General features: G+C 38.9%; 11 protein-coding genes and 3 long non-coding RNA genes across 19 annotated transcripts in view; 4 read left to right on the top strand and 10 right to left on the bottom strand.

Annotated features, from left to right (window-relative positions):
• LOC146488815 (TAR DNA-binding protein 43-like) overlaps positions 1–611 on the bottom strand; it is a 7327-nt gene extending 6716 nt beyond the window's left edge. For both annotated transcript variants that reach the window (XR_014865459.1, XM_085113901.1), the window contains exon 1: positions 233–611. Coding sequence is in view for 1 of the 2 variants with exons in the window: in XM_085113901.1 (XP_084970027.1) it covers positions 233–473 (241 nt within the window). In the remaining variant the exon portion in view is untranslated. The remainder of the gene's footprint in view (positions 1–232) is intronic.
• A 595-nt stretch (positions 612–1206) lies between these two features.
• Positions 1207–25734, bottom strand: LOC146488814 (phosphoinositide 3-kinase regulatory subunit 4-like). Its single transcript, XM_085113870.1, has 29 exons — positions 25427–25734; positions 24946–24990; positions 22992–23192; positions 21995–22079; positions 21139–21479; positions 20476–20602; positions 19712–19787; positions 19518–19614; positions 19282–19364; positions 18715–18767; positions 17972–18361; positions 17007–17303; positions 15941–16075; positions 15285–15422; positions 14570–14661; positions 13381–13566; positions 11912–12107; positions 10663–10809; positions 9523–9730; positions 8731–8794; positions 8265–8324; positions 7195–7325; positions 6168–6252; positions 5687–5787; positions 5227–5331; positions 4502–4627; positions 3268–3425; positions 2881–3056; positions 1207–2019 (listed from the first exon to the last, which is right to left on the bottom strand). The coding sequence occupies exons 1-29, from the start codon at positions 25516–25518 to the stop codon at positions 1812–1814; spliced, it is 4203 nt and encodes a 1400-aa protein (XP_084969996.1). The 5' UTR covers positions 25519–25734; the 3' UTR covers positions 1207–1811.
• An 871-nt stretch (positions 25735–26605) lies between these two features.
• LOC146488813 (prolyl 4-hydroxylase subunit alpha-1-like) lies at positions 26606–36804 on the bottom strand. Its single transcript, XM_085112385.1, has 12 exons — positions 36359–36804; positions 34438–34766; positions 34039–34090; positions 33176–33375; positions 32179–32349; positions 31611–31681; positions 30711–30816; positions 29921–29974; positions 29729–29791; positions 28788–28856; positions 28203–28299; positions 26606–27133 (listed from the first exon to the last, which is right to left on the bottom strand). Exons 1-12 carry the CDS (start codon positions 36705–36707, stop codon positions 27063–27065), a joined length of 1632 nt encoding a protein of 543 aa, XP_084968511.1. The 5' UTR covers positions 36708–36804; the 3' UTR covers positions 26606–27062.
• A 4998-nt stretch (positions 36805–41802) lies between these two features.
• On the top strand, positions 41803–61624 carry LOC146488812 (endothelin-converting enzyme 1-like). Its single transcript, XM_085113875.1, has 18 exons — positions 41803–42122; positions 44826–45146; positions 46569–46843; positions 47685–47753; positions 48009–48137; positions 49076–49162; positions 49344–49489; positions 51323–51548; positions 52964–53062; positions 53739–53816; positions 53924–54086; positions 55201–55252; positions 56194–56261; positions 57084–57208; positions 57456–57521; positions 58488–58577; positions 59352–59428; positions 60762–61624. The coding sequence occupies exons 1-18, from the start codon at positions 42017–42019 to the stop codon at positions 60859–60861; spliced, it is 2277 nt and encodes a 758-aa protein (XP_084970001.1). The 5' UTR covers positions 41803–42016; the 3' UTR covers positions 60862–61624.
• On the bottom strand, positions 55212–65758 carry LOC146488811 (uncharacterized). Of its 3 annotated transcripts, XR_014865462.1 has the most exons (4): positions 65530–65758; positions 63163–63238; positions 56354–56390; positions 55225–55333 (listed from the first exon to the last, which is right to left on the bottom strand). It is a non-coding gene; the product is annotated as an uncharacterized LOC146488811 (long non-coding RNA). The 3 variants fall into 3 exon arrangements; XR_014865461.1 differs by lacking the exon at positions 56354–56390 and having other exon boundaries at positions 55212–55333; XR_014865467.1 differs by lacking the exon at positions 65530–65758 and having other exon boundaries at positions 55241–55376; positions 63163–63260.
• LOC146488810 (uncharacterized) lies at positions 61753–68326 on the top strand. The gene is made up of 4 exons (XM_085113892.1): positions 61753–64798; positions 65766–65834; positions 66532–66621; positions 66729–68326. The coding sequence occupies exons 1-4, from the start codon at positions 63656–63658 to the stop codon at positions 66777–66779; spliced, it is 1353 nt and encodes a 450-aa protein (XP_084970018.1). The 5' UTR covers positions 61753–63655; the 3' UTR covers positions 66780–68326.
• An 864-nt stretch (positions 68327–69190) lies between these two features.
• LOC146488809 (uncharacterized) lies at positions 69191–78728 on the top strand. Of its 2 annotated transcripts, none has more exons than XM_085113884.1 (14): positions 69191–69328; positions 69463–69657; positions 70581–70723; positions 71536–71643; positions 72305–72470; positions 73240–73385; positions 73924–74031; positions 74456–74537; positions 74711–74853; positions 75638–75745; positions 76506–76581; positions 76849–76992; positions 77484–77732; positions 78058–78728. In XM_085113884.1, the coding sequence occupies exons 2-14, from the start codon at positions 69531–69533 to the stop codon at positions 78096–78098; spliced, it is 1641 nt and encodes a 546-aa protein (XP_084970010.1). In that variant the 5' UTR covers positions 69191–69328; positions 69463–69530; the 3' UTR covers positions 78099–78728. The 2 variants fall into 2 exon arrangements, with proteins under 2 accessions (XP_084970010.1, XP_084970015.1); XM_085113889.1 differs by lacking the exon at positions 69191–69328 and adding an exon at positions 69348–69364.
• Positions 78729–79803: 1075 nt separating this feature from the next.
• LOC146488807 (uncharacterized) lies at positions 79804–103317 on the top strand. Its single transcript, XM_085112374.1, has 9 exons — positions 79804–80052; positions 81175–81315; positions 81950–82193; positions 97694–97836; positions 98216–98323; positions 98918–98990; positions 100005–100148; positions 102091–102339; positions 103043–103317. Exons 1-9 carry the CDS (start codon positions 79879–79881, stop codon positions 103069–103071), a joined length of 1305 nt encoding a protein of 434 aa, XP_084968500.1. The 5' UTR covers positions 79804–79878; the 3' UTR covers positions 103072–103317.
• On the bottom strand, positions 95458–96798 carry LOC146488808 (uncharacterized). Its single transcript, XR_014865164.1, has 3 exons — positions 96524–96798; positions 96070–96127; positions 95458–95719 (listed from the first exon to the last, which is right to left on the bottom strand). It is a non-coding gene; the product is annotated as an uncharacterized LOC146488808 (long non-coding RNA).
• A 603-nt stretch (positions 103318–103920) lies between the features above and the next one.
• On the bottom strand, positions 103921–108046 carry LOC146488806 (uncharacterized). Its single transcript, XM_085113866.1, has 2 exons — positions 107758–108046; positions 103921–104517 (listed from the first exon to the last, which is right to left on the bottom strand). Exon 2 carries the CDS (start codon positions 104458–104460, stop codon positions 104152–104154), a length of 309 nt encoding a protein of 102 aa, XP_084969992.1. The 5' UTR covers positions 104461–104517; positions 107758–108046; the 3' UTR covers positions 103921–104151.
• Positions 108047–109421: 1375 nt separating this feature from the next.
• LOC146488805 (uncharacterized) lies at positions 109422–113867 on the bottom strand. The gene is made up of 3 exons (XM_085112356.1): positions 113732–113867; positions 111001–111336; positions 109422–110628 (listed from the first exon to the last, which is right to left on the bottom strand). Exons 1-3 carry the CDS (start codon positions 113829–113831, stop codon positions 109676–109678), a joined length of 1389 nt encoding a protein of 462 aa, XP_084968482.1. The 5' UTR covers positions 113832–113867; the 3' UTR covers positions 109422–109675.
• Positions 113868–114920: 1053 nt separating this feature from the next.
• LOC146488804 (uncharacterized) lies at positions 114921–118034 on the bottom strand. The gene is made up of 2 exons (XR_014865161.1): positions 117876–118034; positions 114921–115782 (listed from the first exon to the last, which is right to left on the bottom strand). It is a non-coding gene; the product is annotated as an uncharacterized LOC146488804 (long non-coding RNA).
• Positions 118035–120403: 2369 nt separating this feature from the next.
• On the bottom strand, positions 120404–126416 carry LOC146488803 (uncharacterized). Of its 2 annotated transcripts, none has more exons than XM_085113858.1 (2): positions 126251–126416; positions 120404–122637 (listed from the first exon to the last, which is right to left on the bottom strand). In XM_085113858.1, the coding sequence occupies exon 2, from the start codon at positions 122632–122634 to the stop codon at positions 121984–121986; it is 651 nt and encodes a 216-aa protein (XP_084969984.1). In that variant the 5' UTR covers positions 122635–122637; positions 126251–126416; the 3' UTR covers positions 120404–121983. The 2 variants fall into 2 exon arrangements, with proteins under 2 accessions (XP_084969984.1, XP_084969986.1); XM_085113860.1 differs by lacking the exon at positions 126251–126416 and adding an exon at positions 124945–125292.
• Positions 126417–134383: 7967 nt separating this feature from the next.
• LOC146488802 (uncharacterized) lies at positions 134384–140851 on the bottom strand. The gene is made up of 2 exons (XM_085113852.1): positions 140511–140851; positions 134384–137006 (listed from the first exon to the last, which is right to left on the bottom strand). The coding sequence occupies exon 2, from the start codon at positions 136997–136999 to the stop codon at positions 134960–134962; it is 2040 nt and encodes a 679-aa protein (XP_084969978.1). The 5' UTR covers positions 137000–137006; positions 140511–140851; the 3' UTR covers positions 134384–134959.
• Between the last annotated feature and the right edge of the window lie 326 nt (positions 140852–141177).

The following is a 141177-nucleotide window of genomic DNA, read 5'->3' as shown; positions in this document are numbered from 1 at the left end:
ATGTTTGGCCTGAAACAGGCCCTAATGACAACATCATAAAGACCCAATAAAGAATACAACCAAACCATGTGTTTAAATTTAAGCCAACTGGTGCTTTGAACAACTGGGTTAGTGTGAACTTTGATACCAGTTTAATTACTAATCAATACAAAGTTTCTAAGTATACATTTCCAAAGAGTGAGGGCTAGATGAAAAAGGTTAGCGTCGAACACGACCGCAATTCAAAGCTCACCATTTTTCTGCACCACAACATACAGATGACATCCCCAACCCTCGTCCGCTGGTGGACATAGCATATTATCCAGTAGACGAATTCCTCGCCAGCTGTCTGTCTCGGGGTTTTTATATCTCAAGCCACAAGCACCGGGAAACTGAGCTTGCAATGTGGACAGCAAAATTGCTCCGTCTGCTTCAGTGGGAAGTTCAATGGCTGGCAGCGACTCGTCTTCGGTGACTCTCACGTATTGAGCCATTTTAGGTTCTTCCGAAAGCAGCCTTTCAATGCTTAAGATCAGTTGTGAGTCGATTTTTGCTGTCTTTTTTCAACACCAGAGAAATAACTACATAAGGACCAAAAGTGGCCCTGAACGAAAACAAAATGGCGAACTACTCCGTACATTCCCAGAATGCAATGCATAGAAAATGAGGGACACACGTGTTGCACAGCCGGACAGTTTCCCAATAAGGCTCACGGGCGACCCATTGTAGGCCCGTGAAAAACATGTTCATTATCTTTTTTTCCTCGCAACAAAACAAGGCCCAGGTATAGGGCTTGCAACGAAACACGCAACTAAAACCGACCGCGTTCGCGGGAAATTTGGTAAACAAATTCCACTCGTTCCCGGAACCAATCAGATTGCACTATTCACAGAATTCCGCCCGCTCGCACACTAAGAAAAAAAATTAAGCGGGTACTTAATTTCAGCACAGTTTTGACCCCCAAACTAAAAAATCCCCAATAGCATAGCCCCTTCATTTTATATTACGTTTAAAAAACCCACTTTTCTTCGGCAATTATCATTGTCCACTCTCAGGGTAACAGGATTTTGCGAGAAACTCAACCTGATCACCGGATGTTCAAACATAACTCCACCCAAACGATTGGGACCCTTAATTGTCATTCCTTTTTCTTGCCAAACAAAATTGAGCCAAAAAGCTACATCCAGTCACTACTTCAACAGGGTAGAATAAAACTGACAACAGAGGTGAATGGTTCATTTTTATTGTACCTTTCTCTCTGATACATTGTTTGATAATTACATAAAATATTTAATCATATATTTGCAACCTGCTTGGTGTAAACTATACATAAGGCAGGCGAATTTTAAAATCCATATTTTCTACACAACGTATTTGGTCAATTAATTTCCGCTTCAACTTCAATGAACCATTGTGTTTGACAACAGAAACCTAGAGAAAAATATTCATAATTCGTTTTGAAGGGAATTCTTTGGGAGGTATTGTCGGCTTTTATTTCAACACTAGAAAGGGACGCTCCTTTGAGGTTAAGCGCCTTATCAAGAGCATGACAAACCGCTGGCATGTATTCCTCGAGATATCAGTCAGAGGGATCTGTCTGTTTCAATCTTTTTTTTTTTTTTTATAATCCAACTGAAACTTCCACTTATCTAGTAAAGAATCTCGAGAAACAAGAGTCCATTTAATTCTTTTCAATGCTAGAGGTTCACGGATGCGAGAACATTTTTGGCTTTCGAGTCTTCTATTCTTGTTACTCGGACCTAGTCTTGTTTCTATTCGACTGGAATATCACGTGGAAGCTTCCCGGGATGTCCCGGCGGCTCGGGATCGACTTATTTCCATATCTTGAGAACTCCGTCTCTCCCAGCCGATATAATGTAATTGTGAGGTAATTTAGTGACAGCAATGTCATTAATACATTCATGATGCCCCACGGGGGGATGCTCGGGTCCTCGGCGAGGCAGATCTTCATGTACGCCACCCTGACGTGGATTGCAATAAACCTCTTGGAGTACATCTGTGCCGTCAATGAGACGCGATCTATAAAAATACAATAGGAGACAGTAGTTGATATATGCATACAAGAAAATAATTGAAAGTACGAGATACCCTTAAAATTACCAGAGTAAATTCACCGAATTGAAAAAGAAGGCGACTGGTACAGTTAGTGTACGAAGACACTTAAAATGTTAATTAAAACGCACAGAAAAGTTCTTAGAACTATAGCATAACTATGAAATTGGATAATAAAGCTTATATAAAGATGACAGGAGTAAAGAATCTACGAAAGTATGCTGTTATCGAATCGAGTGTTATAGCTATGGATTTGCGATCGCTAACAGAACATATTTCGGAGGGAGCAAGATTGTTCATGCATTCAAGTTTTTAAAAACATCTGAACAGCATCTCTAATGTTTCTATTAACAACGTCATTTCTTTTTCTTTTTTAATTAACATTTTGTTTTGTTTATCTGTAGTGATGGCACACAAATGGTGTAGATTATTTGTGCATGCAGATTAAAGGAACAAGACAGTCACTCGATTAAAAACATTTTTTCTACAACTGCTAACGTATACCGCTTCATTACGAGGAGCCCGTACGGAGGCTCACACGTGGATCAACTCTAACCAATCACAGGCATTACCCAGACCTTGTTCGTACTGCTTCATCAGCATGGAATGCTGATGTTTTTGTAAAGACATTAGAGAGGTTCAGAACTGTTTTACACTATTCTCGTCAATGTACCCATTGTTTCAATAAAACATAAACGCAAATCTTACGTTTGCCGTTTGCCGTAAATGCAATTTTAAATCTCTCTATTGATAGGCAGTGGGATAGCAAGAGGTGGTGGGTCTTTTATACGATATGTTAGTAACATCCAAAGAATAAACAATTCATACTTGTATTGTAGCACCACACTGGTGAGATTATCGGTGGCTGCTCCGGCTACCATTTGAGAATACTCAGGGTAGGCCAAGTCCCATAGACGAATCCGGCGGTCTGAGCCCGCGGTCAGGATATAAGGACTGGTGTCCGGTCTACTTGCGCATAGCGCGTGAACTGCATGAGGGGAGACCTGGAAACGAGAAGACCAAAATCAAAAGTTGACAGAAGATTGCATATCGCGAAATTTCAGCCGCGATAATTTAGAAAGAAATGGCCTTTAAGCTTTCAGCTTGATTACTTTTTTTGTTATAACCATTCGTTCCAACGTTTTGACGAGGGTTTACATTCTGACTCCACTCTTTTTCATCTTCAACGCATTTGACGTTTCTAAGGTAACAAACCTGTGTTTGTGACAGGGGTGGTGTGTGGCTTGCCCACAATGCCTGTCTCCTTGCTCCAGTCTCCAGGTCCCACACGGTCACCTCATTGTTTCCCTGCACGGCAGACACAACCCAGGACTGCTCGGTCGGGTGAGTGGCGAGGCGCCGAACACGAGCACCTGGGAACGAAAGAACAGTTTAGTTATCAGCAACAAAAAAAGTAATTGCGTGTGATATTTACCGATACAAAACGGCCATTTCCAAGCCGAAGAAGGGATTTGGATACGCCGGCCAAGAGTTTGATGAAGAAGCCGGTCGAATTCAATAATTAATCTTCTCACTCTCAAGCTGGAAAGATGTTTCTACTAGATAAATTCCAGGATAACAGAACATATCAGCAGAACATGTTTTTTCCCGTTACAACTACAACTCTTGAATTGCAGAAACCTCGCTATAGTCCCGGAAAATAATAGTGAGCTTATGCAACAAGACTTCAGGGGGCGGAAAAATGTCCTTGAGTGACCAACAAGGCAGCTACATTGTTCTGCATTTCTGCGTAATCTCCTGTTTTTACTGACCTTTGTTTGTTTACGAAATGAACGCAACGAGAGGAACGCAATTTAAACAACAGATTGCTTCAAACTGCGTTAGAAATTTGCTGTCACGTTAGTAACACAAAGACATTTTGCCATCCTCTTAAGCAACGGCGACGGCAAGGACAACGCCGCAAAACAGTAGGTTTAATGAGCAAAAACAATCGCTCTGCACGTAAGTTTTACATTTTGGTACATTTTTTTGCCGTCCTCTGCAAAACAGCAACTTGAAATGACCACATTTAAAGTTTTGTGGAGAACGTGAACGCACGACGGTGAATTTTCGTTTTCTTTCTTAACTTGTACGCCACTCCTACCAATTTGGTTGGTTCTTGGATAGTTCGCCATTTTTGTAAAAGTTGACCGAGTTGAAATAATCGCGAAGTAGCGCAAACGAAATAAAGACATATTTTCAGGTGACGTTTTCGTTGCCGTTGCCGTCGTCATTGCTTAAGCTCTAGTGGTCTTATTAATGTCCATGATTACAGTTTACATGCCGGAAAACGTCACTCCTCATGTTCAGCAAAGCAACTTGTTGTCAGGACACCAGAAGTCGAAGAAGGCCTTTCTAAATAACATACTTAGCTGGGAACATAATGTGATAGTTGGTCCTAAACGGTGGCTATACAAGAAGCAAATGGCAAGAGACCAAGTAACAATACCTCTTGGATGTGACAAATTTGTTATCGGTAGTTGAAATCTCAGATCCCAGCAAACCAACATTCCAGAGCTAGTGCCTACAGTTAGCCAGCTGTGACATGGGTCCACTACAAATGACGTAATCACACCTGCGGCATCCAATCAGAATTGAGAATTACTCATTTTTTCACAGTATTATGTAAATGTCACGCAAGAGAAGAGAAGAGACAAGCCGAGACGAGTGGAGTGAAGGGAGCGGAGCGGAGACGACCAAAGCAGAGTAGAGCAGAGCAGTAGGGTCGGGTAGGGTGGGGTGGGGTAGGGTAGGGTAGGGTGGGGTAGGAAAGGGCAGGGCAGGGCAGAGCAGAGCAGAGTAGAGTAGAGCAGAGCAGAGCAGAGCAGAGCAGAGCAGAGCAGAGCAGAGTAGAGTAGAGTAGAGCAGAGCAGAGCAGAGCAGAGCAGAGCAGAGCAGAGCAGAGCAGAGCAGAGCAGAGCAGAGCAGAGCAGAGCAGAGCAGAGCAGAGCAGAGCAGAGCAGAGCAGAGCAGAGCAGAGCAGAGCAGAGCAGAGCAGAGCAGAGCAGAGCAGAGCAGAGCAGAGCAGAGCAGAGCAGAGCAGAGCAGAGTAGAGTAGAGTAGAGTAGAGTAGAGTAGAGTAGAGTAGAGTAGAGTAGAGTAGAGTAGAGTAGAGTAGCGTAGCGTAGTATAGAGTAGAGTAGAACGTTTGAAATTTAAAAATATTGATGTTACCGTGCGAAGGCTCATTTTCCAGTCTCCAGGCCAGCTTTGATGTTCGAAGATCCAATCCACAAATTAGACCGTGAGATGTAGCGTACGTCAGAACGGACTGGGAACCTAAGGGAAAACATTCACTCGTCAGGGTCGGCGCATGCCACATAAACAAGAAAATAGAGCGGCATTCAATTAAGTGTCGTAAATACAAAAACCAAAGCAATCACTTTATCCAGACGTAAACAACGCAGTGAACCAATGAGAACTCGAAGCAAATGTAACCGGCGCCAAGCGCGGGAAAACACGTGCGAGCGAGGCACGATTGGTTTTGGTTTTGTTCCTCACGTGGCACGAGCTTTGCCAACCAATCACAGAGCGTAGTAAAGCAAAACCAAACCAAACGTGAATTTACTTTTGAAACTCGATCGAAAACCGCTCAAGTGGAAGTATTTACTCGCTCACTACTTAAAAATGTTACCTGTTTCAAACTGCGCCATATCCACTACCAATCCTTCTTCACTGGGGTCAACTTTTTTCTGATATACTTGCAGCTTTGACTGTTGACTGCTCTGTTCGATTCTGTTTTAAAGAAATTGATAAAAGGTTGAAAAGAAAACTCCACGCAAAGAGTAATAAAAAAAAAAAGAGCGGAGCGGAGAATTATAACCGATAATACGAAAAAACGTGATTCTTAGCTGACAATAGAAACCTAGAGATACAAAACTTACAGCTACTGCAGACTGACATTGGCAAGGTCATTTCCTTTTGTGTCTGTGTGCAAAACTTGAGTGGTCGCCGTGCAGAAATATTTTAACAACTCTAGAACGAAGTATAAGTTCCATCTCTAACGAACTGTTTAAACACTACATCTATAATTAAATTCGGTAATGGTTTGAGTGTGCATTCAACAAAAAACAAGTATTCCCGCCCTTTTGGAGTCATACTCTTCGGTAGCTCACCTAAAGACATCAATGCGTCCCTCATCCGAAGCACAGGCGAGGGAATTCGAGCCTTGGCAGAAAACCAATGCCTTCATCTTCCAACCTACAAAACACGGGACAGAGACGTTTTGATACCACTTGCTCAGTTTCAAGGAACCACAAAAAAGAAATCACCTCCAAGCAAATTACAACGTCATTCTTTCTACACACAAAAAGGTAACTGAAAGGCTCGTGAAATAACAACTGACACCTAAAAATATATATAATTATAAGCTACTTCATGTTTTGGGGTGTAGTATCACCGTATATTTTTATGAGTTGTGATGTTTTAAGGAGCGGGGTAAATAAAAGTAAAAATATCAAGCGATACTAAACACCAAAACGTTTAATAAGAGATTTATTAGCCACTTTGACCTTTTATTGCAAGTAACAAAACTACTAGTTTTTACCTATTTTGAAAATTAAAACGGATTCTGTTCTAGAAAGGCCCAATCTTTCTTTTATCACGCGTGAAAATATGAAAGCTGGTGAAAATGTTCAGAAAATCGCTGTCAAAAGCGGCTTTCATACTGAAAACGACCGATTCTTCCGAATTTTCGAGTTTAAAAAACAGTCTTTGTACTTCCTTATATTCCTTCGTGTAAGGCTTAAAGTGTTCATACATCATTGCTTTCCAAAACGCCGTGCGTGAAAGTTAAGATTACAACTTCTGAAAAACAGAAAAGCTGTTTTACTAGCCCTACTTGACTAATTTGGGCCCTTTCTGGGCTATTCAAAGCGCGCTCGCATTCAAACTTGCCGCTTCGATGACTATGAATAATTAATGTGTACAGGCATTCTGCGCGATGACGAGAAAAACTGAATTAGTAAAGAGCGCGCACGTTTATCGATTATCAATACTTTTTTTAGCAGGTACTAATTTACTGCCAAACTTGTTTTTTGCTATGCAAATAAATAACTGTGCGAAAAGCGAAGAACATTCGTACTCATTCCTTGCGTTATTCGAACAGTAAGAAGAGGAATTGGGAATAAAGCAGCATATTACCAGTTCTGCTGTGTGTTTGTCGTGATTTGTTGATCAAGCTTCGCCCATCAAGTTTTTGCAGATCCCACAGCTTCACTGTTCCATCATCTGACGCAGTGGCTACGTGTGAATAGTCTGGGCTCACTTGAACCCTAAACAAAATTACAGACTTAAGGATGGTGCCTCCTAATACAGAAGAATTTTTGCATGCACAGTTTATGGCTATGTGGAAAGAGAAGATCTTAGTATGGGCTAGTAGAATCCACAAAGGAAATTGGTGGGGGGGGGGGGGGGGGACCACGCATTTTTAGAGATAATTAATCAAAAAGCTTTAAAATACATAACGATATATGACATTTTGTCAAATTGAAGCTTAATTGTGTATGAAAAATGCGTGGTTGCCGCTAATTTTCTTTTTGGATTCCAAAGAGGCTACTTTTCCGGCAGTCATAAACCGCGTAGGCACCGTTCTCACGAAACCCGAGTTTCTCTCACCATCCCGAGATGCGCAGAACGTATGCGCAATGGCAAAAGGCAAAAGGAGGCACAACAACAGAAACTTCCCCTATTACATAATTTTAGAATTTCGGGGAAATCGTACAAAATTATAGGTGGTAAAATTTTCGCGGGTAAAATGGGCCATTTCCGAGTTGCTGTCAACCTCATTATGAAGCGAGGTTAAGTGCAAAGTTTTTGTTATGAAAATTAGTTTTCATTCATATGCAAACAACTTATTTCATATGAAAAACGTTTGCACTTAGCCTCGCTTTCATAATGAGGTTCATAGCAACTCGGAAATAGCCTATTGGCATCACAACTTTTGCCACGTTCGCACTGCCTGTTTTTAACCCTCTAAGCTCAAAGGTGATCGACATGTAATTTCTCCTCACAATAACACTGACATATTAGGGTATACTTCAGGAGAATTAAGGAAATGATCGTCCACAAAAAAATGCCTTGATGTTAAAACAAATTCTCCCAACTCGTACCATAAGAAATATAGAAAGAACAGTGGGAGAATTTGCATATTGATATCAAAAAGGAGCCTGGCATTTGTTTGACAGCACCAGCATAGTAGTCCTTCTACTTACCGGTTGATGGCGGCTCTGTGCTCGTGGAGATGTGCCACTAATATTCCCTTGGGCTGCCATCTGCAGAAAAAGAGAAACTTAACTCTAAAAATGGGAGAATATACTCTCACAGGGTTGACGTTCACCACGATTAAAAAAATTCCCCTGACTTATTCCAGGCTTTTCACTGACTACAAACCAATTTTCACCGATCGGGCAAATCCTCCGGCAATAAAGCCGGCAACGAAGACGCAGAAATTAATTCTTCATAAATAGTTTTTGAACACTACTTTTACCAACACAGAAACTCTTTTGCAAACCTTGTGGCTAGACAAAAATACAATTACTCTACTTTCCACTGACTTAACTGTAGAATTAGAATTTCCCTGATTTAGGTCTCTTTTTCTGACTACATCTCCAACGGGTCCACTAAACCGATTTCTAGAATAAACCCTGTTTTATTTAAACCTTTTAAAGCTAAACCCACCGAGCTTGAACAGGCTTATTTCCGTCTGCAAGTACGCTTCCTAGAAGGGCCTTCTCCTTCATATCTGAAAGAAATAAAAAGCAGAAGGGTCAGATGTTCAACTCCAGGTGCCAAAAGGGAAATAAAGAGGGCATTGGGACAACCGAAAAACATGAGGTATTAACGTAAGGGAGGAGGGGGTGGGGAGGAGGGGTTTTGTTCCTCTACTCATGCTTCATGCTTCTCTTGCCAGCAAGACATTCACTTTCATTTAATCGACCTTCATGAAGAAGAAACCCGTTGTTAAGCGACACGATTCTGATAAGCACAGGAGTTACCATTGAGGCCTTAACTCGAATAAAGTAACAGAAATTGCACAAGCATTTTTAAACTCCAAATTGGCAGGAGGTTGACTATTTAGCTACTCATAGAGCATGGCCTTCCTCGATTGCTTATAGGTCATTGTAGTTGACCATTCCGCTTTTCACAGAGCACGACCTTCCTTGGAGTACGAAACAGGGTTAGGGTACATGTATGTATTTTAGACAAACATTGTCCAACTGACGAGAGAAATTACCTTTTGGTATTCACATAGCATGAATCTCCTTGGAGTTGAAGACAGGACTGATGATCGTCTAACGCATAAACCCCTTTTTTGACGCTTTCTAGGAAATGATTTTCTCCCAGGTTCACCTCTTCAGTTCCTTGACACTTGTTCCAGCAACACTCAAAATTTGCTAAACCCCTTCTTAGTTAAACAACCAACAGTATTACACAAACATTATTATACAGCTAAGCATGTATCTGAACAACCTGCGGCATTTTGATCTCTCTTGTGATGCACCAAGTTCCTCAGTTCCAGCTTGCACATGGCATACCGTGCTTGCAAAGGACTCTGGGCCACAAACTCCTGAGGACCTGGGGTTGACTGTTTCTTTGACTGGGAACTAGCGTCTGATCGTGGCAGAGAAACAGACTGGTTTCCAGTTTGGCTTGAAGGTGCTCCTTCATTCCTGTTGTCCTGAGGTGATATAAAATTTCAAAATGACGCATTTGATTTACAGACTGGGGCTGGTCTGGCCACCCGGTTCTGGCTACAGTCAACTCTCTTTATTGCGGACACCCTCGGGACCGCGAGTTAGTGTCCTTAATAGCGAGAGTCCGTAACAGCGGGAATTTATTTCAGTCTGTAATTTATTTTTGCCGGGGATTTAGCTATTGTCCGTATTATCGGGATGCCCGCAAGGTGAGAGTTGACTGTAGTACAGTGATAAAGACCAGCTTCCAACAACCAAATTTCTGATTTTCTGGTCAAAACCCAATCAGAAGTATATCCAGGCACTAACCACCATTTTTAAAAACTGAATCATTGTATAATGCAATTCCAGGGATTTGATTGGCTTAGCGGCCATGGTATATGAACCATTATACCATGCCCGAGAAATAGCGACCATTAAATTGTCTTCTGGTTGTTCTTACAAGCGAAATCAGCAAGATATAACAATATTTCTTGATTGTTTTTTTAATAAAACAACTATTCCACTCATGCTTGTTGGATATGAAATGATTATAGTCAACGTGGCGTGGAATGACGAATGGAATCATCCCATATCCAACGCGCGCTCGTGGAATAATTGTTAAATACTGGTAATAAACACAGATAAGGGGGTGTGTTCGATGATCTCGACCTAGTCTCTCTCTCCTTTGGCAAGTTGGTGATGATGTCATTTGCCCCTGCAAAATCTGTTGGGGATGCCAGATACGCGTCTCAAGAACCATTCCTTCATTCGTTGATAGATTGATTGTCCCATACAATCTCGACTCCAAACGCAATTAGGAGTGCGTTCTTTCTATGTCGAAAGCAATAATGCAACAGATCAATGGTATGAAATCGTATGTACTTATTAATGCAAGCAAAGTAAATGTATACATCAAAGACAAACATTTACTTACCCCAGCAGTAGGTGGCATTGAATAAGTTTTTCCCAGGGGTGATTTAGGTCGATGTGCATTATTCGCAGGTACTGATTCTCTCCTGGCCATCACTAAAGCTACACTAGCGCTCTCCATTCCGCCAAACATATGATGCCATTCTGGGCTCTGAAATTGAACATAACTCTTGTACTTACTGTCTCCAAGTTTAGTACCTTCAGTTTATGTAGCATGGAGCAAACAGGAGTTGCCCCTGAATGGGGTGTTAGTCCACTGCAAGGTTCCACTCTGACTAGCAATTAAAGGGCTCGGTGAATAACTGACTTATAGACTTTATCATGTAAATTGCCCTGAAAAGCCCATTGGGAGTGTTCAATAAAGTATTTATTTATTTATTTATTTATTTATTTATTTATTTATTTATTTATTTATTATAGTGCTTTTTAGATCACTTTTTATTGTATTATTTGCCAATTTTTTTTTGCATGTTGCCTTCAATTCCTTTGAGAAACATTGCCCAATGTTTTATCTATCTATCTGTTTTAGTATTTCTGATAAAAAACGCAAGACTTGCCCGTAATCGCATGCTTTTATTGCAAAAGAAGTACAAAATTCCATTGGATAACTTTCTCCCAAACGTTTCTATTTGAAGTGGCACACTAAATGTTGCATACATGCAAAAAATCAACTCAAAGATAGGTCACTGTACAAAATTTCAAAACAAAAACAATGTTTCTTGCCGGTTTTATTTCCAGTTCATATGATTTTTTGCCACATTTCAACTTCTGCGTACTGCGTGTGGGACTCTTGATACAAATTTTGATTCATTCAGCTTAGCTATGGTGTGGGTGGGTTACAAGCATGCCACTAAAAGCCCTTTCAATCCTCCTCACATTTATAGCTGGTTTTCACTTGGACACAAGCATAAGCATAAGCATAAGAAGAAAGATAAGCAAGCGAAAACACTAACTACATAAGCATAAGGACAGACTACACCCGCAGAAAACAATTTCCTGTCGGAATTATCGATACCAGCTCCCTTCAATGAAAAGCAAGATGTCGCTTATGTTGCCTCCATTTTTGTTAGTGAAAAGCGCAACATAAACATAAGCATACACACAAGAAGAACAAACGTGTTTGTTCTTCTTGTGCGTATGCTTACTGTATGTCGCAGATGTTCTGACTTAATATGCTTATGTCCTGCTGAAAAATAGGCCTAAAGAAGAACCATTAAACTGTTGAATCAAATAATTTTTAATTCCCATCTCACCATAGCAGGTTGCTCAACTGTTGTTTTTTTAGTTTTTGAGCCTCCTTTCTTAGCAGTTGTGTTACTGTCATTTTTTCCATCATTTGTTTTCACCAGCTCAGCATGTCGCCTGGTAACAGTCTTTCCCATGTTCACGTATTTGAGGTTGATGTCTCCCTTGATCACTTCATCATTATTTTCAGGTTGTTCCATGGCACTAAAAACAAAATTAGCGTGCAATTTACAGCAGATGTTACCGTCTAATGACCCTTTGCTGGTGTCCTGTCAGTGTTAAACTTGAATGAATGATAACTTTATTTATACACGATTTTTAAAAATATCAGTATTACAATAGGAAGTAAATAAAAATTCTCTATAACTGGTTTACATATTTGCCGTGTGATCAGCAAACCAACTATGAATACTTCTATTAAAGACATCTAAAAAATTTTGCTGTACGTACTTCCTCGGGAAGGTTGTTCCACAAAAGAGCACCACTGTAACTAAAACTACCTTTTAGGTAGTCAGCTCTTGGTTTCAGAATCAACAATTTACCCTTAACGTCGCGAAGATCATAATTCGAGGTTCTCGGGGCAACCAAATTACAGAGATAAGCTGGGGCGAGATTATTCGTACACTTGTACATTAAGTTAGCCTTTTGTTTAGCCCTTCTAATCAATAATTTGTCCCAGCCGAGCAAGTTAAGAAGTTGTCTGGAACTAGTGTCAAAGCTTGATTTAGTGATAACTCTGACAGCGTGATTTTGTAGTTTTTGGAGTTTATCAACTTCATTTGGTCAAAGTTCTACCAAAGTCTTTAAAAAACTGTTCTAGCCCTAGAACTGTTCTTTGCTGACTTCTTCGTCATAGTTTGGAAACTAATTTGACAATGATAATTAACGCTGGGCTGACTAAATAAGTGTAAAGTGATCAAGATACATGTAGTCTTCTCCTTTTTCTCCTCTTTGCTTTCTAAACTTGATACATCCACCTGTTACTCTAAGTTTTTCTCCAGTTATAAAGTTTTGACTTGTTTATTCCAAGTTCTACTTAAATTTCCTCTTAGAGTGACATACAGTAAAAAAATTCTTTTTGACTTATGTATGGCTGGTCCACTAAAATTAGTAATATTGCCCCAGTTGTTCAAAGAGCAGATAACTCTATCCAGCGGATAAGTCGCTATCCAGCAGATAAAATGTATTGGGTGGAGTACATTTTATCCACTGGATAATAATTTATCCACTGTATGTAGTTATTTTTTCTTTAAACAACCAGGGCCAGTCTATTAAATGTACTTCAAGAAAATACATGTAAATAAATGAAATAAAGTTGTAGTTGTATTTGTAGCAACTAGAATGGTTGTCATGAAAACATCAAATGAAAAGGACTATTATAATAGCCGTTGATTGTCTTTTCAATGTTCCACTAAATTCTCAAACTAAAGTGATGGTAATGTTCTGGAGAATTTTAAATACTATTTTCACATTGTACCTGGATTTGGCTCTGTGCAACTTAAGAATAATTTCTCTGAGGAAGAGCAGTTTATCTTCATCCTCTTCTGTTATCCCCTGTGAGTGCAATTTGCGGAAGACAGGGACTAACATCTCATCTGTTTCATGGTAATTTGGTCTTTGGCCTGGGCGGCAGAGATTACGAACCAACTGTCTATCCTGCAAGCTGCAAACAAAGTTATTTAGAAAATTTAAATGTTGCAAATAACTACTGGCTGAGAGCAGCTTTTTTTTATTTCACACTGAATTTTGTATCCAACTTTTCTCACAATGCAGGAAAACATACCTTGCATAACAAAAACATTAGATTATATATGAGATAAGATTTCAAACCGAAATGAATTATGATGCATACAAAATCTAAAATCAAAATTAACAATCTAATAATTTGAAGGGTTTTTGGCAAGACTAGCTACAGTGTAAGTACCTTTTTTTTTTTTGGCCTTACCCAAGGGTAAGCCGTATTTTGGCATGGAGACTGGTCATCGGGTAAGAAACTTAGGGCCTCTTCATATAAGCCCGGTAGGTGGGAGAAATTTTGTCTTCTGTTCATATGGATATTTTAGTCCCGGTTACCGAGATGAAAAATGTCCAAAAGGCCCCCAAAATGCCCGTGGAACCGCATTCCGACTTGTCAGCGACCTTACAAGCCATGCGCAGTTGAAAATGTTTTGTCACGGACAGTCCCGCCACATCCGGGCTAGAGTGTTCATATGGGAAAAATTTCCAGCTGGGATACCGAGATCTCGGTCACAAAAACCGAGATCTTGGTAACCGGGCCAGCCCGCCTTCTCACATGAACACATCGAAATTTTTGTAAAGAAAAGAGTGGCAAGGCGAGATCTCGGAAACCGAGCCAGCCCGGTTGAGAGGGCTCATATGAAGAGGCCCTTAGTTGCTTATTTAATTTTTGAGCAAAAATGCTTAATAAACAAGAAATAGCTTATTACCTTTCTCGAAAATGCACACACACACACACAAGAAAAAGAAATTGGGCTTATTTGGAGTAATTTAAAAACGTCACATATGCCCTCTTGCCCAAAACCCATCATTTACTTGAGTCTAGTTATAGAATTGTTTGGTTATCCTACCAAAACTATAATTGGACAATTTTGTTGGTTAATATACATGTACGTAAGAAAAGTATTATGCATCATACTAGGTAATACCTGTCAAATAAGCTGACAACGTGGGGCGACTTGATAATAAAGTCATATACAGCTCTGTTTATAGGTTCTTTAAGGAGGCTCACCAGAATCACCTGGCAACAAACAAAGTGTGAGTTTACTCATCATTATAGAAACACTTCGTTGTTGACATCTCCATCATACCAGATTGACAAAGAAAGACTTCACGCAACTACATTTTTAGCAAAATGGAAGAATATTAGATTAAATTGCTACATTAAAAGTAACACTTCTCACTTTGAACATTGCTTATTAATACAAGATAATTCCGTCCTGGATGGGACAACCAGTGGAGGGATTCCAACAATTTCTCAGGGCCATGAGAGCATTATTGGACTCATTATTCATTGATGAAGAGATGGTGAATGTTCTTTGAAAAAATATCAATGTGTCTTGTAAAATTTTAGTCAAATTTCATGGGTCTCACAGAGTCAATTGTTTGGGAAGCCATCTTGGAGTCTTGATTCTAAAAAAAGCCTCAGGTTCACAGGAAGATTGTTAGTCTTGCCATCTTGTAAAGTCTGGAATTTTCCCTTTCTCACCTCAGTGATTAGGCTGCCAAGCCATAATTGGAAACCCAAAATTTGATAAACTACATGTAGTTGAGATACCTTTAGTTAGTACATTCTAGTTTATAAACCATTTACAAATTAATTGTAATTTCAAATCAACATTCCAAGCTATACATGATATTTACCTCTTTATCAACTTGAACAACTGGCTGTTTCAGAAATGGTTGAAGAAGAGGCAGCAGATTGCAGTGTACATCAGCAACATTCAGAGTTCTTGCTACAGCAGCCACAAATCCTACTGCACCATAACGGATCCACATGTTCTGTTGGGAAGTAAATGCCTTGTTAATTCACTTCTAAATTCACTTCAATTCACTTCAAGTACCATGGCATACAAATACCTTGTTATGTTTACTAACTGCAAACAGCTCCCATAATATGGAAATCATATTGAGATGCATGCTACAGTGTATATGTGAGATCTAGAATAGGACAATTGAGGTGTACAAGTACAGCACAGGTAGGTTATTCTGTCAGAAGTGCAGTTCTAGTTAATTTAATTTTAACCCCCTCCTCAATCAGGGCTGATTCATTGTTGTTTTTGATGCATATTAATTAGCCCTAGTAACCTCATTTTAGAGCAAAAATTCTATTGAATTTTGTGCTTTTTAACTAGGCTACTAAGGCTAATAATATAATGCTAATATAATGCATAATTTTTTAGATTGCTTTTTGTCATTTAAACTCAGATTAACCAGAGGTTTTGCATGTAGCCTTGAATTTAAATATATGACGTGTTCAAGTGCTAAATAATCAAGAACTTTAAATTTATTTTACTCACAGGATGACAAAGGAAGGGAACAATCTCAGACACAAGCTCTTGTAGTGTTGGTTTTTGTAGAAGTCCCAATTCAGCCAGGCACGTCAGAGCATTCAGTGCTTTACACACAACAAACTCTTCTGTATCACTCAAGCCCTGTAAAAAAAGAGTTAGATATTGGCTTGGAAAAATGCAACACAGTAGAACTGGACCCAGTAGTGCTACATGTTGACAATTAATACTGAAAATGATCTAATAAACGCCGGGGGCGTTTATTGAATTTCAAGGGTCCGAGGGGGGTGTTTAAAAGATAAGAGGTGTTTAAAAGAGAGAGCCGTTTATTCTAAAAACTGTGACATGGTAACCTAAATACGGTATTATAATAACCTAAATGACAGAGCTTTAGCATTTTATAAAGTCCATCCGCTGATAAGTCTAAACCGTCTACAAATCCATAACGGTATATGGTACATACAAAGCGGCGGAAAAGGGTACTGGTAGTTCTTATAGCTCAATGTCAAGATGCAACTCACACACCAGTGTTAATTAAGCAAGAACGCAAATAAATTGATTGATTGTATTGTACATCTGCTTCTAGTTTATGTGTGGTTTTCAGAGAAGGGGGCGTTTATTAGACAGGGGGTGTTTGTTAGAGAGGGGCGTTTAATACAAACTTGTCAGCTTAAGGGGGCGTTAATTAGCTGGGAGGCGTTCATAAGAGAGGGGGCATTTATTAGATCATTTATGGTATCAAAGACATGGAATTTCTCTCTTTTCTGAGTATTTCTATATTGGTCATTCAAAATCTCAGAAAAATCTCACAAAACTGCAGAGTGGTGTTCCCCCTTTTACAAAAAATCCTCCATTGTTAATTCGTCTGATGCATTCATTTCTCTGTGCTATGTAGTTAAAGGAACTGTGACATTAATATTAATTTTGTATATCCACAGAATTATACCACACCAAGTTCATGCATTTTTTTAATGCCAGGTGAACTTAGTGCCTTGTAATTTTGTGAGGCTGGTTAGAATGCTACATATATAAACTCAACATGCGTGTAAAACATTTATGCCAAATTACAGTGTACCTGTTCCAAGAGTGGTCTAAGCATAACAAGGCTCTGCCATCCAACATAAGCAGCAACACCAACAATACTGTCAAAGAATGCTCCTCTCAGCTGCCAATCCTGTTTGTCGTTCAAGAAAGTGATCATATGTGACAACAGAACATCATTTGCCTTCTGCCGACCAAAGAATACACACAGCTGTGTGATACCATTTTCAAGCAATGTTTGTTTCACAATGTTCTCAGGATCACTGAGTAGAGTAACAACTTTCCGTTGGATCAGTTCATGAAGTGCTTGGAGTTCAGTGTCATAACTTCCCTAAAAATAAATGAAATTGTGGGTGTCAATCCACCGTACTGAAAATGATGAGAGCTGGAACATTTACTCATAAGTCTTAGTGTATGAAAACCCTCATAAAAATGCACACAAAACTTCTTAAAGCTCGAAACCTAGCAGATACAATGTTGTTAGTGCAGGGACAACTTTTGCAAAAAATATATGTTTTTCTATGCGCCTACTGGCTGCATTAGGTTCATAAGGTATTGCAGTAAAATGTATGGCTGCCATCTTTTTCCATACAGTGGATTGATGACTCTTAAACACGCTTATGTCAACAAATTGTCCCAAAAAATAGATAAATAAATAAACTAATTCTATCCAGAGAATATTAATTTTTTATGTGCCTACTGTCACCCAGTTTCTCAATTCAAACTCGTAATGGGCCATTTTCATGATGGCTTCATTTTACTACAACTACAGGAATTCATTTTGTTTCCTTTTCAAATTCAAATTTTGTAATCCCAGTGGACAGCAAAGAACAATAGCTCTGATTAGCATGCGAAACAAAAGCCAGAAGGATTCTGGTAGTTGTAGCAAAATGACGCCATGGTGGAAATGTCCTATTATAGCAGCTGAAAGTTTGTGGTCTTGCCAGGCCTCACTTTGAAAAAGCGGCTACAGCAATTCAGAAAATTGTCTCTAGTCACCTGGTATTGAATAGGAGCATCATCATCCTCATCGTTTTCTTGATTGGCGTAATCTAACTGCGCCATTTCTAGAAACTTTAGTGCTGTCTCTGCTAGTGAAGCAATATTCTCAGCATAAGCAATTCTCACGATCACTTCTTGATCCTGCGTCAGCCATGACAGGCTTGGCAACACATACTCTGGAAAGATGTTTGCATCACTACGAGGCATACTGCGCACAAGTTGTAAACACTGGGATAAGATCTTCAGGGCCTGAGCACGGACTTGAGGTAGAGAATCATTGATGAGAAATAACATGTATGGTAACAGACGATCCAGAATGATCTCATCACTAACATGATGAGCGATCTTCAGTAGCAGCTCCAGAACAGTCAGCTTTGACACACAGTACTGTAAAGGAAAGACAAGCAAGTTAATCAATGTGATGACAATGATGATGACGACAACAATTATGATGGTTTGGTGGTGGTGTTGGTGGTGGTGCTGATGATGATGATGTTGGTGGTGATGGAAAGCAAGATCTAAGCTAAAGCATCCAAGACTTATGGCAATAAATTGGCACTGTTATCTTTGGTGAGGTATACTAAGGTATTTAATTTATAAGTGGGTTGATCCTTGTAAGTTTCCAAACTTTAAAATTTTAACATCATTTTGGTCTTGAAAATAAAAATAAAGAGTCTTATATCAGTGTTGTCCTCTTAAACAGGTTATAAAGTTTGAAACAATATTTATTGCATTCATACCTTACAGCTTCTGATGCAGGATGTCAGAAGGGAAACAATGATTACTAGACAACCTGAAAGAAAAAGAACTAGCAGATTAAGAACAACACAGTTGAAATTTGGCCAATAAAGCACCTAATATAAATATATTTATTTATAAGATTAGTTGAACAAAATTAATTTTCCAAATCCGTACTCTTAATCCTCGCTGAATCAACGAACATCCGCCACCTCCCTACTCCCGTTCCCCTCGGTAGTTTAGACACTCCCCAGATCGCGCTTGTACAAGATGGCAGCAGCTCCATCAAAGCCTACCAGTCACGAGAATCCAACAGAAAAAATAAGGGGACTGTGAACAGTCTACGAACACTTTTCATTTGACTAATTTTTTCTAATTTGACTTGTTTTCCACACGTTACCATGCTCCTACCAAAAGTGTACAGTAGCTCCACTGCTCACTACATAAACACATGCAACCCGCAATTCCTTTATTCGCTCTGATGAAGGGCAAATGACAGAACATCAGCCGTCCTTCATTATTCATAGGTTCACATGGAACAGAGTATTCTGTTCAAAAAGTACTCTTACCATCTTTCTCAGGGGTAGTAAGGTCACCTGCGTCATTTGTTGGAAGCAACTCTTTAAGAATCTGCTCAATGTCACGCTTTATTCTGAAAATAAAACATCTCCTTGAAATTAGGTAAATAATTTATGGGTTCCTTACAAAATCAGCAAGTTGAAAACCAGTTTTCACTGTTGGCCACGTAATTATTTCCAGAAAATAAAGAAAATTTTGACAGTTATTGTAAAATGATATGCAGTACCTGCTAATCTTCTCATCTGCGGTGAGAACAGGAAGCATGGCAAACTTGCTCATGTAGTTCTTCAGGAAAGTGTAAAACTGTTCTGGAAATATTACTCCTGTTAAGCAAGGAAACAACAAGATCAGGAAGACTGTTTACAATTCACAAGACTTAACTTGTTCACTTAGTTTTATTTGAAACACTGATTAACTTACCCCTGTATTTGTTCATAAATCCTGCAGCAGATAACCTGCTTTTTGAATCTTTGCTGATCATTTGTTCTACTAATTCCTGACAAAAGAAAAAAGCAGCTACAGTTCAGTATTCAAGGATATTTCTCTAAGGTGTAATGTTGTGTTGATGAACAATGTGCTTCTTGTGCACAATAAAAACCTCTTACTAACCGAATTTGAGGGCCGTACTGTTTTTTCCCTGCTGATTTATTGCCCAAGTGTGAAGTGCGCGGGCCATAAATCAACGAGAAAAAATAAGGATCCATAACTTACGATATGGACCAAGAAAAGAGGCTAGTAAGATATTTATTGTATCTCTGAGGTTAACGGGGTGCACGGGAAAGGAAACTAGTGGGCCAAGATATAGACACCAAAGCTACAAATATCAAATACTAAAAGAAACTATTCTACAGTTAACTGCACAAAATAATACTATGAATCGCAACTCCCTCAGTCCGCCCCATTTCCAGACAAAGTCAGAGCAGACTCGAAAGAGTTGAGATTTGTTTCATCTTTACATGTAAGTTTCACATGACAGCCCACCAATAGCTAAATGCCCTCTTATCAGCTTCAGTACTGGGCTTGGGCACAAACACATTGTTTGAGGAGCCTTGTACATTATATGACTGAACCCAGGAGGTTGGTTTAAAGGTATTCTTCAAACCTTCAGGATAGTAAGGTAAGGAGAATAATGATTATTATACATATTCATACTGGGACTAAGAGGGGAGAAAAATATTTCATACCCTGATATTTGAATCTTCAATTTTGGACAATGTTGCTGTGGGATCATAATCACCATTACGATATGAAAGAAGCTCGGAGAGATCAAACAACCTGTTACCCTCGCAAAATAGTTCAGCTATTACACAACTGAAAAACAAAAGAGAAGATGACATGTTTTAAAATTAACATTCATTTGACAATAAGAATACACATACTGCAACCTCAGAGACTAAAAATGTCAGCATATACATGTAAGAACTTAATGTCAAGCAGTTATTATTTCACTACAAGATTTTGTTTTACAAATTGAGGTTCCACCACAGAATACATTGCAACTACCGGTAATGGAAACCAGCGGCCAGCTTCACTCTTCCTAGCCTTCTTACAACGTACCTACATGTAGCCTCCAATAAAGGCATATTATTTTTTATTTATTTATCTTTTTCTTTTTCTTTTTTTTTTTTTTGGGGGGGGGGGGGGTGCTGTAGCCACCATCTTGGATTTTAAAAAGAAGAAGGTTGGGGAGAGTAGATAGTGTGACCAAGGCAATCTCTTCTGCTCTCTCCCCACCCCCTCTCCCCAAATCCCTAAGATTTAAAAACCAATATGGTGGCTACAATTAACCCAGATTCTGGCACTTCTGCATCCCCCCGAAAGTGCCTACATTGCAGGCTACTTCTTACCCAGCTGAAAATATGTCCATCTCTGGGGTCAAGTTTCCCTGTTGATGTCGCACAAGGTCCATATCTGGGAGACTAGGATCACCACCGTTTGATTGACTATCGCTGTTACTGCTAGCCGTCGAAATTCCCCTCACCAACATCTGATCGGCTTGTCTGGAATCCAGAAACCTCTCAGGTGCAATGTAACAGCTGCGACGTCGGGATGTGTCAAAGAAAAAATTGAAGTCTGCTGGGTTATCCTCTGGAAGGAAGGCAGGTTTGAAACTTGCAATGTCTGTTAACAGAACCCAGTTCCAACCTGTCACCATCACATTCTCAGTTTTAATGTCTCCATGACAGACCTGTGTTAAAACACAAATGTTTTCACTGAATAGATGACCTCATTTAGCCAGGAAAAGTACACTCAGTTCACCCATGTCTATAATGAAAAGCAATATCTACGAGGGAAAGTTACATGTGGAGTCACTGAAAATGGAGCAGTGTCTTCACTCTTGCCTAACATTGAGGGCTGTCAAGGGAAGGGGATTTCGGGCGCATTCGATTGACCCTATTATGGAACAGGAATTGATTAGAGATACCATGATTACTAGAAATCCCTCATGAGAGGTTTTTGAAGTTATTGGTATTAAATGCTCAGATCAAATTATCAATCAGGTATCACCAAAAGTTTGTAGAAATGTCTTAAGTCCAAATTTACCAAGTAAAAGAGAAAATTAATGTAACAGCTATTTTGCTTATTCTTATTCCCGACCCGAATACAGATGTACAGTCAATTGAACGAAACCTACTGTAAGTTCTCACATCATATGTTCAATTTTGCAGAACTCACAGAAAATATTAAAGACTAGTTACCTACCTTCATTGAGTGGCACTGATCCAGGGCACTCAGCAACTGGAACACAATCCATTTCTTTTCAGTGACATCAAGAAAAGGTCGAGTGCTACAGAAAGACAGTAAAAACACAATGAGTTTTGTATAATGCTAAGTGGTTTCCTTGAACTGATGCTAAGGATGGCTACAGCATGGCTTCAATACATTCTCAGTGGAAGGTTCTTCCGTGTCCCCAGCTTGGAGATAGCACTGAAATTCCTACATTGTATGTGGTCATCCAAGCCATGCTTAACAAGAGGCAGTGTGACCCAGTGGTTAGTGCATTGATTGGACTTGTAATCTGTAGGTCCCAGGTTCAAGTCCTGCTATGATCAGTAGCTGGATTTTTTGCATAGTAGGCCCAAGTTCAATTCCCTGACTGCACTTGTAAATAGCCAGCTGGGATTCTTAACCATGTTATGTTGTATTTGAAATGTTTGTTTCTGAGTGGTTTGATTAATTATCTGTGAAAAGTGTTTTGTGCTTAGTCTTCACTATGCAACCAAGACAGCCAATGAGAATGGTTTAATGAAACTCCTCCAGTATGACAGCACAGGTTGATAGTCACAAAATTGCGTTCGACACAGAAAGAACGCACTCCTAATAATATTGCATTTGGAGTCGAGATTGTGTGGGACAATCATTTGATCAACGAATGAATGAATGGATCTTAGCATGCGTATCTTGCAAACCCAGCAGATTTTGCAGGGGCGGATGACATCATCACTAACTTGGCAACTAGGGGAGAGTGCCTGGAAGCGAGATCATCGAAAGCACTCCCTAATCTTTGATTATTACTAGACAAAAGTTTAATACTCATTCAGTGAAATGGTATCTATGCTGTGGCTCAATTTTATCATTGTATTTTCCATTGTTTCAAACTCATTATCACACATTACCATTCCCAAGAACAATAGGAAGATAAAATTCAAAGCAAACTTGAACCACAACATCTAGACAATAAACAAGAAGTTTCTCTGACCTTATCCTATCATACAGGTTGTCTTTAATGAACTGCCTGATTACCAGACTGGCTTTGTCTGTTAGTATCGAGTGATGGAAAGGCAGCACATTTGGAGCACCAACAAGCCTGTTCTTTATATCAGTCAGCTGATCTTGATAGGTCTTCAATGGAAGGGATGGATCTTGGATTGCGAATACCTTCACAACACACAGCCCTTCCCTACAGATAACAGTTACAAGTCAGTGGATTTAAGTCTGACTCAACAATAAACAACACCTTTCTAAAATTTCAGTTAAGAAACCTGAGTTCTAACCCTCCCTGACAAAATTAATGATTGCATAAACAAGATTTTGAGAAGGAAGATAATTTATTAAAATTGTTATTGGTTTTCACAGTTTGGCAATAGGCCATTTCCAAGTTGGTTTGAAGCTCATTATTTACAAAACTGAGGCTAAGTGCAATGGAACCTTGATTAACAAAGTGCCAAGGGAGTACAGAAATTGGTTCATTATATTGAGGGTTCGATTCGTTATATGTATTAAGGATGGTGCCTACTTTTGTTACTGCGCATACATTCTGCGCATCTTGAGATACTTGGGTTTAATATGGGTGGTGCCTACTAATACGGGGATATTTTTGTGCAGTTTAAAACTATGTGGAGAAAGCAGAACTTAGCAAGTGGCTGAAGTGCTCTTGGTATCCAAAAAGAAAATTGGGGGTAACCATGCATTTTTCAGAGAAAAAAAAGCTTCAATTTGGAAAAAAATGCCTACATTGCTTTGTATTTTACTGTTTAGAATAATTGTTGCTAATTATCTATAAAAAAAATGCATGATTACCCCTAATTTTGTTTTGGATTTCAATAGCCCTTGCTAAGATCTGCTTTCCCCGCACAGTCATAAACCACACAAAAAATACTTCTTTATTAGTAGCCACTGTCCTTAAAGCAAGGTTCTACTGTGCAAAGCTTTTCAGGTGAAAATCAGTTTTGTTTGCATATGAATGAAAACTAATTTTCATAACAAAAACTATGCACAAAGCCTCGCTTTCATAATGAGGTTCAAAGCAACTCAGAAATGGCCTGTTACAAACATTTTAAAGTCAACTCCTTTATAAGACAAAAAACTTGGTTGAGATGCATCTCTTAAACCAGCTGGCCAATATTAGCTTTGCAGGCGGTCAATATGCTGGTGCCTTGCCCTTAACGAATCCAATAACATTGAAAAAGATTTTAGCACTGATAGTGTCAATTTCAATAATACTGTATTTTTTCATTACAATCACAATAGAAGATGGCTTGCTAAGTAACAGCAAATTTTTGTCACCTTGATAACAAATTAAAATACAAGAGGAATTGAATATTCATTATTTATCAGCACTTACGGCTCAATAAAGAATTGGCCTTTACGTTTGCAAACATATGATGAATAAGTTTTAGCAAATAAAATAAGGTAGGCAACCAATGTTTTATCACTAATATGTTTAAGCAAGCAAATAATCTAATAAGGGGCTATGTGCAATATCCAGTAAATACAGTCAAGAAAATTTATTACTCAACTTGAATGACAAAAATCTCAAAATATGCTAAAAATCACTTGAATTTTAATTTCTCTTCAGAAAATGTAAACAAACACTGTTTTCACAATAATGTGAATCTGTCACTTGAAAATACCAAACATCCTGACCACATTAAAAAAAAACCAGTGAATATCAGAAAAAAACCCAGTGTTTCTGGTAATCATCATGTTTTACATTCAAAAAATTCTTGTTCCAATTTTCGCCATGCATACCGTAATTATGTGGCTCGAAAAAGTAAATACTTCGTTTGGGTCAGATTGCAGACCAGCAGCTGCGAAGCTTAACATTTTAATCTGTGGTAAGCTTATGTCTGGTATAGACTGAAATAAGCGTACAGATAAACTGAAAAATTATGATCATGGAAATTTTATTTATTTTTTGAGTTTGAACTTACTTGTGTTTCGCACGAGCAACTTTGAAAAACCTTGTGCTTCCCAAGCTGTCAGAGAAAATGAAGAAGCAATCAAACGAAATCATCTCCTTTACAAAACAAATTAAGCTCAGTTCAAAGAAGAAAGTACGATACACGAATTCGATTCACCTGCATATAAATTTCGATCCTGGAATAGATCTGGCGAAACAATAGTTACAATACGCCTTTTTAAAAACATTTTCTTGTCCCGTTTTTGGACAGAACTACCGATCGATATTTAGCACAATATTGAAGATGGTGCTTAGTGCAACAAGAAAAATATAGCATTGAATTACAGTAAGGGAAATAACAAAAGAAAAACTGCGCGCCACATGTCATGTGCGCTGTACTGTCAAGTTCTGGGCTTGTGGTCGCAAAATAACTTGTACAGGTTTTTTTTCCTGTAAAATTAAAAGACAGCTGTTCAGTCTTTCTGAGCCGATCTCTTGCAAAATAAACTCACCTGCCATCGAACTCAAAGTCTGAAAGGTCGCTAAAGTAATGCTCGACGCTCAAAATCTGCGAAGGAGCAATTCCCGAGAGCTGGTTCCCCATGTCACTGCCTTGCGTGAAGTGACCAGTCGACACCGGAGCATAACAACGTGCGATCCTTTCAATAAGGGCCAAGCGTAACGACTTGTACCCTGGGAAAGTCGTCACTTCATTGCGCACTTCCTAAAGGTTTCAGGAATAAAACATTTTTTCGATGTTTTGGAAGAAAACAACCCTTGCAGGAAACTTCACTTTGCGGTAAAGGTAAAGACAAGAGAGAGAGAAACGTACAAGCTTAGGAACCACGCCGTACATCCACTGACCGAGAGTATTGTGCCTTCGCATGGGCGTACAGTGCCTGTTTCGCCAATTGTACACCTAGTAAAAGGGATAACCCATGAAAGACAAGACCATACAGCTTTCTGGAAAGCGTTGGACCTGTAAGCTTATTTGCATTCCTTTTGTTAAAAACCAAGGGCTTAAAATTTACGTATTTCTCCCGGGGAAAGAGGAAAAACGCCAAATAGGCGCAAGCTGATAGGCCATTTCCGAGTTGCTGTGAACCTATTTATGAAGGCGAGGCTAAGTGCAAAGCTTTTCATACGAAAATTAGCTTGGATTTTGCCTATAAATGAAAACTCATTTTCATAATAAAAACTTTGCACTTAGCCTCGCTTTCATAATGAGGTTCACATCGACTCGCAAATGGCCTGTTAGATCACACCCCATTCACATGGAATTTACAATTTGCATGGGACAAATTAACGTTTCTTCAATCGAGTGTATAAAAGATTTGACTGCCGTACATCAGAAATCAGTGGCAAAACACTTTGAAGTGGAGGATTGATACAAACGCCGAAGACTTAACGTAAATAAAGAGTTTTCTAACTCACTTAATGATTTGTATAGGAAAATTACAGAATTTGATTTTATGGCCAGCTGGATGGGCAGTTTTGCTCACAGAAAATCCCGGTCCTCCAGTCTATTTCCCAGCAGGCCCCTCGCCCCTTACAACGTAACTTAGCCTGTACTGTACTACTCACGCATTTGGGCGAGCATATTTATTCCCTCAGACTGAAATGAAAATCAATTGACCTCATGTACGTATACCTTTATTACAAGGAAAACACGTATACATATCATGGCTATGTTTTGTAATTTTATTTTTTTATAAAAATGGTTGGATCGTTTTCTAGTCTAAAAACCGGATCAGTGAAAAAATCCTGACATTTTAAGTTGACAACTATTTATCTTTTCCTACATTATATGGAGACCTAAGTACGAATTTTCCAATAGAGAAAGAGTGTGCGTGCGTGAACCAGTGTCATTTTGGCGGGAAAACGAGATAGTCGTCGTCCTTTTACTGTAGGGGTGCGCATAAAATTTACGTCGGGCGTAACTGCTAACGCCAGACCTTCAGCGGCCCCGTCACATTCAGTATTTTAACGTCTGAAGATAGCATTTACGCCCGCCTTTAAGTTTTATGCTGCTCGTCCCAGGTTTTGTGAGGACTGAGAACAAAGCAGGTTCTGGTAACTTCAGTTCTGACGCAGTTGTAGGGTCTGGAATTTCAACTACTGTGCATGTACTAAGCAAGCATTAGATCATCATTCGCCCGGCGACAATCCACATTTACGGCGGAACTCTTGCCCATGCTCGTGAATCCACTTGTTGGATACTGAAAATGACGAAAACATGAGTGTAATATTTCATGCGGTTAAAACACTACATTATGATTTTAAACTCAGCCAGTGTTCAGCTATTATTTTTTTTTCTCGCCCAATCTTTTAGCCCATGCCAAGGCTTGGCGACCGATTAGTAGTTTGCCGAAATCAAATCAAGATTATTTGTCATGTTGCTGTAGAGGCACAAGGAATGCTCGAAATGCCTTTTTTACACAAATACCAAGACTGATCAAAGGAGAAAGTTCCGTATTATTTTTCTTATGCTCAAAAAATGTCAGTTTGTGGCTAACAGTTTGTTCTCACCTCTTCTTCCTCACTGACAGTGATAAGGTTTTAAGAAACTGTATTTCGTTATGTGAAATGAACATTTTAAAACAATTCACACTAGAACTAATTACTATGAACACTTCTGATATTTTAATTTTTCCCACCAATTTCTATCTCTTGAACTTTCCGATGAGAATCTCATAAGCGTAATTCAGTAAGTGTTTTGGAAAGACTGACATCTCCCAACAATAAACCCCGTTTCGCCTTAAATTTTCCATCGTTTTATTGACAGGGGCGCTTTTCCATTTCAGAACCAAAATTTTCGGATTAAACCGGCTGAAATGCAAATGGTACGCGCGGATCAAACGGATGACCTTTGGAGGTACGTAGTCCACTTTTCCCGTTCCAACTACAGTGGAACCTCTCCTAACGGACACCTCTTTAATACGGACACCTCTCTATTACGGACAGTTCACTTGGTCCCTGAGAGACCGAAATCCATATAAAGCCCACCTCTCTAAAACGGACACCTCTATAATACGGACACTTATCCCTGTCCCCTTGGTGTCCGTAATAAAGAGGTTCAACTGTAGTTGGAACGAAATTACAGTTCTTGCGCCATTATAGCGCCATCACGTACGTTTTTTTGATCAACCAACGAGATTGCAAGTTTGGAACGACCCCGGGAAAAAAGCCTTTCCATTTGATACGGAACATTTCCCCGGAATTTCCAACCAAAAAGTTTGGTTTAATAATGGAAAACACCCCAGAAAAGCAGAAAAAAGATCATTTTACCCCATTTAGTTCCAACGATCACTGGACAAGCAGCGTGTCGTGTTGATCCATCAGGCTCGCCTGATTTAAGCAGATTGAACCAGAACGCTGCAGTACCCTGGATAAAACAAGTAGAGATTTATAACAGCACGTTTTGTTATGAAAAAGCTAGAATATCGTCTCTTAATTAATAGCAAGGAAGGAGTAGCTTACATAAAATAGTTTACAAGCCAGTAAATGCGGAGATAAACTATCAAAATACTCGTGTACGTAGTTTGCTCAAGCAAATAACCATTTTTCCTAAGCTCCGGGGCCGTGTAAGTGGGAAACACCTTGCACAACAAGTGGCTTTCGTTTGAATGATCATACTTTAAGATTTCATCCACAAACTCAAAAGTTAGAACCCCGTTGTATAGTACAATAAACAGCACCAGGAAAAATACTGCTCAGTAGCTTTCATTTGAGTGGTCACATTTTAGGATTTCATCCACAGACGCAAAACTTGTAACCATGCACTTAATAATTATTGCTCAAAGTTTGACTTTGGTAGTGAAAGAGAGTTGGCATCTAATAGATGATAGCAAAAACTAATTTCAGTAATAATACCTTCTGAGGTTTGATGATGGTTTCTGCGTCGAGGAACACGGTTGATCCCCCTGCTTCTACGTCAGTCATCTGGGAATAAACATACAACAGTTTTGCTGTAATTAAAGGAAACCTCCACTCTTCAAATAAATTACCGTTAATTTGTTGAAAATACAATCTAATTTCGTTGGAAAACATGGAAATAATATTTCTGTGTCAGACAAAACAGTATTTGATTATCGCCTATTTTCGCTTTTAGACTTCCCGGCGCCGCCATGTTGGATTTCATGACGTAATACGATTGCTCAATTGTTTCAGACAAAAGAACTTCTGCTTACTGACAATAGTGGCCATTAGGAGATAGCCATGATCAGGCTTAGGGCTAATAAATTTCTGAGCCTTATCGAATCTTCGTTATACTTATTATCAGTCCGTCTTAATCGGAGTAATTATTAATTTCTGCCTGCAATTCTCAATCAGAATCCTCGTATCTAATCGGTAATTGACCTCTCTCCAAGTCCTTGGTAACTTTTTGCCTAGTTCCTGTCCGGCAGACCCTCCTGATCAGTTCAATTCGGTGACGTAACCGACGCGAACGGACCCCTTAATCCGAACCGATTGACCGAAATGAAAGCGGACAGAGAGAGGCCTAGGAACTAGGCAAGGTAACCTTCAGAAAACTCGTTCTAATTTTTTGTCGGCCGCTGGCCAGATACGGCTGGTCCCACTCAGGAGCACCCAGGTCTTCATAGTTCTTTCTCCTCAAACAGAATTGAGCAGCGAAGAGGTGACACGGCTCCGCACTAGTTGTCACCGCTTCGCGGCTCAATTCTGTTTGAGAAGAAAGAAGCAAGAAAACCTCTTGGAGCAGGTAAACGGCTGGAGGGAATCGGAACACGATTCAGTGCTTCTACGAAAGCCGAATGCTGGTTAAATGAAAATTGGCGAATTCAAAAACTTACATATATTAAAACAGTGGCAATTCTATTTCCCATCCCCATCTTGAAAATGGCGGATTTCTTACTCTGTAAAGAAAGGAAAAATGGAACGAAAATATGGCAGTATCAGCAAAAGAAAAACAAGAAAATCAATTGAAAATGTAATGAAACAAATTCATTGTAGGAAGGAACAAACAACTGTAGGTTGATATTTACCAGGGCGTGATCCACATGTGGCTCGTATTGACCGGCAATACCGTAATTAACAACCTATAAAGAAAATGATGGCAGTTAAACCAAAAGAGAAACCTACTATTAATTTATAAAATATTTCAGGGTTGCTTTGATGATCTGGGAATAATAGGAATAGGACAAGCATCCCATCTTGGGAATCGCGAAAGTAATGTTCCTAGTTGAAGGGCACCAACGGTTCATTTCGGTGGATATTTGTTAGGTTGGCCTTAATCGCTTCAGGATTTAGTTGTGAAGAAAATTTATGGTTTTCTTCGGCAAAATGTCAGCTCAGAATTTTTTAAAACTGTAAAACCGATTCCTTTCGGTTTCGATGGGGCAACTATGTCATAAAAATGCGAAAAAAAGTCAGCTAGCATTGAAAACCAACAACAGCTGATAATTTCAAGGAATAAAAAACTTAAATTTTCAGCTTAAGTGTATATTCGAACAGATCAAATTGTATTAGCTCACACAGATATATGTCTTTTAAATACGACAAAACAATCTGAGAATGCAGGAGACTACATTTTAAGTATGTTGCTTAATTCGTTGGGTGCGCCCCTGTTATTTGTTTACAGCCGTACGGTTACAGAATAAGCAAGTCAAGCATCATCTCTCCGTAGCTTACTCCGGCCGCGTTGGCCCATATGACATGAATGTAACTTCGTCTACTTAAACCTTTTTGTTAGTAACATGTTTTTTGTATTTTAAAATCCATTCATTGACTATAATTTATTTATTCATTTTGTTTTTATTTGTAGTGCATGATTACCTGAAGCGCTTCACAATGAATTCGTGCAGTTGATAGTCCTGTAATGGCTTCCAGCCTCAGGCTCAAACGTTCAATGACCTCCCCTTCATAATCTTCCAACCATCCACTGAAATTTTATAGGAATGAGAACATCACTAAAATTGTGAGTTGGTTGTCCTCCGCACTTGTGGAGTTTTGGTTGGAAGATCGAATTGTAGGGTCGGCGGTTTGAAGCTAGTTTGGTGGAGGCAAGGTCTTGATGTTTTCTCAGACAAAAAACTTAACTACACATTGTACTTTTGCAAAATTCGTTCCTGTACTAACAACACTGTGTATTCTAGGTTTGAAGTTTTTAATACTTTTCTGTACGTTAAATTTTTATGAGCGTTTTAGGGTCATCACACGCTAAGAATTATGAGTAAATGTACCAGTCACCTGACCATCTTTTTCGGTAGCGTGGATTGGTACGGACGACAAAATGCTGGAGCCTGAGAAGCCCGTAATGGACTAGCTAGGACTAACACACGGGAATTCCAGTGGGGAGTAGCAAGACTACAGAACCAAGCTCAAAATGTACACTGAACTACAAACCAATCGCTGCTGCTACCCTGTACTCACTACAGCGCAAGAATCCGACAAAGAAATTCAGTTACAAGCATGCATGACTAAGTCTTGAAACGAAGGAGGGATAGGCCGAACATGCAGGCAGGTTTTTTTACAGCTGGCTGCCAGGCATTTTTAACTTTTAGGTTATTTCGGGCAGCCAGCACCCCTATCATCTATTGTATGTATACACATTTATGCTTTCTGTTGTAATAATAATGGGGTGAAATAAAGTATTGTTGTTACGTTGTTATTGTTGTTGTGGCTCCTACACGCACTGAAGTGACATGATAAGAAGCTTTCATACCAGTTAGTTACCTTTTACTGATCCTATAATCCGCAAATTCCAGACTCCCGGTATCTCTGTTTGTTACTGTGGCTCTTTGAAGCTAAATCGAGGATAAAATACAAGGGTTTCTTTTATTCAGACATATCCATAGAAAGTAAGCAGCCCATGACGCAATTCTGGGTCCGTATAAGGAGTAAAGATATAGAGCAAGCGCAAAATTCACTTGTTTCCACGGAGTAATTCTTAAAGAAAACGTGTTATGTAATGTACTTTTTCCTAAATATTCCAATCACAAAAGAATTGCAGGCAAACTTTGCTGCTTGAGCAATGCACTGAAGCTAAAAAGCTAAAAGGCCGCGCACTGCTCTTAAATGTCAAATACAATACTTATTATACAGACTCTCCAAAGAGAGGAATGTGCCATAAACGTTCAATACACTCAGTTTAGGAAGAGCAAACTACGGGGTTCACGCTCTCAGTATAAATCTAATAAACTTTCAAATGTGAACAACGTTTGATCATATATTTTTATTATCAAACCAGTACTATATTCAGTACTTACAAAGACGTGAAGTACTTTAATATAAATATACTCACCCTGGGAGTTGCGAGGTCTTTGATGAATTCAATGTCCGAATCTCTAATGATATCATGCAGCAGGTAGATATCTGGTTTGAAGTTGGCCATTTCTATCTTGACAGGTTTGAGCAACAATAGAGGATGTTTGTTGAAGTAGTAACACGTCAGCTTGTCATGTTCAACTTGACTCTGCAAAAACGTGGATCGATCTTAGCACAAAGTACCCTAGTATCGATTTTAAGTGTTTTAGGGAATAGTCGATAGTGCAGCCTTGACAATCTGTCACGATTTCGTCCAAATTATCGATAATTTTTGCACCTTTACAGTATTGTAACTCAGTGCTAGTTTCATGTGACGCTATTTTAGCTGCCGTTTTCCCTAACTTTGAATGTATCTGATGTTCGGATTTGGGTGTGTGTTTTGTACCATATTTAATACCGAGCCGTTGACTAACAATTTAACATTTTAACCAAGCCTTACTGCTCTTTCGTACGTTCATTCGTCTGTTTGTTCGTCCCTCCTTCCGTCCTTCCTTCCTTCCTTCCTTCCTTCCTTCCTTCCTTCCTTCCTTCCTTCCTTCCTTCCTTCCTTCCTTCCTTCCTTCCTTCGTCCCTCCCTTCCTCCCTCTCTACCTTCCTTCCTTCTTTCCTTCCTTCCTTTCTTCCCTTCCTCCTTCCATCCGGCCTTCTCTTTCTCTCCCTCTTTCCTTCCCTCTCTGATCTTTTCATCCTTCCGTTACTCCGTCCCCCCATCCCTCCTTCCCACCTTTCTTCCTTCCCTCCCTCCTCCTGCCCCTCCCTCCATCTCTCCCTCCTCCTCTTTCCTAAGATTGCTTTTTTATTCAAATACGTCAATCATGTGGGCGCCAGTCATTCGTTCGTTTGTTTGTGATGATATTATGCACGCAAAATATTCAAACTTTTCGCACAAAAAAAGTATCTCAACACCTAAAAATATATAATAACATTTCAAAACTATGAAACAGGAACACACAAGAGCCTTACTATCGTATTACCTTATTTGATTCACCCCTGCATAGCTTTTCGTAATGTAACATGAATTTCTCTTTTGGTTTTGGTTTATTGCTATCTTCAGGAATTTCCTCTTCGTCATCATCATCTTCTTCTTCATCATCAAAGTATACTCCATCCTGCATCATACTCAGTCTATTTTGATAGTATATCTTGCTTTGTTGTAGAGCTTCATCTTTTGGATCTAAGTAAAATGGATATGAATTGAGTGGGTTTCTTCCGGTACTTAAAATTATACTAGATACAGCGGTTAACTGTCCAGATTTCTCATGCAGTTGCATAGCGGCCACTTACTCGACCAAACGATAAAGTCAACATTGTGTATAACGTATAGTGCAATCCATTTAAAGCGTTTCAACAGATATTTCAGCTGTTTATAGCCAAAAGATAAAATTCTTTCGTTTCTCTGTGAATATCTGAACTCATTTTCAAAGCATGGCAAACTTCAGTTAATTTCTTTGTTAGCTGGAAAGTTTGACATGCGCGAACCTAACGACACTCCTTCGTTATAACTGGCTTTCCTTTAGCATGGATACAATCCATTTCTTGAATCATGCGTTTATCTTCACAATTTTCTCTGCTCAAAGAGTTGAGATTTGATTGTAGAAACTCAGCTGTTAAAGCAAGCGCACCTGCCTTGCCCCATCAAACTTCGGACTCAGCTCTGACGGTGATTGCTGCGACATGTTCTAAGGATTCTTCGGTTTTCATCATTTCACAAGAACCAACATTTCCAAATTTCAATTCGATCTCCGCGATGTATATTAAAAGAATCGCTTAACCTCAGTTGTAACTTATTTGTTTTTCCTCGCTAACTGTCAAGAATTTATTCTTTAGAACAACATACCTTCCTCGATCATTATATTGGTGTGATTAAGAGCACTTTCAATTCTACCTGTCTACAGAAAAGAGAGAGAATAACGAATTTATGGTCATTGTATTCTAATGCTATTAAATTATTATCTATAACTTTTGTCGCAGAGATTTTAACTTGATTATGTTAAAAATGCGGCTATCATTTTACAGGAAAAACTTTAATTTGTCGACGCGTACGCGTGGTCAAGGCTTTGCAGGACCAAGAAGAGATACAGGCAGGCCAGTCAAACAAAAAACAAAGCTAATGAATCAAAACAGGGAAAAGAGTCATTTTGTGAAAACTGCCCCACAAACGTCTCCGGCTCAGCTTTCCCTTTGCCTGGAGGCTGTAAAATGGTGTTGATATTTTTGTTTTTTCCAGTTCTCTTACCTTATACTCCGCCCAAATCAAATACTGGAGCACATCTTTTGTTGTAATACCACTGCTCTTGTCTAATGGGCTCAGTCGTTTCCAGGCTTCTGCTAACCAGCCATACGCGTCCTTGTATTGCTCCCAGTTATGTTTCATGAGTCCCAGCTCAAGACAGTGCGTCGCTCCCATTTCAGGGCTCAGTGTTTTCGCGGATAGTTTTCCATTTGCGATTCGCTCTGCGCTGATGCGGTAGACATCTTGAATTCGAAGAATCGCTAAAGCACAGCCCTGTAGATCCTCCAAATTAGGAAATGAGTCATTGTGCTCTTTTATAAGTTCAATGAGTTCTGAAAAAAATATCAGAGAAAACCTAAAACAAGCGGCATAGTTTTGTGTGAAAATACAAATATTGCGCTGAATGTCTTTTGTTACGGATGGTCAACTTTCTCGGAAGTTACATCATGCCGTAGCACCTTGGAAAAATTGTTTAAAATTATGTTTGCGTTTACCTGCCCTCTTCGATTGTTGGTGTTTTAGAGACACTTCGTAATTTGTATATGAGGTACTGAGTTATAATCTTACCACAGTTTTCACAAAAAGTAAAACACTGTTGAGCTTTAAGTTTTCGAGAGGATGCAGCCTGTTTCAATCAACACACAAAAAATAATGCATTCTATGGCTTACAGTATACTGACTTCGATTTCTTGAGTTACAACGAGGCAGATCGTATTAAATTAGTCTGGACGAACTTGAGCAAGCAGTTTTACTTCATCTGATAATTCGGGCTTTGAGTATAAATATGTGCAAACAGATGAGCTTGCCTTCCGGATGCACTAACTTAGTTCGCCTTCACAGACGCATTAAAGTGGATATAATTCATCTTACAATACGCCCGGCCGTTTGCCCCATCTGATGACTTGCAAGACAAGGCTACTAAATACATGAAGGGTTGTAAGGGGTTGGAGGCAAAACTTGGGGCCTTGGTCTCTAGGCGACGATAAGTTCAAATAACATAATGAACCAACAAGAGCACGTGAGCCCAAAGCCCCAAACACGTGACAGGTATCACTGGCAAGCCCGGGAAAATAGACTGAAACCAGATTGGCTTTGAGACTGATTGGTTATTTTAAAAGCAATATGATTAATTTGATTGGTTATTAACGATGTCTGTGTTCAAGTTTTCCTTTTTCACTAAGTATACAGATTACCGAACTCACAACAAAAAATCTCAGTAACTATTTCTGACAATTAATGGAAAGCCGCTACAATGAATTCTTGTTTGAATGAGTTGACTTATATTCTTCTTCATTCAGGAACTGGTACCTGAGCCTTCAAACCACCGGGTTACAGCGTCCGTGCCTCAACGCACGTGTTTTTACGGTTCTGCGCACTTTTAACGATTACTTGATTATGGCTAATTTTAAGACAGCCGAAGAAAAGACATCATCGGACTTTTCCTATGTTTTGTTGGCTCTTTCATCGCTTATTATTCAAGCGATCGAGCGAACTGTATCAGTTTGAAAAGAATACTGATTTAGTTTTGTTTCTGTTGTGAATATCCCTTACTTAAAGAATACATATCGGTTATTCAATGGCCACCCTTTGTCATCCAATAACACAACACAGATAGGTCATATCACAGCCATTGGCTCTTCGTCGTCTTTTCTCTCGCCCAAAATTAAACACTCCGATGTAGTTGTAAATATGAACTAAGGTAACAATCTAATAACAATCTAATGGTAAAACTACAGAGGCTACATTTTAAAGCCAAGTGACGAGGTCCTGTCTTGAATATATTCAGTTAGTTAACCTCAATTATATACTGTCTTCAATCTGTCAGTATAATTTCTGCTGAATTTTAATATTGTAACAGAAATCTCATCTGTCGTCCATTACTTTATTAAAACCGAATCCTTTACAAACGATCAGTGTTAATTACCTTTTCCGATTGGATTTCTCTCGTCCAGTTTATTCACAACATTTCGCCAGTCATGGAAAAATCGCCTGACAAGCAAATAAGAGTTCACAGGATGTCCAAGAAATATTTCCATATCTTCATCTTTGAGGTCCTTCAAGTGCTGTTTGACATCGTTAGAAAACCGGTCCAACTCTAGCGAAACGGGCGTACTATACTGTAGATATTCTTCTAAAATAGAACTGAACGATTGTTCCAGTCGTGCGAGATCTGTCATGTGAGTTAATGCCGTGAATATTTGGGCTCCAGAGAGAGACAAGATCGTGGAAAAAAGTTGTAGAGTGTATAAAAATGAACAAAATGGCAGAGCCATTTCTCTTGCGTCCAGTCTGGACTTGGAAGTGCGGTATTCAAAAGAAACTTCGAGACCCACATGACATCACAACTGGTACCGACGGATGGAAGAACAATACAATACCAACCGCGAACATTTGGTTCCAGTCATCGTGAAACTCTAACTTTATTGTTATTGTTTTTGCATTAAATTCTAACTTAAATCTGCCATATTTTGTTTTGGCAAGGGAAAGCATACAAGATTTCAAAGCATACAAACGTGGATTAAATTAACCTCGCCGGATAAAAAAGAAGTAAGGGGCGCGAGGGTATTTATCACTTTTTCTTGTAGTTCGCGAATCGTGATTTACTGAAAAGTGGGTCAGAGAATCGCGATTTTTAAGTGCACTCCATGAGACGTCAACTGTTAGAATTCTCGACTGAAAATCCGGAATACACCGATCTTGGAAAAAATAAAACGTGAGGTTGCTCTCAACTAATAGAACCATGTTTTGAATAAAATCATGTTACAAATTATAAAAATTGCCAGTAGCTTTAGGCCTCAATTGAACTTTAATATTAATATTATTATAAAAAAGATAGGTTTTGTTGCAATTCGAGCTTAAGTAATTTTCCTGGTAAGGTGTAGTTTCGATTAACTTTTCATCTAGCCGTTATCACAGCTAAAAGTTTTTAGAATTTTTTAAAGTTTCCAGCCGTGACATTAATGATACGTGTGCTAGAATTATAATCTCATATTAAAAAATAATAAGAAAATGGTCCGTCCCTAAGTTCATTTTGATTTTAACTGATGTGCTGAGATCACCAGCATCGCTGAGGTTAAAGATTGATTGAACATGGCTGCCGAATCAAACGATCGAGATACGACGGACACGGAATGGCCCATTTTGCTTAAGTTGTCTTAGTGACCTGGCCTTTGGATGAAATAGAGGCTCCAGGTGACTTTGTTTTGATTACAAACCTTTCTCTTTTTCAAGTCAAAATGTTGGTGATCACACACAAACGAATCACACATGTAAAACAGTAAAGCTTGTACGTATCAAAAAGTGCATGTACTCTAGCCGCACTTCAAATACAAAGACCAGGCAATTGAGCTCACAACTGTAAGATAAGGAGGAAGGGTATGTCAAACCATAGTTAAAATAAACCAAGGGTGACATGGCTGTGCGCATGCGTGAGGTACTGGCAATACCGCGAAGCTGTGTAGTATGACCATTGCTTTCAGATGGTTTACTAAAGCATAGTTAATTAAGGGCAAAGTGAACGTGAAGCTGGTTGATAACGATGATAGTACCGTCATTCATGAGGCAGTGACAACCTGTGCAAATAAATATTTTTCATGCATGATATGAACTGATGCACTGAGGTAAAGCACCCTATTGATACAACAAACTTTGATTAAAGGTTATTAAAGGTTTTTTTACCTTTACTACGTTAACAATTTTTTTGTAACTTTATTTATGTATGACTTATATTTTCGAGAATTATTAAGACCTATTGTTTGGTTTAGCGATTGGTGAAATGTAAAATTATGTTTCGTGACCTCGTAATAAGACTTTCTCTCTCGACTTCCACTTAGACAAAAACAAAAGCTTCGTTTAAACTTTAATGAAAAATACCACTTCTATTGTAATGATGTTTAAACATAACAAGTTTGTTGTGTAAATATGCAAAACAAGAAAAATTGGTTTTCGCTTAATTAAGTGCATCAAAAATTGAATGTCTCGATCCTGGGAAAATCTGTCTCCAGTTTTCTATATTTAGCGATCGTATAAAACAGAGAATACTAAAGATACAAAAAGGCATGTTAACACTACTAGCCCTTCAGAATAGTCAACGTTAGTGCGTAGCAAAATAAATCTTCTATTTCTAAAATTGTGTCATAATATTAAAATGCTGTCCACATTTAATAATATTTCATGTTGTCACTCCGCCACCCCCACCCCCTTCCCCAGCCAAAGCGAACGTAGTGATATTTAGAAGGTGCGAAAATGTACACAAAAAATTGCATTTTTGTACGAGTTTGCTGCAACTTAGCAATGACTACTGAAGGTGGTCATAAACTCCTCAGTACTTAATAGGTCTCGTAGGTCAAGAAACCACCCTCACAATAAAACCGCGCAGGAGGCTCTGCCTTTTGATAAAATAATGATATGAGAGGACTATTGGCTATGGTGGTGGCGAATGCCGTGTTTACAGTTTTCGTTCTTCCTGCACGAGAAGAAATGTCAGTCTTCTTTGTTGCGAATCCGAAACTTTATCTATTTTCATTTTTGCAGCCTTTTTCTGTTTGCTACAATTTTATGGATTTAGTTACACTTTACGATAAAGGATTGGTAAATTTATTGGAGACCGCCTTGGAGACCAAGTACTGGACTGAATTGAAGGGAAACCTCTCATGCTGCCCCCGGGTAAATTATTAAAAAAAAGGTGCTGAATAAAAGTCTTTGAACTGACCTTAATTAACTTGAATTTCAACGCAGATACGCACTCTGACCTATTTCTCTGGTCCTGACAATTGTTATCCATATAAACGATATGTCCAGTTGCAGTAATAATAATAAAGATCTTCAAGTTGTTTTACATGTTTTAAACAAACGTTAAAACTTCCAAGGTATAAAGAAATCTATATATAAAATATTTCGTATTTAGGCGTAGGATCTGGTTGGGATGATCTACGAAGAGTACGGTTCCTACATTCAGATAGAAGGCCACAAAGCGAATAAAGGACACCTCAAGGAGTGTCCACAATACAGTTCCATAACATCACATCCCTTTTATGTATATGGGCCAGCTCTAGCATTGAAACACGCTCTGTACTGGAGCTGGGGCGAGAAATATCAGAAGTGCTTGCTCCCTCCGTCAGAGTCCGCCATAGCAGACTCAGTGCTGCTAAGTTTTCTGTTTTTCCAGGTGATTCTGTGGCCTTTACAATGGATTTTTGACCGAGCTAACAAAGTTTTTTTTTTGTCCGAATTTTTATTACTGAATATTCAAGTCGCAGAAAACTGATATCAGTAGTGAACGAAATCCTTATAGTCCCCGGCTTTTGTTGGCTTTCTTACTTCGCTCATTTAACTCCGTATCATCTTTCTCCGCAAACAACAACAACAAAAAATTATAATTTCGCATGTCTTGAAACTTTGGGGTGGCATTTCAGTAAAGACAACGCTAATTTTATCTTCTACTTCCACGAGCTTCTATTTGAACGAGCCAACACAGCTTGATCTGTCCGAATTTTTATTGCAAAAGAAATTCTAACTTTTCAGGTACGAAACTTTGGGGTGACAATTTTTAACTTCTACTTAATTCCACGCATTTGATCCACAAAGCAAAGGCCATAATGAACCTCCCACGCAGTCGTTTTTAGGGGACTCGAGGCTATCCATAACGACCATAACGTGGATATCAAAGCCTTGCTAGTACAACTAATCATAGAGCTGAACATCTGAGGAGATTTAGTCCTTCCATTCATGGATCTCTCAGGTAAACATGCGAAACTACGTACAAGAAAGCGAAAGATGAGATTGTCATTGCAGTCGTTTTTATTAAAAAGATTTCCTCAAAAGTGTTTTTCGATCGTTGAGGGAAGGCAGTCACGAACTACAGCATTCGAATGCGTTTCCATCTTCTTTTAATTTGGGAAAGTATCATTCGTGTATTGAAGCCAACTAAAATTCACAGGGGCACCCAACGACAATTTTCTCTCAGATCCTTTGAGACGTTATTTTAGGCAATCTGGAGTGGCTTCAAAGCTCTATAGGTTCATTTTAGGGAGCGCTCTAATATTTTTATCTCTTCGGTCATTCTAGGGGAACTTGAGTCTTTTCGAAACAAGATGCCCCTCTAATGGCATTACACGGAATGCTTAATGTAGCCCCAATTATTCCCCATTGTATGTTTCGCAGATATTTAAAAAATATCCTCCCTTGGCCATTGAAATGTCTGAATGGTTTTATTCAGATATATTGCGTGATACTTATCGTTGTGTTACTAGGAATCATACCAGAAATAACTATGCAATAACGTCATGACCCCGCTGAACTGGTCTGGCCTCCTCTAGCTCTAATCCCTCGCTTTGATCATTCGATCTGTTTTTTGAAGCGGATTTTCTTTGCTGTGAACTCTCCCAATTTCCGCCGTTTCAACTGTCGAGTACTACCTAGAAGTTATTATTTCGATTTACTGCTTGAAAAAGGTTGGTTTTCTCTCTGAAAACGGCAGATCCGGAGTCGTAAATTCAGACATGTGGCCGCCATTGAACGAAAACAACTTTTCCAAATGATGATTTGCTTTGACGTCACACAAGTAGAGATGAGTGGGTCCGCTCCCTCGTGATATACGCGCAGATAATGGAGTTTGATTGGGCCGCTTTTGTTCAAGACAATCAAAACAATAGATCCCTTCTGGGAGAGGGAAGAATTTAATCTAGTTTTAATGAATAAATCAAATGATGATTTGACGTCACACAGAAGTGATGAGTGGGTCCCCTCTCTCGTGATATGTGCCTGAAAAATAGATTTTGATTGGACCGCTTCTGTTGAAGACAATCAGAACAATATATCCTTACTAGGGGAGGACAGAGTTTAATGCATAAATTAATATGCACATTTATGACACCGATGAAGAAAAAGATACCCGACCGAAACCTAGACACGTCATGCCCTGCGGGCATTCCGTGTAATTAGTAGGGCATTTTTGTCCATTACCCGAAAACCTATAGGTCTTACTTCCTTTCCGAAAAATCTCAGCTGACCTTTTTTCGGTACCCGAAACAACATTTTTATCAATCAGAAAACACTAGGCCTTAATTTTCCCATATCACAAAAGTTCGTGGTGAAAGTTCCCTTTAGAAAATTGTAGGGGATTAAGGGCCTTCCGAACAGACAATTTACCGAAATGATCCGTTGGGTGCCCCTGAATTCAGACATCATAGCTGATTTCCCCTTTGAAAAACTATACTTATGGTTGGGAGACAACTTATAAATCACAACCGACAGTGTAATGAATATTCCAACTCTAATAACTGACGTTTGGCAAGATTATACAATTTACATAACAATGATAACATTCCATTGGGAATAATCGGCAGCTAAGAAGCGTTCGTCATGTTCTGCTTCACTGCATTGCTCATTTGAATGCGGAAAATCAATGATGGGTTGATGCGTCAGTGCTCTCCAACTTACGAAAGTTTATAAAGAGAAACGCTGTAAACACAGCCGGATTTAGTAATTATCGAAACGACAATTCTGCGATGGTGTGAGCTCGTTTAGAGAAGAGCTGATTAGAGCGGGGCTTAAGGCTTTACCTGTTTTTGGAAATAACAACATGAAGCAGATATTGTGGTTGGTTGTGGTGGCGAGCGTTTTGCTTACAGCTTCTTTGGCGACGATCAAAACACGCAAGGAAAGAAGGAAGTCGGCAAAGAAAACAGGTGTGTTCCTACAAAATCATCAGCTTGTACCCTTGTCTGATTTTGTAAAGCGCTGTAGGATATTAAGGCATATTATTCGTTCGTAAACTTAGCATGTATGCAAAACAAGTTAACTAATCAGCCGATTTATAATCAGCGTCAAGTTATTTTAACACTGAGCGTTATTATAAAATTGTCCAAATTTAAGGTTATTTAATACTCGTGTAGTATTAAAACTCCAAATGCCTTTTGCTTCCTTCTCAAAACTTTTAGTTTCGACTGGGACATTATGTTCAAGGTCAAGATACAATGAGTGATCGTGATGAAATTAAACATGAATTTTTAATATGCATGGGTTTGTTGAATTCTGTTCACACGACAATATTATGATGCATAGAACACTAAGACTGCAAGAACAGCAGCAATTTTAAGCGGAAAAAATACTATTATGAGGGGTGAGAGAGAGAAGTTTAATCAGTTTAAAGGGATAACTTTTTAAAAAATATAATATCGATCAGGGGTCGAAGCTTTTGTCTTGTTCGTACGAGTTACAATCTCCATTGAGAACACCTCTTCACCCGAGTTGATTCAGTCCGCGTTTTGTACCTGACTTCCTTTCGAGCACTGAATCGAAATGGGGATGAAATGAAGATCACTGATTAAATTCGTGTTAGGACAGTCTACGCATAACACACGCTATGGAAAGAGAGGCATCATATATCTTAAGGTCCTTAAGTTATCAGTCTGTGAAACACTTCGTCTCTGAAAGAGACTTCAAGATCAGAGACGTCCGATTCAGGGGCGCTAACTAAACGCTCAGCTATGAAATCTTCGACTCAGTTCAATTTTTGGCAAGTCTTAATGATGATCGGACAGTCTTGAAATTTTGCAAAATTCTTTTGAATCTTCCTGAAATAAAATCAGCTTGTACGTTTAAATCTATTAATTTGCACGTCAAATATTGTTAGCACTGTTAATTGGCCTTTGTCAGGTACCGTACGACCTGCAAATTTCGTTGAAATTAGCCCTTAAGGAAATTTCGTCTTGTCAAATAATTTTAGGGCCTTTAAAGGGAAATTTGTGTAGTGTAGGCTATCTCACTTTGAACTCTTCGGATTTTTCATATGATTTAATTTATCCCTCGAATTTCCAAATTTCTTGTGGTTTAATTGTGTCGGGCTTTCCGAAAACCTGGACGTACTTCGTACTCTAAACGAAATTTTCAGTGTCCTTCCGAAAAGAGAAGAAATCAATTTTCCAAAAATTTATAAAATTTGAGGTGATATTTCAAAAAAATTAAGAATCCTTCCGATTGGTAGGGGAGTTCAAATCACTGACCGACTACTTATCATTTTAATATTAATTGGAAAAAAATTCATACGTGCATGGAAGTCTGGAAGTTTCTTTCATTATCTCAAAGTTATGGAAATATGCCGGTTGTAGATTAAATCAGATATTTTGTTTGGTTTCCGATCGAAACATTTTTAAATTGTATGCGTCAAGAGGAAAATCGATAACATCGTTTTAAAGTCCTTTTGGTAAAACTAGGCGTCCGTGGGCTAGCACAACCGGTCCAACCAACTGTTACTCGCCGTAGATTTTAATTATCAGTCTTTAACCAGCTGTGTGGTGTTTAACCTGAGGGCCTTGTCCACTTTTGAACTTTTATAAGAGAAAGGCTCTTACAAACGATTTGTAAAGAAAAACTTTAAAAACGGGAGACAAGTTAACATTGTAGCATTGTAGATAAAAGACTGTGTGCGGAAGTATATTACTGGTTAACAACAGCCTCTGAGTAATCAATACTTTTAGCTGTTTGTCTCATGTCATTTCGTTATTCGCTCCGACGTTGCTATAATTTTTAATCAGCTTTCAAAATCTTTGAAAATGTCAGTCAAAAAACTTTGAAAGTGATAGCGGATGTAATTTAAACAGGAAAAATAAGCGAAATCCAATAAAATATGCGGTGGATTCAATGATGTATTTCTTTTACTTCCTTCATGATAATGTAAAACGTAAGAACCGACAAACTTTTTGGATGGAGTTAAATTCTGCCAAATGAGTTTTAAAAATAATCTGTTTGTTCAAGCCCAAACACATCCTTTCTCACACCAAAATTGTCATAATATTTTGTGTGTTTCGTGCCAACGCGGCTCAAACACAGGATTACGTTCAAGAGATACACGTAAGGGATTGGATTAATCTCATACCCAGATCTCCCACATTTCGGCATCCCCGAACAAACTGGGATCTTGGTACGAGATTAGGATTGGATTACCCCTCCCCTCTGGAGTGAACAAAGCGCGCGCAAGCTGCGGATAAAACTGGCGTTAGAGAATCGCCGCGCATTATTATTTATTAGTGTTAACACTCCTGCGCGCAAGCTTAGAGCTTCATCTTCAAAACTATCTGTTACTCCTTTCTCTAATTTTCAGTCTTATGGAGACAGAGAGTTCTCTCACGGTCAGTGCTCCTCAATTATGGAACTCTTTACCAACGGAACTTTACTTCAGTTAATATTTTTAAGAATAAGTTAAAAACGTTTCTTTTCAAACAAACATTTAATCTATATCTGGCTAATTTTCTCGTTTGAACAAAATATTTTGACATCTTTATAGCAGCCTTGTTTTTGTAATGAAGTTTTCTCACTTTTGAAAAACGCCTTAGAACTTTGCATTTTGGCGCTCTACAAATATTAATTGAAATTGTATTTTTTCCCTCTAGTACCTGATGAGAAAGTTATCGACACACTTAAAGACATGATGCGGTCACCCCACTTTCGTAAACCCGCTTATAAACGCACCTTTGACAAACGAAAACACATCCCAAAATGCCATACGGAACAATGCACTAAACAGAGCCTGAATATGTCCCAGATGATGGACACCTCCGTTGAACCATGTGAAAACTTCTATCAGTACGCATGCGGGGGCTGGATAGCTGAGGGGCTCCCAGACGATCACGCAAAATGGACCATATTTGCCTACCTAGCTGAACAAACGGAGAACAAACTGAGAACTCTCATTGAAGAGCAAGAGCATTCAGGTTTGAACAAATAGCGTTTTTAAAATACTTGTGGCTTAATACGCTAGCACAGTTTAATCTCGTCGGATTTTTTAGCTTAAGCAACGACGATGGCAACGTCAATGACAACGCCGCAAAAAATAGGTTTAATGAGCAAAAACAATCGCTGTGCACGTGCGTTTTACATTTTGGTACATTTCTTTGCCGTCCTCTGCAAAACAACGTGAAATGACCAAATTTAAGGTTTTGTGGAGAACGCCAACGGACGACAGTGAATTTTCCATTTTCTTTCTTAACTTGTACGCCACTCCTACCAATTTGGTTCCTGGATAGATGGTCATTTCTGTAAAAGTTGAGCGAGTTGAAATAATCGCGAAGTAGCACAAATGAAATAAAGTTATATTTTCAGGTGACGTTTTCGTTGCGGTTGCCGTCGTCGTTGCTTAAGCTCCCTAATAACCAAAATGAACCATTATATGTTGACGTTTCCTTTGATTCAAATAAGTTTTTGGTTATTCAAAGTAACAGTTCATCTGACCTGTGGAATTTATTCAAGTCAAAATTGTTCTCAAATAGATAGATTTAATCTAGTTAACAAATGCCTCTATTAATGACACTAAGAGACTGAAACGTTAAGGTTTTCAAACAAATTACTGCATTTAGTTTTTATCATCATTCAATGATACGAAGAGTTTCTGAAAGCCGAAAGACGGGTACTCTCCGCTAAATTGGTATGTGCGGCGCCAAAGGAGGTTCTGCGGAAAGGGCTGAAAGCCTGAAAACGAGAATGAATTTTACAGAAGGGGGTATGGTGGGTATGTATTTGAGAGGCCAGGTCTGAAAAGGGTACCGGAAAACCACATATGTTTAGTCTGAAACTGAGGGTTTGGGTTTACCGAACCGACCAGCACACACCCACCAAAATTTCCGAGGAGTAGTAGTATACCTCCCCAGGGAACAATGGTAAAACATCTTAAAGCGGCACTGTCACCGATTTTTTTGTGTCACTTTTAATAGCCAAAAAACATATTTGAATCGATGGTATCGTCAAAATAACGGTTCAGTTTTGTTAATAATAACTCTAATAATGCACAGAAACTAGTATTATTATCTTTGGCTGGGGATGGTTAGGATGAAAATGGATTGCAACTTGAAAAAATTGGCCAGTTTTTTCAAGTTCCTCCTGTGTATTGTAGAGAAGTCGTCAAACACTGCTTATAGTTTGTTCTTCCCCGGATAAATCCCTTGATATTTCCTTCTCGGTGCTCTAACAGCAATTTCATGTTACAAAAAAGGTTCTTTGACAAATATTTGAGCCATTTTCACGAAAATGTAGCAAAATTGCCGTGACAGCCATCAAAAGAATTGGACAGTCTCCATAACAAAGCATTATTTTTTCTACGATAGTCACCTGAACTTACTGTTGTTGTCTAATGTCCTCAGATGATGGCACCGTGGCCAAACTAGTTTACAACTGGTACCGTTCATGCAGCAACCAAACAGAACGCAATAGTCTGGGAGCCACACCACTGATAGACCTCATACATAACACCGTTGGGCAACATTTCAGTCCTTTTGTGCCGAATGATTTTAATGACGACAGCTGGGTACTAGAAGATGTTCTAGCGACTGTCCACCGCTCTCTAGGCGTATTTCCGCTGATGTCAGTGTCCTTGGGCGTGGATCCAAGAAATTCTTCATCTCCAACGAGACTTGCGGTAAGGGAGACTTCAGGAAAAAAAAAATAACTCCAACACTAATTAATCAATACATGGTTTGATACGAAGTATTGTGGTGGTTTTAAAATAAGTATAACCTGACCTGGCTCATCAGGTCAAATATTGAATTCTCCTCGTAGTTCTTTTAGCGATGATTTTCACGACAGCACTACCCTGGGTAATCATGCTAGTTATCATGACATACCCCACCCCACCCCCCCTCTCCTTCCCCCGACGCCTTCTGTTGATTTTGCCATGTTAATTCTCCCCTTGGATCCCCTCTCCACCCCTGAGATCCCTGTTTTTTATTCTTGCAATTAAGTCCTGGGGATCCCCTGCTGATTATCATGGCGATATTCCTCTAAAGTTACTATTAGTTGTCATCTTCATGCCCCAATAGCTCTCCACCGGTTGTCATGACAAAACTCCTCTGTGCTCCCCTGCCAGTTGACCGGTGACGATACCCCTGGGATCCCCTGCTAATTGTAATGACAATAATCTCTTAGGATATCTCAGGCGCCTCCTGGGATACCATGTTAAGCTGTGTGATGAGGAAATAAGGGCATGGCGGTGTACGTGTTGATCTTGTATATAAAAAGTACGAGAAGTTTGAGCACTCTTTGAAATTTTGAATGTGAGCCTTGTTTTCGGGAGTCTTTTTGGGTAATACTTCGGAGCTAAGTCTTGTATGACAATCCCAGTAATGACTGCAAAGAATGATACATCCGCAGAAACCAATTACCGAAAATTCCGGTCTACATTAATTTGGTTCTCTACTCGTTGTAAGTCACCACTGAGAAATAAACTGCAACGTTTCATCTGTATTTATCTGTTTTAACAGATTGGCCAATCAGAGCCCCTTATGAAGTCACGTGATGTCTATTTATCATCGGAAGAGCATTCCATTGCGGTAAGTTGAGTTAAACATGTTTGCTCATATTTTTTCACTCGGTACTAATTTCGAATTGAAAACAAAATTCGTTACAAGGAGCACAAGCCATAGCCTTCGAGAGCAGACGGCCTTTTCCGGCTTTTAATTTGTTTCACCGATCGCGACGCTCTCTATTTTAAACCAAAGATGTCGCTTTTCCAGCAAATAAAACAAAACCAATCATCACTTGCCTTACGCGCGTTTTCTCACGATTTCTTTCTATTTTTACCGCAGATTGCTAAAGCATACATGAAATTGATGGGAACCCTAACCAGACTGCTGCGAGGACTTGATCATCAAGACCCCTACAGTTTGATAGACGAAATCAGGGCGATCCTGTTATTAGAGGTTGACGTGGTCAAGGTACACAAAGAAATAAAATAATTAACAGTCTTCATTTACCGTCGGTCAGTGATTGCAACACAGGGTGTTAGTGAGGCTGAACTTTAACTTCAGAAACAAATAATACAAATTGAACGTAACACGGTTTAAAAATAAATCCCATCTGGCAGGACGTACACCTGCTGGCTATTTACAAGCTCGGCAGTGAGGGGCTACCGAGAAACAACTCTAGCTAGCAGCCGAGCGGGACTGGTGCCCGGGACTTGGGAGTTCAAGTCAGAAGCCTTGACCGCTCTGCAGCCAGGCCGCCTCCACTGTATAAAATACAATTCATTTTTTTTTCAACGGTTTTTCAGTTTCTAGGAATAATGGTTTAAGAACCTGGGCCCGGTTGTTTGAAAGCCGATTGACCGTTAATCGAAGTTTTCATCTCGCTTGTTTAAAATGGTTTAAAAGGCTAATTTCAAGCTGAAGGTTAAAAAAAAGTCTAAGGCAAAACTGACGGACAAAACTCTTTTGGGAGAATCTTTATCACTAGAATTATTAATTAAACTCGCATCAAAGTTCACGTTAATCCGGGATTAGCTTAATCGGGCTTTGAACAATTGGGCCCTGATCAAACACTCGAAAGGGTGCTTCATTGGATTCCAAGCACCTCGAAGTTATTTTTGAAAAACTCGGCTATTGCAACACAATTACTAACATTACAGTACAAAAATACAGTTTTCTGCTGCGACAATAAATACTACTTACAATGGGGCACTAACACGACTAAGATACAAATACTTATATCACTTACAGTACATTGGTTTATTTACGATACACTTCTCGATGTTTGGAAATCGCAAATCGGAAGGAACCGATTCTTCCTCGTGTTTGATATATTACGTCCATTAAAACGTACGACTATCTTACTTTAATACTAAGATGTAGACAGTTTGCTTGTTATGTTGTTTTAGGCAATGCAAGTTGAACAACAAGAGGATAACGGTGTCATCTTGAAGTGGACACTTGCAGATTTTGAAAATAATCTACCTTATAATGAGGTATGAGATACGTTTGATTTTTAGGTCTAGATCTTCGCAAAGGAAGACCACCTACTGGTGGATGTGTTGCAAATAAACCTTGCTAAATCATTTTAGAATCACAAAATGCAACAGAAGTTTCTTGTCTCTGTTAGAATTGAAGAGCTTGTAAGTTGACACCGATTTTTTGCTTTTTTCTCAGTATCATTTTGACTGGGAGCGATATTTCAACAAGCTAACAGAAGGACTGGGTGATGATCATTCCTTCTCTGCTTCTGAAGAAGTGTTTGTGGCCGCTCCGGAGTACTTAAAAGAATTATTAAAATTGTTGAAAAAAACTCCACAAGGGTAAGAACTGTTGTTTTCAAGTAGAAAGCTTTAACCTCCCTCCCAGTATTGTTATTTATATCGAGGTATGTTCTCGTTTAACATAAGGTGCAGTTAAAGCGCGAGCTTTTGTTGAAAACACAGTTAGTAGCTGATTTCCGAGAATAACAGAAAACTTTGTTGGAATAAATTTGCCCACTCCTAACGCAGCAATAACAATTAAAGTGCTTAACCTCCTGTTCATAAACGGGGCGACAAAATTTCGCCTGCTTTAATGGTTCTATCCAGGATGCAGGAAAAACGTTGAGAGGTGGTGAAAATGGGGAGGAGGTGGGAAAAAGATTTCTGGGGAACTGTTCAATCTAATGGCGAGGAGAAGAAGGAAGACTACCTGGGCAAAATTTCTAGTTCATAACCACACCTATCATTTGCTCTAACCTCATTGGCTAGACTTGACTAGACTGATTGACTATCCGTACCTGGTACAACCCACCTCCACGGGGTTATCACGTGAGCGCCACGCCTCGATATGAATTACATTATGTCGGGTCATATAGTGTATGCTTTTGTATTATTTTCTCAACAAGTTAGCGCTCATACTGCTAGAGGTCTAACCAAGGTCAACCACCGGACATTAAACAAAGCCACATACTTACCTATCTATAGCCTCCCACGCAGTCGTTTTTAGGGGAATCGTATTACCTCCTCCCCACAAGGAGGTAATACGAGTCCCCTAAAAACGACTGCGTGGGAGGCTAACCTATCTGCATACCTCTGTCGCTTTCACTTCCCCGACTCACCTAAATTCTAAGGGCCAGTTATTTAAACAGAGTCTAACTTAGGTCGCGGCTTAAGACAATCAGTGGGCCTTCAAATCTGTTTATAAGTGGTTTATTTGATGAAGATGAATAGTTTTCTAGTCTGGGATACAAGCCTTCTTGTTATCGTCAGCAGCAGACAATGTTTAGATATGACTGTTGGCAAACTTGAAGATGGTTTAGAAAGTGGTTTTGTTAAACACCGTCTAAACTGTCTTTTAATAACTGACCCTAAGTCTTTCATAGGAGCAATAGCATTTTGACGGACCCTTTCTGCGAAAGAGCGTACATTCTCCACTTCCTTATGGCCGAGGCTCTTGTCGGGTCGCTAGGACTTGTATTGGAGTAGCCATGTTGGCCTTTTTCCATTTTACCTGTCCATTCATAAGCTCACTCCTCCATTTCTTATTAACATTTATTTTTCCTTGTTGTATTGTAGAAAAAGTCCTTGAAACTGCTTTGTCAATTAATGGCCATTAAACTGTCCGAAAAATAGTGTAGTTTTTTTTTATTGTATTATATTTGACCGTGTTCGCAAATCATTAATAATTCATAAAGAGAAAACAAAAGAATCACTACGGTGAAGGGGGGGAGGAGGTTGAAATGTGATATTAATTACTGTATCATAAAATTTGGTGAACTTTTGCTTGGAACTTCTACAAGAATTGTTAATGGTTTGAAAAGCTATCAGTCAAACATTTATTTGCTCCAGGAATATTACATAGAAGTTACATATGTTAGTAATATACGTTAGGAATATTGTAGCTATATCAAAGAGTCGAAAAAGCGTTTAATTCATCCGATTTCCTTGAAACACCGCGAAGTTGGTGAAAAAATAATATGTCAACAAATGAAGAAACGAAAACTTAGCCTCGCTTCCTTTTTTCATCCTTTTTTCAACTTCTCAGTTGTTGGAAATCGGATGCAACACTTTTCTTCGTCTTTGATGTATAGTACTACAAAGCGCCGAGATGTCCGTCCTAACATTACTTGACAACTGACTAACATTTAGCGTTAATATGCTTTATTTGTATAGAATTCAAGCTAACTACATCACATGGTTCATCATGTATAACTTTGGTGGCTATCTATCCTCGGACTTTCACGATGCATACCTTGAGTTCGCTCAAACGGCTTACGGAATACAGAAATCCAGTCCTTTGTGGCGAAGATGCGTCCGCGGTACTGACGCGTCCCTTGATATGGGTGTATCTATGCTGTTTATTAAAGGCAGCGGTTTTACCAATGAAATTATAAATCATGTATGTATCATAGATCATCCTCGCGCATTTCTTGAGCCCGCATGACGGGCGCTAGCAAGACGAAGGGGAGAGAGGTTCAGACCGCTTTGTCTGCGCGCGCTCTAGATTGCCCGTTCCGGAGTTCAAATGGGGACTGAAGAGCAGTTTTTAAATTTTCATTATTCAGAAGTTGAAGTCCATCGCAAGAAAGATCACATTAAAATTAGGCAGTTTACTAAGTTTGAGCTTCTGTCGTTAGATAGCAATCATTTAGAAGGGTTTCAAAAATCGGAACAAAATTAGAGACTTTATATGGATTTGGGGGACCTGGGCAACGTTTGACCGGGTCACAGCCTGGTGGCCTACTCGACGAAACACAACCAAACTTGGTAAACTTACTAATTTTTATTTAGTCTTTCTTGCGATGGGGTTCATTTCTTTATAAGACGCAACTTGAACAATGTGTAAACTAGGGTCCACTCTGTTTATGAACTTCGGAACGGGAAATTCCTCTCTTCATTCCATCTTTCTGACGCTTGCCATGCAGACTATCGTTAATTAGGTCAAGCCGATATCAACAGACCATTTCCGAGTTGCTTTGAACCTCATTGTGAAAGCGAGGCTAAGTGCAAAGTTTTTGTTATGAAAATTAGTTTTCATTCATATGCAAACAAAACTTATTTTCATATGAATAGTTTTGCACTTAGCCTCGCTTTCATAGTGAGGTTCACAGCAACTCGGAAATGGCCTTATCAATGAGCTAACGGGATACTGCTGTATTAGACCGAGAGTTCTGCGTGGAGAAGCGCTAGTTCGCTGAGATCAGAGCCATGGCGACTTTGATCTTGTGGACTATTGTCTAAAGAAATGACTTGACATAAAATGAAATTATGTAATGTTCAAAACACGAGAAGCGGTGTTTTATCGGGTCTAAAACCACGAGGCGCAGCCTCGTGCTGCGTGTTTTTGAACGGCTTAAAAACATTCCTGAAAAAACGTGTGTCAAGAGAGTTCATAACAATGATACTTTTGTGAACGTTGGAAATTAGCATACGAGGAAAACATCAAACACCGCATACCAATAAGGAGGAGGTTTAATCGGGTTTTAAAACCACTGCACGTGATGTTTTATCGACTATTTGATAGGTTAATGGGCCTATGAATTATTAATTAAGTATTTGAAGTCTTCCTCATGATGTTTGGTTACAAAAGAAATATAAGACAACTGTCACTAGGCTGATGGGGCAAGAATAAGAAGATTTTTCATAATGTTATTCTAATCAGTTGATTAGCGACATTTAAGGATTGCGTTGAAATTTTCCTTGAAATCTTGGAATTTTTGCGATTTCTTTTAAAATATTGTCCCAACAAACTACACTAGCCAGTTGCAATGGCATCCCGTCTATGATTCAACTGTCATTTATCTTTCCACTCAGGCGGATGCGATGGTTCAAAACATTCGTGAGGCTTTCAAAGAAAACTTACAAGAGGTCACGTGGATGGATGATGCAACAAAACAGGCCGCAGCAGAAAAGGTAACTATGGTTACTATGGTCACCATTGACGTATGGGAGGAGCGGGTTAGTGCAATGTTTATCACTTCTCAAGGTTGCCTCTGAGCCTTGTGTAACCCTTTAGTAGAAGTGTTGACTATCCTCCGTGGTCTAAGACAAGGTTTTCCCGACACTTACGTTAATCCTAAAGTCTATCACATCCTTTTTCGATACATTGGGAAAGAAAAGCTTGTAAGGCCGATGCGGTGCCCTCAGAAGTTTGTAACACCTAGGAAAGCGAGGCATAACAACAAGCATTAATTACCCAATAATTGAGCAGTTTTCCATTGGCTGTCGAAAGTAATTTGGTAATTGCCTTTGCAGTTGCTTTTCTTCGATCTCTGATTGGTTAGCAAAACTAGCGCTACTTTCTCAACCAATTAGAAGCGAAACCCAAACCAATCGTGCCTCACTTCCACGCGTTTTCCCGCGCTTGGCGCCGGTTGTGTGTATTTGCGTCGAGTTCTGATTGGCTACATCTGGCCAAACGGTAATTACTTTTTTGGTTTTAAGACACTCAAATGAAAATCGCTCTGAAACAATCGTGACCTTTTGATGTGTCTTTTTTTCTTCCTCTCCCTTTTGTCCAATTAATCATGCAAGTGATTTTCATTTATATCTTTCTGTATCTTAATTGATCATAAGACGTTTTTTGCAGGCCGACGCTATATTTCAACAAATAGGCTACCCGGAATTTATCATGAATCAAACTTTATTAGAGATATACTTTTCCGGGGTAAGTGTGCGCATATCTTTGATCAGTTTACACCTTCTTAGCTTGCAATAACTTGCATAGACAATTGTTTATATACTAAGAAAATTTCATACAACTTTAACCTGCAGTTGGAAGTTGATCCCAGAAGGTTCTTTAAAAATCGATTGACAGAGATGAAGTTGAGAATGAGTAATTCGCTGTTATCAAGAGGAAGCCCGCTGAACCGCTTTCAATGGAACATGCGACCAACCGAGAGTAATGCTTATTATTCACCAAACAGCAATAAAATCGGTGAGTAAGCCACTGTATTGGATTCGATCCTTTCTGACCCAAATATAAGAGATAACCGAGAATTTCTTGTTTTTACGGGCAACCCCTAGTTTTATAGATAACAACCTTGGCAATTCAAAGGAATAACTGTCCTTACAATTATACGGAAAAAGGACAACCAAACCACCTCCATTACGGCCCCAGTCAATTCCAGGCGTCGTTACGAGGCCTGGTTAAAACCTAGTCATACCTCCATCTAGTCACACGATATAGGCATCCTCGGACTGACCCAGGGGGGGATTGCCGGCACAGGGCAAAAGTTTCGCCCTTTAAATCTTCACCCCGTTCCTACAATCTACCCAATTATCTTTTTAATAGTAGCTAGTATTTTCCGGCTACCAACTGTTTGTTAAATATAGTACGCCTGGTCTTTCTGTGTGTGCAGTATGTGTGCGTGTTCTAAAGCTGCCCCAGTCATTCTAGCCCCTTTATGTTCTTTACGGACAGCCAATACTCCCCGGCTTTGCTCCCTTGTTGTGCATGTGTTTGGGGTAGGACTTAATTACTTAATTGTGGTAATGAAAACGATAGTGGTAATGATAATTATGACAATAATGATAATGGTGATGTTAATAATAATGATAATAATAGCAATTAATGATAATTATAATGATAACGTTGACAATAATGGTTATGGTAATGGTAATGGTAAGGTGATTGTGACGTTGATGGTGATGATGATGATAATGATGATGATGATGATGATGATGACGACGATGATGATGATGACTCCAATTTATACACTAGTTTTCAGTGTCGTAAAACCAAAACCAAAGTAAATACTCTGGCCAATCACAATTGATGTAAATAAAATAATGAAGAAATAAAAGTTAGAAGGAAATACATAAAACCTGTGCCAAGCGAGGAAAAACGCGTGCGAGCAAGTCATGGTTGGTTTTGGTTTTGCTTGTCGTTGATTTGAAAGTGTCGCGAATTTTGCAAACCAATCACTGAATGTTGTAAAGCAAAACCAAAGCAAACGCGAAATAACTTTCGACGCTCAATTGAAAAGCGCTTTGCACGATAAATCTAGAGAATAAAAAGCGTAAAAAATTCGTTTCTTTTACCTTTTCAGTCGTGCCTGCAGGGATTCTCCGACCTCCATTTTATCATGTTGAACATCCACAGTAAGTCAGTACAGAGCCCGGTGTAAAAGATTGACCAAGTTCTTTTCTCTGTTAACACGTAGACCAAGACGATGGTAAGGTCTACATATGAGCAAAAGGAAAAACGAGGACAATGCTTATTCATCTGCACCAAAAAAAAAAAACTTGGTCAATAAGATTGAATGTAATCATCATTCTTTCAAAAAAAAAACCCGCGCAATTTAAGGACGTTAACATGCGCCAGTGCTCTGAATCCATGGTGATACGTCCACACGAAGAAAATCTGGACTTTTAGCACAACCAATTAGATTGATGATTCAATTTATATGGACTGCGCTCGGAACTAAAAAATAATTGTGAAATTTATAATGCATCAATTGTTTTTTCTCCCGCTCAGTAGATATTATCTGTTCTAAGAACCAAACAATTTTCCTCAATTGAACTTAGTAAACTTACTAAAGTTTATAACCGACAGTCTTGTAATATATCAAACAAGAGGAAGAGTGTTTCGTCCGATTTCCAAACACCGACGGAAGTGATTTGAAAAAACGAAGCTCGGCCGAGTTTTTTTAAACCAACTTCGAGGTGTTTGGAAATCGTATGAAACACTCTTTAGAGTATTTGATATAGCTTCTCAAACCATTAATAATTCTTGAAAAAATTCAAAGCAAAAGTGTTAACCAAATTTTATGATAATTAAATTAAGACGTCCTTCACGATGGTGATTTCCTTTTCTTTGTCTTCATGAATTATTAAATTATGAGTTTCGTTTTTTCTTACGAACTATTTTATTTCACTGTACTGGCTAGCCTACTACGCAGACGCTCTATTGTAGCTGTGGGCTCGTCAACCATGTGAGGGAGGAATACGTGACGAGCCCAAAGCTAGAACTTTTCCTTGTAGGCTATAGTTTAGGCTTAAATCTATGGTGTATGTATTGATAACTTTGTTTTATTTTTCAGCGCGGAGAATTTCGGTGCTCTTGGATTTGTGGTTGGACACGAACTCACTCACGGTTTTGATTTTAATGGTTAGTAGTTCACTCATATATTGTTATATTTCAACTCCACTGCACAGCAGACATTAGGTTTGTTTTTTATTTACTCCAGTGTACTTACATACCATGCCACATACCATGCCAGCATGACGTCTAAACGACCTACGATCAAACGACAGCCAATAAATAAAGAATGCAACATTGCTTGATGAAAAAAAAACATATCAAACATTGGTAAATATCATACAGTGCTTGAAAAAAAAAAAACATAAAACAAAAACAAACAACAAAACCGGCGGCCACTAAACCACGGGGTTTTTTTTTTATATTATTTATGTTTGTATATTTACTTTGATTAATGGCGAATTTCTCCTAGGAGAGAAGTGTTCGATAAATGTATATTGCATTGTTAACAGGCTAATAATATCAATGTTGAATTGCTATTAGCAGTAGACGGACAAAAATATATTCATGCGGTCACTCTTTCAGGCTTGTTAAAATAAAATAGCATACAAAGTTTCAGAAGGATAACTTAGGACACGAGGAAGCAGATTGTCAGACTCAAAACCAAAAGGCGGGAACCAGCAACTTCTATTTTCAAAAGCAACTTTCTTGATTTTTCGAGCAACTTCACGGCAACCAGTGGCAACTTTTTTGACAAATTTTGAGCAACAATTTGAGAAATTGCAACTTGTGGTGGAGACGATGTGTAATTCCAGAAAGAGGAGGAAAAATTTATTGACATGTGTTCTCATATAAAAAGCAGTGAGGTTCCTCTCAAGGCCAGATCACTAATCTCACAACTGTAATATGGGCTATGAACCAGGCCGGCAAAAATGTTCTTATTTTTTACAGGTGCCCAGTTCGATCAACACGGCAACTTAGCAAATTGGTGGAGCGCGGCATCCTTGCACAATTTTGCAGAGAGAGAGCAGTGTTTGGTTGATCAATACAGCCAGTGTGAAGTACAAGGACACCAAGTAAGTAAATCAATTATTTAATGAATAACTTCTTTGGTTTATACTCCTTTGTAATAACATGGAAAAATACGAAAGGAATTGGCTTAAGTTTCCCTCGAGAAAGCGCGCGCATTTCATCTGACACCATTTTAATTGTCTGTGCTAGTTATAGACGGAAGCTACGAGCCAATTAGCGCGCGTGAATTTTGACAGTTATTGTAAAATGAAAGATAACTTGTTAAACTTTGTTGAAAATGTTATGTTCCAGTTGGATGGCAGAAAGACCTTAGGAGAAAATACTGCTGACAATGGAGGATTGAAACTAGCCTACAAGGTAAAGGAAGGATTTCTAATTCAAGAATAGGAATTGTCTATGGTTTCTAAGAGACTAAGAGACCTAAGCGCTCGTCTCATACCCAGTCGCGCTCTTCCAGTTGACCAGGGAAAGGTACCTCATATATGAGGACTTAACGGTACAGTTTGTGTCACCATACATTACGTAACTACCAACGAGCAACACCCCCATTAAGTACTGATACAGCGAAATGTGGGTAAGTGCAGCGAAAATCCGCATAATGTTTCCGAACTGATATGAACTGTTATTATAGCGTCTCTTTCAAGTACAATAGAACCCGGCAGCTAAAGGAACGAAGTGCAAACTATACGAAACTGGAGCGAGCATGCAGCGAGACGAGGCTATGATTTGGTTCTCTCTCGGGAGGGTGGGGGGCGGGGGAGGTGGGTACTCCGTTATGTAAGTAATGTATACATGTGAGGCACCAAAGGGTAGGAGTTTTGAGCCATTTTGGTCTGAAATAGGTTATCGATTTTAACCATTTTTGTCTGGGAGTCTGAAAACGGCTATGGATTCAGGAATCCATGTCTGAAAATGGTTATGACTTTTAGATGCCAGGGCCAGGTTGTTCGAAAGCCGATTAACGCTAATCGACGATTAAAAATTAACCGAGGTTTTCCTCTCGCTCATTAAAAATGTTTTAAAAGCTAATTTTAAACTAGTGGTAAAAAATGAGTAGTAATTAAACTCGAACGAAGGAAAGTTCACGTTAACCCAGGATTAGCTTAATCGGGCTTTGAACAACTGGGACCATGTGTGAAGAAAGGGTACCCGAAAAGTTACATATTTTGGTGTGAAAAAGGGCCAGGATATGGAGAACTGAGCCATACACCCCCACTGAAAATTCCCAGAAGAACTCCCTCGGGGTTCGCTCCCTAGCCCACTCAACTATTTAGAAAGAAATCTGCTAGCCGATAGATGACAAACTTATTTGTTTCAAATCAGGCGTATCAAAAGTGGCTTGCCACAAGAGACCACGACACAACTCTGCTGAACCTTACTTCCGATCAACTCTTCTTTCTTTCCTTCGCTCAGGTAAGATAAACTCAGGAACATACCCATATGTTATAACACGTCATGTCCCGTATGAAAGTTATCATTCCTGATTCGGTAGCGCTCTCGGTTGTGTTCAACGGGTTGTCCCATTTGATGTTGCCCGGAAGGTGTGCGGTGCAGTCTGAGGCACCCAGCTTGAATATTCAGAAAATAGTCCTCAAACTTTTTGAAAATTCACGAAGAGAAAACAAACGAACTAAGTAACAACCGTGAAGGAGGTTTGGAAAATGTGATCTTAATTTGTTATTTCGAATAATTAACTTTGGATTTGTCCAACTATTAAAGGGGCAGTGTCACTCATTTTTTGTGTCACTTTGAACAACAAAAAACGTATTTCAATCGACGGAATCGTCAAAATAATGGTTCAGTTTTGTTAATAATAACCCTACTAGAGCACAGAAACTAGTAATAATTATGTTTGGCTGCTCATGGCTACGATGGAAATGGATTGCAACTTGAAAAAATTGGCCAATTTTTCAAGTTTATCTTGTGTATTGTAGAGAAGTCGCCAAATACCTGATCATGGTTTGTCCTTCCTCGTTGAAATCCGTTAATATTTTCTTCCTGGCACTCTAACAGCAATTTCATTTTAGAAAAAAAGTTATTTGTCAAATTCTTGAGCAGTTTTGAGCAAAATACAGCAAAATCGCCTTGACAATATCCCTTTAATAATGATTTGAGAAGTGATGTGATAGGCGTTTATATTGCTTAGTCATTGCTAATATTCAAAGCATTTTTGTGTTCTTTTTGCAGATCTGGTGTGAAAAGAGTACTCCTAGTTATGCTTTAACTGACTTAGCAACAAATGTTCACTCTCCTGGAGAAATTCGGTGAGTAGAAAATGAATTGAAAGTGTTGGGGTTACAGAGTGGTACTGTAGGAACATTTGAAATATTTTTGGAGAATATTTTTAATGATACGCGTGGAATTACGATAGTTCATTAAGCTAGTGCGTTGGCAATTAGGTTTTAAAAGATAGACACTTTATACTACAGATTTATGAAACACAAATTTACAAACAAAGTAAACGGGAAGATGAAATGACAGAAGTTAACAGACACCACAAGGCTTATGAAAAATTAAGTTTTCCTTTCAAGATTCAAGATTGAATTTCTTACTACAAACGTGGGGCAACAAGAGAAAAAGGAGAAACAAGAAGAAAACTGATAAAGTTTTCTGCGTATTTCGTTCACTTTAACTTCCCTGAAAAAAAATGAATGACTACTTGTAGCCAGGCCGTTGGGTCATCTAATTCGTCCGCTCACATTTTCAGTGTGTTTTGTGTAAAATCCCTTTTTCAATAGCTGAAGGGCACCTATTTAAGTAATTGTATGAGAAACATGGATCATTTTCAAAGTGAATTTTATGAACATTTCCATTGAGCTGTCCGCCATGAATATAAAAACCAGTTGTGAATAAAATCCACAATCCCCCGACTCTCCAAACTGTCCATACAGCGTTCATAATTATCCGGGATATCACCTCAACAGTACAAGAATTACTCGTGGCGAGTTATGCTATTTGCTAGGTTGATAAATAAATTCTTTTCCCCCTGCAATCTGACGTTTGAGCATATCCAGTTGCACCTGTTGGTAAGCCGGTCATGGGGGAGGAGGGGGGGGGGGGGGGGGGAGATTCACATGTTTTAATTTCAGTACTTACCGATAAAATGACTGTCCTTATAGGGGAAGTATTACGTGAGTTTGATGTCATTTCAAACTCCAAATGAAATGTTTGTCAGTCAGCGGAATTTGACTTGCATACAGTGTAGAGTCAAAAACTTATAAATTCAAGCGAAGAAAACTGAATTGTTTAGTTTTGTTTCAATTATCACCCCAGTGCGATAAAACTGTCGATTAGTGCCTCTGGCCAGAGACAGAGTAAGTCGGGATGGATTCAACTTGAAAAATGTCTGAGGTTAACGTTTTTCAAGTCCTCGCATTTTTGTTTCCATAATACGCTAGAACAGATTAAGAGTTGTTCTTTTCAAGAATTGAGTTGATTCCATTCCTCTCGTTGTTCTATAATTATTTTGTAGCTAAGCAAGGGTCTTATTTCACCATTTTTAACAAATTAAAAGAGTTTAAAAAAAACCCATGACACTTCCCTTTTTTAACGTTTCAAGTCTGTCTCTTCTGAGTAAGGTATATTTTTTACCTTTAGGGTTCAAGTGACTCTCCGAAACAGCAAGGACTTCGCCAACGCATTTAACTGTCCACTTGGATCACCAATGAATCCGGAACACAAATGCGAAGTGTGGTGACGACTGTGGAATTATTTTGACAAAGATTTATTTTTCCTTTTAAGTTCCAATAGTTAGAAAGAAATGAACAAGAAAAACCTCATTGCAAATGAATGCAGAGAAAATTCTTTTATTGGGTTCAACGAATATAGGATGCAAAGCGGAGCTTTGACAAAAGAATTCTTGAACTCTTGAAAATTAGCAAAACAAAAAAAAAACTATTTGGCCAGTGATACATCTCTCTTTTTCCTGCCAGTTGCCAGTCAGTCACCAATTATTGAGACCGTTCTGTTTTTTACTGTCATCTGAGATTAAGAAATCAAATATGGTTTTACAAATTATTCACACCGTTAATTTCTTATCCTCGTCTTTGGTTAGGTGGTTTGCATTGCTGCCATGTTGGTGGACAAAACAAAATAAAATTTGCTCACATAATTTGCATAAAAATGGAAGTGAACTCCCAGAGGAGAAAGATCTTATTGTTCCTGTACACCAACATGGCCGCCATGACTTTACGTGCCAACCATCAATTGGGTTATGGGCTCCTGTCCCAACCTCGTTCTCAGGGTCTCTCCTCTGACCCTGGGAACGAGGTTGTTGGGGTACAAGGATCAAAAATAATAATCATACGTTTTCATCCTAAATGATATTTATTAATGGCTAGCTCTGAATTTGGGAAAAAATATTTTTATTTACAAATTGTGAGACCAAGCTTGTAAACCTAATTAAATAACAGTAAATTGTGAAGTTTTGACAATAAAATTGTCGAAAGATGCCTGAATAATGTTCGTTTCTTTCTTTTACTGTATGCACAGTAGATGTAATATGTACTTCTGAACAAATTATAAATTGACGGCGTTTTGTCGACTAGACGAAATTATGACAGTAAAAGGGAAAACAGGGAAATTACTTTAGGAAATCTGTTTGACATCTCTGAACTGAACCTACACTCCACATTTAACTTTTACGTTGAATTAATTGTTGCATGAAAATGCATTCAAATTCTTCACAAAACCGGCGGATACAACTTTTTTTAAAGGGGTTATTTTTTAAAGAAAATGTGGTGTTGCGTCGGTGGGGAGCAGAAACCAATGTTTGGTTTATCAACAGAGATGATAACTAAACTACAAATTGGCCAAAGTAAAGAGATTCGAGTGCTAACGTTTCGAGAGTTAGCCCGAAGGGCTAACTTAGGCCATTATTCCACTCACGCGGCTTGTTGGATATGAGATCGCGCGCGCTCCTGGAACAAGTGTTAAATATAACGTTTTATCTGAGGTTATTATCCAATCAGATTTAACAATTTATACAGTAGCACTATCGGTATGCAGTGATCCGCGATAAAAAAACAAGCACATGTATTACGCTGCCTCATAGTAAAATATACACGAGAAAGGAAATGTTTCCTCATTTGGGAATGGGAATTGGATGTCGTTTTCAGGGTCTCCTGTCTGGATTTCAAACAATTTGAACTGTGACTTTGACAAATTTATAGTCGCTGACGGGAGGTGATCGCCACGGGACCTCCCGTAAGCGACCACTTTGTAACTAGTACAGTCAACTCTCTCATAGCGACCACTTCTCGTAAGCGACCACCTCCCGTAAGTGACCACTTCGTAAACAATCGTTTTGTTTCTCAGTTAAATACTGTTTCAAGAATTCTCTCGTAAGCGACCACGACTCAAATATCTTAAGGGACCGCGACCACTTTTAAGGCCAGAAATTTAACATATTCTTTTTTTTCTGTTTTCGGTCAGCAATCACTTAACATAAATGATAATCACGTATGATCGTTAGTTAATCATTACTCAGAAGTGACAAAAGTTCAATTTTTAATAATGCTTCCCGGACTGCTGACAGATAATAACAGTTTACAGACAGAGAAAATGGCTATAATTAGATCTGTAGGTACAGTTACAGTGATCTGTTCCAAAATTTTATACAAAGTTTAATCAGAAGAATGAATAGATTGTCCAGGCACTATTTAACGTGAAATATGCCAGTGCTTTCAATCTTTTCCTTAAGCCATGGAATAGAAATGTCATTGTCTCCGTGAAATGCAACTATTTGCCTAATTTTAGCTGATAAGGTAATATTTCATGTATCAATCCAGTATTAGGCTTATATTGTTGATCTTTCCTGTGAGCGACCACCTCCCGTAAGCAACCACTTTGTCGTGCCCCAAGGGTGGTCGCTTACGAGAGGGTTGACTGTATCCTTTTTATGTTTAAATACTTTTTCAACTTTCGTAAACATAAGCGACCTCTGTTCAAATTTCTTGATCTCTTTTTAGGCCAAAAATTGCACATATTCTTTTGTTACCTGTTTCCGGTAAGCGGCCGTATATTCCCTTCCCATCCTTTCGCCCCATGGCCTGCTCCTTGCTTTATCTGCGTCCCTGTAATAATATCAGTAATGGCTGTTCAATAATTGGTCTTGCATTTCAAAAATTTAATTTTCTCGCAAACTGAACCATTGCTAAGCATTTTCTTATCTTTTGTGGTCACGGTGTTAGGATGATGACGTTGCAAAAACCAAGATTAAATTATTGTTAAAGAGAGCAACGTCATCTCTTTGCCTGATTTTGCCTGATAAATAAACCATTGTTGGCCATTGTTCTGAGATACGATCAATCGATCAGGTAATATAAATATGTAAATTATTACATGTTGTCTGTTTATTTGACCTTTTTTTAGTTGTTTCAATATCCGTACTTTGGCACCGCTGTGTCGAATACTGTTATTATTGTAAAGCAGTTTCGCAATTCCAAAGTGAAAAGCGCGTGGTAGTTGGGAGAAAAACAACCCAACAAAACATGAGTGCTAAACTAGAAATGGCCGTCAAATTAAACTCCCACACGGACGGTGAGATCAATCCCAGTGGAATAGCTTTAAACGAGAATCGAGACGGCACAAAACCACTGGAGCCACCGGAGGGGAAAGGATCAATGAATAATGGTTCAAAATCTTCGAGTTCGTCCAGGTTGAGCTATGATCGCGATACGTGCAGGAGGATTTGTCTCATTGCCAAACTCCAGTCTGTGTTCTTCCCCATGAAGCTATTTGGACTTTACTTCGAAGACATGGCGAGTCCTTGCGGCCTAGAGGACGTTTCCGCAAACCGAAGACTCTCTTTCTTTGCAAAGCGCTCTTATCAGTGCTTCGTGCTGTTGATTTTGTGGGCCAACGTGTGCAAGGCCATTGCATCGTTTGGGATCAGTAAGGATCTAATTGAGTCTTCTGGTGTTCAAGCCCTTGTCCCTCTGTTGCTATGGTACTTACAGACCGCTCTACAAGCCACTATATGTTTCTTCACCATGAACCTAACACCCAAGAAGTCGGGTTTAAAGAGCCTTGTGATGTACTGGAATACACAGCCAAATTTCCACGAACTAGTTGCTGAACCGTACATGATCAAATCCGTCAAACGAACTATGCTTGTGATATATTTCTTTGTAGTACTTAATGCAGTGCTGTATGGCCTTATCATGTTCCTTCCTTCCGAATCTTTACAGCCTCTGGCGAAAGCTATGTTCATCCCCTTCTCTGACAGCCTTGGAGTTAGAATAGTTACTTTCATCATTTCCCTCTACTGCACCGCCGCCTGGCTGATGCCTTTCGGTATATTCACGGCCGTTTGTCTCACATTAATTCACCAATGTCACCGTCTTCGAAAGACTCTGCGATTGACTGCTTCCGCCAGCGAAATAAGGAGGATCAAAATACTGAGACAGCAGCATTCGTCGCTGTGTGGCTCTGTGCGAAAGGTGGACAATTTGTTCAAATTTTTGACCCTCGTCGTTTACATCACCAACATCCCGCTGGTCTGTTTTCTTTTGTTTGACCTGATATTCAAGTCTGATGGCGTAATAACTCAGCTCACTTTGAGCTTTTGGTTCGTTACTGTGGCATTTATTATGGTGAGCGTATCTTTCCTAGGAGCACATTTGAACAGCAGGGTGAGTACTGAAAAATCACTTAAATTTGTTTTGAATACCGTGAGCTAAGCTCAAACTAACGTTGCGTGATGTTGCTATCTTAATTACGAAACGAGCCACTTTAAAAATCAACAGCGCGAGACATTGCTAAGCTGATTAAACACGTACTGAGAGCAATTAGCAAGCGTGTCTTTCTTTTGTGATTATGGTACCTAAAAAACTAACTCACAATAGAAACAGAAGACTATAAACGGTAGAGGCGCACAGTTCAAGACGAAGTTATACATACAGCCGGAAATCACCAATACTCTTTGCAACGGAGAAATTAGCTACCGTGGTAGCTATAGTGGGTGGGTGGGAAAGTTATGACTCATAAGAGAACTGCAAAGCCAATACTTATGGTTTTAAATGTGCTCAGTATTGTGTGACAATGGTTCTCATGATTTTGACAATTTTGACTAGCCTGGAACAGGCTAAATTTGACCTTTATTTTATACTTGATGATTTTACTGCGAATAATCATGTAGCAATACTTCATATTTTACCAACGTGCATGGTGTTTAGTGTTAATAGTTTAATTGGCTTGCTCATGAGTGTTGTGACTCTATTTTTATTCAACGCAGACTCTGAGCCCTTCTATTCCTAGCTGTGCTGCTACTGAGTTCACCTACGTTTCATTCAATTTTGAATCCCTCTTGCGTTTCAGGCTGCTTTGACACTGCGCTTTACTTCGATAAATGGCAAGGACTGACCATTACATTCTTGACTGGGGGTAACTGATTGGGCCCAAAAAATTCCTGTAGGGCTTTCGCAGGAGAAACCAAAGAGTGCATCGAGAAGCGAAGAAAAGAAACATCCTAGTGGAAGAAAATTCATCCCCAAACCTTAAGTAGCGAAAGATTGTGCAAAACAATTACCCAACACCTCCAGCCCATACAATTGTAAAGGTCCGCCCCTCATACCGTTTTTTTACCATCTTTTTTGACAGATCCATGCCTTCACGGAGGTGGTTCAGAAAGTTCAAATAGCCAACGTTGATCTGGATACGCACACAGAGGTATAGGCTAACTTCTATGTTTTATAGTGATCATATCCTTTAACGCAGCCATTTAGTCATCAATATGGATATCTAAGGTAATTTTTCAGGCTGGTTTTGAAGAACACATTGTGTACAGGCTCTAAATAAATGTGTGTCTTTCTAAGCAATTTTCCCGCGTGTTTTTGCGTGTTAGACCTGACAAAGCAATCCTTTCAAACCTTTAACTGTCCAAAGGTGACTGAACGGCTTTTAAAAACAATGGAACCGAAAACCAGCTAAGGGTGTGTTCAATTGACCCTATTCCAGATTAGGAATATATAAAACGATGACAAGAAATCCCTCATAAGAGGTTTTTTGAGTTACTGGAATACAATTGTCTCTATAATCGTGTTTCACCGAAATTTTATCTAAAAGAGAAATCTAACAGCTATTCCGCTTATTCTTATTCCGGAATAAGGTGAATCGAACGCAACCTGAATTTCAAAAAGCGAGGATTTCCAAAAGTTACTACTGTTAAAAGCAATCTTTTTGGAACTGCTATGCTTTGAAATTTCATCGACAGACTCGAAGGTTAACTCTTACTGCAGGTGAGCTTAAACTCCTTAGGATTTTGTCCACCAAATCGAAATAAGGGAGCATCTTTCAGGTCCCTATATAGACTCGGCGTCAGCATTAAACGGGCTACTGATAAGCTGTGTTTTATTTTCCCGTTTAGCTGATGCTGTTCTTGGCGAAGCTAAACGGAGACCCAGTAGCAATAACCGCGGGAGGACTGGTGCACATAACAAAACCGCTGATTGTCACGGTAATGTATTACTGTCTTCACTGAATGCTGTGTGTGATGAAATCGTGAAACATGTTGAATATTTAAAGTGCAACTGTTTAATTTTTGTTTTCTTTATTTTTCCATAGGTTACTGGCGTGGTTATCACATATTTTGCCCTTTTATACGAACTGAGATGAAAGGAGATGAATACTGATGTTTTTCTTTGTCATCTGTGATTGAAATGCTGGTGATTGATGGCAAGGAGAAGAACTTGGCAGTCATTAGTTTATCATGATAGATTTTAGAGGGTTTTTGAATTGACTATCAAAAGTAATTCGTGTTTGCTTTGGTTTCGCGTTAAAGCGGGTTTCATTTACGCGTCGTCAAGCCAAACCCAAAGTAATTAGTCTAGCCAATCACAGACGGTGAAAGGAATAGATTAGAACTCGAAGCAAATACACCTAAATCGCAAAAACGCTGGAAAACGCATACGAGCAACAGACGTAAACAGCACAATGAACCAATCAGAATTCGAAGCAAATACATGTAAGCGGCATCAAGCGGGGGGGAAACGGGTACGAGCACCAGACGTAAACAGCACAATGAACCAATAATAAATTCGAAGCAAATACATGTAAGCGGCATCAAACGCGGGAAAACGCGTACGAGCAACAGACGTAAACAGCACAATGAGCCAATCAGAATTCGAAGCAAATACATGTAAGCGGTATCAAGCGCGGGAAAACGGGTACGAGCTCCAGACGTAAACAGCACAATGAACCAATCAGAATTCAAAGCAAATACATGTAGGCGGCATCAAACGCGGGAAAACGCGTACGAGCAACAGACGTAACCAGCACAATCAACCCTATCAGAATTCGAAGCAAATACGTGTAAGCGGCATCAAGCGCGGGAAAACGGGTACGAGCAACAGACGTCAACAGCACAATGAACCAATCAGAATTCGAAGCAAATACATGTAAGCGGCCGCGTCAAGCGCGGGAAAACACGTGCGAACACGTCACGATTGGTTTTGGCTTGGTTTCTCTTTGGTTGAAAAAATGGCGCAAACTTTTCCAACCTATGATAGAGTACAGTAAAGCAAAACCAGAGCAAACGCGAAATTACTTTCGACACTCAATTGAAACCCGCTCAAAGGCAAAACCAAAGCCTGAGCAAAGTTCACGCAAATTACGTACTTCCGTCATTTAACTGAAAACAGCTCGGCAGCGCTTTGATTGGTTGGCAAAACTCACCTCACTCTAATGAGAAGCAAGACTCTACCAATCGTAACATACTCGCAAACATTTTCCCGCGCTAAGCGCCGGTGACATGTATTTACTTCGAATTCTGATTGGCCCTTAGTGCTCTTTGTGTCAGCTGTGATTGGCCAGAGCAATTACGGTTCCATTTATACAAGATTCCGCGAAGGAATCAAAAGCTTGTAACGCTTTAAATTTAATTTTTGGATTTTGAAAGCTAATTTTGTTTTGTAACTAGATATATGTTACCGAGAAATGGACCTATCAGGAGGAATTTAAAGTTAGGTACTCTCGTAAATTTCATTTGTAATGTGACAAGCATTTAAATAACATTTTAAACATAGCAGCCCCTCAACCTTTGTTTTTGATTTTTAGCGAATCCATCCCACATAGCTATAATTGCGAGTGGTTGCTATATAAACTGTAACATGTAAATGAAAAATGAATTTGCAATTAAAACCTTTTCTTGTTGTTTTGTTTGAGTGTGCACATTTTGCTGTTGCTGTCATAAATTATGCATGCACCGAACTGATTCGCCTTTTGTCTTTTATTCTTGCTTTTTTCGTCGTTGTCTATTTTTTAAACATTTACTGCTGCTCGATATTTTTAAAGAAACAAAGGAACAAAATAACAGTATTTTTGTTACACTAGCTTGTCGACGCACTGGCATAATTTAACGTTTCTTTAACCGTGACCAAACAAAAACCTTTTTGCTTCATCGCATCAACTATTTGATTAGTTCACAACTTCTGCTCACTGGAATTAGAGCTGGCGTGTGCTAACATGGCGATTAATTGAGCGATTTTTTTTACATATATGTCGTTCGACTGCCCGTCTAAGATAAAAATGGAAAATCTGATTGCTCTGCTGAACAGCGTTTAAATATTTTGTGTTGGAAGGAATTGAAAAAATCTTTTAACACGATCTCTGATTTTAATTATTTTTTTTAAGTTCGCGGTTGCCTAGACTAATTTAAAATGATGTAATGCACTATCGACGACAAATTTGTTGAAGTGCCTTTGTAATAAAAACCTTAATGAAGGGCTACAGCATCTCAAGTTCGTTGTGTCGTTATACAGCGGTCTAAATTCGTTTTTTAAGGTCCATGGTCTTCTTCTTTTTAGAGGTTCATAAACTGCAATTAAAGCATGAACGCGACAAATATTTCCAAACACGGAGCTTACGCTAGTTCAGTAACATCTCTATACAATTGCCGCGGGCTTGATATCAAACAAGCGGAACTAGGCGATATGCAAATAGTGGTTTTCGTTTTTTCAACAGTCATATTAACAAATCACAAAAGAGACAGAATAATAACAACAATATAAAGTCAAGCTTCCGTGAGTTTGGACAAAAGCTTATATTCAACTTTGCCAAAACAACGTTAAGACGTCATGAAGCCACTCAGCTAATGTCAATCGCGTTGCTCTGCATCGAAATGACGAAGTACGGATGAGAAACAAGAGGAGACTGCATGAAAGAAGGTAAAATTCCTTTCTTGCTCGTTTGTAAGAATTCTGGTAAGTTCAATTGTTCCCACGAAGAAACAATACGAATACAACAAACATCTGATGAATATAACTCAGCTATTTACTCTCAACGCGATTTATCTATTTAGGAAGGCTTGCAAATATGGGTTGGTGTGTTTAGAACCTTTTACAGTAAGGTGTTTGTCTGTTCACCGCAATGCTCGCCTTAAGAAGAGGCAAATTCAGAGCTTTCTTGACATCAAGATCTTCACCTCATGGAGATTCCTTCACAAATTCCCAAGATGGCGTAACTCGCTGTGTGGAAATTGCTGTTGGCCCAAAAGGTTAGTTCTGAGTCTTTTAGTTTGTTTTCCTGTTAATGCGGAAACTGTTCAGAGACTGAACAAATATTGCACTTTGCATTAGATTTAGATGTGAAGTGAACTAATAAATAATTCTTATTGAATTCGAATGCACTTTTTTCAAATCAATCTAATTAGAGTATTGTCTTTGAGTGAGGTTCAGACATGATGCTTTCGATGAGATCGGAAAACGGCACTTAGCGATCAAATTCGAACGAAATACGAATGTTCACGATAAAAGGCCGAAGATCACAAGACAGAGTGGCCATGCACAAGAAGTCGTAAACTGTTGACAGTTGTTAAGCCAGTTAAACCAATAGTTTTTTGGAAACTATCTATCGTTATTTTGGGAAAATGATCAGCTGGAATAATTTTCATGGTGTTAAACCGGTTTAAGACTGAGTGTCGGAAAACTGAAACCAAACTCCAAAGTAATTACTTCGACCAATCACAGTAGAGTAAACAGCACAATGAACCAATCAGAATTCGAAACAAATACATGTGACCGTCGCAAAGCGCGGGAAGACATGTAAGACCAAGTTACCGGGTTTGGGTTTGGTTGAGAAATTGGGTCAAGTTTGCCAACCAATCACAGATCGCTGTAAAGCAAAACCCAAGCAAACGCGAATTACTTTCGACGCTCAATTGAAAACCGCCCAAAAAGCATTAGGCGTAATCGGAGCTTGTATGAAAATTGAAAGCCCAAAAATCTGTGCTCAAATGTACAATTTTTTCAGGTAACTTTCCCCATTCCAAACCTTTAAAATAGGATACCAAAGAAATGGGACATCAACATCAACTGCTGTTATTTTTTATCGTGGATAAATAACTGCTATAGCTATCAGTTGTTATTAGATCCCTGCCTGTTTCAAAAATGCCGGTTAAATGTATTTATTTCTTCTCAGGTGATATCAGTCACCCGGATGTGGAGATTGCTGGCGGTGTGGATGATCCTTACATCCCCGGTAATACGGGACTTTTCATCGTGTGGATAAAACCTGGGAGCGAGGCAGATAGTTATTTGAAACCAGGGTGTCAAATAACAAAGGTCAGCTTATTCTCCTAGATATACAAACTTGGTTATGTAAGATGACGTGAAATGACGCATGAATTTCGCAGCCGCTAAACATGAATTTGGCACTAAAAAAAAAATACAAACAACAATAAGAACAAACCGGCAAAGCTTCAGAAAACGAAGAAGAAGAAGAAGAAAAAGTAAAACAGGCGCAAGTATGTAACTTTACATGTAGTGTTAATTTGTCCCAGTTTAAAACGAATGGATAAGGCGGTTAAGTTCAAAAGAAACTGCTTTGCTGCGTCGGTGGGGATTAGAAACAAATGTTTGGGAGCAAATAACTGAAGGTAAAATGGCTACCGTAAAGAAATTCGAGTGCTGACGTTTCGATCGTTAGCCCTTCGTATTCGGCGCTCTGACTAAGGGCTAGCGATCGAAACGTCCGCATTGGAATCTCTTTGCGGTGGCCAATTTACCTTTAGTTATCAACTCTGTTGATAAACCAAACATCCAGTTCAAAACGAACGCCGAAGGAACACGTGGGTTTCATTTCGACCCAAACAATCAACTCTAGTTAGTGCTGAGGAAGCAAAAAGCAATCACTCTCTAACTTACGTCACTGACTAAACCCGTAATGTAAGCCATATGGTGTGTTAACTTCCATTTTTATAGTAAACAGCATTACTTTGCGTTCTTCTGGTTCCCACTGAGATGAAAGCTCTCTCTTTGTCTTACGTGATTTCACTTCCTTCAGTTTGGACAAAATGAATGTAAAACATAAAGTCTAATTCACAAGCACTGCTATTCCGTCATTTACATTTTTCCCGGTATGTCTTTCTTCCTAGATTGACGGTGTCGATGTAGGAAATGTTTCCCGCCGCACGGCTGAGAACCTTTTGCGCTTTGCTGATCAATATGTTGAGATAGATGCTGTCATAAGGAACGATGATGAGGTGAATATTCCCTATATACGAAAAAAAGGCTTGTTCAGTTCTTACACGGGAGCCCCGATATGTAATCAGAGATGAGTGAAATTCAACGGAACTTATTCCGAAATAAATCACTTGACATTAATTAGGGATCAATTAACTATCACACCATCCATGAATTTAACAAAATTAATTAATTATCTAAGTTAAGCTGCCTATTCTAACCTCGCATCACAGACGTTTCCTCAGTGAAATTATAATAACAACTCAATCTTATTAACTCCACTCTTTCTTGCAATTCCATCTTATCACTGATGACTATCATATCTTATCATGGGAGCATGCGCGTGAAATGTTTCTCGCGAGCTCTCTTGGAATCTCACCTTCAGCCAACCACTTCATGTAAGCGAGCAAGCAAAACAGTTGGCAGCTAGGATACTCACAGCCTGGGGGGAATAGGGGGAGGGAGGGAGGGGTACTTAATAAATATTTTTATACGGGAAAGCTTCACCCCGAGGCCCAAACCGTTACCCTTTATAATTCATTTTTGACAGAAAATGTAACCCTTGCATACACCTTGCATATACCTTCCTTACACCTCCATACAATGCACATCTTTACCCTCAGATACTCACTAGAGACTTGCAGTGAATTGACTGCTAGTACCTTTCATCAAATGTCGCAGGTTTCTTCGAATTCCAAAATGGTTTCCTGGGCCGGAGTAAGCATAGATGTGGACGCCGAGAACACCAGCGATTCTGGCAGAGGAACAGAAATATTGGAAAGAGAAGCAAAGCCGAACCTGGACGGAGGGGAAAAGATCAGTGTTAAGGTCCCAGCTGGTATCAAGGGTAAGAACTCGAAAGCAAGCCTGGAAATAAGTTTAAATTTCAAAACGAAAATCAAGAGATTCGTATAACGAATTGCGTACTATTTATGTTTAGCAAGGATGCCTCCTCCATTGTCCGAGAAACCCTTCAAGGACGTTGTCTCCCATTACAAGGGCATTTTTGCGCGGTTTATGGCTACTCGACTATGACTGTTATTTGATCTCAAACAACAAATCATATGGCTTGTATTCTTCTCCTACCAAACTATTAAAACTCGCAAAGGACATCATAGCCCCTGTGATTTCGAAAATATTCAACACATCTATTAAACTGGGAATATAACTTTCCAAACTAAAAATGGCTAAAATCACTCCAATATTTAAAAGTGGTGACGATACAGACGCAAACAATTACGGACCAATCTCTTTACTGTCGAACTACAATAGAATTTTTCAGAAAATTATGTTTAAAAGAATGAAAGAATTCATTGACAAAAATGATCTCATATACTCCTCCCAATACGGGTTTCGCAAAGGGCGTTCGACTCAATGTGCTATACTGGACATTGTCAATGCTATCCAAACCAACATGTATCAAGGTCTATGTTTCATAGACCTCAAAAAAGCCTTCGACACCGTGGATCACGATATCTTGCTAAAATTAGGATTTCATTCCCAGACTCAAATGGTATGAGTTCTATATCAGTTGATCGATAATTGAGCTAGGGTTTCGTATTTAGTTCACATTGATTATATTGATTATTTTGTTTCTCTCCTTGCTGTTCTTTTAGGAGAAGTTTTACCTCTGGACTTTGAGATACAAGGAGGGCGAGATGAAAGATTAGTTGACGGAGCTACAGGAATCGTAATTAAAGAAATAAAGGATGGGAGTATATTGCAGAAATATAACGTGAAAGTTGGAGACCACATTCTCAAGGTACAGGCTGATTAAAGCGTTTGAAATACGCACGAGGAACACAGCGGCAAAATGAGTGCGCATGCTCGTCACGTGTGAGCAATCTTACTGGGCAAAATGGCGGCATTTTTAAAATTCCCATTGCTTGTTCTCATCTCGCGTGGATAAGCCCAAATCAAAATAGACAAGGTTGTCGCTTTCAGGAAAGGTTCCTTCGAACTTCACATCACATATCTTATTCAACAAAAACAAATATTGTTTTAACAGGTGCGAATTCGGCGATTGAAGTGGAGAATTCGTAATCGATTCTCGCTCGAATCATAAATCTGCAGAGCATGCGCACTCATTTTGCCGCTGTGTCCATGCATAAGTACAGTGAATGCGCACGCGCATCGACAGTCACATAAATGCCTGAGCGTCGAGAAACTTGCTTTCTCCGGATTGGAGGAATCTTCTAATTCTTGGTGGAAGAAATAGACAAAAATGCTGGTAATTTCTTGACAATTTCAAATAGGTCTAAAACCCATCTTATTAGAAACTTCTTTTTTTCCTTTCTAAGGTCAACGGAGTTGACGTCACAAATGTTCCACAACACGTGTTCTTCAATCTGCTGCGAGCATCGGACAAAGTGGCCAAGATTCAGATCCTGAAGATTCCAGTTTCAAAGGTGTGTAATGTGATCTTTTTTCAGTTCATTACTTGAAATTATTGAAGGCACTTTTGATGGGGAACATAGAACCGTCATCGCGAGCCGCTGGTCACCAAGTAGTTGGGTTTTTTGCGAAATCCATTTGAAGGGTAATATTGTGTACCAGCAGGACTTCTAAATTGTAACAAGGGTATCAACGAAGCTATGATTACATAAGTGACTGAGTTTTAGCCGAATTTCTGGAGGAATGGAAGGTGATTAGTGCATTAAGAGATAGATATGATGATGATGATGATAATGATAACTATCATCATTACCAGTAGGGATGAGAAATACTGAAATAAAAGATGAAAAAATATCATGAAATAAAATACCGCCATTAGGCAGAGCGGAATTCTCAGGTCTGGTAGTCTCACGCTGGTCTTGATTTTGTCTCTGACAGGACGATACAGAGGTTCGAGTTTATGAAGATGAAAATACAGGAGAGAACGAAATGATTGTTGAAATCTCAACCGGTCCTAAAGGTAGCTAGAACATTTTGAAATTAATTCTCAATTTATCACATGTTCTTTGTTAATGCTTTCAAGGTTTTTAAATTGTATACAAATTAATACTGCATTGTTTTCATTTTACCACAATTTTTCGAATACTCGCCTCGTAACGACTACAAATTATCTGTTTTCAACAATCATTTTAGGACGAATTGGCAAGCTGGGGTTGAAGATCAGCGGCGGGAGAGACAGGCCCGTTGTTCCTGGTGATCCGGGGATCTTTATCACAACGGTCAAAAGAGGAAGTTTATTGCATAAAGTTCTTGGGCCTGGAGACAAGATTTTAAAGGTACAGTATTAGCAATTGAGCATGCTCATAATAAATAGCCAAAGACATGGTCTGAATCTTCAGTCGTCTCAATTGACAACTCTTAATATTTGATTCATAAAAACTGTTAGCAAGTGCGCAAGATTAAGAGTGGTTGCCTTGGTAACTGACAAGCTCAATGTATCAGAAAGTTTATTGTTCTTTTTTTCGTCTTCTGGTTTATCTTTTGTGACCTAATATTTGCGTGGTTCTCTGGTTTCTCTACAAACTTTTAAGTAGACTAGTACCACTTACCTATGGATTTAAAGTTTCTTTTTCAATAACGGTTCTTCCCCTAATATTCCTCTCCGATAGATCTAAACGGAATTGAGGTAATGTTTAAAAAGCGAGCAGCAGTGTTTTATCCGGATTTAAAACCACGAGGCGCAACCGAGTGGTTTTAGACCCGATAAAACACGTGCTGCGAGTTTTTTGAACGGCTTCGAAAACATTCCTGGAAAAGCGTGTGTCAATAGAGTTCATAACAAATATGCTTTTGTGAACGTTGGAAATTAGCATAGGAGAAAAACACCGCATACTAACGACAAGTGTTTTATTAGCTGATAAAACACCGCATACTAATAAGGAGGAGGTTTATCGATATAACCATTTCATATCGACCATTTGATAGGTCAATGGGCTTTGAATCATTAATGAGTTTTGAAAGTCAGTGTAAAAGGCGTGGGTCAACCTACTGCATGCCTTAGCGTGCTAATTTTTCTTAGCAGCTGGAGAGAATGACGTTTAACTGTTCATTCTTCAACAGATTGGTGGTACAAACGTGCGAAACGTTGCGTTGAGATTTGCTTTGGATCAAATCAGAGCCGCAGACAGAAGAGTAAGACTGCACATCAAGAAAGCAGATCACAATGAGGTAACCCTTTAACACCTCATATCAAATAACAAATTCCCCTATCTTGTCCCCATACTCTTCTTATAAAAGTGGTGGGGACAAGTTAATAAAATATCAAGAAAATTCACGTTGAGTCAATCCTCAGCCTGAGTTGAACAAGTATTGATATAACAAGGAGAAATTTGATGCTGATCACTGTTACGGTTTTAAGGGTTAATCTTGCACGAGTTTTGACATGGAACGAGGTAGTTCCTTGTGGCCGCAGACGTTTATACTGTTATTTTCATGTTTTGAAGAGAATGTCAAAGATGGACTTCTATTTTACGGCATAGCACTGGAGAACAACTTATAAATAAAACATAATACTTAGAGAAGGAAAGCAACCTAATTTGTACAACATCTCGATCGAATTGGAATTTGAGAATTGACCATAACCAGGAGAAAGACTAGAAGCAAGGCAAGAACCGGCAGGCCCCATTGTTGGCAAGCCATTACTGTTCCTACTGAGCCATTTCTCTTGAACGGCTCCACTTTCAATGCACTAGAATCTCACAAAAAAGAGTAGAGATTACCAGCATTGATAACCCTCCTTAGCTTTTCCAATCTCCTTTGGACATTTGAACACTCGTCATCATCATCATCATCATCATCATCATCATCATCATCATCATCATCATCATCATCATCATCAACATCATCATCATCAGCAGCAGCAGCAACATTAACACGATCATCATAACAACGATAGGGCGAAATTCACTAGCGTTTGTGTTAATTGCAGCATGACAGCTCAGAGAGGGATCGCAAGAAAAGAGCTTGGAGAGCTGCAAGGTCTTTCTCTGAAGAACAGTTGGAAGGTGTGGCCTCCTGATTTTATTCAATTTTCCGCCATTTTTATCAACAGAAGACCGTGCGAAGTGGTGTTTATGAAATTTAGGTGACTTCAAAAAGATGAGCCATATTGTATCCAAGCGGGAGTCCAGGGGCACATAGCTTGATGTATGCGGGATATAGAAGAGCTGCTCCTTCTTCCACTGAAAGACAAGTGAATGTCGATCGAATGCAATCCGTATTACAGAAGTCCCTAATTCCCATAAATTTGCCTTTGTTTCTTATTTCTTCAGAATTCAAAGTAGCATTTTCAGTATACGACAGAACAGCAGATGGCAAAATATCTCTGAAACAACTTATGGAATTGTGTCGTTCACTTGGACATAATCTTACGGCAACCGACAGGGATGTCATTGTCACTGAGTTAAAACTGGGAGGTGAGACATGTAACGCAATGTGTGGGGTGTAACGCAATGCTGTGTGACGTGAAGGGTCTAATACAATTTTATCATCATGTAACGCAAGGTTGCAAACGTGAAAGGTGAATGTCACAATACACTGAGTTTCAATCTCATTAACAACTAATGAAGAGAAAGCAAATGAAATCACTACCGCGAAGGGGATTTGGAAAAGTGATCTTAATTATCATAAAATTTGGTAAACTTTTGCTTTGAATTTCTCCAAGAATTTTTTATGGTTGAGAACCTATATCAGACGCTCGAAATAGTGTTTCATCAATTTAAAAACACCTCGAAGTTGCATGGTTAAAAATCTCGGCTGCGCCTAGCTCGTTTTTCCAACCCAATTCTTAGCGTTTGGAAATCGAATGAAACACTTCTCCTCGTATGTTTGATCTTTTACATCAACCGTGAACAGTGTAATGTACGGCGATGAAAGTTCTCCTTTTTTCCTTTTTCCTCCACTGCAGGAGACAACAAAATATCTTTCCTGGATTTTATTCAGATAATCACCAGAATCACGTCATCGAAGCAGAATGACTCGGATTTGTTCCACGCGTTTGAAGTGTTCGACCGGGAGGAGAAGGGATTCTTTAAACTTTATGAGCTTGAAGAGGCTTTAAAGGAAATGCCCGGATACCAAGAGATAGAAGAGGGTGAAATAGAGGACATTCTTGCATTAGCAGACCCTGACGGGGATGGCCATGTTAATTTTCAAGGTTTGTGGCAACTTGAGAGCCTTCTTTATCGATCACATTCCTGTTTATGACGTAGGTACTTCAGATACAAGCACCGGGACAAAATGTGTCTTATACATGAAGTACTTATCACGACGACTGATCGAGAGAAACGAAGATTCTGGAAGCGTTTTTACTTACCTGGAAACGAACTTCCATATATAAAATAATTTGTACAGTCGAGTAACTGTGTCTCACCTTGATAAAGAGACTTAAAGTAAGGAAACTCCTATTCTGACCAATTCCTTTGATGAGTTTCCTCGCAGAATACTGCTTTACCAAAATCTTTTTTTTCTTTTTTCCCCAGAATTCAGAGACCTTGTTTTGCCTCTCTTCCATCAGTACTGATCCTGAAGATCCGCAATGTGTACAGATGAGGCAACCATGGTCAACACTGGAACGATATTAGTTCTCCCAGTACTAGCAGTTGTACAGTGTTTGCTGAGAGTGGCCTTAGCATACGTAGCAAGCGTTTCTGTTTGGTTTTGTGAGCCTTTCGCTTTTTTACCGCGCGGTTCTCCCTTTTTTTCGGACTCGTCCTAATTTCCGCGCGGTTAACAACCGAAAAACGATAAAACCACACGGAGACACTTGCCTCGCTGTCTAAAGTGGACTCAACAGTTACTCGGATCGAAGTAAAGTCAGTACCGTTCAAAGTCATTTCCGGCGGAGAACTCAGCGGTGTGCGGTGAAAGCAGAACTCTTCTTCTGCGTTGGGAAGTTGAATTTATTTTTTAAAGTCAGTGGTCAAGGAAAAAGGCATTGTCTTCCTGTAGGAGGCAATTAATTTGTAATGAAACAATGGACAGATTTTAGACGAGATTTATAAGTATATATAAGACGATACTTTTTTTGAATAATGAAGTTAATTTTGAAATGTTGTACCCTGCAACCATTCAGGTTTTACATATTTTTATAGCTTTGTACAGTTTTTAATTTATTTTACAAAATACAAAGTAAGAAATTTTTCTCATTGACTGCCTTTTTTACGGTCTTCTTTGTTATTTTCAATGATCTTGGGTGACGGCGGCAGGGACTCAAAGGGGTGCTGCGCTCATGAATGGTCATGAATTTGTCCTGAGTTACATGAATCCTAAGTGCACAACGACCCTTTGAACACTTTTAAGATTGTTGGAATGAAGTAACCACGAACCCACTACGTCATTTCCGAACTACTTTTAGGCTCTTTTATAAAGCGAGGTATTGTGCACAGCCTTTCAATGGAAACGAAATTTCATTGCCTTGCGAATTATGACCTCGTTTTGGTAAAGAGGCTTATATAAGCCCGGGTACTCAAAAATGTGTGAATGGCCATTCCATCGGAACTGGTAACCAATTTCTGTCTCCTAGATAAAATGAGCAAATATAAAAAGTCCCTCTTCAGATTTGTTCCATTGCGCGTGTAGCATTCCCTCTTCACGATTTGTTTCGCAACAAAACGTTGCTTTGCAAGTTGCCTGAAAAATAGACTATAGTTTGTAGCTAATCCTCTACTTTTTGCAGTGTTGCATGCGTCAGTGTAACGTTTTCTGCAACTTGCAACGCATATTGAGTTTCAAGTCGAAAAAAAAAATTGCTTCGTGTAACCGAGCCTTAAGTGGATTTAATTAAAATGGCAGTGTCACCTATTTTCGTGTAACTTTGACGAGCAAAAAAAATATATTTGTATCTATGGAAATGTTAAAATAGTCAGATGGTCAAGTATTAGTAACAGCAGCCCTACTTGTGAACAGGAAAAAGTATTTTAAATTATTCAGATAGTTTTCTTTGGCTGAGGATGGCTAGGATGGAAATGGATTGCAACTTGAGAAAATTGGCCAGTTTTTTTTTAAATTCTCCCAATGTATTTTAGAGAAATCACTTGAAAAATTGATGCAGTTTGTTCTTCACCTAACATTTTCGTCCTATAGCGCTGTGAGTACAATTTAGTGTTAGAGAAAGTGTTCTTCGTAAAATATTTGAATCGCTTTGACCAAATAAAGGCAAAATCTTCGCAACTGGGGCCCTTTAAGCAAAAATATAAATAACTGTGATATGACGTCATTTTATTGAGCGCCTTTAATTAGCTTCACAATATCAGCTTCATTAGATAAAATTCCCTAAAGATTTCACTGAAAAACCACTTGTGATGAGATTTCGCAGCCAACGCCAATGTGATTACATGCGTGACCTTCGAAGCTGGTTTGTTTACCATGTCCTCAGAGTCTATTTCTTTATGTTAATTTTCATGTTTGAGTGTAAACATTCCACTGGTTGCTGTCGTTGTTTGGAAGCTTCAAAGAACTTACCGGGATATGATATGGTAAGTTGGATCTGCTTTTAGTTGACGTCAACTGTTCTTTTATTCAGTAACTGATGATAACCGACATTGTTAGCGTTCTCACTCCCTAAAAATTAAGCTGTTAACTGTGCCACACTGGTACCACAGGAAAGAACTGTTCAGTAGCTTTTGACTGAATGGCCACATGTGAATGTTTCATCCATAGACTCGATAGTTAGAACTTCTGAGGCAACATGACAAACAGCACTAAAAGTAAGATCTGCTCAGTAACTTTCATTTGAATGGTTACACGTTAGGAGTTCATGCACGGCTCGATAGTTAGAACCACTTTGGACAGTGCGGAAAGTGTGATTAACAGCAGTGAATTTAAAATCTTCGCTACATTGCTTTCACTGGAATGGTCACTGATACAACTTTAGTTTTAACTAGAACACAAAACTGAAAGCCATTTAACCAGATCTGTATCATGAATTATGTGGAACGGTCAAAGCTGCATCTCTAAGCATGTACCGCGCCGTGAGCAAGCTACGTCGAAAGCCTGTTACCATTTCTTTTCGTGAACTTCAAAAGACGACCACTGTCAGTAAAGTTTACCAATCACGTAGCCAGCGAAATGAACTTCAATTGAGTTGTGTTTGAAACATGAGGTTTATCCTAATCTATCTGGTCCAGTCTTTTACCAGTTAAGCTTTTGAAATATGATTACATTCGTTTAAATTTCTCAACAAGTTTTTGGGTAGTCGCTCACCGCCTAAAAGCAATATATCATCTCAGGTTCGGCATGATCTAGATATATTCTATAGTCAGTTGGCCATGTCAGGTCATTTGAACAATTCTCTTTTGTTCAGTTAAATAAGTATTATCCCAAACTTCAAACGTAGTACGTGATAAATGGCTCATAGTTGACTGCGAAGGTGCTAATGTTTGTCGCCTATTGAGTGTTAATTTTTACGACAACGATATTCAGATTATGGTTTGTATGCATAATAAGCTGGAAAGTGAATGGAATTTTTTGTAATTCATCTTTGTATCGAAAAATTATTTACTTCATGTTTAAAAAAGTAAAAAAGTTTAAAAAAAGTACTGAAAAAAAAAAGCAGTTTATTGTTTAAGAGCCAGCAAAAGCTCCTTTATCCATTGTAGGGAAGTATTGAATCCTTTCTTGATGGACCTTCTGAAAATAATTCTCAAGAACTACCGGAGGGACTGGAAAACAGTGTAGCGGAGGAGGATGCAACAGAGAAGAAGGAACAACAACAGAACTCCAGTGAAAACACCTTTGAGGTCTGGAAAATATTAAGTAGATTCTAAGACTATCTGCACACTTGTAAACGTAATTGCTGATTACTGTGCAGTGGAATATCTCCTTACGGATACCTCTCTATTACGGACAGTTCACTTGGTCCTTGAGAGACTGAGATACATATAAAGCCTACTTCTCTAAAACGGACACCTCTATAATACGGACACTTATTTCTGTCCCCTTGGTGTCCGTTATAAAGAGGTTCGACTGTCTCTGTGCCTTTTGGAATACAAGGAAGCTGAAAGAGTTAGTAAATAGGAGTCCATCGCAGCAATCCCCCCCCCCCCCCCCTTCAAAGGCCCCTACCCCGGACTATGCACGCAACTTTAAAAGCAGCTGCGAAAAAGAAAGCCTGAAGAAAATTCAGGCTTGAACGGCATTCCAACCCATGACCCTTGCGATACCGTTGCATTATTCTACCAACTGAGGTGGCAAGCCAGCTGGGAGCTGGTCATATTGTGAGTTCGCAAACATTAATATTGTAGAGGTGAAAAGATGGAAATATGAAATTCATATATTTGAAGTGCGGATGAAACAATTTGTAAAATCTGAAAGGGTCAACATTGTTCCTTTTAACTCAGTAAAATAGAAAATGATTTTCTTTTCATTGTTTAGCCTCAAGTATCTATAAACGTCCCCAAGCAAGACAAAAAAGATATAAAGCTTGTGCAAAATGGTACAAAATACGCCAAAGCAAACGAGGATGCGACTGATAAACAACAACAACAAAATGCAAAGAGCCGACAACTGCACGCTGCCTCACGAGTAGTGAGACAAGTGGCTTCCATCAAAATCTTTCTGACTTCATTCAAAAACGACCCCGAGTACATCATGATAGAAATTCCAAAACGTCCAGATGGTAAGTAAACAGCTTCTTTCATACACTGAGTTACCCAGATACATGAGGCTAGCAATGTTTCAGCAGTATTCCCACCGCTGTTTCTGCAAAAGGGCCGGCGCCTCTCTCACCGGGCTCCGTCAACACTAATGCGCGTTTTCATTTGAAAACGCATTCATTTTGATGCATTTTGGCCTTGCGTCGACCAACTAAAACGATCGAAAAACATGGTGGATTTTAATACAAAGAGAATTAGTGACATTCATTCCTACAATACTCGCAGCATTTCCATATATATTCCTCACCGGGTAAGTATCCTCGTACTTACTTCCCGATATTCCCAGCAGATCAAACTCAGTCGTTGGCAATAGGATTTGAATTTCTCGAAACTCAGCTGTTTCGACAAAGGTTGTCCAAAAAAGCGTAAAAGCGTACGCGACAATGCCGAAAGGTAGTCTGGGAAATACCCAATAAATTTCAATAAAAGCTCAGAATCCATATAGCCCGCCATCTCAAGTCTTCGCTGTACGGTCGAGGCATTTGTTTCTTTCGCAGGATATTTAATTTCCACAACACTTCACTACGTTTAGCCATGCGAAGTGCATGTACGAGTCTGTAAACAAACTTCAGAATAACCTCTTCATAATGAACAGATCTTTGAATTTAGGTGTAGTCTCGTGACACCTCGTTCTGCATAAATGTTGGAACGTTAGCTACTTTCTTTCCCTGTAGTGTTGATCTTCATCACGTCAGAATGAAAGTGAACCTGTCAACTCAACATTGGGGAGGTGTATGTATGTGGGGTGGGGGGGGGGGTGAAGGGGAGGGGGGGAGGAAGAGACTCAGTACATCTTCTACAGTTCAGACGTAATTTCGATGTTTCGTGAAGCGAGTTTTAACTGTTAAGCTGTGGCCAAAATTGTAACGTTACTGTGGAAATTATACGAAAATCGTTTCGATAACACCACTCTACCAGCTAAACGCTTGTTTTCTTTTGTAAGAATATTCCCCTAAGACATAGCGGAGCTTGTTGGAATTTGATTGAATTGCAAATTATATGCTAAACTGCCTTGCTGACTTCAATCGGGCGAAGTTAACGAAAGAAAAAAGCGTAAAGTCGCTCTGGGCACTTGGTTTTCCGCTTTAAAATCTTTCCTTCTGTATCGTTGCAACGTTAAATCCTTGATGAAGTTATTCTTGCTGTTAAAAAACACTGAGGAAAAAAAAAAGAACGAGGAAACCTTCAACAGACGATGAAGAAGGCCTTGTCAAATAAACACGTGGACACTGAAGCTCGAAAGCTTTCCTACGGAACCTCGTACTTTCTCAGGTATTTAGACATATAATTACTGTCTTTTTACAAACAATTTAATGAAGTTGTGATCCATATTTACAGCGCTCTAATAGTTAAAGAAGTGTAGGTCCTTTGTAAGCCTCCAGTTTGTCGCCATTTTAAACGTGCCACTAGTGAATGTTTAACTGTTTATTTATAAAAACTAAATGTCGAGAGAAACTGTGAACACCGTTGCACAGCAATACACCAGTACCACCAGAAAGTTATTCAGTAGCTTTCATTTGAATGGTCAACTTATTCGAGTAGTGTGGTTAAACAAATTACTTACTACACACTTTAGGTTTTCATCCGAAGACTCATAAGTAAGAACCACTTTGTACAGCACAATAGACAGCACCACAGGAAAGTACTGCTCAGTAGCTTTTATTTGAATGGTTACACGTTAGCAATTCATCCACAGACTCGAAAGTTAGAACCACCTTGTACGGCATAATAAACGACACCACAGGAAAGTACTGCTCAGTAGCTTTCATTTGAATGGTCACACTTTAGGAATTCATCCACAGACTTAAAAGTTAGTACCACCTTGTACAGCATAACAAACTGAACCAAACGAAAATAAGACCAGATTTGTTTTTGCGAAAGATGTTAGTAATCATATACCTGAGAATGTTACATGATGGGCTCTATTTAATTTTTCCACGTTTATTCAGTGATTCTGTCTTAACATTGGATAGGCTAAGTTAATAGAGTTTTCTGGATCTCCTGCCTGAATCAAATACCTAAGGAGTTATTTACTCTTTGTAGCAGATAGAAGAAAATAAAGTATACACTCAGGTTACCCAGCATGTCTTTATATATATTCTCATTTATCTTCAGGCACTAATGTCCAGCATCCTTGAAATGAGAGAAAGGTAACACAGACACCAACTATCATTGTCAACACGACTTTTTCTAAAAGAGGTAAGATTTGATAAAGTCATTCAGTCAGATTATTGTTGCAGACATAGTAATCTTCTGTCTTGTTAACATCATCCTTATAGGCACTAACTATGATACATAACTTGAACATAACTTGAAAAGTTATGGGTTGAAAATTTCACGGGCGACTGAAAACAGCTTTTAAAAGTGGCTCCAAATACCTTCCCCGAGCCTCGGGGGATTAGAAGTGCTTTTATTCTCGCAGGGTCGAATTCATGAAACCTTCAAAACTTTAAGTATGTTGTAATATTATTGATCAGTTGATGACACGGCATAACACAGCCTAAATGGGGAAAAAAACAAAAATGTCAAAAAACAAACACGACAACAACAACAACAACAACAACAACAACAACAAAAGCAAAACAAGCATCGTCGTCATTTGACCTCGGCTGCCGGAGACCGAAGATACAACCTCTTTCCAAACCTGGCAGTCGACCATATCCACTGGCAGGTCTTTGATACGAAGACCTGTATTACTACAGATGACATCAGCTGGGGTACTGATCCTAACCTTAAGGTTTTACCTCAGGTCATTGATTGTGTACTTAGATAATTCGCCTCTTTTTTCAGATAAATGACAGATGTACATTGGAAATACGCAACAGGGAGGTTATCAAGCTTAAAATGATGCTGTTGAGGTGAGTCGATCAGTTCAATGCGTATTTTAGCTACTGGCTTGCATTCCGTGCAAAGTACTGTTCACATTTTACTAAATAAGGGAGACGCAAATCGTCGAAAATGTAGATTCTTGGTCTCCTCGCTTGCACCAGGTCTTGCGGTAGAAGACCACGCATGCTTAATTGAATTTACCAACGCAAAAAACACGGACTGCTCTTGTAGGGGACTTTCCCATATACAAAGATTGCACCTGGCGACATGTTTGTCCCAGTCTAAAAAGGCGGCAATAAACATGAAAAAGCTTGTATAACTATCGTGCTGGGAAATTGCATCAGGTTAATTTCTTAACATTCAAAACCAGACTGAAATATGTTTCTTATGGAACAATATCGTTGTCTCATTCCATTTACTGATGTAATTGCGTTGTTATTTTTTTCCAGAACGATAAAAGGAACCTTCAGACAACAGAATCAAGCAAGCAAGAACGAAAAGTGATCACCTAAAGTAACAAGAAGTAGGCTAAAGGTAGAGAAACTAATTTACTTTAGAAACCGCGCTTAAGATTACCGTATTTACCCGCGGTTTGGCCGCACTTTTTGGAATGAACAAAAAAAAAATTGGCAGAGGCTGAGGCTAGGAATGCGCCTAATACGTAGACGCAAGCTTTCTGGTATGCATAGTTTTTCTTTTTCGATTCGCACTGAATGAGAGGCTTCATGTTAAGGTGTAGCTGTTACGCGCAAACAAACAGTCTCAGTGTTAGGGCGAACGTGTGGTTTCGGGTGCGGCTTGTAGACGCGGGTACGGCCGTAAAGACCCCTGGTAAATACGGTAATTTTTCTTTTTGTTACCTTTTTTACGAATTTACCGAATTTAGTCGAATCAAATTTTCTTTTCGAGATACAGTGCAACCGAAGATATAAAGAACTTCCGGCTATGACGAATGTAGTTCAGTACCGTCTGAGAAATTTAGAGAAAACAGAATGCTACAAATTGCCGTTGTGAGTTCAGAATTGATTTGCGAATGCGAATGCACTCAATAGTAGTCTACTTTCACTAAAAGGATAATGCTATCGACATTCGACGTTGCTATCGACTTAGATGTCAAGAGACACAACCACTAGAACTCTATGTCCTTCATTTAACTTGTAGTTCACAAATTGAGCATCAATCATAGTCTCCTTTTGTAGGTCTTTGACTTACCAACTGTCTTATAACTGCAACCTTCGACTGACGAATCTCGGAACAAAATATAATTTACTGAGAAGTTAATGGGCACCATCAACCTGTACATTTACCTCGGTACCGTTCACCACAATTATAATCCACTTGACAACAGTCAAGCCTAACTCTACTACTAAACGTATATACCTCTATCCACAGACATCATCGTGGGGCTGTATCAAACCCGTTCCTCAATTCGACTTCAGACTCTCAAATACGTTTACATGTAACAGCCATTTGTTAGGCAGTCTCCTTTCTTTTCGTGTATAATTTTTTTTTGCAAGGCGCACCTGATTGAAAACCCTCGTAACTTACAAACAAACATGTTATCCGTTTTGCTCACAAAGCTATCACTACCTTTAATTTCAGTACAACATTTACCAACTGATTTTAAGTACAGGACTAAATTTACTAATGTTTACATCACGTACTAACTGATGTCAAGTACAGGAACACTAACTCGGCTAGCTACCAACAGGGAATGTATTAGAAAGATCGGAGGTTGGAACTCTAGGCTATATTAAACTAGTACACTAAACTGCCGACTGAGCACAGATGAGCAACTAGAAATAGTGGCATCAACTAGAACAACTAACAGTTAACTGATGTAAGGAATAGATTGTGACTGCCATTTACTAATATCACTTCCAACAAAAAGCTCTAGAGAAATTCCCCTCACTTATTTGGAACGGACACCACTACAGTAACTGGACTGCTACAAACGAATTAGCCGAGACAACTGGTTCCCTAATCTTGATACTGACTTCAACGACATCAAAAGAGCTGACAACAAATTGAAAAATTTGACTAAATCAATGAAGTGATAGTAGCTACACCACCAAAAAAACGAATTGCAGTTGACAAAACCTGGCCAATCACACTTTTGAGTCTACATAGTCAATAACATTACGACTTCTGACAAATCAGAACGTTGAACGGAAGGCTGAATAGACTGTCAACTCACGATGCATAATTTCATTGAATTTGGTTCAGTGTAGGCCATTTGGCTTCGTTCAGCCCAAATATTGGCTTTTTGCTCGTCATGTTCGTATTTGATGACAGATTTTGGGACTGACACACTTTTTCAGCAAAGATTGTAGGCTACTCCTCAGTTTTCTTTGAGTAGTAACCATAACAACGTACGGCCACTCTTGTTACGTCATGAGTTCAAATTTTTAGCAGCTTTTTTGTTTTAATTTTAAGGTTTCAAAATGATTTTTTTTTATTTTTTTTTTATTAAAAATAATTTTTTAGAAAAAAATTGTAGGTCAGTGTGCTTGTTATCAGTTCCTAAAAATTTTATTTCCAGTATTGAGCAGCTTAAAATGTAGAAGCTCCCGAATACTTTTCTGGTGATTTCTCAGCAAACATCATTTAAATGTTTCCTTCTGTAGTTTTTGTAAGAAACAAGGTTAAAAAACGATGTTAAAAAGTGGGAATGGTAAACAGTGTTAATTCCAATTAACTTTTTGTTGGCAGCCCAATTTTCAGTCGGTTTTCTGCTAAACTTTGATTGCGAGTTTGCGTAAAGAGAGAGGTTTTTATGTGAAAATCTTGGGCCATTTATTTTCCGTTTATTTTTTCATTTTAATAATTTTTGAATGGGATATTAAAAAGCGCTGCCAAAGGATTTTTTATGGAGAAATGAAGGACAATTTGTGACAGTCTCAATCAAAGTATACGTGAAAGCATTGTTACTTTCAATAAAAACTTAAGGCTCACAACACTTTTCCATTAAAAATCGTTTGCTTCTAAGTAAAATGTGTTTTTGCTGCGTTTGAGTGAAAGCTTTTCAGTGAAAACGGTTGGCTAATTTGTAGTCTGCTTTTATTTAAATTTTGTTTCTTCGTCAGAATTTTTAGACTGTAACACGATTTCTTAAATAAGATTCTTTGTCCATTTTCAAGTAAATTTTGTCCAATTGTTGGTGTTTTTTTTGGAAACCAAACGTTTAATCTTTTCAGAGAAAATGACCTAAAACCGATCGGCCAATTTTCAATTTAAAATCGAATTATGTCGGTTTTGATTTGCCATCTCCTCCCAGCAAGGATTGTGTTGACACAAGATTTCTAATAGACTTTCGCTGATCACTCCATGTAGTAATAGTTTGAACACTTTTCAGTTACAGGGGTGGTTGTCACAGATTGGACAGAATTATGCTGCTTATCGTATGAAATTATTACACCATTCAAGTCTGTGTTTAGTTTGAGTGCATGGGATCATTTGTTCATGTAGGTTTCAGTGAAAACTTCAGGCCATTTTTCTTTCCTTAGATGACAATTTCTGTCCTGCCATCAGATCAGCTTTGGTTGATAATATCAAACTGTTTGACAACAGTTTTCGGTTAAAATGACTTATCCATTTGCCTGTGTTCGTATCAAGAAAACTTTTCTGTGAAAATTTAAAGCTATTGTGACTGCTTCCGATTAAAATTTCCGTTTGCTTTTTTTGTTTTAGTTTTCCGAGGAAAGATTTTCAGGTCACAAAAAAAATTGTTCGCCAAAAAAATATATCCAAAGTCATTTTGTCCATTTTTAACTGAATATTCGTCTAGTTTTTTTTTTTTCAATTTTTGATAAGGACTTCAGGTTGCAAAGCTATTGTTTAGTGAAAATTAAACGCCATTTTGAGCTTTTTCAATTCAATTTATGGCTTCTTATTTTCTCAGCAAGGTTTATAAAGCAAAGTTTGCAGTTCGATTTTCGGAGATTTTAATTACGCCATGCTCTCTGTTTTCAATTAATAATTCCTTTGTTTCACAGTTTTTCAAGTCAGTAGAGCTTTTAGTTTTCGAAACTCTTTCACATTTTCGTCTGTTTTTCAACTTTTGGGGAGCTTTCAATGTTGAGACCCGGACAACTACCCAACGAAAATCAAAGGCAATTTTGTATTTTTCATTAAATGTTCGTGGGTTTTAAAATTATTACTGTAAAATTACAGTATTGTTAGTTTTTAAATTATTGTTGGGTTTAAGACCATCAGGACAGTGAAAACCGAAGGTTATTTTGTTTGTGGTCTAGTGAGAATTTCGTCCGCTTTCAATTATTGTTCACGAAGAATTTTTCACTGAAAATGGAGAAAATCGTTTCCGTTTGTCATCGGTATCTTTGAATGCTCGAGGTAACTGTAATTTAAGAACATTAGCAGATTTAAGCTTATAATTTTTGGTCATTTTAAGAAAATGTGTTGTTAAGAAGGCTAACATCATTTTTTTTTTGCCTTGGGGTTCACCTTTTGAACTCAAAATCTGGGACAGAAAAAACCTCGAATTTCTTCATGGTACACCAACATGCGATCAAAATCTATTATCTCATTGGTTTCCAAAGAACAGTTGTTATCATAGCAGCGATGGCGCCTTCCCATTCTCTATCTCAAAATCTACTTGGGTGCCTTATGAAACTTTGCTGAAACTTTTCTGAAGCACTAACGAATATTTTAGGATTGGATCTACCTAACCTCCTCGACTTAGGGAAGTTTAAAAACAAAAAACCAAGACCATCTTTAAGTAAATGCAAAATCAGTTTTTTCAGGGTTGTTTTTGTGACTTCCGAATGATGCCTATTTTTGCAAAAGTTCTTCGATGATGGTAAATAGTCTTTGCATTTTAATGTAATAATTACATTGGTAGCTGCGATTTAGAACTTTTTTGTAAAAAAAAATCGACAGGTAAACAGATTGCAAAACTGAGCAAAAGGAAAGTGAAAGTCTGAACGACACAGAATATTTCCGAAATGTTTTCAGAGATTATTTTATAACGCTGCCAGCCGTCAGTAATCAATCAGTGGGTGTTGTTCATTTTCCAGTCGAGTTGGAGGGGAAACAATTTCTTAATGAGTCATACAATGACACCAAAACGCGGAAAATTTGAATCTCTTCACAGGATTCTTGTCTATCGCATTCATGATCAGTTTTACATTAATTCATATTGCCCTTCGTGAATACTGTTTATCATATTGGCAAGAGAGGATCCTCTCTTGGTATTGGCAAGCTGGTTTAGTATGAAGAAAATCAAAAATTGTCTTGTCGAAAATTTTGATTTCAAAGGACGCACCACAGGCCTAAGAAACTGTTGCGAGCACGGCTTAACTATTTGAGCCCTAACAGTGATCGGCATGGAATTTCTCCTTGTCATCAATGCTTATTCAACCACTGAAGTCATGAGAATTAATGATATGATCACCCAAGGTGAATTTTCTTGATTTCTTAATAACTTATCCCAAGTGCTTTTATAAGAAAAGTATGGGGACAAGATAGGAGAATTTGTTCTTTGATATTAGGGGTTAAAGGGTTAAAAGCTATTCGACCATCAGTCCGACGCTTTGTTTCAGTGCCGTATTTTTATTTTTGCAAGTTTTCATTTTATATCTAAGTGTGAAGTTTAAAAGTTGCCGCATGTATAATTTACCAATGACATTGTTTTGGTTTAGCTTTGAGTTTCATTATTTACTATTTTCCATTGTCCATCTTGAACGACGCAAAATGGAAGATAGTTCGTCCAGACGGATAATGCGTCTTCTAGTATAAAAACGGGCCATTGTTTACATTACTGAAAATGATAATTCACTTGTGGGGGATCTTTCACAGATCCTGTGTATACTAGCAGCATTTCCGTTCGCGGTTCTTTGCATTTTATTCTTTACTTGTGAAAACACAGGTTTGTTAAATTTTAGTAAATATTTTGACTACGGAAACATATTGTGAGGCAGTAGAAGCTTCGAATATCACAGAGACCGAATTTCACCGAATGTGTTCATGGAATTTCAATCAAACAATGTTTTTCGTGTGATTCTTCCAAAATGGCGCTCAAAACTACGTGTGAAACCTATTTGTTGTCGGTCATAATTTTCGACGTTTGTTAAATCTTCTGTAGGGGTTTTCAGGTTTTCAAATTATTTGTTTGAGGTAACAATGTCGAGCTATTTGTAAATGTATTTTGAGTTCAAATTTTAGTTGCTTATCAGCAGTTTATTTCGACTTTATCAATTCAATTTTTGTCATCAAGCGTGTTAATTATATCTCTGTTGCACTGTATCTGATAAAATTAGCACCAAATTTTACGATACAATTGATGCTTACGTCCGTAGCATGCAACTATTTAGCAAGCAAAGGCCAAAATTTTAATTCTAATCCTTGAACAAGGTTATTAATTGTTTTGTGATTTTATCAATCAAATTAAAACTACTAAAACGCACTTCAAAATCCTAAAGAACATTGTTCTACCGCCTGCAACAATCGTAAGCAAGTTGTATCGTAAATATTTGTCAAAATTAGTGGCTGAAGCGAAAATTTCGTCGAACATTTAAAGCATTATTGCACAGAACTAAGACTTTCGATCTTTCCAGAATATTTCGTATCGATTCAAGTTTTCAACAAGTTAGTAAGCAGTGTCATTTCGGTTTACATGTGAAAATGTTCAGCAACTATTCGAAAATCATGTTTTCTTTCAATGTTGAATCATTTATTAAATAGCTTATTCAAACAATTTTAAAATCTGTGCATTTGTTGTGTGAAAATTTTTTACCATAGTAACTTATGTTCAAATGTTTCCAATTTTCCCGCCAAAAGACTTAGAAAAAATACGGGCGCTCAAAATACGCATGCGCCGTTTTTTTTTAAATTTTTTAATAATTCAACTTGTTAACATTTGTTTGAAAATCTGAAATTTTCCCGCCAAAAAACTTAGAAAAAATACGTGCGCCCAAAATACGCATGCGCTGTATTTTTTTTTTCATTTTCAAAGCTGCTTTACTTTCTATAGTGTACACTTACATTATATATCATGTAATGTTTTGTAAATATTAAAATAGTCGACAACAATAAAAGATTGAATCAAGTTGGTTTCCATTCTATTGTGTTCTTTATTATTTTTCCTTAAATATCTTAATTACAATGCTTTTAAAAGACGTTAATTAATTAAGTAAAAATCACTCAACCAATTAAAGGTGTGACCAAAATTTTTCTTCCTATATATACTAAGTCTTTTGGCGGGAAAATCTGACATAATTTGCACAGCGCTTCCCCTGGCAACAAAGTTTGCAAAAAAATTTAGCGGGGCACCTCTTGAAATTTTTCTAATTACAAAAAATTTCAAAGAGTACCCCAAGAAATTTAAAGCCGCCAAATAAAGCATACACCATCTCGTGCAAAAAAATCGAATATTTCGACTATCAATGCCTACGCAAAATTTAGATTAAAACTATTCAAACCGCGCAGATAGAAAAACTAAATTTTTTTGCACGAGATGGTATATACGTGGAGGATATTAAAAACAACATGACAAGCTATGAAATTATTCCGTGAAAAGGATTTTGAATAATGAAAACTTTAGTTGAGTTGAAGGTCTTGTACTTTATATTTCTCTTCCCTTTCCCAATCAACCCTTTGCGTTTTAAACTGATTTCATAGCTTGCCCAGTTGCTTTTAATAGCAAGACCTTTTTCTACTAGGCAATTGTTTTGTAGCACAGAAAATTTCTCCAAAGAAAACGTAATAAAATGCCTCGCCTAAGCGCTTTGCCCCCACCGACAATAACAATGAATTTCCTTTGAAACGAGTAATAAGAACTTGGTAGGTAAAAAGAGAATTGTTTTGTTTTATTTCTCCCCTGAAGTATACGCACTATCCGAGTCTATACACTTTAAATTCAAAATCATAGCTTTTAATATTTCGTTCTGTGCTACATCGATTGCCCGCAGCGCTAAAGGCCTTTTCCTCCAAATTATTAACTTAAACTAAGAACTTAACATAAAACCCCAATGTCTGGTGTATTTTTGAAAGAAACTCGTTGTCATCAAGCCTTAAAAATTTTTCTCTCACGGCTTAAAACGTTTCCTAAATCAGTTTGGAAATTTCTAAACCAATTTCTAAATAAATCGAGTGGCGATTACACAGACCACAATGAACACAAACCAAGGCAAAGTGGAAATAATTGTTGTTTATGATTCAACTTGACGTTAGCGAACAACAAAAGATTCATTTCAATTGATTTTAATTCGTCGTTGTGAAATACGATTAACATTCTTAACAGTCAGTCTAAAAAGTTTTCAGTTTCGTATAACCAGGAACGACTAACGAACATATCAATTTCAAACGATGAACAAACAAATTATAAAATGAAAACATTAACAAGTATGTGGTTAAAATCATTGCGAAGAGCAAGATAATTGTTGACGAACCAATGTGTTTCAACAATTTCAATTCTCTCTACTGAAATTTAAATTCACAACTATTGCCTAAAAAAACCGCTACTGACTTGTTTGAAAATCTTGAGGTTTGTTGTATCTGTCGATTCGATTTGATACATATGGGAATTTATTTCATAAGATTTGAAATTTCAAAGGCAAGCAAAACATTTGTGTGACAAAATCGCTTCTAATTTGATACAAAAAACCTTGAAGCTATTATTGACTTTATTGTGTTACGGCAATTATTTTGCAAGTTTACCACAAGAAAAATGATCGCGAAGAAAAAAACGCCGCTTAAAATTTTCAAATATATGAAAAAACGATAAAGTGGAACACCATTTTCTCCCAATTTAATATTAAAACGGCAAGTAATACAATTGTGTAACCAAAACGATTATTTCAATTGCTGTTAATTCGTTCAAAATCTTGTAATTTGTAGAAAAAAAGTGTAAGATTGCACATCAAATTGAAATTCATTATATAAATTCCAACGATAAGTCTAGTTGTTGTGACTGCTACAAATCTGTTTGTGACTCTTTAATTAGTTTTCGATAAAACAGAATAAAAATTGAATTAACTTTCATGAGAGACCTTTCAGATCGAAAGACAAGACAATTGCGGTGACAAAAATCGTAGTCTCTATTCTTCAATGCGGTTAATTTGCGATATGTTTCTCTTTTTCGTTGATAGTTAAAACATTAATTTTCTTGGTTTGTTTTTGTGGTCTGTATAACTGGTACAATTTATCATTTTAGAAAAGCAAACACCAAAAATGAAAAAAAAAATGCTTGCCTCTAAACCAGACATCTGAGTTTTATGAAATAAGCTTCTAATGTGACAAGAGAACTCAAGTACTTCGTATAAAAACAAAACAAAAACGTTTCCTCGTCCCTAATAAGTCAAATGTTCTAGAGCCAAACAATTTTTGTTCAAAACAAATTTCCGATCCCGCATAATTTATAGCCAAGATCTCAAGCTGAATGACCATGCCTTTGCTCTCTTGTCAATTAGGAATTAATCAGCTGATGTAGCGAACAAGTGAAAATGTTTAAGGAGGCACACATTTTATCCCACCCGGAAAAAAAACATTTTTGGTATAGTTCCTTACACGATGCCACTTTATTTAAGATAATATCTCAAATGCTGTTGGGAAAAACGTTGACTTTTTGCAAAAATACCAACTATAAACATTGACTCCATTTTTCACTCAACTCTATCAGTCGAAACCAAACAGTGAGACTGAAAAATGTTTCCTTCATTTTACTTCATAACAATTTGACTCTGTTTCGTTCACGAGTGTAAACATTAATGACTGAGATTTGAAATAATTTAGGACACATCACCAATAGTTTGTATTCACAAATCAATTTGGTCGGGTCAGTTCAGTTGTTAGATTTGGTTTCGCAAGACATAATTTATTTGCCACTACACCAACTGAAGTTATAAATACAACTGTTATATCAGCACGTTGAGCGATCAACGATGAACACACACACAAAAAAAGGAGAGAACGCTTTCGCTTTGAAAGTAAAAGATTCACAAACAGCGAAATTATATCAAGACTATAGTTCATTTGTTCCGTTACTTTTGCGTTAACATTTGAAATGAAATAAAAACAAGCGTGTATTAGAAGATCGCCCAACGTTCAAATGGTGGCTGAACGCTATTCAAATAGATTTATTTAGTTATTTTCTTACTACTAGTCAAGGACTATGTCAATTTGATGAGTATATCAGACAATTAGTAGCCAAATCAGTGCTCATTTCTGTATCCAAAATAATTTCTTCACTCGCGTATCTCCACTGAATTTTGAATTGTGAACAGATTCAATTGATAACAAGATCAGTGCTCAGTTCGCTGCAAAATAATTCCTGGTTTTGATCTTTCGAGCTTCAATTCCTCGATCAGTTTGATGCACAAATTTATACAATTGACGACTTCAGGATCGGTGCATGTTTCCAAGATGAATTAATTTTTTTTTATCTCCAAACGCAGGTTATATGTCAGTTTGACAAGCAAATTCAGACAAGTAGTGACTAAATCATTTCGCTCTTCTTCCATATGGCAAACAATTTGTCTTACAAATTAGACAAGTTCAGCCACCATTTTTACTTCAACTACAAAATATCAAAAGTTCTTATCTTTGCCGAGTTCCTTAGCTCCTGATTCGTCCATTCCAGTTTGCCCTCTTGTGGTGATTCTTTCCTTTTCTTTACTTCTTCTTCCTCCAGTTTGATAGCTTCCTGACAAAAGAAACAAGCAATACAAGCAATTAGTTCCAATTTCGTAACTTTTAATTGCCGCATAGTACATGCGGCGGAAAACTTCTAAATAAGTTCCTAGATTCAATTAATTCTTTCATTTCATTTGTGTTGGATGTCATTTTTATAATACCGCAGAAAAATTGTCAAAAATCCCAGTAAATCGCCGAAGAACCACAAAGACAGCAATTGATACACTTAAATTGGAGAGATGTATAGCGTGAAAGTCTAACAGAGTGCAGATTAGATTCGTATCTGCTTGCAAGTTGAACAGTTTTCGACCATAAATTGGGTCTCATGAAGTCAATATTTCTAAGGTAAATAGTATTTACCTTTAAACAACTGCATCAAGAATTTCTTTTGCATCAGGTCGCCCATTTAGCTAGTTCCCTGAAAATAACACAAGGATATAACTGATTAGTTCATTTTAAAAGATTTATACCATGAAAACTTCTAATTACGCCGTTCTAGCGCCTAAAAGCTTTGACAGCTCATCGGAAATAGTTCTCAACAGTACAACTTTCATTTGAAAAGCGCTACCTTGCTGCTGTGAAACTTAAGCAGTTCTCGCTGCGAAATACCAGCAAAGTAAACACACGAGATTCTTTCTTTAAACTAAGGATACTGCACTTTTAGTGAAGCAAATTAAATAATATTCGAGAAGAAGCTGGTTTGAAATCAAATGACGCTCAAAGCACGTGTTAACTTCATCAACTGACGTTTCGTTCGTCTCTTTACCATGAAGGCACTTCGAACAAATTTTTACAACGTAAAACTGATATTTACCTTTAGTTGAACAGCGTAAATTCTTTTCTCCCTCTTTTAAGCCTTTCAGACGTCCTCACAGCTCCCTCAAAGGCACAAACGAATCTTGAAAAGTACGTAACATCTTCACACGACCAAGGCCAGCGTGGTTTGTTGCAAATTCTGCGATTTGTGATGAATATGGATTAGATACTGAAGCCAATCGTTGATAAATACGTCAAACGTCGTTGTCTGCACGCTTTTTCAGCAGAAGCGAATCCCAGAGGACGAGTGTCATGTGCGATAATGTTCGTTTCTGGGAACTGGGCAAAAAAAGAAAAAAAAAAAAAAACAGCATTTATTAGACCCCATCCACAATAACGCGTTGAATACTCATAGTGAGTTTTGTTGGTGTGTTTCTGTTTTCACTTAAACGATAACAAACGGAGATGTTTATCGATAAAACGGATGTTTTTGAAAACGTTCTCCAAAGTGGAGACTTTTGAAAACGCAGGTCTGCCATTTTGTTGCAAACGAGCTCAGTTCTGAAAACTTTGATGTTTCAAGTAATTATGCACAGCCAATAACGACGCGTTTTGAACTCGTTTTGAACTCGTTTCGAACTCGTTCAAATTACAAGAAGCAGTAGAAATCCGGCCTCAATCATGCGACGCATTTTTTACCGGTTCTATCACTGAATTTTTGTTTTAGTTTAGGAATGAAAGAATTCGGGAATATCAATTTGCAAAGGAGTGCAGGTCTTTGTTATCTGACTTTCAATGGGACTGCTTTAGTCCTAAGTTCATTAAATTCATGTCCCAAATATTCAAAGAATTCTCCCTAAGTTTAATACCAACCGTTGATTAATAAATTGAATTTTATTAGCATTGGCGGTTGGTCAGAGGAAATCCGAAGTTTTGAGTTGAGTATTGGCACAATAGGCCATTTTACAGTTGTGTGCTTAGTGACCTGGTCTTGAATTGGGAGCGAGGCTGGGGTTGACCTTGTTTTGATACAGACCTCACTGCTTTTCATAATGCAAATAGTTAGCATAAGAACAGTTTGATCTGCATATGAAAAGCAGTGAGGTTTGTATCTAAACAAGGTCACCCCCAGCCTCGCTTAGAATCAAAGACCAGGTCACTTAGCACACAACTGTAAAATGGGCTATTCTTACTCTTAATTCCCAGCCGCCAATGTTCCATCTTGCAGATCATGCAGCAGACTTGGGTTTCGTTTTACACGGAGGGATTGACAGTCCTTGTATCCATGGTGATCCGGGGATCTTCGTCAAACACGTGATCACTGGCAGCTTGGTGGACAGAAAGCTGAGGCCTGGCGATAGAATATTGTCGGTAAGTTAAATGGAAACAACATTGGGAAACATTATCAACAAACACTTGGCTCGATTTTATAAGTAATGCATGTGCTCGGAGAATTTTAAGAAAGTTGGTAGAGTCCTAGACGGTTCACGTTCTGTGATTTTCCACATGATGGTCGAGATCGTTCGCTGCGATCGATCAAGGGCTACCATCTTGCTATGCTATGTTGATCGCAACACGGGGAGAGTATAAAAAAAGTACCAACGGGTCCTTGTCATGATCGTGTGCACAGCGTGGTTTCGATGAAGTTTTTGCTTGAACTTTCAATCTTTAAGATAACTTTCAATCTGATTTGAGTTTACAGCAATCTTTTTGTATTTATATTTATACACTTGCGTTCGTTTCGTTGAAGATAAACGGACTCAACGTTAGTAAAGTTCCATTGAGATACGCGCGGAAGGCAGTGGAAAAAGCCAAGGGAGTGGTCAGACTTTACGTCAAGAAAGTACCGAGGAGACAGGTACAGTACACCCCACCCTCCCCTCCCACTTACCCCTTCCATCTTGACCACCATCTCTGAGAGAACATTCTAGCGTTTCATTCAGAGGTAAACCAATAGTCTCGTCGGCTTTTAACGCCCAGATATAGCGACAGTGTTTTCTTCTTTAGTCTTTTCAACCAAAACCACCACAACACAACAGCAAGTCAATTTTGCTGTATTTTGGTCAAATCTTCTCAAATATTTGACAAAGGACCTGTTTTATAACATGAATTGCTCTTACAACATCGGGAAGAAAATATTAAGGTTTTTCTCGTAGGAAGAACAAACAATAATCGATTTTTAGCGACTTCTCTAAAATACACAGGAGGAACGTAAGAAAATTGGCCAATATTTTCAAGCTGCAATCCACTTCCATCCTAGCCATCCGCAGCCAAACATAATTAAAAGTAGTTTCTGTGCACTATAGTATGTAGGGTTATTGTTAACAAAACGTAAACTCTGCCATTATTTTAACGATTCCATTAAAACAAATACGTTTTTTGGCTATTCATAATGCCCCTTTAAATTAGGGAAAGCTACGACTCACAAGCTGTTTTTCTTCTTTATCAATAGCAAAGAATCAATGAAGCCATAAAAAAGGAAAGCGAACAAGAAATTCCAGTGTTTAGCGATGAGGAGATTGAAGGTGATTCTTATCTTCATTTATTATTTAACAGGACATTTGTGCTTGTAGCAGGTCTCTCTTGTACCTGTTAAAATAAGACGCTCCCAGAATTTCTCAAGAGATGGGAATTTTTTTTTGGAGAGTATTTTAGGAGAAGATGCATGGATGGCTGGCTTCACAATTCATAAAATTTTGCTTTAGTAATGCATTTGCGTTCAACCATATATTAGATTTCGTAAATATATTCTTAGGTACCTGTAAGTAGTGTATGTACCGTATTGTAAGTATTTTTACATATTATGTTTACCAAAACTGCAAACAGAAAAGTGACTCTGCTACTCTGAATTCTGTGGGGAGAAAAAAAAGGCGTAAAATTAAAAGCCTTAAGTGACACACCAGGGTTTTTGAATAAATTACAGTGCTCACAATTAAATTTTAAAACAGTACAAAGGTTTGGGTTTTCTTGAAACCTTAAGGACGGTGTCTACTAATAAAAAAGTATTTTTGTGTGGCTTATGACTATGCCGAGAAAACAGATCTTAGCAAGGGCTATGGAAATCCAAAAAGAAAATTGGGGATAACCACGCATTTTTTGGAGATAATTTTAAAGCAACAATTCAGTGCTAAAAAAACAAAACAAAACAAAAAATTAAGCAGAAAAACTAACGCGAAGAGATTTCGACGTTTCGATGACATCCTGCAATGTATGGCGTTTTTTTTTTCAAATTGAAGGTTTATTTTTCTCTGAAAAATGCATGGTTACCCTAGATTTTATTTTCTTTCTTTTCCCAGAGTACTTGCAAAGTTCTGCTTTATTACCATAGTTTTAAACCGTACAAAAATATCCCTGTATTAGTAGGCAGCACCCATGGGAAAACTGAGTATCTCGAGATGCGCAGAACGTTTGCGCAGTAACAAAAGAAGGCACCGTCTTTAAGATTGCCTTTAAGTCTTAGGAAGTTTGGCTTTGAGTAGACTATTCAAGGTTTGCGTATAGTGGACTGTTACCTCGAAGGTGCGATTTTTCGTTGGCAGAATTTGAAGACGCCTTCTCCGTATTTGACGTGAAAGGAAACGGAAAGATCAAAGTCAATGACGTATTTCCGCTCATTCGTTCACTCGGCCACAATCCTCTTGAAGCCGCTGTGTGGTGTTACATGAATGAACTGGAACTTACAGGTTAAAAGCTGTAGAAACCCCGGCCTCCTACGTTCCTTCGTGTCCTTTAGCGTCCATCACTCTGTGCAGTCATAATGGGAAGATATCAGAGAGAGATTTAGAATCGCATTTACGGCAAACATGCGACTCGCGTTTATATTTTATTGTAAAAATTTAATACATAGATGAGAATAGTGCAAATAATTGTAGCCTTTAACACTAACACAAAACTACTCAATTTTACTAAGAAACTGGAAACAGCAAGCGGCAAATATACCATAAACATGGTCACGTGCTCATTTTTTCAGTTTCCCGGTCGCTTTAAACGTAAATCTGTCGGTTGTCTGTGATGAAAAACTTTAACTCTTTGGATACTAACAACGCATATTTGCGTTGAAAACATCGTCCTTGCTTTTATGGTTTGCTTCTTGTTTAACTTAAGTTACAACGTCATGATAAAGTGTGAATGGCACCAACTCGTGTATTTTGCCATCATCACACCCAGCAAACCGACTACGCCTCCCGATTTTCGCTGCATATCACGGTTCGCTTGGCAACAAAGCCCAAAATGTCAATTTTGCGGCCAAAGAACAACACCGAAAATTACACTTATTTATCGTCAATGTTTTATCCAAATGTTTGTTCAAAAATGAAAATTCTACATTCACAGCAAACCTCAAGGTCAGACCTTGCTATCTGACTGGAAGTTCTCCTCTCAATGTTTTTCGGGCTATACTTCATCCATTTTATGAGACCCAGTCTTGCGTATCTCAAGTTGCCTCGTTCACGCCCGAAAAGAATTCTGGGTAATTCAGCGACAACGCGAACATAGAATTCTACCGCTTTCCATTTCATAGCCACCCAGTACTTCCAGCAAAATATCGAATCCACTGAATTTTTACTATTCAATACTCTCCCAAATTACCTTGGTTGGTCCTGCAATCCCTCGACAAAACTACCAGAGAGACAACTTCACTCGTGGGCATCCATGTTTGCAACGCAGCAAGCTTGGCAACTCAGTCAGCATGAAACCACCTCTCACCTCTGTTTTCTTTCAGAGGCTTGCTGATGCCAGACTGAGGGCTTCTGCAGAGGAGAGTGGCTAAAATAAAAACCACTTATAAAGCGATAAACTCACCGGATTCGAGCTCGTGCACTCGACCGAATAACAACAACCGTCATGTGCATCACGTGTCAATTTAGCCTGAGCCCACAGTTTCTTAAGAATGCAGATACTTTTATGGCATCGTCGTATATGGGGAAATTAAGTGGTTCAGACAATTTATTGCCAAAAAATTATTGAAAAAAATAGCATACACCCCGGTCTCATAGGGTTTAGAATAAATCATGATACAGCAATCATAACAGTTAGTTGTTTTTCTGTTTTAATATATATTTGTAATACCTATTTAATAGTAGTATTGTAAGCTGACTTTATTTTAGATTTTAGTATGTTAGTGTTATTTCAAACCGGTTTGGCACGGCTTGTCTGAAAACCAACTTTGTTGAAGCCGATTACCATGAATAAATAAAGTGAATTGTTAATCGTAAATTATGTATTCTGATGTCACATACCGTTTTTGTATCACGTTCCAACCTTGTGCCCAGAACTACCTGTCCCGGTAGGGACTGCGAATGCGTACTAGTGTAGAAGCTTAGACACACACGTGACAGCCTTCTTGGATAAGAGCCCCAAATATTATTTTGTTGTCGTCGTAATACACTTATTTGATAAATCAGTATTGAAATTACCGCGCACGAACGTGATTTCAGTCAGGAGTGTGATTCACCTAGAGCTTTTACATGTTACAAAGCTCTTACAAGTTTAAATTATAAAAAAAAAAAAAATCTGCTATGAAGGGAATCGAAACCAAGACTGTTAAGTAGCGGGTGTAAGCGTTTTTGACATAGCATATAAACGGTTCAGTTTATACTGTTTTATTTTTGTTTCATTCATTTCCAGCAAATCGAAAAATCAAGTTTGCAGAATTTTTAAGAGTAATGGCATTCTTAATAATGGATGAAGACCGCGAGGAGCATGGGCTCGACACCATCCGGGCCTTTGATTCTGAACAGCTTGGCTACATCAGCTCAGTAGAGTTGGAGACAGCCTTGAGATGCATGCCGGGAAGTGCGCAGATGAAAGAATTTGAACTGTGCCATATTCTACGACTAGCTGATCCTGACGGAGACGGCAAAATAGATATTCAAGGTGCGGGCACTTCAGTTATGTAAAAGTCAGGATTCATTTATTTATTTCTACTGAAGTTACAAGTCATCTTTCTGAACTTTCTCAGGCGTTCGTGTTTTGATTGAATACAGCTGTTTCGACAAAGGTTGTCCAAAAAAGCGTAAAAGCTTACGCGACGATGCCGAAAGTTAGTCTGGGAAATACCCAATAAATTTCAATAAACGCTCAGAATCCATATTGTCCGCCATCTCAAGTCTTCGCTGTACGGTCGAGGCAATATGGATTCTGAGCGTTTATTGAAATTTATTGGGTATTTCTCAGACTACCTTTCGGCATTGTCACGTCCGAAAATTTGATCTCTGAGGTAATTGTGGACTAAGAAAATAAACAGACCTTATTCAAACATTTTACTGGCTACACCTCTGAGTACAGCACGGTGCTGAGGCCTTTGAAGTCGTATTTGCAGTTTCCCATGTGACACATTCCCGCTGCCTGGGACAACTACATCCCTCAGATCTGAGCAGGAAAATTTGGTGAGCGAAAGCGGGTTGTAACTAAAGGTTAGAAGCAAGAGCACCCTAGACTATATTTGGGCGAATGCGAGATTAACAGATGTTAAAGCTATTTTTTTCTTTCTTTCTTTCTTTCTTTCTTTCTTTCTTTCCTTCTTCCTTCCTTCCTTCCTATCTGTCTGTTTGAATGACTCTCCCTTTTTTCTCAACAGATTTCCGAAGCCTTGTTGACCGCCAGTGAGAGTTCAACCAATCTTATTCTGGAACAAATACACGGAACGGCCATTGTAATTTATTCAGATGGGAACTTTAGAACCACTGGCCGAGACCTACTTTGAACTTCTTGTTCCGTATTCCGGAATATGATCAATCAACTGCACCCTGAACTGACGTTTTACTCAAGTATAATTTGTGAACAACAAAGTTGATTGAATAACCCAAGTTTAAAAAAGTGAGCCATTTCCCTAGGCTTTCCAAATGGAGTCATAATATATGGCTTACAAAAATGTCTTTGTCGATAACCCAACAGTTATTCTTGGAAGCCGGATACATGCCAATGATTGCACGTAACGCTTTATTTTGGTACTTCCTACTATACAGAGTTAATCGGTCCTTCTCAGTTGGCTTCAAGAGAAAATTAAGTGAGGATTAGGGTTAAGGGACGCTTTGTGATGTCTATCATAAGGAGAATGCATTTGACCACGTACAATCCTGGACGTATCAGTTGCGCATGCGTTTCAAAGGGTTTGTATGAACTCTTGTGCACGTCACATGTGAAAAACAGAACTAGTGCTAAGGGACGATAAAAACAAAGACCAGGGCATGGCTGTTCAAAGAACTAGGTTAATAGCTCAATCGTGTGAGCCCCTTTAATATCTTTTCGTCCTATATTTTTAATTTGGCTACTTTCAAACTGAAGCTTAGAAGTTACCAGTGGAAACACCTTTTCAACAAGGGATTTTATCTCTGGATTAGCGTTCAGATAACCGGACTCAGAAGTAGATAAGAGTTCTTATTGTATTGTAAACTTCATCCCGAAAATAACTTATTTATGCTCTATGCTACGCACATAAGACGCACACCACAACAACAAACAATAACTGCTTTATTTTTTTTTTTTTGGAAGGAACAACAACAGCAGAGCCATTGGACAAACAATATTGAAAACAAGAATCTAATATTATACAGTCCTGCGTTACGGTTAAAGAGCAGCTGGTTAATATATGTCAGAAAACCTTTGCCGTGATCGAGATTTACTTCTGTTACAAACAGGACTGATCGATTTTTAAAGCGGTTTTGTTCTTTACTGATCAGTAAATAATTATCGGTATCGGACCTCTAGTATTTCCTTGTCAGCAATTCTATAATCAATAGTCATTCGTTTGTCCTTTTCGATGCTCTCTTCCAACATCCGGGTAATTTCACGGCTGGTTTTACCGAAGGGAATCTTGAGGTTTTGATACATTTCATATCCTGTATATATATCCACTACGTGTCGTTCCCAGGCTTGGCTCCACTTGATCCCAGGTTTCATCACCACTCCCCGTATTTCCATGATCTCTGCTTCTTCGTCATCATCTTCTTCTTCCTCCTCTTCTCCCTGATCTTTCCTCTCTTCATTCCGACTCATTTCAGTGGTTTTAATGGCTGGGCAGCCAAGAACGTTGTCAATGAAAACGTCTGAATCCTGAACAAAAAATGTCATCTTAGTAACGACATGCTTGCGATATGTAACAACTAAGGCTCGCTTCAGAAAGCCGCAAAAGTTTAGAGCAAAAGGTCAGTCCAAATCGGCACTCTTTATCCCTAGGAATCAACGAACTCTTTAGATTCCACTATTTCATTTTTGTTTTCCATGTTACCAAACGTCTTTGTCTGCTCAATATAGAAACCACACACATCACCTACAATTCACTGATTCGCTCTGACGAAGGGCTAACGCTCGAAAAGTCAGCTCTTGAATGATACGGTTACCTTAACAATTACCTGTTTACTTATTTCCTTTAATAATTATTTCCTATAATATTTCCTCTTCAATACAGATTATTTTAGCCAGTGGCTTTGTAAATAGTTACATAAATATAACCTCCCACTAGTAAATGCACTGTAATAGTAGCCAACTCGAAAAATTTGCTCTCTTGGCTACGCACTCAAAAGTAATGCATAATTCAACATCGTAAAAAGCTAGCTCTATTTCTATTCTATTCTTACGTACTATATTTTTTATTGTAATTTGAATAAGTGTGAATAAATGAACTTGAACTTATAAACCCAGTTGATAAAACTAAATATTTAATTGAAGTAAGCCCGCCTCTCGTTTAAGTTAATCTTTCCCTTCATGGGGTTTTTGCATCTTTTGTTAAAAATGGTGAAATAAGACCTTCACTTTGCTACAACATAATTCTAGAACAACGAGGGGAGAGAAATCAACTCAATTCTTGACAGGAACAACTCGTACTCTGTTCTAGCGCATTTTGGAACCAAAAATACGATTCTTGAAAAACATTGGCCTAACATTTTTCAAGTTTCAATCCATTCCGACCTACTCTGTCTCTCGCCAGAGGCACTAATCGACAGTTTTGTTGCACTGGGGTGATAATTTATAACAAAACTAGACAATTATTTTTTGTTTCTGTTGTCAGACAAACATTTTTGCGTTTTGAAATGAGATCAAATTTTCGTGATACTTCCCCTTTAAGCCACGACTTGTACACGATTAGAATATTGCACCCAGCGGGTAACAGGGTTGGAAGTCATCCAGTCATTCACCTATTTTAGAGAATTTGTCAGGTCTGTCTAACTGGCTTGTCTTTAATTATTTCCAAATTAAAAACACCTTCGTTAAGCGATTCAGTTTGTAATAAACACGCCGATCGTTTTTCGAGAAAATACGGTATTTGTTTCTCAGCTATTATTTTACACAATTCTTTACCCTGTGGTAAAGATATGATTATCATGTTTTAGCAACTCTGTACACTTTTTAGCTGACCATGAAATATCGTGTCCTGGGCTTGATGCATATAATAATAATATAATACCAAACAATTGTACAAGGAAAAAAAATCTTTCACTATTGGTCGGTATTTGTTGTTGTCATTACTTCAAAACGAGAAAGATATTATTATACACTATATCAACTGAACTTGTTAATCCAGTTAAGGTATCGTGTCAAATTTAATTAAAATGTATAGTGATCGGTTCATTGAAACTATTTTAGTTGTAAGGAATTTCAAGAATTTGCCTGCACCTCAATGTTTCTGTAAAACGCTTACTGGAATGGCATGAAACAAGCTGAAAAGGTGGACTGAATTGGCGTAACGGATAACCGTGGAAAAACTGAACTACATCATGGGCTCCTGACTACATTTGATCTCAAAATGCTGTATCACCATGAACGCAAAATGTGCATAAACAGTGAGGAAATTATTTCGAATTGTCTTATTGTCATTGTAGTTTTTGCAATTCATTTGATAACGCATAACTTTGAAACTTATTACACTCCCTCCCCCCACCCTTACTCTGTGCGTTTGTAGAAACTACTTGGGCAAGAATCCAAATTGTTGGGATTATTTTTATCCAAGCAGGCAAAAATATCTCACATCTGCCCTCACCTCAAATGAAATGGCCATGAGTATTTTTATGTTCGAGTTCTAGAAAGGCATTCAATTTCATTGTTGATATTTTCGATAAAAGCCAAGAAACTGGTGTCTCATTTTCCCGTGGTGGGGGGGGGGGGGGATTTTAAGATGAGATTGTTCCCAGTGGGGTGGGGGGATACTTCTCAAACGGCTTCTTCAAACGGCTTAAAAACCACTCCTCCCTTCCTTGTCGCCGCACTAGACTGTTCACAGTCCCCTATTTTTCCGTGTGATCGTCGATATCGAGCGCGTCTTACCGTTAATGGCGGCCATCTTGATTTTTAGATGTACAGAGGGGGCGGGCGTCGGGGATTATAGCTCTAGGGGGTGGGGGGCGAGAAAAATAGAGGTTAGGGTTATTTTTCTCGCCTCCTCCCAAACCGTCCTCCGCCCCCTAAGTAGACTTGATACTCTTCCCCAGGTTAGACTCGATACGACTGAAAGTCAAGATGGCCGCCATTAACGGTAAGACGCGCTTGATCTCGACGATCACACGGAAAAATAGGGGACTGTGAACAGTCTATCGCCGCACATACCAATATAGCTTATATAGGGGAGTACGCGCCAAACAAACGGTACTCGGGTTGTACATAGTATAGAGTGCCCTCCGGCTTCCCCCCCCCCGGCGTGCGGCCTTTGATGATGTCTGGAACCAACTATGTGTGGAATTTTGTTACTCAAACGGGGTCATAGCTAGAGGCCACACAGATGAAAGATTTAATAATTACGCAGCGGTAGATCTTAAAATCCATCGCTGAGAGAATTCAAAAATGACAAATCCTTTTCAGCTCTGATCATAGCGAAAATACCTCAGTTTGTGTACTCAGTGAATTTTACTCTGATGAAAATATGCCATCCATGCTTACAGCAATGGTTAACACACTTCGAAGTAATTTTTTAATAAGTACTTTGAAAAAACAAACACCATGTTTATAATCTTTTGATTACTTCGCATCGCGGGACACTTGTAAACGGGCTCTCCCGATTTGTGAACTATTGGACGTTTGCTTAATGAGAGTCGTCAGAATCAACTCAATCTAAAGAGCGATCGATTAGTTGGCCGTAGATAAAAGATCTACAAGGCTTTCGCTAGCGAATTCTGGTCTTTAATATTAAGGGACGCTAGAGAACAGAGTAAATTCGCAAGCTACGAGACAACTAAATCATACGTAATCTGCTATCAAACGTTTACCGTTCAAGGGAACAACTTTTAAACAGCGTAACATTCTCAAAGAAGTAAAACGTTAAATGACGTTAACTTATCTTTCTAAAATTTGTGTTATACTTACAAAAAACCGCGGATACAAGATGCCAATGCAGCTCAATGCTGTTTCACATCCAGTCCTGGAATGCTGTTCCGTGTGGGTGAGCACGCAAATTTGTTAGCCCGCCTTTCGGAGGATAAATCAAGCTTGTTGACAGCTGTTAAAACACCAGCATTTTTAAATCGATTTTGATTCGGTCCGAAAGAATACGATGGAGAACGAACCTATGCCGGCCGTTCCCGTTGCTGATCAGTTAAGCTATCAAGTCAAGCGGATAGCGCAGATGCTAGAGACAGTTTGAAAATAGAAATGAAAGAAATATGATTTATTCGCGTACAATCTAATTAGTTTTGGACAAGTCGTGACTTATGAAACGTGACTTGTCTGTTATCCTTTCTATAGATGGCTGTCTGGTCCAAGGTCAATTCAATAAAACTTTTGCACTTGAAAAAACAAACATCATCTGTATATTATTTGATTTCTTCTCATCACGGAACACTAAAGGGTTGGTGGGGGCGCGAGGCCCGCACAAGACAATCTGTGCTATTCGCGCGCCGATTGCGACTAAAAAACCACATGAGTACAACGGGTAACATACGAGTAACATACGGATACATAAGAGTACATACGAATTTATACGAATACATACGAATGACACACGAGTACATTCGAATGACATTCGAGTACATACGAGTAACATACGATTAACATACAAGTAACATACAAATACATACGCGTGTGTGTCTGGGGAGGGGGGACTTGCGCGCACGTGTGTGGCACGCGCTCGCGTGTGCACAAATAGTATAAGACATAGTGACACGCGCACTAGGAACTTATGACCTTCATCCCCGATTTTGGTTCCTGAGATAACATAAAAAGATAGATTTCACACGTATCACCCTCGTGTCGTCGTATGTTACTCGAATGTATTTGTATGTTACTTGTATGTTAATCGTATGTTACTATATGTACTCGTATTTATCCCATGCCATAGACTGAATACAGCCAATCACGAAAGCTAGAAACCCGTTGCATATTCTGCGGTATGCAACAGGTAGTATTCCACGAAAAAATCCCGGCGTTCCTCGCTGCCTACATTTTCTCCTGAATACTTCTCACCTTTTGCTGAAAGGCTATTATACATTTAATGAGCAGTACCTATTTACATATTTTTAATTATTTTTATCAAAATTATGTACTGGCTTATAAGAAACGTTGCCAATCTATTGAATATTTTTTCACTGATTGTATTTGCTGTTAAGGCATTAAAGAGTGACGTTTTGTGTTAATTCAACGAGTGCAAAGGCCCGTGTGTATACTGAGAAAAATCAAGTCACGAGTGGGATATTCACGTTAAACCACTCGAAAACAAATTGCATAACTAGTACGTATTCGTATGTACTCGTATGATGATCCGTATGTACTCGTATGTGCTGGTATGTATCCGTATGTTACTCGTATGGCATTCGTATGTACTCGTATGTATCCGTATGTTACTCGTATGTACTCGTGTGTCATTCGTATGTACTCGTATGTATCCGTATGTTACTCGTATGTCATTCGTATGTACTCGTATGTATCCGTTCTATGTATCCGTATGTTAATCGTATGTACTCGTGTGTCATTCGTATGTACTCTATGTATTCGTATGTACTCGTATGTATTCATATGTTACTCGTAGTACTAGTGTGGTGTTTTACTCACGATCTGCGCCGCTGATCTTCGCGACTGTTTGGGAAGGGAAGTGAGAAGAAGCCCGAATCAGTGCTCGCAGAATGATTTTGGGGAGAGCTTTTTCATACTGAATCATTTGTGCATTTTCAAAACAAATTGTTTCTCGTTTTGAAAACAAACGGTCATTACATTAAAGGAGTAGGGCAGCTGAAAGCGGACTGCACCTCAGATTGTTCTATTGTTTGTGATAACTTCCAATCGGTTTCTCTTAATGTTTCCCAGTTTTTCCTCTGTTAGTAGAGATACTCTTTTTGCCAGCAGCCTCCTTTTCATCCAACGGTTCCAAGTAATCTGCTTCCGGTTTTTCCTTTTCACGCACCGACTGCTGATCCTCTACAAGAGGCGCGCATGCGTATTCTTTGTATTCATCCTGAAGCGTGGGGCCTGGTGCTGGTTGTAATGCTGCATACAGGTTACTGTTGGCTGTTTCCGCCTGTGACGTCGGCGTTACCGTAGTGATTTTTGCGAAGGCCTCATCACTTATAATCTCCACGTAATCATGGGCTGAAACACGTGTGTTCTTGTTCCCATTCTCCTTTGAATCAGTATCGTTAGAGGAAGTCTGGGATTCTTCCGGGAGCCCTTCCCTCAACAGTAGTTTCTCGTACAGGTTCCCATCTTGTTGATCATTTTTATCACAGCTGCTTTTTGTCGCCGCTTGTATTTGTGGGGAAAGGGACTGATAAGTCGACGCTTTTGCCGATTTGGTACGGGCTTGCATTATTGGCTGCTGGTTGGGTTGACTATGGCCAGGAGTCTCTAAAACCTCCGGGCACGTCTGCGCCGGCGGATCAAACAGGCATGACTTCAATCTCTGATAAACATGAGGCTCCTGTTCTTGATCACCAGCGGCGTTACCAGTCGGCGCATATTCGCACCGTACTCTCTTACTCATTGCAGAATGTATCTCGTGTCTGAGAACCTGATTTTCCTGACTGACCGGTGTGGAATTATTCTCATCTCCCTCGTTTTCAAGAGCAAGGTTTTCTACTCCATGTTGAGATGTTGTCTTTCGAGATAATTCTCTCTGCCGCACAGCAGTTAAATGACGTTTCTTCCTCCGTCTGGCTCTGCAACAAACGTAGTAAGTGAACCAGATGTTGAGCAAGTATGAGAGGGCCAGTATGCACGCCAGGACTATAACCACGAGTAATGAAAACGCTGCAACAGACAAACAAAGTTTTCTTAGTAACAAGTTAGAGAGATTGTGAAGCTTTTCTGACTCAACTGGGTCCAGCAATATAAGTCTTTGAAACTACATTACGGTTAAATACGCGATAACGGCGTTGGCTTTGAGAAAAGATGAAGCCGTGAGATCAGAGTGCTGGCTCTTAGCACTGTCGACGTGTGTGTACACTTGTTTACTCTGTCATTGGTAATGCATAATTGATGAACTGACGTCATCATTCATGCATATTTATGTTTGCATATTTATTGCGTCATATGCAAAAAACAAGATCAATGATGATAATCGTGGAATCATTATCAGAGTAAATCGTTATAAATTACAAACAAACAAATTTATAACTTTACTTTGCTTCGAAGGGGAACACAGGACCCCAACATCCATGCTGTGGTCACATGACCCATTGACGTAATGGCTTTTCCAGCCGTTGTGGTCGCAGTGCATTATGGACGATTCACTCCCTTTGCAGTCAACATCTTTAAGAAATATTGTGCCTGATCCTTCGCCAAACCCGGACATGGGGACAGCTGCTTCTACAAAGGAAAAGTTCAGCTGTCTACACACAACGCGGGCGTCATTTAGGTTCCATCTTTTGTCGCAAATTGTGCCCCAGACCTCCTTGTCGTTGCTGATCTCCACACGTCCAGCGTAAGGAAGCGTGGAACCTTTTAAACGGATATAAACTGCAGCAGAATAGAGAATAAAAATATATCACCCAACTAAACAACGCAATTAACTGTGACTTAAGCCAAAGACGAACTAAGATCAATAGCGTTTCATTTTACAATTTAGAATACGGTCTTTCCACAAACTTGTCATGCACCAACCCCTGAAAGTTTGAGTGGCCTCGAAATCCACAGTCAGCCGCAGCATTTCCTCAGTATTCAAAAGCCTTAACTTTCAGTGAAGAAACAATGAAAAGTAGAAACCGCCATTACAATTCATAACGCAGGGAAATATTTGTAGTCTTTTACAAGGTTAGTAGGAGACTAGACTAGATCTGCATTCTACATTAATCTGCCATGTTTCCTTTTCCGTTTTACCATATGTTGAGTTTTTAATAGACCTTTTCACGGTTTTGGCAGCCATCTTGATGGGTAGGCAAACACGTCTTGCAATAGCAGTGTTTGTATGCATGGAAATCCGATGTTTTCATGAAACATCGCTTCTGAAAAATTCATGCCGGAATTGGAAACTTTAGGCACTGTGCAACAGCAAAGGATTTTACAGAAAATAACTGAGGAATGTAGTTGTACTAAAAAGCATCTAGTTGCGTTTTGACATTTCCGTACATTTGTCTTTATAACGAAGCAGCCTGCAGCCGTGAACTGGTACTAAAAATAGTTCGCGGGAAAAAATACAGGGGAATGTATCGAAAGTTCAAAACACGACTGGACGCTTTCTGGCACAGCTACATCCCTCCATTTTTTTTTTCTTAAAATCCTTTTTCTAGAGTCAAAAGTTTCCAATTCATTAATTTTTCAGAAGCGATGATATCGAATTTCCATACAAACACTGTTATTTTAAGACGCGTTTCCCTACTCATCAAGATGGCTTCCAAAACCGTGATAAAGTCGTCTATTGCCGAGTGTTTCTGCACTCGTAGTGATGTCTAGTACGAGGATCCCTTTCTCGTTACTGATGTGTGATGCGTAAAAAAAGTGCCACGGTTTATTCGATTACGTCACTTGGTCCCCTACATTCAAAACCCAGTGCTTACACCACTTTCAATAGCGGCCAATAATTTTACGACACCGCAAACTTTTCCTATTATTAAATGGTAACGTTTCCTCCGAGAAAATGTTGTATTTGTTAATTCAGGTGGAACAAATGCTTGCGGGGATTTCTTAGGAATTTATTATAAGGGCCATTCTCCAACAACCAGTTTGAAACAGTACTTATTTTAAAAGAAAATACAGAGAAATGACGTCATAAAGGTTTATAAAAAATTATTTTTTGGCCTCAAATAATCAGGATTGCTGTTCTTAAATAAGAGCTCTCTTGCTTTAAGACAATCTAAATTTTTTTCAGTGTCAGAAATGCATGTATGTCCCTCGGCATCGGCCTCTGCAACTCTAAGAGAAAAGTAAGCTAGGTACTAATTTTGAAGTGAACTATTTTAGTGTAGTGTATTGCCTTTCTTGTACCGTGACAGCTGAATCAACATCCAGTTTGTTAATTTGTGTTTTTTCGTTTCAATGGAAGCTGTCAAGAAGGTCGGATGTTAGGAGAATAGAATATTTTCTCTTATGTACCCAATACCTACCTTTTATTAAATATTATCAAGAGAATATTACAAAAGCTTTTCGTTTCAAATAATCAAACTTGCAGTCCTGGGTCAAATGAAAATTTCCATTCGCTTTGAATCGATATGATTAGAAAAATAATAAAAATAAAAAGATATGATTTAATTTTCAATCCTCTCTCTTAATTTATCTCTTCGATGACTGATCAATTCGCCGACAAATCTTGAGCTTAAGTCAAAATAATGTTATTCTCGGCTTGGAATTTCGGTAAAATCTTTTGATTTACGGCATTTCTTCTTTAGCTCAGGAATCCAAGCTAAAATATACAACACCGCCCCCAAAAGATGAGGTCAAATCGAAGGACTAACTGGCTCCTTAGAGGACACCTCGTGCTAAGATAAATGCATGCGTTGTCGCCTGTTGAGTTCTCATTGAGTATACTTAAACTAGATTAAATTGTAAGAAAAATGAACAATACCTTATATTTTACGTTAGTGCTAATGAAAATAGCCTTCTTCTACCACTTCTTTATATCGAAAATATAAAAGTTTGCCTTTCATACACGTTTCATCTGTCAACTCACGTTTTTTCATCACTTCATCCAAAATCGAAAATGGTTCTCAGCGAGTCAGAACGACAAACTTCTCTGACTTAAGTCTTGTGTTTCATACGGCAAAAAATATTGGAAGACAACTGTTGGAAGTTCAAATTTAGCTGAGTCCGTTTGCATTCTGTTTGTAATTTTCACTTCTGTCGGAACCCTCTTGCCGACGCGATAATATTTTTATTGCAAATTAATGGGATTTTAAGCTGATTTTATGAAACACAATACCTGGGAGCTTTCGGTTTTCCACTCTTTCACTCCAATTCTTCCTTCCAAAGACTTCTCTAGTAGCGAATAGTAGGAAAATTGTAAAGATTAAGTCCTTCATGGCGATATTCCGATATGTTGATTTTGTGTCTGTATAAATATATATGATCATGAGTGAGGACTGTGTTAAAAGGAGATCTATCCCCGGGGGTGGGTAGGTGCCGGGTGGGACTCTCATATGAAAGGGGCGGGGATGAGCGTCGGAAATTTTAAATTAAACCCTCAAAGGAGACCAATCTGGGCGTGGTCTAAGCTTCTTTGACTTCTAAAAGAGACCATTTTAAAACATGCACAAACAAATGTATATTTTTATACTTCTTCTCGTGCAACCCTTAACGAGACCTCCAAGGCTAAATATAAATGGCATTTTACCCAGAAGACCCTAAGTGAGACCAAAATCCGAAATTTACACCCCTAAGAGCCCAAGCGAGACGGCGAGCATCCCCGCCCCTTTCATATGAGTCCACCCCCCGCCCCCTCCCGGTATCTACCTTACTTGTGTCACGATGCCTTTGATATACGATGTACAGTGTCACGATAAGTCATTTTGGTAACTGATTATTGCGTGACGGAAACGGAAAAAAGAAAACACACTTCTGAATCACAGAATAATAGGTCGATTGACTTGATTTTGCAGTTGCTACTTCCCTTTTTACCAGTTGTCGTTTTAAATTTGCGAGAAAGCAAGGATAGTGATGTGAAATATGCTCGGCAAGTCAGCATTGCAATATTTCTACACTAACGGTCAACGGAAACTCTGTGCAATGGACTACGCTCTTCTTTTAATTTGGGTGAAACGGTGCATTCAATATAAGCGCGCAAATAAACCGCGAGCTTCCTGCGAGAGCGTGAAGACTAGGTTTCTCAGCACAATGAGAGCCTGAAATGATGTAGAGTGGGTGGGGAGGGTAATGTGAAGGATAGGACATTCCCAGTGGATATTGGGATGTGGTAGCCAGCACTGTATACCTTACTATGATTAGTGTCTCAAGGTTCTGGTTCAAATTTTAATGAATGCCTATGTTTCATTTTAATCGTTATTTGGTCCACGAACTAATAGAGATTCTAGAGTTGTACCTCACTCCCAAGGCAACCCCCACCCCACCCCCCCCCCCCCCGCCCGCGAGAGTTTCCGCGAGAGATTATTCCGTTTTACAACGTACAAATTACAACGTTTTATTTCATCATATATACTGACTCACATGGAGTTCCCGTTTTCAGTTACCACCGTGCGTTTTTTAAACTTTTCAGAAAATTATACAGACAAATTCATTCAAATCGCTTACACTGCAACAGCGAGCATCGATAAAAACAAGACGAAACTGAAGAAGTCATTCAAATGACAGTTAGTATTTGTGCCTAAGTTTGTTTGTTTTTTGTTTTTTTGTTTTTTTTTTTTTTTCTTAAGTTCGGATTTTACTGACTTGTTTTTGTTGCTAATGCTGATTTTTTTCCTTTTAGGTTTTGGTTTGCTTTTTGTACACTATGAAACAGAGAGAACGAGCGATCAAAACGAACCCGTGTGCCGGATTTTTTCTTTCTTTCTCAATTATCTGCTGACGTTTGAAATCTTTCAAACGACGTTGTTTTCATATCCAGTAAATTGTTGTCGCTGAGGAACTTTTCCATTGGGGACTCCTCGCGTGAAGGAACTATCACAATGCTTTCCATAGAGCCCTTTTTCCAGGGGTTCGTGCCAGATATGGGCCTTTTGCATGTTTTGGGAAGGATATAGGGCGTTTCGGGATCCTTTAGGTCGTTTAGTTCCGTCTCAGTCGCGGGGTTTTCGTACGAACACGGTGCAACCGGTGGGGTTTTGAGATCATTGACGATGGCTATCAGCTGCTGAATCAGCCTAGCTAGGATAACAACTGCGACGAAGAGAAATACAGCGATCCCCAGGAGGGCACCGTTCAAGCCAATTATCGCTTGATCACGGGATGAGTCTCCCATCTGCCTTGTGATTCGTCTTCTTTTAGTAACAATTACGTTTCAAGAAGTTGAGAATGAACCTGAAAAATATAAGAGAAACACGTCCCTGAATACTTCGGAACAAGGAAAAAAAGAGCAACGTTTGGGATACTTTTTGCAAATTTTTGAGCAACGCTTGAGTAAAATTTGAGCACCTTTTGGCTAGCCCTAACCGGATTTTTATATCCGTATGAGGCCAGATGATGAGACATGGATGAGACAAAAAAGCCCCCTCAAACTTTCGACGCGACCAAAGTTCCCCGAAGATATCCGAACAGATAAATATCTTTCAGAGCAGCTCCAAATTAGCCAAACAGGCTTCTAAAGCAAATGGAAATCCATTTTGGGCACTTCTGACGTATTTAGGAAGATTTGGTCGTTGGGTGCCCCTGATACCTTTTTTGGCCAATCAAAGTACCACCACAGATACTGCCCCTTTAAAAAGCCCTCCTTTGCCCTCCTTTTAAAATTATCCCTCCCCCAAGGTATAGAAAAGACGCCCCTTGGAAAGTCTCTATCTATCTGGAACTGAGCAAATTAAACAATGTATAATTTGGTTATAACCTTGATATAACATTCTGCAATGTGAACAAAATGAAACCTACGTAATGTGCAGCACAAATTCAGTCTTGTGGTACTGCTTGTACATTATCACTTCACAAGATGCTTCTTATTTCTCTGTCTTGCCATTCGAATGAAGCTATAGACTGGGTATTTTAATTTTCTTTCGGTTTATTATAGGCGTATTCATTTTAGCTTTTGAGTCTGTAGATGAAACCCCAGGTTTCATTCAAAAGCCTGACGCTACTGAGCAGTCACTGATTTTCTGTCGCACTGTTTATAGTGCTGTGAAAGATTACTGGTTCTATATAGACTTTTGAAGTGTTTTGAGTCGGTGTATAAATCCTGAAGTAATCACATGCAGTAATCTGAAAGCCTATGAGGAGAAATTGTCCTGCAAGGTGGATCTAAATTTGGTTCAGTACTGTATAATATCATTAGTCTCTAGTTTCCATTTTATGATACCCCATCGAGTAATCTTCTTCTGTTAAAAGCACTTCTTCTTCTCTGACACCTTAAAAATTTGACCGACTGTACTACAAGCCCTGCGCCATTTTAAGTGGCTTAAACGCCCCCAAAGTTTCATTTGTCTCTGCCGCGCACTAGATGAAGAAGCAAGGGATCGAAGCTGTCGACCGCCGGAAGTGCTAACCGGATGGTTGACAAAAAATGCGGAGTGATACGAATTCCTTTGCTCGTTTTATATAATTTATTAGCCTTAACCGAGGAAACAATTAAGGCGGATGCAAGGAATCACTCGGCGTATAATTTTATAGAGTTTTTACTGGATCCTACCTAGCAAGCATCATTCTATCTTAATTTCCTTAGTGTTGGGAGAGTAAAATCTTCAGAAAATTGTTTTCGCTAGATAGAAAGGTAATCGCAATACCAAATCAAGATGGTATCATAAAGGCCAAAATTCCTCATAGTTTAAGCAAATGAGTACGTTCCAAGTGTGAATTCTGGAATTTGAATTACGCTAATATATCCTTCTTTTTTTCTCCTTCGTCAATTTGGCTCAGAAAAGTTTGGAACTCGATGAAGATTTAGCTGGAAATATTCATATCCTGGAGGGTTAGTTTAAGAACACATCATAATACTTGTAATGGATCTTCTGAGCCGGTGCGGAAATGAAGCTTACGGCAAAACAGAAATATAGCTACAACAAGACAATTGCAGCTCTTAGTTTGTTTCAGCTCAAGATCGAAATGTTTAACTCATTTTACAGCAAGTAACTTACCGCGACAAATTTCATTTTGACTACATTGGACTGCAGCCGGCATGAGGAAATCTCGTAGCTCTGATTACAATCTGAATTATTCTTGTTGTAGCGCAGCTCGTTATGAAACGAGAGGAAAGGAACCGGTTTAAAAGGATCCTACACGTCCTTTAACAATTATCGCGAGGCCAATGAATTAGAAATATAAACAAAGGAGGAGAAACGTCTTCCTGTTTTCATTTACAAAATTTTTTAGTGCTAAGAAGGCAGTCTCGTTAAATTTTCTTCATAGTCTCGGCCGAAGAGCCTACAATACAAGACGACTGAACACGGAATTCGAATAGGAATTCCTACCTGGTTCACTCGAAGACTTCGCGCTTATTAATAAGCACTGCTCATGACTCAAGTAGCTTTCTCAAAAATTCAGTAGCACGTCCTTCAAATGAGAAAAACGTCGGCGCTGGAACAGAAAATATATGCAAGTCAAAACACAGACAGCCACAGACTGTGATCACTTAATACTGCATGCGGAAACTAATCCGCTCCTCAAGGTCTAAATTCTTGACCTCTTTTCAGATGGTGGTGATTGGTTATTTCTTTTTCAGGCTACCAACCTTCAGTTTAAACATCATTTATGGCACAAGAAAGATATAACTTTTGATATTGTGGGTTATAGCAAAGAGAAAGATATAGCTTTCGTTATCTTGACGATGAAGCTTTAATCAGATCATTTTGTTAAGGAAGTCAACTTTATTTTAAATTTGCTCCCATTTATTTATTGATTGATTGATTTATTTATTGTTCACCACGACATACAAACATAGAAAGTTACAATGAATAATAGACTAGGATTGACATAAGTTTAGAGTAAATAATAATAGTAAAAGAGGAAGTAAGAAGTGGCGAGGAGACCTCAAGAAACCCCCGGGCTTATACTGAGAGGTCTCCTCGGAGATATGTTAGGACTTTAAGACTAGTAAAGACATTCTATTTAGATTTTTTAACATACGGTGGTAAGACTATTTTATTCGTCTGATTATTTTCTTCTCCTGCAGAGTAAACCTTTCAATTAAGGCTTCAACCCATTTATTCGGCTGATAATTTTCTTCTCCTGTAAAATAAACCGTTCAATCAAGGCTTCAACCCAGTCTTGAGAATAATCCTGACAGTCGGTTGGCAACATGAGAGGTTCGAAAAATAAAATTGCATGTTCACTTTGATAGTTATCAAGATCTCGCAAATCGCGTTACGTTGAATCGTTGCTGAAAGCAATTGTGTTTACTTCCTGGTGCCATCTTTTGCTAACCTTGCTGTTTTCACCGATTATCCGAATCAGACATCTAGTTAAAGCAAAATGCCTGGTAAGATTTCAAAGTGATTCTATATATGGCTTTTATACGGTTTGAGAACTGAACGACCACTACTGAATTCACACAAACGTATCACTTCACTTCATTTGTCCCCTCGCACCAAGATGGCGCATAGGGCCTCCAACACACATACGTATGTTGGAGCATTATTAATACCACAAAGAAGCAAAAGGGATTTGAGTGAATCTCCTTCAACAGACGTTTTTCCCTCCCCTCCGTCCTTACTATTGTTTAATCTTGCCCTCTCCCCCCAACAAAATCACAGCTATGATCATGAGTCCTTTGAGATTGTTGGGGTGGGGGGGTGGAGAGCCCCTTGTTTGGCTCTTTAGGGGGATCGCCTCTTCAGTTCCCCTTCATTACGGACTTCCGACGTCGTCATCTCACTAAGGGACTTTTTCACATTTTTATTAAACCCTATTGACCAGTTCTTTATGTATTACCTTGAATTAAAGAGGTTCCGGTCACGAACATAGAAGGACAGGATCTTATTTCCAATGTTCATAGTATATTGCCACATACCACTAAAGAGCTAAATAATCAACTAAATTGGATAACAGAAATCCGCAGAGCAAAACAAACAGGGATCTTGGGGATTAAGTAAAGAAATGAAGCAACTTGAGTCGCAGTTATCTCATTTGCTCTCGGGACAGGAAGGTAAAAAATCAAGTTGCCATGGAACTGATTTTTTGTTTTTAACTGTCATTTGCCTTTGTAGATCTCTTGGTTTAAATTTATTTGCTTCCATCAGATTTATATATAAAGGAAGCTCCTCGCAATACTTCAGAACAAACGTGCACAATATAATAAGCCTTTATGAACATCGTTGCAAATTGGTCCAGCCGGGATCCTGACTAAACCTGGAGGCAATAGTCACTTTTGAATAACTCCTCTTCTTCGTGAGCAAATTACTCATATATATAGCCAAGAAGCCAAGAGGAATATTTTTGGTGAATTCTTGAAGGAAGAACAAACCTTGATGGCTTTTGAACTTTTTCTAAATCTCTTTTTTGCATGACACAACGGCAGAAGTTGAGAACGTTACCCACGTTTTTCAAGTTACAATCCATCCCATACGGACCATTCCGAAGAGGCCAGACTCACAACACAGTGAACCGCGTCAAGCCAGGGAAAACGCGTTTGTCTGCCCCAGCATAGAGGGTTCTTGGCTTCTGTACCATGTCTCGCTTTAGCACAACTAGGAGCTAATTTTACACTGTGTACATCCAAGTCAGAGTCATATTCCGAGACAAGCATATTCGCCAAACCGTTTAGGTGCGCTCTAGTTTGGCTTCAGTCTTCTACGGCACAAAGTTAATAATTATGGGTAGTGAATGAAAAGGTCTCATTTATCAAAGCCAATCATTAGATTTGGTAAACAAAGTTGATAGAGTCCACAACATTGGTTCAGTCTTTGCTTGTTTAATTATAAAAGACAAACCAAGCGAGTAGCGTAATACTGGCTGCTGCTAAGAAGAATCTTGGAAGACTAAGACGATAGAGTCCACAGCATTGGTTCAATCTTTGCTTTTTTAATTATAAAAGGCACATCAAGCAAGCAGCGTAATACCGCTGATAAGAAGAATCATGTAAAATATATAATATTTATAGAAGAATTTATTTGAAGATTCGAAACAACATTTTGTAATAAGTTATTTGGCATCTGCGATCATCTTTGACAACTCTCTAATTATAAACGGACAACGCCATTTACTTTTAGAGTCACCTTGGATAGCCAAAACCAAATTTGTATCAGTAAAAATGTTAAAATAATGGTATAGTTTTCTGTTAACAATTACTTTAGTAGTGCGGAGAAATTAGTATCAATTATCTTTGGCTGCGGGTGGCCACGGTGAGGAAATGGCTTGCAACTTGAAAAAAATGGCCAAAATTTTCAAGTCCTTTCCATGTGCATTGGAAAAACCACTATAAACTATTAATCGTTTGTGATTTGCTTGGAGAAATCAGTTTAATACTTTTTCTTTTAGGTTCTCCAACGGCAATGTCATGTTTGGGCGAAGGTAGCAAGCCAAATATTTTGAGAAGTTTGGAATAAAGCACACCAAATGCCTAAGACAGTGACCATTTTCAGCTAAAAGAAACATCTTTCACCATCTGTTTCGCTCTATTCTACTAGTAGGATAAGATTTTTGTTGTTGTTGTTGTTTTTTTTGTAGGATATGAGCTGTTTATCTAATAGTAAGCAGCCAATCACAGAGCGCCATTGCTCACATCCATACAATAATCGTAGCCGAATGTTACAGCGAAGCAGATTTAACTGCACTAAAAATAATTCAATTTTAATAGATAGAGGATGATAATTTTTTCATCGTGTTTTATCAAGCATGTTGTACTGCTCTCTTTGAATAATTTAGGCGCCTTAATTAATATAATCAGCGAGGAATAATCACCATGGTTCGCGAGAAAATTGAAACATGTCTATCTTTAAGTCTGATGAACATGTAACCAACAAGAGAGGCCCTAGTTTGTCAGCGTCACAAGCACTTCTCCCTGGATAAAATTTAACCAGTAAATGATTCTTGTCTTGGGCTTAAAGCATAGCATCTTTTTTTACCCAGTCAAAATGGGCGAGCGCTTATTTAAACAACACTACTGCAACTATCAGACTTTCACCATACAAATGTGAAAGTGTCTAAAAACGTTCTTAGGAATAACTATGAGTGAATTGCTCTGGAATGAGCCGGTTTGCGAGAAGTGTTTTCCGTCGGCGTTTTTTAACGTCTGAGTATGTGGATAAATTCCTAAAGATAAATTAAAGTTGTTGATGAGTTCTTTGACTCTTGTACTTTTTATTGCGTTGTGGAAGATGTTCTAACTCTTGAGTCTGTGGACGAAATACTACGGTGTGATTATTCAGATAAAGACTTGTCGAGTAGCGCTTCCCGGTTTATTTATTTCTACTCTTTAAGGTGATTCAAACTATTGAGTCAGTGGATGCATGAAATCCTAATATGTGGTCATTCATACCACATCACTGATTAGTCAGGTCGTTTCTCAAGGTGGCATTACTCAGTGGTAACAGAACTTCTCTTAGTGCGTTCTTAAGTTCGTAGTCCCCTGCTCAATGTATTTCAAGATACTTGTGAAATATCCATGGTTTTGCACCGCATCAACTCAGGGTTATTACTATCCGCCAGCTCTCCCGTGTTCTGGTAAATTGGTTCACCATTCATTTCGTCGTCATTTTGGTAGATTGGTTGTTCAGGTAAATCTTCCTCATTTGCATAGATGGGCTGCGCATCATTTGATTTGCTGGAGCTGCTTCTTATAGAATCTCGTTTAGTGTCTGGATTGTAGGCAATATTGACAAATTCCGTGATGAGCATGTGCGGCTCTGGTTCCCGTGGTCTTTCCGTGATGTTCTGTGTGGAAGTTGAAGGCCCAAAGACTTGTGCGCTTGCTTGGTGCCCCTCTCTGTTAACCTCGAGAACAGTAACTGTTTCGTCAGGACATGAGTAACGATGGGATTTCGGCCTATGCGGCAAGGTCGGTGGTTTTATGGTGTATCGCTCGTTACCAGAGCTTGTTCGGTTCTTTGCAACATTTTCTGTACTCAATTTACTTGCATTTTCCATGACGAGGCTTCCGCCTCTGGACAGATCGTTCAACTTTCGACGAATTCGCCTCACTACCACGCAGAGGCAGGTTACAACCACGCACAAGAGCACAACGCATCCGCACACCAACCCCGTCAAGATTGTAAACCATTTTTCGCGATCCATGTTCTGTGAAAGAATAAGTTTTGTGAGCTATATATTCTCAAGGAAATGAGAACGTTTAATAAGAAAAGGGGGTCACAAGTTTGGGCCTCCAGGCATTTGCGGCGTGTAAAATTATCAAAGTATTTACGTCATAAATCCCGCGCCTTTTAAGGCTCTCACGGAGAGCCAGCGGCTCTGTACAAAAAGATACCTGATATAACCAGGGCATAATAAAAAGATAGTAATGATAGTATGAGCCACTGACTGATTGGACTCATCCCTAAACGAGTTTCTTTGAAGTAAGGGGGTTAGTTTCTGAGGAAACGAGTGCAGAACTGAATGTTTGGTTTGATGTCACAAGAGTTGATAAATTTAGCCTCTGTAAAGAGATTCGAAAACTGACGTCTCGAGCGTTAGCCCTTTATCAGTGCGAATCCAAGGGTTGTTACTGACGAAGGGTTAACGCTCGTAACGTCGTTCTCGAATTTCTTTGGTGACCAAATTACCCGGCTTATCACCTCTGTTGAGGCACCAAACATTCTTTTCTTTAAATTAAATTAAATTAAATTAAATTAAATGAAGACCCTGTTTTACGATTGAGATATGTCTAAATCTTGTCAGAAGTAGAGTAAGTCATAATTTTAATCTTTGAAGAAACGAGACAACTGTTAGACAACGTGTTTGTGTTTTCTTTCCGGCTGTAAGGCCATAACTCTTCCATTCACTCAGGGGCACCCAACGACAGTTTTCTCTCAGATCCTTTGAAACGCTATTTCAGGCTATCTGGTGTGACTTTGAAGCTCTATAAGTTTATTTTAGGCCGCGCTATAATATTTTTATCTGTTCGGTCATTCTAGGGCGACCTGAGTCTTTTCGAAACTACTAGGGTATCTTTGTCCATTTCCCGAAAACCTTAGGTCTTATTTCCTTTCTGAAAGTCTTAGCTGACCTTTTCTCGGCACCCGAAACGACATTTTTATCAATCCGAAAACATTACGCCTTAAATTTCCAAAATCACGAAAGTTCGAAGTGAAAATTCTCTTCAGAAAATTGTAGGGGATTAAGGGCCTTCCGAACAGATAATTTACCGAAACGATCTGTTGGGTGCCCCTGTTCTAATAAAGCTTTGCAAACTTCCGGCTACGCCAAATCATACAACACATGATGCATTTTGGCCAATCGCAGTCAATCGAACGCATTTCAATTGTTGGATATAAATGGATTCTGGAAGAGGCGGAAATAGCTTTAAGATATTGACTGATCTTGAGCGGTGCTGTTCTTGTAATATTTTAACCGAAGAATATTTGTAGTGATCTGTAAAATAAAAGATTTACCGAGGCAAATTTCTCAATCACAAGAACTTTTGAAAATGATTTACTATGACGTTAATGGCGTTACAAAGTACTAAAAAATTATTGGTATGTGTGGGGGAATTTTAACAACCCGGTGTCTTTTTCCAATGCCACCGGATACAGTAATCGAGGCTTGATTCCGACGGTATTTTACAAAACCAAACGAGATTTTAAAAAAAATGATTCCACGTTGGATTATTGTAAGCACCAGAGTCCTCCAAAATCGACCAACTTTGTAAGTATGAAACAATAGACCCTCCACGTTTTTTTTTTTTACTTGTGACATCGTCAACGTCAATTGCAGATGAAATCCGAAAAAATGTTTGTTGGGTACTCCTGAAGTTAGCGAAAATCCATCGATGCCCCTGGAAAGAGTGCCTTCAAATCAATAAAGTTGTCAAGTTTGAGAGTGATAAGTTGAAAACTTACGAGAATATGCATCCGCAAAGTCGCGAGACTTACAGACGTTTGTATGGCGCGGGCCAAGTTTGTGCCCCCACTATACAAACGTCTGTAAAATTTCGCGACTTTGCAGAGCCATATTTTCGCTCGCTTTTGACATATCACTTTCATACTTGGCAAGTTTACTAATTTTAAAGCGCACTTCTCGGCAGTAGTGTCGATGGATGTTCGCTAACTGATCGTTATCAAAAGTTGAAAAAAGCCCGAAAGGGTCCACTCGATCTGACTCTAGGACGACGATCATGTGACTTCCATCAGGAAATAGGAACACTCAAACCCGACGTATTTTAGAAAAATCTGGTCCAGTCGACAAAAGAAATAACGAAGAAGAAAAAGAAAGCGTTATGCACAAGATACAGTTTGTGGACTGAGACTTCTACAGCTGGAATAGTGCAGATGTCGATCTCAACGGTGACCGTCTCGATCATTTCCTTACCACGGTGAAACAAGAGACAAACTAACATGACTGAACTGTTGTCACTTAATTCTTTTAAAATCACCAAATGTGGACGTTTACCTGAACGGTCTGAAGCTGTTACTTGGAGAGTAAAATATAGGCAGATCAGATGAATGAATTATTTCCCTGACAAAACAAGCTGTACTGTCATTGACTGAATACCATCGGCCACTAGTCGAGGGATTCAATTCCAACTTTCGCCAAACCTCAATTACGCTATCCGGGCTCGTTCGCTGAGAAAGTCAGTCACCCCGTCTGTCAGCAGGATTCCGTAGAGAAAGTTCTACGTAAAATGTGGTATAGTTACTCCAAAATTTTTGCTTTCCGCAGCAGATGCGTGGCGCCTTTGTTACGAAATTCAAAAGCCGCTAAGCGCCAAAGGGAATAACCCTTTGACTTATTTTGGTCAGTAAGTTACGCAAGGATGATAATGCCATGACATATGGCTAGATTACTTGCATTCTAATTGGTCGAAGAATGTGCGGTTTAGACTGCAAGTATTTTAAAATATTTTGCTCCTTGTTAAAACTACTTTATGGTGATAAAGTCTTGGCTTGCTGCCCTTTTGTGGCTAAAATTGCGTTCTTCTTCACTGAGTCCATGGCGTTGATGATCAAAGTAATATTATTGTTATTCAAATGTCTGTTCGAGGACCGGAAGTTCTAATATAGGTTACCCGGCTAGCAGCTCAATACACGCGCGATATGCCCAAAAAATCCAATCTAAATTAACCGCTGTTTCTGGCGATGTTGTGTTTCAAGTTCTCGTATTGTTTCATCGTTTATCACTTATCAGTTTGGTATTAAAATGCAAGCAGAATTCAGTTGCCCGCAATCAGTGGAGCAAAGCTTTAATGGGGTTCACCCGTTTTTGACCTTTGCTGAAACGCCTCTGAAACAAACATTCGTGTTTGATTGAAAATATTTTGCATGTCTGTCATTTGTAACACAAAAAACATTGCTTGTTTGTACGGTGTGCTGTCAATACAGAATTAAGAAAATCAGGACATCACACGGAATTATATCCCAGAAGCAACGCATGAATAAAATTTAAGTAGCGTAATCAATCCGTTCGGATAGAAGCGACTATTGGCTTAATTTCAGACAACACTTTAGCCATTTTGGTTATGTCCTACGCGTTTGCTCTCCTCGATTCTCTGGTACTGCAACCGTTTTAAAAAAAATGTATCAAAAGCAAATATATACGGACCATATATAAATCTTGCATGCAATACGAAAATATGCCTTTGCGAAACACTGACTCGGCAAGAATGAAACATTCTTCAGCAGATTGGCCAAGCAAAGGTCGCGCTCTGCATCATCCTATTGGTATCAAGTTTGAATATTTTTTAAGAAACAATTCTTACCTCTTAAAAGTCGCTATCACCGTTTGGTCATCTGGCAAAACGTTCTAATTTAAAACCTTCTGCAGTTTTGTTGACTATCGTGGATGCCCGCGTGTGACGTTTTGGACCTTCACTTCCTTGTGTTTTACGATTACCATGGATTTTGTGACTGGCAGATTTAAGTGCAGTCAACACAATATGGGCTCTGTGCGCTAAATATAGGCTTGAGATCACCAATTGCGACTCTTTGAAAAGCGAAAATGAATACGCACACAAAAAAAAATCCCTCGTGTCAACTCCCTCATTTGACAAGATTCGCTTTGGGTTCGATCTTCATAGATCTTTTTTGTTTCCTTGTTTTTGCCATTTGTGTGAGCTGACGCGCAGTTCTACGGCTGATAGAAATATTTAATAGTGATCATGATCTAATTTCTTCCTGCTGTATTAATTAATGACCATGGTAAGTTGTTTAGCTTGCCCGTGACGGCAGGCGGTGACGCGTACATGCAATCATGGCCGATATGATACTGTTACTGAGACTCTGTGAGGAGAAATTATGCGCTATGAGACCTATATATCAGGACCTTAAAATGTTAAAATAATTGAATAACATGGCTGCTAATACATCGGACCTCGGCTGTACAACTCTATCAAGTGGATAAATTTCTATCCAGCGGATAAAATGTAAGGCCAACCAATACATTTTATCCGCTAGATAAAGTTATCCGTTCTTTGACAACTAGGGCCAGATGAAATTACTTTGTTTGAGAGATAAGTCCAGAAAGGGCCCCTCAACTTTGAAAAACCCTTGAAAGACAACGGGATCAGGAATTCGGGAAAAACCCTTGTGGTGTGTAGCGGACCCTTGAAGTGAAACGAACCCCGTGTGATGTCACCCGAGGGAACGCGTTGAAAGAATCCTCGAAAGAAAAAAAGAAGAGATTCATTTTAAGGGAGTTTTCCCGGTAAAGTTGTTTTTCATTTTCATGTTGTCCCGGACTGGTCCCATTTAAGACAACGTTTCCGTTTCAGCGGCTTGTTTACGTAACGTCAGTATAATTCTTTGTTTTCAAAACGTTTTGAAACAAAGGAAAACAATCAAGGCGTTTCTTTAGTTAGCATTTGCGTAACTGCGGGACAAGGCCAGACATTAAACCACCAAGCAGTCTTAAAATATACTGGCTGACTCAGAAACTATGAAACCACAGGATACCCAAGCTCACAACATGATATGTTTCCTGAAAGGCAAAATATAAGGATCTGTATGGGATTTTATCGTAGGTTCGATAAACTTGTAAACGTGTATGAAAAACGGGATTTATGTCTACATACCTTATTGAATGATGTCTCTGCGTTGTTTTCTGACTGTTTTTATTATTATTATTATTATTATTATTATTATTATTATTATTATTATTATTATTATTATTATTATTATTATTATTATTATTATTATCATTATTATTGTGCTACGAAGAGCATTTGACAAGTTTTTTAGCCGGTTCGGGTTTGTCTCAATGCGGTTCATACAGCACAAAACAGTCAGAGAACAAGGCAGAAACAACATTCCATAAGGCATGTAACCTTAAATGCCTGTTTTTATACAGGCTTCCGATTTTATCGAACTCACGATAAAATCTCATACAAATCCTCAAATTTAACCTTTGAGGAGACATGTTGTGAGGCTCCTTGTGATGAGACCAAACGGAATGTCTCTGAATCATGCATGTCTTTGTGTGTGGACTTACAATCTTTGCAACATTCGAAATGGCGGGCCTCCACCATTTTGAATCCCGCGAATCTTGCGAAGACTCTGCGTACGAGGTTGATCGGTTTCACGTTTTGAGCCGATTCACGTCGCCTGGTATCGTGTTTCAAGAGACTGGTTTCGATTGGCGCCAAGCCTAGTATCTGAGGCCGCCGCCTTCCGGTGAGAAAGAATCGAACAATGGAGCGTCTCCTTTGATTTGGTGCCAGCCGATCTCCCTGCTCAAATTCCCGCGCACATGATTTCAGTTTGCGTTTTGCTGTTCAGGTACACGTTGGTGCCGCTACATCAGTGAAACAGCCAGCCCTGCGTAAAACGCATTTAACGCCTATCAAATCGTTGTGTGGCCTTTTTAAGGCTGTGCAAGATACAACAGTTTGATCCGTTCCTGATCTGTTCGGATGCTTTAGGAAAGGTGGTTTTATCCCCAGAATTTAAGAGTTGTTGTTGGCTTTACGAAAATGTTGGCTGGCCTCTTTTTGTATTTTTATTGACATATTTGCCCCGCCGAAAACAAACGGAATTACTTTTCCAGAAGTGTTACGAAATTTTGAGCTGAAGTTTAGCTGAAGAAAACTTTAGATTTTCCATACAACTAAATCCTAAAAATTTCTGAGGCGATTTAGGTCTTCTGTTCAAATTCACCGAATTGAACTGTTGCCGGAGCGCCCCTGAGTCTTCGCCTGAATTAAACAATAACTGAAACACCTACTATCTCCAGGTAATAATAGGATCTAATCTCGTACCCAGATCTCAGTCGGTTCTGACCGTGGAAGATCTGGGTACGAGACTAATAGGGACCTACAGATTTGACTACGAGTACGAGATTTGAGTATGAGTACCGTCGGACTTTTCAAATCTAGTTTGCGTGGTTTAAATAACCGCTTATCACACCAATCTTGTATCTAGGGTCTCCTTATCTGCTGGTAAACAACTGGAAGGAAGGAGAGTTCTGGGGATGTCCCTGATATGAAATTTGAAAGTCTTGATGTAATTTACTACTTGTCAGATAGAGCAGTTTCCAACTGAGTGTCGTAAAACCAAAACCAAAGTAATTACTCTGGCCAATTACAACAGATGTTAACAACACAACAAGCCAATCAGAATTCAAAGCAAATACATGTAGCTGGTGCCAAGCGCGGGAAAACGCGTGCGGCCAAAACACGATTGGTTTTGGATTCCCATTGGTTGAGAAAGTGGCGCGAGGTTTGCCAGCCAATCACAGAGCGAAGTAAAGCAAAACCAAAGCAAACGCGAAATTACTTTCGACACTCAATTGAAAACCGCTCTTTATTTTTTGGACACTGCACCGGCAGGCAGTATTTCCAGAATCCCATCAACAACTGGAAGCTTCAAGAAATTATTGGAATGTTCGATTTGATGACATCAAGTCAACTCATCAGTGGCCAAGTTAATATATTATATAAGCTCCCACCCCTCTAGAAAAAAAAAGGGGGGTGGGGGTGGACGCTTGTTCGAGGTAATTTTCTAAATAAAAACCGTCAATAATGTACTTAATAATTCCCATTCCGTTTTGTTAAGAAATGTTGTACTCATGCATAAAAGGTAGAAAGAAAAGCAGTTGTTAGAGGTCAGAGTAGAAGTCTGGCAAGGCATTTTCATAACACCTTTTTGTTTAAGTCTTACTGGACAAATTACCTTACTATAAATGTAGGTGAATCAGTCAAATGTTTACAATATAAATTAAAGAGAAGTCGGATTGATTTTTGTAATGATCTTGTTAAGGCCGATTTATACGGTACAACTGTTGCTTACGACCGTCGCATGGCATTTCTAGAGCGCGCTGTTCGCGTTATGCAAAAATCGCACACAACTCTGTACTCTCGTCATTCAACATTGCCTATACCTACGATTGTCGTAGGAAACATGTTTTAAAATCCTACGACATTCATTTTTTGCGGCGTACCCGACAGTCGTAAGCGAGTTGTAGGTTTGATTTACACGAAACAATTCGTGTCGTAGGCCTGTCGTAAGCCTGTCGCATGCGCCAAAGTCGTACCGCGTAAATCTCCCTTAACAAAATGTCTTGCTTTTCTTAGTAGTCCTGTTAATTTAGATATTTTGTTTCCAACGTCGTTGTCTGTTCCTTCCAATTTGAATGTGTGCTTTACTTGACAATTTATTTTGTCTTTAATTTTAATAGTGACTATAGTATCAATAAAAACTAAAGTTAAAATACCAATAATCCTACCAGTGAACAGAAACTAACATTAATTATTTCAAACGAAAAAGTTTCCTTTTCAGGATCGAAAATTTATATTTAGATACGAGCTTTCGATTTCGTCTCGGAATCTCTTTGTCAAGTGCCGTAGGACGTTACAAAACGTTCTGCACCACTTGACAAAGATTCCGAGACGGAATCGAAAGCTCGTATCTAAATATAAATTTTCGATCCGAAAAGGAAACTTTTTTGTTTCAAATACAATATGACAGGATCAAGAAACAACTTTTTCTCTAACATAGCATAATATTGTGTTTGGCTGTGCCATAAAGGCCAGGATGGAAGTGGATTGCAACATGAAAAAAATGCCCATTCTCTACACCTTGTTGTGTACTTAACAGAAATCGCTAAAAACCTGATTATAGTTAGAAGAGATCCCTTAATAGACAAGTGTTCTTTGGGGCTCTAAGAACAAGTCGATGGCAGAGAAATGATTCTTCAGCAGATATTTCAGCAGTTTTGATCAAATCATAGAAAAATCTTCGTGAGATGCCGGCTATCTTTCTCACAGATTAGTTTGCGCAGCATGTTTCACTCAGAGTCACAGAATAATAGAGAGATTAAGCACCACGTTTACGGAAAACGGCAAACGTGAGATTCGCGTTTATGTTTTCTTAAAAATATGAGTACTTGGATGAAAATAGTACAAGATAATTCTGGCCTTTAATTCTAACGCAAAAACACTCAATTTTTCTGAGAAACTGAAAACAGCGAGCGGCAAATGAAGGATAAACATGGTCACGTGGTCATTTCTTGCCGTTTGCCGTTTGCCGTAAACGTGGTGCTTAACCTCTCTAATATTTAGTCCGAGTTGTCTTCAAATCCTTGGTTGATATGTTCCATTGAGTGTTTTCTTGTAGTGTCTTTTTGTTGGTTGGTTTGTTCTGGATTTTCCTCTATGTTGCTAAAGTGTTTCGGTATCTCGGGGTGGGAATTACGATGAAGCACTGTGATCGATTCACCCGGTTGTGGTGCGAGAGACATATGCCTGGCTATTGCCTCCAAATCTGGCGAGTCTGTGTTGTGGTTATCAGTGCTTCTCTTCAGATGTTCGACTGTCTGATGCATTCGTCTCAACTTTGCAAACACGAAAATACACAGGAGCACTTGGCATACAAACACCACCCCTGAGAGGATTATTGCAGCAAGAGCAAGATAATCCATGCGTTAAATGATGACGGTTAAAGGATTAGGTTCTGTAAGTGAAACGAAGAAAAAGCGATGAAGTGTAGATCGTAAGATGAAATAATACAAATAATAAATGACTAAGTAGTAAAGAAGACAACTTCACCTTTGTAAAATGTAAAACGTAATTGACCGTGCACATCGGATGGCGTCAAATTACCCGGCGCACCCGCGCAAATGAACAACGCTGTATGAGACAGACAAACCGGTCGATTATAATAGTTTGCTACATGAACGGGAAGTATTTCATCAGTAGGCACTCGCTATTTTTATCAATAATTAGCATTTTACTAATTAAAACTCTTCTCTGGTTAAGAAAATGTCATCTGTAGCGTGACAGGATGTTTACAATTGCATCAAAGTACAAACGAAAAGTTCTTCATATGTTCAGTTTCAGCGTTGAGTTAGCGGCTGAAACGATTGATCATGATTATGCTGATTATGCATAGTTTAAGTTAGCAAGCCACTGGAGCATTGTATCATTCATTTGGAATCACTTTAAAAACTTTACCTCATGGTGTTTGCAAAACTTGAGCTGTTCTTGAATCAGTGCTCTCGTATCCAGTTGTGAAATTCTTCTCCGATCACCGATGTTTTCAGGGTCAGTAAAATCATAGCTGATTGCTCATGCGCTCAAAGTTTGAATACTACATGAATAATTTCTGACCATATTATAATTAGGTCCAAAGTGTTCTCGGTTTCCATTCAGTAACCACTCGACACGAGAACTTGTTTTGAAGCTAGTCAATTGGAACGGTTTTCAATGCTGCCAAACTTAGTATTCAGGCGCGTAGGAGGGGGGGGGGGGGGGGGTTCGAGGGGTTCGAACGAACCCCCTTTGAAGTCAATAATGGCGGAAGAAAAACTTCTAAATAAAGTTCCTGTGGTCGAAATACATCAACCAAAGAAAAATAGAGATATAAACCCGTTCTTTAGGCCTTATGTCTTATCCTCAGTAAAAATAAAAATTGTCAAGAACCTTTGGAGATTAATTTTAATGACATTTCATTTTTGCGGTAAAACAGCATCCGCCCGAAAAAGCCATAGAAAAGCATGCTTTGCGATACATTTTGTTCTCTGAAGGCGATTCACTTCAAACTTAATAGTTCAAGCGTTATTGAGTTTCACGCGTAATTACGTACAAGTTCGCCTGGGAACATTCACTTGTGAATGTGAACGTTTCATAAGCGCAATGTGGAGGTTGAACAACTACATGAGGTGTACCATGGAAGAGAGTAGGCTGTCCGGCCTGGCTCTAACGCATATCAAACATGATATGCCTGTCAATCTTGACGAGATAGTCAATTTGTTTGAAGGTCTACACCCGAGAATGATGCAGTTTACCAGCTTGGTGTTTGACTATCAGCAGATCGAATAACTATCAGAACTTGACGGGAGCGGAATGATGTATATGGCTTAAAAAGCTGCTGTAAAACAAAGTTGTGATTTGCCTAAAATGGGTCTCAAAATGCAGGAAATGAGGTTTCTGGGAACTTAGATTTTCAAAAATTTCCAGGGGAAGCATGCCCCGGACCCCCCTAGTAAGAGCGCCTCCGGCGCTCAGCAAGATTTGGGGCTCAACGAACACCCCTATCGAAACCTTAGCTACGCGCCTGGTATTGCCGGTATGTATGCGGCCTAAATCAACTGCAAAGTTTAACTTTGGTGCATTGCGCATCCTTTCAACTGTGCCTAAATAATTTTTAGTGTTAGTGCGCGCGCACATAACGAACATTACGGTTTTACTTTGAGGCTAAGCTGGGTAGAAAAGTTATCGGTCGTTCTCCTGAACAAGCACGGTGACCCTCTATTTTTATTTCAAAGATTTTAAGCAAGTTCCACTCGCAATGATGATCCAAGTTTGAAATTTTTTTTTTAGTTTTGAAATATTCGCATGCATGACACTTACTTTTCTGTTTTCAGGATCTTCAGTAGATTCGTCCAGATGTTCAAATCACCCTATTACTTCGTTAGTTTAATTACATTTGTTACCAACAAGAACAGCACAATATTTCATTCAGGGGTTGGGAATAATGTACTAGCCTGCGGATTGATGAGTGCCTTTTCCTCAAGGTTCTGTTTTTCAATATTTGCAGTGAGCACTAAGGTTGCGTTCGTTTGGGAAAATCCAAATCCGGATTTTTGATTTTTGATCCAAGATCACCCGGATCATGGTGCATCAAAGGAACCGACGAATCCTTACCTAGAGTGGATTCGTCGGTTTTTTTGATGCGCTATGATCTGAGTGATTTTGGATCAAAAATCCGGATTTGGATTTTCCCAAACGAACGCACCCTAAGTGTACAATCAGTAGAATCACCTGCAGCTCACATTGATGATATAGCTCTATTGCCCAGTACATTATGGCCTCTTGCGCTTACACAGCTATACTGCCTAAGTCCTAACGTTGGACGATGCTGGCCAACACTAAGTGATTTCGCAGTGAGAACGTTTTTGTTTAGGATCAAATATGCACTTTGTCTGACGAATTGGGAAGGCAGTGTGGTGAAGCAGTTAGCGAGCCGGACTTGAAATCCGGAGGTCCCGGGTTCAATTTCCGCTCTGACCGCCAGCTAGAGCTGTTTCTCGGTAGCCCCCAGTTCAACTCCTCGATCACACTAGCTTTGTAATGACCAGCTGATCTGACTCCTGCCAGTTGGGATTTGGGGTACGTTATGTTCAATTTAAAACAATTATTTGTAAAGTTTAATGCTCGGCCCCACTAGCACTTGTGCTATAAACATTGCCGAGGGTAAATAAAGGTTATTATTATTATTATTATTATTATTATTATCATCATCATCATCATCATCATCATCATCATCATCATCATGATGCAGGGTTCTCTACTAATGATCCGGATTACGCTCCTATAAAAATTCTGCCCAGTCTCCTACACAGACTCAGCGAAAATGTCAAAATAGCGGGAAAGTGAGCATTCGATGTTAATTCAACAATCCAAACTTTTTCCCCTTTTAATATATTGCCAAAACATCGTGATATAACCCTTCATTTGAGAGGCCAGTTTTAACCAGCTATCGATAGGTGGAACACTCCTAACAGGCGTATAAATTTAAACGCATACTAAGCCTAGAAGATTATTCTTTAAAGGTCGTGAAGGACACGATCAACTTCTTTCGCTTCTCTGCATTGAGTAATACTGAGTTAGCTTGATCTTCAATGCATTAATTCCGCGATTGATTAACTACGCAGATCAATTGTTTTTCGAGTAGTCCACGTGATCGACTCAGTGCTTCGGATCGCAGGTCACGTGAGTTTGAGAATTTCCTGCATATGGTAGGTGTCAAGACAAGAAGAAAAGGGAGGAAAAAATTTAACGCCCTCTGCGTGATACGTGACAGGACATGGCAATAAAATAATCGTCGCGTATTTTTTTTTTTTTTTTTTTTTTTTTTGTAATCCTCAGTTCCTGTTCGCACTTGGTTCCCATCTTTTCTCGTCATTCTACGTTGCTGGTTATACAAGGCAATCCTGTTCGTAAATCAAATGTTTTCAACAGCGTTATCTTTTACTATTAAATGTCAAACATTTCCTTAAGATTGACGTAAATCGGACCTTCGTCGGCGTTATCAAAACCGGGGTTGTCATACTGCGTCCGGGTGGATTCGTGTTCAACCACATCATCAACGTTAGAATAAATTAACGAATCATCCAGAAATTGCTCATCCAGATGCTCCGAACTCTTGAAGTTGACGTACACTGTTTGCGCATGAGCACTAGCGGACGTCTCTCTGACACCCATGTTGTTGTCGTCGATGTTAGAGTAAATCTCTTCAGCGTTATCCTGTGCACCCATCTCTTGACTGTTAGGTGTCACGTGACTTTTATCGCGTGTGGTCATGTAGTCACTTGTGCCTTTGTCTCCCTCATAGTGTTTCGATTGTACGCCACGTCGCTTTGCTGCTGTACCAGTTGTGTGGCGCCGATTTATTGGTACGTTGACTCTAGGCTGCTCACCCTTATGGTCCTCAGTTAGCTTACCCGCCGAGTGCTGTGCAGTATTAAGACCTCCTCGTTCGCCTTCATTTAATTTTTTGAGAGGCGTCACACGTTCACCGCTTGTTTTGTGCCTTTGTTTAGATTTTCTCCCAGAAGGCCTCTGCTTCTGTTTCCTTATCTCTTTGGGCTTGCATTCAGAGGGGAGAGAGTATTCAGTCTCGTCTTTATGAGGAGGCACGCTGTTTTTGTCTGATACCCCGGATGTACCCGCTCGGTTTACTTTCTGATCTTTCCCTTGTAGTTTATCTCCATGGACGACTCCAACTGCGTTGTTTTTCACTTTGGGCTTACATTCAGTAGGAATAAAGTAATCAGCCTCGTCTTCGTGAGGAGGCACGCTGTTTTTGTCTGATACCCCGGATGCACCCACTCGGTTTTCTTTCTGATCTCTCCCTCGTAGTTTATCTCCATGAATGACTCCGGCTGCGTTGTGTTTCACTTTGGGCTTGCATTCAGTGGGAATACAGTACTCAGCCTCGTTTTCAAGACGAGGCACACTGTTTTTGTCTGAAACCCGGGATGCACCCGCTCGGTTTTCTTCCTTTTCTTTACCTGGAAGCTTACCTCCATGAACGACTCCAGCTGCGCCGTTTTTCTCTTTGGGCTTGCATTCAGTAAGAATACAGTATTCAGCCTCGTCTTCATTACGAGGCACGCTGTTCTTCTGTGATACCCCGGATGCGTCCTCTCGGGTTTCTTCCTTATCTTTCCCTGGTAGCTTATCTCCACGAACGACTCCACCTGTATTTTTTTTTACCTCGACGTTTTCAGGGGCAGGTTTTTCCTCATTCGGTTCTTGAGGAAGTTGGGCATGTACTGGCCTCTTTGGAAAGGTTTTCCTGATAATCGTGCCATTTGGAAGGAAAGTCGTTTCGTCTTCATAAACGACATGTCCTGGTTCTGCCTCTACAAGTACCAAACGTTTCTTTTGCACTGGCGCTGATACGTCGAAAGCTTCTTCATCTTCTTGTTCACCCTTCAAAGTTACAAAATTTCTTCTTCTGACAACTTCTTCGTCAGAATTTCCTCCAGTTAAAAACAGTAGGGCTGGACTACCATTGGCTATTTTACTACACGATGCAGGAGTGACAGGAGACGCATCTTCTGAGTCTCTGGCCAGTGTTTCTTCCTGTATGTTCTGACAATCAAATGATATTTCATCTTCATCTGCAGCAGAAGTTCCCTCTGAGCACGGTGGATTATCAATTTCCACAGGATCGGTCCGTGCGTAGGCAAAATCTCTCTTTATACTTTTCCAGGTCTTCAGGCCAGTTTGGCATTTTTCAGATGGCTTGTTCAGCTTATTGAATAGAACCAAAGGAAACGGAGATGTGTTTTTAATTTCTGTTAAATTTTCTGTTTCAGTTTGTTCCACATTCAAGGCTAGTTTGGAATAAATGCTCCATTTCTTGCATACGTCGTTTACTCGTTGATTTATTTTTCTAAGCCACAAAAATAGAAGCACGACGAACACCCCCAGCAGAGACAAAAAACACAGGAGTACCACAGAGAGTTTAAGAACAAAAGCTTCGTCAGTTGAACTTTGTCCACTCATTTTCAACCTAACGGGAAAGTAAAATGAAGCAAGTGAGTTTCTCTTGCAGTGACCCAGAGCTTAGAAATGTCAAAACAGTTCTTGATGTGGCATAAACTTAGTAGTGAATAGAAAATAGCTCGGAAATCAGCTCAGGGTCTTTAAAATACAGTCAAACCTCCCGTAAGCGACCACCAATAATGTCAAGGATACGTGGTCGCTTACGGGAGGTGGTCGCTTACCAGAGGTCAGTCCTCAGGGGGTCTCAATTTCGGGTAATTTACATATGGTAATTGGGGAGACCTAACCCTTTTGCTAGTGCTTATCGAAAACCATAATAATAACTTTTCTTAGCTACAAGTATATTAAGACTGGTCCAAAATTATTCTAGGCAAAAACTCTTAGGGTCTATATGGTGATTATTGCTGTATCTCACAAATTACTAATACAGCGATTGAGACAATTCTTGTGAAAGAAACTTGACTCTTTTATTACTCCAGGTGGCGCTGTCTAAATTTTTCAGGGAAAGGAACATTAGCATTAAGTTAACAACTATTTTATAGAACCTGTGATGTACGTGTTTTTGTATTAGCATTAAAAACACCAGCAGGCCTGTAGGTTACAAAACAATCCCACACTTGTGCGTCGATAAGTTTGGAGCTAACAATAAACTGCTACAGGACAGTTCAACGCATATTCTCTCAGAGGCCGCGTGTGTCAATTTAGTTAAAGCTTAAAACGTGCACTGACATTAAGTATTAAATCATTATGCACTGCACGACAGCCCAACACGCTGGACTCAAAGGGAGGTTCGACTGTATTATTAAAAACTGACTAATTGGATAACGCAATTCTAGAGTTTTGATTGGTTTAGCGGCCATTTTATATGAGCCATTATAGCCGCCCCACAAATATGGTAAGATTACACGAAAATATCGCTAATGGTTGCTTTTAATAAAACAATTATTTCATTCGTGTTTGTTGGATACGAGATGATTATAGCCAACTCGGCGCTGCGCCCTTCGTTGGCTATTATATCCAACGCGCGCCTCAGTTGTGAAATAATAGTAAATTATTAAACTGTATCATTTGATAATGAAATTCCAGACTTTTGATTGGCTTAGCGGCCATGCATATGGGATTATACCATTCCTGCAAAGTGAAATAGACAAGATCTAGCAACGTTTCTTGGTTGTTTTCAATTATTCCACTGCCGCTTGCCCGCTTGCTATATATGAACTGATGACTCCAGCCAACTTGGCGCTATCTATTTATATTATTTCACCAACGTGCGCTCTTGAAATAACTGATTGTTAATTGCTTCTCAGTTCAAAGAATCTAAATCCGCATTCACACCAACAAAACATGTTTAATTAAACCAGGTTTAACAAAATGGAAATTGGTAACAGAAAGCTGAACCATTGGCTTTGACATAGGATTCAAGTAAAGGTCAGTAAACGTTAACTTGTGCTTTCGTACGTTTGTGCTAAATCTGTAGTCGACCAAAATTCCGAAAGCAGCTTTTATGAAGGAAACAATTTTAAACTGTACTTAACTAAACAGCTTTTAAGAGTGTTGAATGGGGCATAAGATAAGAACCTCAGCATGTTACAAACTGTTCAGATGCGCGGCATATTTTTCATGAAAATCAAGAGTATCTGTATTCTATAACATTTTAAACAACTTTCTCCTGTTTATGGTAATTGTATATCAATGGTATTCGAATTTTCAAAATAAAGGATTTCATATGTCTAGGCCGCTTTCATTTCATCCGTCCCATCAGGAAATCAGAGGCCATCTCCTGTTCGCCATGTTGGGACATGACCTGAGTGGTTTAATATCCTGTTTTCTGTTCATCGATATATCGAACCTCAGCTATATTTTCGTCGTCTATGTATCTAACCAGTAGCCCGTATCCCTTATTAATTTTAAGCTTCATCCCGCATCCCGCCAAACCTATTCTGTTCACTTGTATATGCGTGACGACCCTAATAACGGCTGCGAAGGAGACTAAGCACACCATAGCGTAGCTTAGATTATCCTTCCCCCACCCCCTACCCCTTAGACGTTATTTTTTGGATCCCGCGGGTTCAGTTCTATTTTGCCCGCGAATTTGACAACCATAAGTAAATAATAATAATAATAATAATACAAGATTTATTTATAAACAGGCTCGAAACAACTGCAAACCGACTGATAAAGGTCCTTCAACAGCTTATCTAGGTTGGTAATTTCCTTTACTACCCTTACCAGGCTAAATCTGGTTAAATCGTCAGTGTATCCGCGTAAATTCCGTCTCATTCTATCGACATTGTGCCATGCTATCGTTGTAACTTAAGTGATCAAGCACCGAATGATAATCTTGTTTTCTTTGGCCGGATTTCTTCATGGAATTTGTTTCGCAGATAACTTATCACGACAAATGCTATTATAGTTATAAAACAGTTATCTCTTTCGCTGTCTATAGTTGTTTTTCATAGAGTAAAATTTAGTGAGGTGCCAAGCAAAGTTATAACAGATATATATACCGTGCAAGACCCGAAAAAAAAAGTCAATGTAATTGTTGTATTGATTTAGATATAGTTGTTAGTCGAGCGTTTTTTACATGAGCCTCTGGCTCGGGGGACTAGGAGACCACTTCCTACGCTTTTCGACTTTAAATAACTGAAAGTTACTATTATTACTATTACTATTACTATTGTAGTTGACAAGCTATCTCGGTGTTTACTGTTGTATAAAGTCCAAATGCCAAAGGCATGCAAGTCTTGGCAGATTTTGCTTTTCCGTGACGTCTAATTCCATAATCTGACCTCAGATCAATTCTTTAGATATTTGACATACATATGCAGACTACTACTCTTTAAAGCTTTGATCACAATTTCGTGACAACAGTTAGGTAAATCGAAGATTAGTAAAGCACGAAAAAGAACAGGAAAATGCAGAAAGGATGTTTAATTGTCGACTGATGCCAAAATGATGACAAAAAGGCGGCGTTATCAGTTGGTCCGCGAGGGACAGGAAGTGCCACGGTGTGCTTTCACTATGCGGAAGTGAAGTAATGGGAGAGCTTCGACACGTAGGCACTTTGACATGTTTTATGACAATGCTAACGCTAACTGAATATCGATAGTTCCAGTTTGTTAAACTGAAGTATTGAGTTGTTAGTTTTTCCTCACGAGGACGCACAATGAACTTTGTCGTGACACCACTGTATCATTTCGGCCACACTGTTGGCAGTTTCCGGTGATGCTTTACAGTCAGTGCCGTCGCCGTGTTTGTGCACTATTTAAAAATCATGATACTCGACTACTTCAATGAGAATAGCTTAGATTTGTCTCAGTTTGACTCAAAGTTAAGCACTCCTCGATCTTGTTTTCAATTACACAATGCTAGTCATTCTGTGTACCGTTTAAAGATGACTTTCAAGCGCCACCTTCTCACTCGGTTGAAACCCAACTATTAATTACAGAGTCAACAGTGAAAGCAAATGTCAGTGAGAAACGACGCTGACAGTCAAGCTTACAGTACTAACCTTTTCTATAATCTTGCATGAAAGCAGCATTCATTTTGCGGACAACAGAAGCTTCCTCAGTAATTGTCGCTAGTTCACAGCAGCAACCAAATTTGGAAAGCTTCAAGTTTCGGGATGAATTTATTAAGCAGGATTTGTGACTACTTGTTATCTAAGGGTCACAGGTTCAGTCTGCTTATTCCGCAGGCCTTTCGCATTTACATATAAACGAGCACCGACGACGAGGTAATTAGAATTCCGAATATATCGCGGTCCGAAGAGCTTTCGGGTCCGAAAAATAATTTTCACATCCGTTTTCTACTGATTGTCTGTTGTTTTTGGTACAAACTCAGACGTGAATTCTTGGTAATGAATTTTGTCCATGTAAAATAGTTTTTCTCGGTCCGAAATCTTTTCAGACTTTGAGAAACGCGCCCTGGATCGTTCAGATGACTTTTAGGCGGAGGACAGGGTTATTTCCAGGGGGGTCGGGAAAGGGCGGCTTATTACTGGAGGGAATTTTATGTCGGCCAACCAAACAGCTTGAAACACCTTAAGAAGGGCTTATTTTCTGAAGGAGTTTAGTGCCTGAGAAGTTTTTTTTTTTGGAGGGGGGGTAAGGAGTGTTATAGAATACATGTAGTCAGAATTTTATGGTATTTCGAATCCGTAATTCAGCTGATACGCT

This window comes from Pavona decussata, unplaced genomic scaffold, assembly GCF_977016875.1.
Source record: "Pavona decussata unplaced genomic scaffold, jaPavDecu1.1 SCAFFOLD_8, whole genome shotgun sequence".
NCBI classification, from domain to species: Eukaryota; Metazoa; Cnidaria; class Anthozoa; order Scleractinia; family Agariciidae; genus Pavona; species Pavona decussata.
Note: the sequence above shows the minus strand (reverse complement) of the source record. Positions and strands in the feature narration are given on the sequence as shown.

Excerpts from the sequence above, each read along its gene's own strand:
- LOC146488814 (XM_085113870.1), bottom strand. The coding sequence starts at position 25,518 with ATGGGGAACCAGCTCTCGGGAATTGCTCCTTCGCAGATTTTGAGCGTC. Across the intron at positions 9,731-10,662 it reads CAATGCCACCTACTGCTGGG|GACAACAGGAATGAAGGAGC; the intron begins GTAAGTAAATGT and ends ATATCACCTCAG. Across the intron at positions 3,426-4,501 it reads AAATTTGTCACATCCAAGAG|GTGCTCGTGTTCGGCGCCTC; the intron begins GTATTGTTACTT and ends TTTCGTTCCCAG.
- LOC146488809 (XM_085113884.1), top strand. The coding sequence starts at position 69,531 with ATGCTCGCCTTAAGAAGAGGCAAATTCAGAGCTTTCTTGACATCAAGA. Across the intron at positions 74,032-74,455 it reads TGAAGATTCCAGTTTCAAAG|GACGATACAGAGGTTCGAGT; the intron begins GTGTGTAATGTG and ends TGTCTCTGACAG. Across the intron at positions 75,746-76,505 it reads AGAAAGCAGATCACAATGAG|CATGACAGCTCAGAGAGGGA; the intron begins GTAACCCTTTAA and ends TGTTAATTGCAG.
- LOC146488810 (XM_085113892.1), top strand. The coding sequence starts at position 63,656 with ATGAGTGCTAAACTAGAAATGGCCGTCAAATTAAACTCCCACACGGAC. Across the intron at positions 64,799-65,765 it reads GAGCACATTTGAACAGCAGG|ATCCATGCCTTCACGGAGGT; the intron begins GTGAGTACTGAA and ends CTTTTTTGACAG. Across the intron at positions 66,622-66,728 it reads CAAAACCGCTGATTGTCACG|GTTACTGGCGTGGTTATCAC; the intron begins GTAATGTATTAC and ends ATTTTTCCATAG.
- LOC146488803 (XM_085113858.1), bottom strand. The coding sequence starts at position 122,634 with ATGGATCGCGAAAAATGGTTTACAATCTTGACGGGGTTGGTGTGCGGA.
- LOC146488805 (XM_085112356.1), bottom strand. The coding sequence starts at position 113,831 with ATGAAGGACTTAATCTTTACAATTTTCCTACTATTCGCTACTAGAGAA. Across the intron at positions 111,337-113,731 it reads GGAAAACCGAAAGCTCCCAG|TTTATATCCGTTTAAAAGGT; the intron begins GTATTGTGTTTC and ends ATTCTGCTGCAG. Across the intron at positions 110,629-111,000 it reads GTGTTCCCCTTCGAAGCAAA|CGTTTTCATTACTCGTGGTT; the intron begins GTAAAGTTATAA and ends TGTCTGTTGCAG.
- LOC146488802 (XM_085113852.1), bottom strand. The coding sequence starts at position 136,999 with ATGAGTGGACAAAGTTCAACTGACGAAGCTTTTGTTCTTAAACTCTCT.
- LOC146488806 (XM_085113866.1), bottom strand. The coding sequence starts at position 104,460 with ATGAGTCGGAATGAAGAGAGGAAAGATCAGGGAGAAGAGGAGGAAGAA.
- LOC146488812 (XM_085113875.1), top strand. The coding sequence starts at position 42,017 with ATGAAGCAGATATTGTGGTTGGTTGTGGTGGCGAGCGTTTTGCTTACA. Across the intron at positions 46,844-47,684 it reads CATCTCCAACGAGACTTGCG|ATTGGCCAATCAGAGCCCCT; the intron begins GTAAGGGAGACT and ends CTGTTTTAACAG. Across the intron at positions 48,138-49,075 it reads TAGAGGTTGACGTGGTCAAG|GCAATGCAAGTTGAACAACA; the intron begins GTACACAAAGAA and ends ATGTTGTTTTAG.
- LOC146488807 (XM_085112374.1), top strand. The coding sequence starts at position 79,879 with ATGAGATTTCGCAGCCAACGCCAATGTGATTACATGCGTGACCTTCGA. Across the intron at positions 80,053-81,174 it reads ACTTACCGGGATATGATATG|GGAAGTATTGAATCCTTTCT; the intron begins GTAAGTTGGATC and ends TATCCATTGTAG. Across the intron at positions 82,194-97,693 it reads AATTCCAAAACGTCCAGATG|ATCATGCAGCAGACTTGGGT; the intron begins GTAAGTAAACAG and ends TCCATCTTGCAG.
- LOC146488813 (XM_085112385.1), bottom strand. The coding sequence starts at position 36,707 with ATGGCTCTGCCATTTTGTTCATTTTTATACACTCTACAACTTTTTTCC. Across the intron at positions 34,091-34,437 it reads TGATTTGGGCGGAGTATAAG|ACAGGTAGAATTGAAAGTGC; the intron begins GTAAGAGAACTG and ends TCTTTTCTGTAG. Across the intron at positions 29,975-30,710 it reads TTCATTGTGAAGCGCTTCAG|GTTGTTAATTACGGTATTGC; the intron begins GTAATCATGCAC and ends TTTTCTTTATAG.